This window comes from Magnolia sinica, chromosome 18, assembly GCF_029962835.1.
Source record: "Magnolia sinica isolate HGM2019 chromosome 18, MsV1, whole genome shotgun sequence".
NCBI classification, from domain to species: Eukaryota; Viridiplantae; Streptophyta; class Magnoliopsida; order Magnoliales; family Magnoliaceae; genus Magnolia; species Magnolia sinica.
In genome coordinates, this window is record NC_080590.1 from 72,023,965 (window position 1) to 72,168,143 (window position 144,179).

Genomic DNA, 144,179 nt, shown 5'->3' on the forward strand with positions numbered 1-144,179 from the left:
TATTTAGCAAGAGGGACACCTGGCCAAAATTTAGTTTTATAATACTTCTCAAAATCTGCAATTGCTTTGGCAGAAGAGAGAATACTTGAAACATTTCGACCAGATGTTGCAAGCAGATTAGGGTGAGACATTATAAGAGGTCCAAGCTCTGAGATCTTTGAAATGCATGTACGAATTGAGAGCGCTAAGATTGTAGTAGTAGTTAGAACCATTGTGGTTGGATCTACAGTTGTGTTCTTCTAACGCTTTAGATCAGGTTGAACTAGCTTGACCATTTTTTTAAAAATAAAAAATGGAGCGATCGTCTTTATTGGTGTTGGAGATATGACAGCCGATGTGATCGAGATTGCTTTCCTTGATCTTATTTTTTTTATGAATAGGAGAAGGCATGGCTGACTGAGGAGTGGTCGACTTGTTGGTGCTTTCTTTATTCTTCTTTTTCTCGGCTAAAAGTTTATCTACCTTTGATGAAGAAGAAAGTCGGCCGATTAGATTATTAATTCATGAGAGCTGCTGAGCAGAGTCCCATAATAACGCTTCTATGCTTTTAGCTTTTCAATCTAAGCTCTTAGATTCACCTTGCAAAACAAACATGCATAAAATATACCATTAAGCAGTATCATGTTCATAAAACCAAGATATAAATAGGGGAGAATATGCAATATTTGACACTCAACAAGATCATCCCTTAAAACCATAAAAAGTTCTATTTTATATCCTTTTAAATTTGGTTTCAAAAAGTTTGGAAATTGTTCAAACAGATAGTGCAAAACAGCAACTTTCGGTCCGACCGAAGATACTTTCAGTCTGACCGAAATTGCTCAAAACAATCCAACAAGTTTCCAAGCTTATTCGGTTCGACCGAGCTGTAATTCGGTCTGACCAACTGCACCCGAAGGTAGTCTTGGTCCGGCCGAAAATGAGCAAAACTAAACAACAAGGTTTGGAGTTAATTCGGTCCGACCGAACTTAAATTCTGTCTAATCGACTGCAGCCGAATATATCTTCGGTCCAACCGAAAGTGAACAAAAAAATCTAGGAACCTAAGGACTTAATTCAGTCCAACGAAACATAAATTCGGTCCGACCGAAGATAGTTCGGTCTGACTGAAGGACTCCTCAATAGGATCAAAATTACCTATCTTCCTCACTTTTGGACTCAATTGCAAAAGTACTCCACAAGATACTAAGTACCAATGCATATCCATGTGAAGTTTCTAGAGATATGCTCTCCCCATTTGTTCTGAACATCCTATATGATATTTTTCAAGGAACTGAGATATGTCTTCCCACTCTCATTTTGAGACAATTGATCCTAGTTGTCAAAGGCATTCACTGCACCAGCCTGCCCTTCCCAAGTGTCATTTGCAAACTCTCTAAGTTTTTAAGCTGGCCACCCACTCATGATATAGTGTATCCTACAGTGTGCCTTACCAAGGAAACCCTACTCCAATTAAAAGTGTTTCCAACTACACTTGAGGATAACCATGAATGCTGGAGTGAAGAAGATGTTCAAAACACTCCCATGGCCACTGCTCGGGATTCGTGTCACACCCCAGTGCCTGCTCCAAGTCCAATCTCAGTTAGCATTGGGAGTTTCCTTCGGCAAAATGATCTTAGTCATCACCTTCTCGACGGACAATCCAATGTGGAAGCTCACCTCCGACAATCTAAGAATCGTCTCTCGAGAATTGAACTGCATCTTGACGCCCTTCAACACACTGGGGAGCACATCACGGAGCTACTTCTTACTCGCCGCACTCATATCCCTTCCTATAAGGGAGGGCCTTCCAGATGATGGATCAAAGAGATCTATATTGTTGTTGCACTATGATACTTTTAATTTTGGATTTTTATGCCCCTAAGGGCTAGATATTTTTGGATGATGATGATTCTACCCAAACTTGGGGTAGATATTTTTGCTTAATAGTTATGGTTTAATGATAATATTATTCATGCTGCTCATGGCATTTGTTTTCTTAACTACCATATCTCCTTCCTAACATGATATATTCACATACTATTCACACACTTCTGTGATTCACCTAAATTCTCTCTCTAAACTATGTTTAAGTACCATACTTCAATTATTATAGGATTTTTCTTGATTACCCTTTGCCAATGACCGACAAAAACGGGGAGAACCATTTATATTTATATATCTTATGATTACAGGATGATCATGGAAGACATTCGGGGGGAGGATTGCTACATTACATGTTTTCAGTATCTTAGAGTTGTAAATTTTTATATGAACATGTAATTTTTCTATGTATTGGTTGTCATTGGTATGGACCATGACATTGTCATAGGATAGGTTGTTTTTGTCACACAATTGACAAAGGGGGAGATTGAAAGTGCACCCATTACTGCACTCCTATTTGTCAATCATGTGAACTGTTGTGTCAAGTAAATCTGTGAGCCCTTGGAAAATGAAGATCGAAGACACAACTGAAGCTGAAGAATCAAGCAGCATATTAAGGGTAAAAAGATGATCCTATCCTCAGCAAACCTATATACCCTTTAAATGATCCTAAACTAAATAGGAAAGTCAATTAAATCATCCCTAAAAACTACAAAAAGCTTTGTTTAATATCCTCTTAAATTTGGTTTCAAAAAGTTTGGAAATTGCTGAAGCAAATAATGCAAAACAACAACTTTCAGTCCAACCGAAATTGCTCAAAACAGTCTAGCAAGTTTCCAAGCTTATACGGTCCGATCAAGCTGTAATTCGGTCCGATTGACTGCAACCGAAGGTAGTCTCGGTCCGGCTGAAAATGAGTAAAACTAAACAGTAAGTTTTGGAGTTAATTCGGTTCGACCAAACTTAAATTCGGTCCAACCGACTGTAACCAAATATATCTTCGGTCCGACCGAAAGTGAACAAAAAAGTCCAGGAACCTAAGGTCTTAATTTAGTCCAACCGAACATAAATTCGGTCTGACCGAAGATAGTTCGGTCCAACCAAAGGACTCCTCCGTAGGACCAAAATATAGCCATTAGAGATCCGTTGGAACCTTTTTCCTATAAATATAGCACCTAGATCTTTGCAGAATTTATGGATTAAGGCTTTTTAGAGTCCCTGGTGCATCCCAAGGTAAACCTAACCTTCCTAGACTATCCATATGAGATTCATGTTCTTTTCATTGTGATTCCTCACCTTCAAGAGCATTCAAAGCTACTATTCATGAAGAACATGATCTCAAGCTTTCTCTAGAGTATTGAGACCAAACCTATTGGTATATTCTCAGTCTCTATAATACTCTAGAGCATCAATCATTTGAATCCCCTAGGAAATCCACTTGCCATCAAGTTAAAGGATATTCAACCCACTCCAAATACCTTGTTTGCCCTAAAAGGAACATCATATGCAAGGAAATCGATCGTGAAGCTGAAACATCAGAACATCCACAGCATCGTGATCGGGGGAGCATCCGGTAGCTGATTGAAGCTTAGCCAAGCAGAGCTCAAGCAACCTACAAGCTACAACCAGAAGGGCTCATCCGCTTACAAGTACTAAAGTCCAAAGAGTCTGAAATCTCTTCCTAGTGTAGGATTTGGTTTTAGAGTTTGTTTTTACAAACTCGCTAAGACCTTTCATAGGCCTCCGACGGGAGAGTACGTACAATGTCCTTGTGTAAGACTCTATACCTTGTGTAGGCCATGTGGTTACCGTATCTTGCCACATGCTTTCATTAATTGATTTCAAGAAAATCCTTATTTTGGCTTTCCAATAAGCATAATTTGAGCCATCAAAAGGTGGTGGCCTAGTAATAGACAAGCTATCGACATTTGACATAATGAAAGCTCTAGATCGTTAAGCTCAAGGAATTTAATCCAAGCAAATGAGCAACTTAGCTCTGATACCACTTGAAAAGGGTGAGCTCTCAGTTCTAGAAGGGGGGGAGGGAATAGGACTGCCAAATTAAAAAATAATGAACAGAAATATAAAATAAAACTAAATCAATCAGAGATCTCAATTGTAATAGTATTAAGAAATTTATTCAAACCTTGTTCAAAGGACAACCTTACACCAAAAACAAATGTTTATGGTAGGAAAACTTGATTTCTTGAACGCAATTAGGATCAAGATCGTAAACTAAAACAAGAGATAAAAAAAGGAAGCTATTTATTACAAGCATTCACCACATGTACATGAAAAGATTACAAACATTCAGCACACATCCATCACATACATCATCATCCACAAAACACCAAGAGTTATAGTGGTTCGGTGTGTACACCAACTGTTCTCAAACAGCCACACCTACTCTACTCCCAATAATCACAACCCATGTGTTATAGCCTTGTGTAGGCTTCAATGGTTGTCCTTATGTAGGACCCTTAACCATGTATAGGACATAAATTGTTATGTTCTTCTGTAGAACCTTGGCCTGTGTGGCCTATTTTGTTGGGTTTAAAACTAGGACCTTTGTTCTTGTGTAAAACATAAAATCTAAGTTCTTCTGTAGGACTTTCACTCTTGTGTAGGGTTGTAAAGGTTTAAAGTTAACCTGATTTATAACCTTTCATAGTGAAATCTGGCACACTCTAGGAGAGAGTGCGTCCGTCGGGAGTGGAGTAGGCACATAGCCGAATCACTATAAATGCTTGTGTTTGGAATTGATATATGTGCATCTATTTAACTTGTGCTTAAATGATGAATGCTTAGCATAAATAAGTAGGATATTCCATTCACACATGTTCATTATGCTATAGACTAGGTGATTGATTGATATATTCTTGAACTCTATGAGATTGGATCCTCTATTGGCTTGGTAGCCTTTAGAGTTAGATTGTTTTGCTTAGTATAATCCGTGATTAGCTTAAGCTTTGCAAGAAGGATTTTTTAAATAGGCATAATTATTGAAAAGTCCTATTCACCCCCCCTCTAGGACCTTAGTCAGACATTCATACTTCGATATCAGCGGTCTGAACCGCAATTTCAATTGGTATCAGAGCGGGTTATTATGGAAAGGTTTAATAACCTAGAGGTAGATCTTGACTGAAGTGAGAATTATGGGCAAAAAGAGAGGGACCATCTATCTCATGACCACATATCTTTAATGGTTCAAATTATGCATATTGGAAGGACAGAATGATATATTTCCTTCAGGCATTAGATAATGATGTGTGGGAGATTGTTGAAAATGGATATGTTGCACCAACAGAACAAATAGTTCTCAAAAATGGCACAACAATCTCAAAAAACAAAACCCAAGGACAAATGGACTCAATTTGATAAAGAGATGAGAATGTGCGAAGCCAAAGCCATAAATGCTATTTACTATAGAGTTTCGCTAGAAGTATTCCATTAGATAAGTATGTGCGCAAACTCAAAGGCATCATAAGAATTATTAGAAACCACCCATGAGGGAACTAACACAATAAAAAAGTCATTGTTACAACTCCTAACATCCCAATTTGAACAAATAAAGATATATGAAGATGAGACGTTCATGGAGTTTTTCACAAGGTTAAATGACATATGCAACTCCACGGGGGAACTTGGAGAGAGAATTCTGGTATCCAAAATTTATAGGAAAATTTTTGAGATCCTTTCTAAAACGCTTTAACTCTAAAGTCACCACTATCGAAGAATGTAGGAACATTGAAGAAATGAAAGTAGAAGAACTAGTAGGCTCCCTATAAACTTTTGAATTACACTTCAAACCATCCACAAAAATCAAGAATAATGCTCTTAAGACCTCTAAGGACATGACTGTAATAGAGGAAGAAGAAAATAAAAATGAAGATGTTGATGAGGAGGTGGCTCTTTTAGCTCAACGATTCAAAAAATTCTTCAACAAGAACCGAGGAAAACCATACAACGATAAGGGGAAATAATTGAAAAACAGACGCCAAATTGGCAAACCTTTTAAAAAATCCAAAGAACCCCAATGTTATAATTGCCAAAAGTATGGTCATGTATCAACTGAATGTCCTACAAAGAAATCAAAAGAAGAGGCTATGACAGCCACATGGGATGACACTGAAGAATCAAACTCGGAAACTAGTGAGTCTAAAAGTGATGGAGACGAAAAGTCTCTCAAAATACTTATGGTTGTCCTCTAGAGATAAGAAATTGGTTTGTCCTCATATCATCATATAGGTCTTCACTCAAGCACAAATAGGAAAATTTCGAAAGTGATAAGTGATGATTTGGACAAAGAGGAATTAGGTAATACACTTAAGAAATTTCTCAAAAATCTCTAAACAGGAAGAATTTTGAATATAAGGACAAAATAGTGGTCAAGCACAAAGGAAAATCCACTAAACCAGAAGGCTTATTTAATAAAAATTTGTAAATCAGAAGATTTTTCACTCACACTGGAACACATAGTTAAAAATCAAAGGATTGAGCCTTAAGTTTACTTTGAATGGTAAACATGACTTCTAGTCATTTTGATGATTTCATTCAAAGATCTTCACTCTCACTCATATCATGGAATCATATATTAAAACACAAAATTTTAAGACACATAAATAGGAAAATCTATGTCAATGATCTCTTTGTGTTTAAAAGACATTTCAGTCCGACTGAAATCGAACCGCGACTGGGTATTTAAATACCCTCACTTCAGTGCTCTTTTTGAAATATCATTTCTTCACTCCTTTCCTGAGTTCGGCTGGAGGCTTCCAACCAAACCCAACTATCCAAGGTAATTTTTCTTGCTATTTTCACTCCCTCACTCACATTCCTTGATAGTTTATTTCTTCAGTTGTCTCACCCTTGCAAGTCTTGCTCCTATCATGAACAATCTGGAATCCATTTCTCCAAGTGAGGGTAGATCCAAGAAAAAACACGACAGTTGAGAAACATCTAGGTATAGACAGAAAATATGTGCCTCAAAGCGAGGGAGAACCACATACCAAACCTCTAGATCTACAACCTCCTCAAACCCTAGTTCATCCAAGCGAATGGTACCAAGACCCATTGCATTTAGATTTTTGAAAAGAAAGATTGTGTGTGAAAGAAATGTAGATTGGACTGTCTTGAAAGATTCAATGTCCAAGACATTCTCTCTTGTCGAGGATGGCTAACCATTTTGTCATTTGGGGGACTCGTAAATGAAAATCTGGTTTGATCTTTTCTATCGCATTGCACACAATCCTTGGACAAGGACTCCATGTGCTTTGAAGTTGATTGCAGAGGATGAATAGTCAAGATCACTCCTTGTTGTATATCAACTATCACAAGGGTACCACTATGTTTGGAAAAACCTGCTGAATTACAACTGCCCACAGAGTCCAAAAAGGGTTGTTTGGACCAAATTTCTGTGCAATGGACAGAATGTACCTTGGAATCATGGTAATGCACTGCGGGCCACCAACATGTCGCATGATTACCGTATTCTTCATCTCATTTGCATTTCAAATGTTTATCCCCGGTATGGTAATCATACTAAACTCACACCATTCATGGTGGAAACTCTTTATAACATTGGAAAAGGTGAGCCATTATGTTAATCCACATTGATATACACCAAATAGTCTCAGCCTTCGAATCAAACTCCATGGCAATACCATTTGGGCATTTGTTGTGCAAACTAGCTCGTCAATGTGGGTTCAACAAACCGGATGGTACATCCCTATCAGCTCCAAAATTTACTGTGCAAAGCATTAGAAAGATGAATCTTCTCTCCACACATGAATCTGGTGGTTCGATGTTAGAAGAAGATGAAATTCAGAACCAGGCAAATGATATTGTTGATGAGGATATCAACACACAGCCTCCACCAAATGCTCCTAAGGATGATCCTCTTGCATACATTAAGGACCAACAAGTACAAATTCTGAAGCAACAGTCCGACTAGAGTAGATGATGCAGTCCATGGGAGAGGTGCTCCACAGACTTCAAAGAACGATACAGCAGATTGTGGCGTGTCTGTCTTGTCAACATGATGCTGTTACCAAATGTGGCCCATCTAGATCCATTTAGTGATAGGATATTTGCGTATGTTTACTGTGAATTTTTCTTTGGATATTAAAAGGTTGTGATTGAAAATATATTTTGGACTTAAAATAGCATGTTTTGAGTGGAAATTTACTGAAACAAACTCATTTTGTTGAAAATTTTGAGGTTCAAGTCTCTATTTGTATTAAGGTATCATAAGTTGTTGCATTTCAAATCACATGTTTTAACTTAGACTATCCTTGACATTCATACTTCATTCATGCTTTCATTGCACACAAACAGACTTGGAGAGAAGTCTAACCCTTGTGCTAGAAACCCTGTTGCATTTATTGGACTCTCATTACTTTGTTATATTTATTATCTTATGTTTGCTTATTGTCTCTAATGATGATTTTAGCACAACATGGTTAAGGACAAAGGGAAGGCACATGCAAGAGGACAAACCTCCACTAGAAGAGTCAACAATCATTCTCCTTATTCAAATCCTATAGCCATGGCCATGGCAAATGACCATGGCTAATGAAACTGTTTATGATTGACTGATCAGATCAATTCTTATAGAGTCATATGGGTTAGACATCTATCTAGGATCAAATGGGTGGGATAACATATGTTATCTAGGAGGAGAGGTACAATACGACCTCATTCATCAATTTTTGGATGCTTGTCACGACACTCAGGATGATCCTCCATCAATCAGCATCCATTACATGAACACAACCAAGGAGATCACTCCTTTGATGCTGAGCCAACTTCTGAGCCTTAAAGTCACACACACCCCTCCAACTGATCGCTCTTTAAATCATCTAGGTGTTTGGGGTGAAGTAACTAGAACTGTAATAGCTCAACAATCCCCAGGAACAAAAGAAACTACCTATCTTCCTCACATTTGGACTCAACTACGAAAGTACTCCACAATATACTGAGTACCAATGCTTATCCATGCGAAGTTTCTAGAGATATACTCTCCCCATTTGTTCTGAACATCCTATATGATATTTTTCAGGGAACTGAGATATGTCTTCCCAATTTCATTTTGAGACAATTGATCCTAGTTGTCAAAGGCATTCACTACACCATCTTGCCCTTCCCAATGTCATTTGCAAACTCTCTAAGTTTCTAGGCTTACCACCCACTCATGATACAGTGTATCCTACGGTGTGCCTTACCAAGGAAACCCTACTCCAATTAAATGTGTTTCCAACTACACTTGAGGATAACCATGAATGCTAGAGTGAAGAAGATGTTCAAAACACTCCCATGGCCACTGTTTGGGATTCATGTCGCACCCCAATGCCTGCTCCAAGTCCAATCTTAGTTAGCACTGGGAGCTTCCTTCGGAAAAATGATCTTGGTCGTCACCTCCTCGATGGACAAACAAATGAGCAAGCTCGCCTCTGGCAATGTGAGAATCGACTCTCGAGGATTGAACTGCATCTTGACACCCTTCAACACACTGGGGAGCACATCACGAAGCTACTCTGTACTCGCCACACTCATATCCCTTCCTATAAGGGAGGACCTTCCAGATGATGGATCAAAGAGATCTATGTTGCTGGTACACCATGATACTTCTAAGTTTGGATTTTATGGCCCCACGGGCTTGATATTTTTCAATGATGATGATTCTACCCAAACTTGGGGTAGATATTTTTGCTTAACAGTTATGGTTTAATGATAATATTATTCATGCTGCTCATGGCGTTTATTTTGTTAACTACCGTATCTCCTTCCTAACATGATATATTCACATATTATTCACGCACTTCTGTGATTCACCTAAATTCTCTCTCTAAACTGTGTTTAAGTACCATACTTCAGTTATTATAGGATTTTTCTTGATTTCCCTTTGCCAATGATTGACAAAAAGGGGGAGAACCATATATATTTGTATATCTTATGATTGCAGGATAATCATGGAAGACATTCAGGGGGAGCATTGCTACATTACATGTTTTCAGTATCTTAGATTTGTAAATTTTTATATGAACATGTAATTTTTCTATGTATTGGTTGTCATTGGTATGGACCATGACATTGTCATAGGATAGGTTGTTTTCGTCACGTAATTGACAAAGGGGGAGATTGAAAGTGCACCCATTCCTGCACTCCTATTTGTTAATCACGTGAACTGTTGTGCCAAGCAAGTCTGTGAGCCCTTGAAAATTGAAGATCGAAAACACAACTGAAGCTAAAGAATCAAGCAACATATAAAGGGTAAAAAGATGATCCTATCCTCAACAAACCTATATACCCTTTAGATGATCCTAAACCAAATAGGAAACTCAGTTAGATCATCCCTTGAAACTACAAAAAGCTCTGTTTTATATCCTCTTAAATTTAGTTTCAAAGAGTTTGGAAATTGTTGAAACAGATAGTGCAAAACAGCAACTTTCAATCCAACTGAAGATACCTGCAGTCCTACTGAATTTGCTCAAAATAGTCCAGCAAGTTTCCAAGCTTATTCGGTCTGACCGAGCTATAATTTGGTCTGACCGACTGCAACCGAATATATCTTCGACGACCGAAAGTGAACAAAAAAGTTCAGGAACCCAAGGACTTAATTCGGTCCAACCGAACATAAATTCGGTTCGACCGAAGGACTCCTCAGCAAGACCAAAATATAGCCGTTATATATCCGTTGGAACCTTTTTCCTATAAATATAGCACCCGATCTTTGCAGAATTTATGGATTAAGGCTTTTTGGAGTCCCTGATGCGTCCCAAAGTAAACCTAACCTTCCTAGACTCTATCCATATGAGATTCATGTTTTTTTCATTGTGATTCTTCACCTTCAAGAGCATTTAAAGATCCTATTAATGAAGAATATTATATCAAGCCTTCTCTAGAGTGTTGAGACCAAACCTATTAGTATATTCTCAGTCTCTATAATACTCTAGAGCATCAATCATTTGAATCCCCTAGGAAATCCACTTGCCATCAAGTTATAAGAGATTTAACCCACTCCCATTGCCTTGTTTGCCCTAAAAGGAACATCATATGCAAGGAAATTGATCGTGAAGCTGAAACATCAGAACATCCACATCATCATGATCAGGGGTGCATCCGGTAGCTGATTGAATCTTAGCAAATCAGAGATCAAGCAACCTACAAGCTACAACAAGAAGGGCTCATCCGCTTACAAGTAAGTACTAGAGTCTAAAGAGTTTGAAATCTCTTCAAGTGTAGGATTTGGTTTTAGAGTTTGTTTTTACAAACTCGATAATACCTTTCATAGGCCTTCGACAGGAGAGTATGTACAGTGTCCTTGTGTATGACTCTATACCTTGTGTAGGTATGTATTATAGCCTTGCGTAGGCTTTAATGGTTGTCCTTGTGTAGGACATAAATTTTTAGGTTCTTATGTAGAACCCTGGCCTCTGTGGCCTATTTTGTTGGGTTCAGAATTAGGACCTTTGTTTTTGTGTAGAACATAAAATCTAAGTTCTTGTGTAGGACTTTCGCTCTTGTGTAGGACTGTAAAGGTTTAAGGTTAACCTAATTTATAACCTTTCATAGTGAAATCCGGCACACTCTAGGAGAAAGTGCATTCGCCAGGAGTGGAGTAGGCACATAGCCGAACCACTATAAATGTTTGTGTTTGGAATTGATATATGTGCATCTATTTAACTTGTGCTTAAATGATGAATGCTTAGCATAAATAAGTAAGATATTCCATTCACACATGTTCATCATGCTATAGACTAGGTGATTGATTGATATATTCTTGAAGTCTATGAGATTGGATCCTTTAATGGCTTGGTAGCCTTTAGAGTTAGATTGTTTTGCTTAGTATAATCCGTGATTAGCTTAAGCTTTGCAAGAAGGATTTTTTAAGTATGCATAGTTATTGAAAAGTCCTATTCACCCTCCTCTAGGACCTTAGTCATACATTTATACTTCAATATCAGCGGTCTGAACCGTAATTTCAAGATCCACATTAGCAGAAATGTCATATGTTCTTGTTCATGTACTTAATTCTAAGACGTGCGTTGAAGAGCCAAGAATTTAGAATATGACATACTTGTCTTGTCTAGGAGAACAAAGGGATGTGGATTTTTCAGAGCGAAGCACAGGTAGATAGGCTCATCAAAGGGAAGAAGGTGAGTGAATGCACATACATCCATGACCGATGGACCCATGGGGCCTCATCTGAAATGGAATGTATTGGTCAATTAACTCCAAAAGGTCAATGCTACTATAAAAAGGAAGGGATTGACTGGAAGTTTGTGCAGAGAACGTTTAATGCATTCATAAATTACTTCTTGCTTCCATGTATCACCATGTTATACCAATACAAGCAAACCATTCAGCCCAGTCATTCATCGATTTCAGCCATGCTCATGGAGACTTGAATGCATTGGAGGGATCCGAAAGATCGTCCAATTGGACAAGTAGAACTTCATCAGGGCACTTTGGAAAATTGTGTTTGATTTCACGAAGGTGTTTACAGGTGACTTTTGGATAGAAAGTAGGATCAAATGTCAACATTGTAATGTCTGGGTTAGTTGGAGTATTGAAGAGGAGATCACTAATCACTCTGGATGACAAGACATCAAGGTCTTTAATGAAGGATTCCAAGTGGAAAGATGGAGTAGAAGAACAAGATGCAGCCATTATGATTATTTGAAGAGAGTAAATCAGGAAGTGTTTATGCGGAAGAGAGAAGAAAGAATAAGAGGGGTGAAGAATTAATATGGAAACAACATGTAAATTAACAGCTAATTGCATTTATGGTATCGGACAACGGAACAATGTCATTGTCACCTTTTACCAAAGGCGAAGCGATATGAGGGGCAATGTTGTGCCCTCTTTTTGACAATTCTAAGAAGGCCAACAGGGGAGTAATATGTTGCATTGTATGAGCAATAGAAAGTGGATAAAAAGATCTTCAAATATTTGGAGTGCTTTTTGCTTATTTACAACTAGCATAAATCTACTTCTACACATCAATGGATGGTTGACAAAATGTTATGATCAATATAAAAGAAGCGTGGTCAAGCTGTTTAAGATATAAAAGGCGACCAAGGGCAATCAAAACAAAACCTTGGCCGACAAAAGTGAAACAAGCGGCCGAGAGGTGTTCGAAAGAGGAATAGTCGTAAAAGAGAAACATAACAAGAGTATGATTTAGAAAGAGGCTTTTCGACTTCTATAAATAGCAGAGGAATTCAACATAGCAAGAAATCACCTACCTAATCCAACCCAACAGAAATATATAAATAGCAGAGGATTTCAACATAGCAAGAAATCACCTACCTAATCTAACACAACAAACAAATCAAACTTATCTTATCAATTTATCTTTTATCTCAACTTATCCTAAGAGTAACGATAATCAAATAGTAGTAATTCTTAGTTATAATCTTTAGTTGTAATCCAAGTCTACGCACATATGTTGGATTTGATCTTTATTCAATATCAAGCAGTTCTTTCAAGAGATGCATTCTTGCAATTGCATTTGATCTTTATTCAATATCAAGCAGTTCTTTCAAGAGACGCATTCTTGTTGTTGCTCCTAGTGACCGATTGTGAGTTTTTCCTTTCGTTGTATTTTAAAAGTCATTTCTTATGAAAAGCACAAAGTAACCCTTATTTGGAAGAAGAGCCCAACCCTCCAATCATCACCTGCTCATTATCAAATTTTGCAAGTGCCTGAGTGACTGATTTTCTCAAAATCTGGTCATAAACGTTCACATATACATTCACATTGGATGTATTTGCTTATTTTGTTCCTTGGGTTCAACGTTGATCAGTTCAGATCGAGCTACTGCATTGATTTTGGCATGCCTGCATAATTAGAAACAAACCGAGCAGCCAACAGGAGGCTGGTCACTTTTTAAGGGTAACTTTAAAATGAAGATTTGGAGGAAAAATGATATTATTATTATTATTTTAGTTTTTTGAAAGGTAAATTTTAATATCACTTTTTGCAATTTAAAATAATTTTTGGCTTACGTAAATAAAAAATATATATATTATTAAATGAAATAGATCTTCCATTTGATTGCCTATGGAAATTGTCACTCGCACATATTGAAATCTATCCATTTATTTATAGTTTCATATTTTAATCTTATTTATATACCTGAACCTTTTATTCAATTTTTTCATGTTTTCAAATTTAACCCAATTTGATCACACCTTTTTTTCACCAGAACCTTTTTTGCCATACTATCGTCACATCTAAAGCACACGCGTGCAAAGTAGCTGTCCCATTTCTAATTCAAAGTTATATCAACCTTGTCGAAATACCTTTGACACAGATACATCGTAGTGTTTATCCATTCCCCTATTAAAAAAGATTTACCAAGGAAAAATCCCCCACTCACGCTTTTTCATAGCTTAGCATTTGGAATTTGGGCTAACAAGAAAAACAAAGCAACTACACCAAACACCCATGGATTCCCCAATGAAGTTGTTCAGCGCATTACACATTCTTGGGAAGGGGATACATGAAACTTCATATATGGAGCGTTGCCACATCACCCACATTTCATCTGATCCATCGCACCTTCAGGATTTAGCTTCTGACGGCTGAGCAATCTGTTTTCCACTGTAATCCTTGATGAAAGTCCTAAGGCATCCGTTGATTATTCGTGGGGCGGCGCCATCACAGAACCGTTTTGCGAGATCGACAGCCTTCATGAATTGCCATGTATTCAGTCAAGGAGTGAATGGTGAGAAGGTAAAATGATAGGCACAACGAGGAAACATACAATGTTTGATCACACCTTCGCACAGCAAACTAAACGGCACAGGTGTAGCCCACCTCTCGGTAACTTCTTTATTTTTAAATGTTCATACAGGTGGGCCAGGTGGATAGGAATGCACCAAAAATCTCCTCTATTGAATGATCCTAACCATCTAGGTGGGCCACCATTTTCATGTGTTGGACCAATTCTTTTAATTGTCTATTTTCTTTGGATGGATGGGATCATCTGATGGGAGACATACTAGTGCATGGCCAATCCCACAATGTAGCCCACCAGATCCAATAGGTGGGCCCCACCTGTATAATTTATGTGTCAAACAAAAGTATGCCCTCTTACCGTCAAGGATCATTTGAGACCTGGAATGTTAAAGGTGGAAAACAACGGACCTCATTTATGACAATTTGGTGTCGCGTTCCTATGGTTGCTATTTCAGCCATTGCTAAGTGAAGCAGGCAGAACTCCAGGATTCTACCAGCAGGTTCGTTCTACAGTAACAGATGTAAGCATGAAACCATCATGAAAATATAAGATGGCATGAAGCTTTTTCCAACAGAATTGAAAGGCTGCCTATTTGTTATCCTGTACAAGAGTTTCACCAAGGCAATTGACCATCGATGTTAGATTGCGTGCAAGGGCCTGTTTGGTAACCACGGTATTCAATAACAGTAATGATGGCCATAATGGCTAGCCTCATGGCTGTTACAGTATGGGATCAAATTTCTTTTTCAGGGAAGAAAATGTACCAGCCCCGTATCAGATGGTCACAACTGTCATAGGCCCGTTATGGGCCTTTGCTTTTTCAAAACGAGCATTATAGCCCTGTATCATGTAACAGGTCCCACCGATAACATTATATAATAAGCCGTTATGTAACCGTTTTTCAATATTGGTAACACAAACAAAAACTGCATGGCATTTCCAATTTTCTAGGGAAAAGCGTGAAATGGAAACAATTTCTCCCATTTGTTTTTAAAGATGAATATCCACAGATATGTAAAGCATAGATTACTTTCGACCTTTTGACAAAAAAATCTACGAGAGAAATAAAATGACATGAGGAAAGGAAAAAAGTGGGAGGGGGAGTGGCGGAAGGAATGGAAAAAGGTTCCCTCAACAATGGGTACCAGCCAACAGCTGGAACCCATCTTCTCCAGCCTTATCCAATTGTCGCCATTCATCGGTTGCCTTCAACCTCTAGATAAAAAACACACCAAGAAAAAAGAAAAATGTTCCATGCACTGCAGCTGCCAGACAGCCAATGATTCAAACCCATCTTCCCTAGGCTTAATAATATAGTCATTCATGGCTTCTCTTCAAACTCTTGGACAAAAAGCCCACAATAAAAACAAAATAATAAATAATAAATAAATAAAAATAGAACATTGGAAGGGAAAAAAAATGGTTCATTGCACAGTGGCTGCCTGCAACCAAAAAGCTGCAACGGCCATGGCTATGACGGTCCAGATGGGAGAAGAACTTAGTCCAACCGATTTCCCTTTTCCTATACATATATTATACATTTCACATAAGGCCAGAAAATCCATTATGCAAGGCTTATTCAACTCTTATACACCAAAAAAGCGATCAAAGGGACTGGGTTTTTGGCGGCCATGTCTGCAGTTGGTTGCGCCATCCATGGTTGACACATCCCACTGTTGCAGCAACTACAATTTGGATCAATGCGCAGTCTAATCTAGATTGGTCCACAGTCCAGTTTGAATCAATTTGCATTGCAAAACCCAGTTCCCATAGAGATGAGGAAGAGGGAGAAAAAAGAGGGGAGAGGTGTAGGTCTAGCACTCATAGCTTTCCTAGTTGAAAAAAGTAAGTGATTTTATTGGGTAAGCCTCGAAAAACTTGCCTTTGAAAACTCATAGTTTTCTATGGAAACAGAAAACTAATATCTGCAGGTTTCTAGAACACAAACAGTGTAAAGATGGTTTCAGTGGTAAACAGTTTTCCCTGCTTTCACGGGTTCCCAAACTGAGCCCCTAAAAGGAAATTTGGTGAGTCAAACTAAGAAACTGCCAACTATGGCCTCAGGTAAAAAGAATGAGAAAACAATATGAAAAATGTAGTCTTTGCATCTGAGAGCTTTACTAGGAACAAATGCTGCTCCTCATGTCAGCCCAAAACAATAAAAGAAAATTAATTGACCACAAAGCGAGTTTAAATTCAGTCAACCCAAGTTGCAATTCATTATCATCTAAGCCTTATCCCAACTAATTAGGATAGGCTACATGAAATCCTTTTCCACCATTCCACCCTATTAAGTACCAAAACTTTCGGTTAGACCAAAGTCATCAAGATTTTCATTTGAGAGATTTACTAGGCCCAAATGATATCCCTCATGTCGCCCCAAAACAATATAGAAGGAAAAACAATAGGAGAAAAATACTTGACCACAAAATGAGTTTAAATTCAGTCAACCCAAGTTATGATTCATTATCATTTAAGCCTTATCCCAACTAATTAAGATAGGCTACATGAATCCTTTTCAACCATTCCACCCAGGGTATCCCAAATCGGTTACATATCGGCCGTAACGGCCGATACGTAACGGTAACGGTGGGACCCGTTACGCGATACGGGGTCGAAACGGCCGTTACGAAATTCTGTGCTCGTAACGGCCGTTACAGGGCCGTTACGGCCGTTACGGGCCATAAAAACAAAAAACAAAAAAAAAAAAAAAACAAAAAAACCGACCTTTTTTTCGTTTCTTTTCTTCTTCTTCTTCTCTTTCTTCTTCTTCTTCTTCTTCTTCTTCTCCTCGAGCAGCTGCTGCGCCCGGCTGCGGCTGCGGCTGCGGCTATGGCTGCAGCTGCGACCTGCGCCGCTTCTTCCTCTTCTTCTTCTTCTTCTTCCTCTCTCTCTCTCTCTCTCTCACTCTCTCTCTCTCTCTCTCTCAATCTCTTCTTTCCCCCTTTCCCTCTTTTTTTTCTTCTCTAGGTACGTGTCACGCAAAGACGATCACTGACACTCCTCGAGCTCCGAGTTGTACGAACGGTTCAAAGGAGATCAAAGTTATATGGCCCCACAGTGATGTATTTATTACATCTACACCGTTCATCTATTTTCAAAGATCATTTTAGATCACCACCTAAAAAATGAATTATATCCAGAGATCATCTGGACCACACCAAAAATAGCAACAGAGATAATGATTTTCAGGTTAAATATTCGTAGTGCGCACGGTAACATTTATTTTCCATCCAATCGGACTCGAGTGGGCCCCACTATGATGTATATATTTTATCCATATCGTCCATCCATTTTGCCACGTCATTTTAGGTCAGGATTCAAAAAATTAGTAATATCCAAATCTCAGGTGGACCACACCATAGGAAATAGTGGTTATAGAATGCTCACCATTAAAAATTTCTTAAAGTCCACCGTAATGTTTATTTTCAATCTAACTTGTTACTTGGGTCACATTGATATGGATGAAGGGAAAACACACATGTCAGCTTGATCTAAAACTTTTCTAGCCCCCAATAAATTTTTAACGGTGATCGTTTAATTATTGTTGTTTTTTATGGTGCAATCCATCTGAGCTTTGGATGTGCCTCATTTTTGGGCTCATGCCCTGAAATTATTTGGCAAAATGGATGGACGATATGGATATAACACATTCATCACGAGTGAGGCCCAAAAAATTTTGACACGTGTGCTGCACTTTACATCCGAGTCTCTCTTAATTCAAGCCTTAAAAAATTGTACACGAGACATATATTAACTTAAAATTAGACAATTAAATTATGGACTGCAATTGCTAACTCACAATGCCAAAATCAAATTATTTAAATAGTTTTAATTGTTAATTTGTGAACTTTTATTTTTTAAAATAGGCCCTTTTGATTTATTTTTTATTTTTTATGATTCACTATCCAATAAATGTCCACCAATTTATAAGTGGGATAATGACAATAAATGACATGAATTTGAGGCTGATTTGGAGAATAGATTGGTCCTCCAAGTCAGCCCCAAATTGGCAACGCCATCTACCTGAATTTAATTTCATTTTTTTAAAGAACTATTGGGTGAAATGATATCAAGTTGTTAAGTATATAAATTACATATTAAAAAAATTAAATATATGAATTTTGTAGTTAAATTCAAGTTACCTGGTTAAAAAATTAATTAGACAATCCGATACAACTTCTCACCAAAGAGTGGACCGTTACACCACCATAAACATGTTCCAATTTATAAATGAATGCATATTTGGAATGCTTAAAATATTCCGGATTTAATCCATATTTTTTCATATTTTTTTGGCAAAAAAAAAAAAAACGCCCCCGTATCGCCGTTACGCCCCCGTATCCGTATCGGTTTCGGAGGGCACCGTTACGCCAACCGATACCGATACGGGACACCTTGATTCCACCCTATCAAGTGCCATAGTTTCATTTAGACCATAGGTCATCAAGACTTTACTTACTACCTCCACCCACATCATTTTGGGACTTCCCCTTGCCCTTTTTGGCGCAGCCGGCTGATGGGAAGGATCCGCCCAAGCGTAAGCACCTTCAATCTAAGCATGAGAACTAAAAACAAATAGAGAACAATTGCAGAAATTTGATTCAATTCAGAATGTGCCTTCCTACTACTTGTCCCAGGCCCTTACGTAAGGTTTTGAAACGTATGTACAAGGAAAATATATAATATCATTGACAACCAATGACTTATTACAAATATGGAAATGAGATTAAAAAAAAATAAAAATGCAACAAAATTGTTGACTAATGGATTATTCATAGCTAGTTGATTGATTTTGCTAACTAATTACCTAAATAAGCTAGCTACCTAAATAGGAGGCTTAGACCTCCTTATTGATGGGCCGACTATTGGGCTTAATGGGCCTAGGATCGTGGGCCCATATCAGCCTGCATTAGTCCTCCCCCGCTTGAAAGAACTAGACTCCAGCGAGTTAATTGCCTGATATTGCTCATAGATGTCAAGATTCAGTCGTTGGAAATATGTGGTTGCAATCCATGTAGCATCGGAGAGAGGTCGTCCTTGCCAACAGATGAGAAACTTCTGGTAACTACCTTGGCGCATGGAAACGATCTGACCATCGAGAACATCAATGATCGTGTCTATAAGTGGCAAAACAGTAGAATGTGTGATGGCTTGTTCTTCGATACCATCGTCAGTATGGCGCCCATGATAGATTGAAAGATCTTCCCCATTGAAAGTAGGATTGATAGGTAAATCTAATGTACGCATTGACACTAATCTTCCTGATGATTTTGAACGGCCCCGCATTGCGAGTATGGAGCTTCTTCGAGGTATCATAGGGTAATATTTCAGGACGAATGTGGGCCATAACCATGTCACCTTCCCCAAATTCAACAAATCGACGTCTTGTATCTACATGTTTCTTATAACTTTCATTACTTGTGGCAATATTGCGTCGAACTTTGTCATGCACCTGCTGCATATGGTGAACGAAGTCATCAGCTTTTGTGCTCGGTCTCGACTCTACGGGTAGAGGAACCAAAACGATTGGAAGATGTAGTCATATACCAATTACTGCTTCAAAAGGTGACATCCTCGTAGATCTGTTGACTAAGTTATTATAGGCAAATTCAGCCATGAGTATTACTAGGTCCCAAGTAGCTATATGATCATGGATAAAACACCTTAATAACTTGCCCAAGCTATGGTTGACCACTTCTGTTTGACCATCAATCTGAAAGTGGTGTGCACTAGAGAACTGAAGCTTTAGTTTTCATTGTTGCCCAAAGTTTTCTAAAAATAACTCATAACTTGTATCATGAACAGACACAATTTTCTTCAAAAGCCCATGAAGACGAACAACCTCTTGAAAGAACAATCGAGCAATCTTGACAGCATCTACTGTATTCGAGCATGGTAAGAAATGAGTCATCTTTGAAAATCGATCAACCACCACACATACTAAATCAACTTTCCAAGCAGTCTTTGGCAAATCCAGGACGAAGTCCATGTTGAGATCTTCCCACGGAGCATGTGGGATGGGCAGTGGTTGATACAATCCAGTGTTTTCTTTTGACCCTTGGCAAGCTGGCAAACCTCGCATAACTAGTAAATCTTTGCGACATCTAAATTTAGACGACGCCAAAATTATCTATCTCTAACGAAGGCTAGGGTCTTATCGCAGCCCACGTGACCACTACAACCACTGGCATGTAACACTCTCACAACATACTCACGGATGGATGTATTGGGTAAACAAACTTGCGTTCCTTGAAACAAGTAGCCATCATGAATGCTGAATTGTGGGTATCTCGCAAGCTTCCCATTAAAAACGCTTGTATAAATACGTCTGAAATCCTTGTCATTAGCAGATGCCGTATTTCATCGAATCTTGGAACAATGACCATCATCGATGACAATAGATGTGCGTGATGGGTTTATGTATCAACAACCTGATTGTCCTTTCCAACCTTATGACGAATGACAAAAGAAAACTCCTGAAGGTAAGCGCTTCACTTAACACAATGAGCATTCATCTTCTGTTGAGAGTTTAGGTATATGAGTACTTCATCATCAAAATATAGGATAAACTCCTTGCCAACTAAATAGTGACACCAAAGTCGTAAAGTATGAACAACAACATAAAACTGAAAGCCAAAAGAGTATTGTTGCTTCGCATCAAAGAATTTTTCGCTAAAGAAAGTTATTGGATAGCCCACTTGACTGAAAACCCCACCAATGCCGATGTTGGAAGCATCACAACTCACCTCAAATACCTTCTCAAAGTCCAGAAGGCGCAAGACTGGAGTTTCAATCATCTTATGTTTGATCCTATCAAACGCTCGTATTGTTGCACTTGTCCATCTAAACTCCCTTTGTTTAATACAATCAGTGATCGGAGCCATGATGTTTCTGGAGTTCTGCACCAAAAGTCTATAAAAAGTAGCGAGGCCATGAAAACTGCGAACTTTAGAGATAGGTGTAGGTGTCGGCCAATCAACAATGACTTTCACCTTGGCGGGGTCCACCTACCTTATGACGAGACAATATACCCTAAGAAGACCACTGCTGTACTCATAAAAGTACACTTTTTAAAGTTGATGTACAAGCGCTCGCGATGAAGGATTTTGAAGATAAGACTTGAGGCCTGTTTGGATGCCTATAAGTTGGGTAAGTGGGAAGTCACTTACAGGGAAGTCACTTACAGGTGGTGTTTGGGACATAAAATTCACCTGTAAGTAACTTGTAGCCTGTAAGTCACTTACAAGCAAATCTACCAAAAAACTACAGGGGGATGGGGGTGAGAAGTCACTTCCCTGTAAGTCACTTACAGGCACAAGGATCGGATTTTTAAAACGAGGGGAAGGGGGAGAAATGCACCAACCCACCAACCACCATTAAGCTTTGCAATCTGTCTCTCTTTCTCCCTCTCTGCAATCTCTCTCTGCCTCTCTGCAATCTCTCTTCTGCAACTACCGCTCTCCCTCTCTCCTCCTCCCCAAAACGATAAGGTTTTCATCACAACCTCCCCCCTTCTTTTTTTGTTGATTTAAAAATAGGAGTGGTTTAGGTGTTACTAATGTGGAGGCATGCTCGCTGCGCACGTGTGCAACTTTACACGCGTCATGGGACTCTAATCCGAACAGTCCATGTGATGCAGCATACCATGAAACCCCCCAGGACCGATTTTCAACCTAATCTAAAACTCCGGAGGGCCATAGAAAAGAGATATGCAAATCAAGGGAGGAAACTGTAAATTTTTCCATGGCCCACCAAAGTTTTGGATCAAATTAAAAGTTGGGCCCTGGGGGTTTCATGGGGTTTTACATCACGTGGACGCATTGGATAAGCCGCACACATTTATAGTGGGCCTAAATGAGTTTACTCGGAACAATAAAAGTATACCGTGGGGCCCACCTTGATGATGTGTTATATATCCACTCCATACATCCGTTTCTCCAACTCATTTTAGGACGTGGTCCCAAAAATTAAGCAAATCCAAATCTCATGTGGACCCCACCACAACAAATAGTTGTGAGTAATTAATGGAGCCATTGGCTCAAGTTTTGGGATTTCATCCTAAAATGAGGTGGAAAAAAAGACGGTCAGCCTCAATATAAAAAATATTTATATGGTTAGCCTGGATGTAATGGTCAACCTGGATATAAAAACAGATGGTTAGCCTGGATATAAAAACAAATGGTCGGCCTGTTTCTAATGGTGTGGTCCACATGAGATTTAGCTCTGCTCAAGTTTTCGGATTTCATCCTAAAATGCTCAAGTTATTCCCAATGTTTATATTGAGTTATTGCTTCATATTATATATATTTTGAATTCATGGGCCCACTTTTATGGCCCACTTGATGATTAGTTTGGCCTAATAATTAGCTCAAATCTTCATCTTGATGGGCTTAATAAGATGATATATTTGATCCTATTCATTCTTATATGATCATAACATTTTGGAGCAATTCCCTAATCCAAGCTCTGCTCGGTGCGAATATACAGCTTTTCACCTGTAAGTAACTTACAGGTTACCCAAACAGAAAAACTTACCTGTACGTGACAACTTATATCCAAACAGGTTACCTGTAAGTGACTTACAGGCATCCAAACAGGCCCTTAGGTAACTGAGGTGCTCCTTTCTTGACTTATTGTAGATAAGAATGTTGTCAAAATATACAACGACAAACTTACCAATAAAAGGGTGCAACAATTGGGTCATGATGCGCATGAAAGTGCTAGGCACATTTGTGAGACCCAATCGTAGAGGCCATCTTTCATCTTAAATGTTGTCTTCCGTTCATCACCGGCCGGATGCGAATTTGGTAATATCCACTGCGAAGATCAATCTTGGAAAAGAAACTAGAACTTAGCATCAAGTCCAGCATATCATCAAGCAGAGAAATGGGGAAACGATACTTCAGTGTGATTTTATTAATAGCTCGATTATCTGCACACATGCGCCAACTTCCATCCTTCTTAAGAGTATGGAGGTCGAACACCACACATGGGCCTAGAGGCTCTCTCGGATGTAGCCCTTTTTAAGCAACTCATCAACCCAACACTTCAACTCAGCGTGTTCGGCGAGGCTCATTCGGTATGCCGGTAAGTTGGGTAAGGATGCTCTGGGAACCAAATCTATAGCATGATGAATATCCCGCAATGGAGGCAACTCCTTGGGCAAATCATTGGGGACCAAATCTTGGAAGTCATGCAACGTAGATTTGACTTCATTAGGAATAGGTTCATCCTAGTTAATAATAAGCCCTTGCACTGGTTTTCTAACCAGAGCGAACATTACGCCTTTCTCCTTACTTTCTTTTTCAAACTTCCGCATGTTGAGAACATGGGAGTTTGAAAGAGTAGTTGATTTTGATGATGAAGGCTTAGATGAAGGAGGTGACGTAGTTTGTAACGGGCGAAAAAGGATACGATGACCTCGCCATAGGAAAGTATGCATGTTAGATTCACCGTCGCTTTGTAACTTTCGATCAAAGAGCCAAGGTCGATCGAGAAAGAAGTGGGTGACATTCATCGGAATTATGTCACACCAAATATCTTCCTCGTATATGTAAATTTTAAATGATAGCAAACACCTTCGAGTCACAGGGATGGCAGTGTCTTCAACCCATGCAACCTTATATGGTTTTCGATGCCTTTTAGTTAGCAACTTAAGCTTATCAATTCCTCTTGAGATACGATGTTCATTGCACTGTCGCCATCAATGGTCATGTTACATAATCTACCAGAGCATTTTACCCGCCTACAGAAAACAGTGGTCCATCGCCATTATTCATCTTCCTCCTCAGTGGTAGTAAGGACGAGGCGTATGATAAAAGGCCTTCATCCCCAGCTTCAACCGTAGTTTCAACAGTCCTCTGACTGTGATGCACGTTCTATATAAGGTTGTTCTATTTCGATGTGCTCATCGTAATACTCATGGTTGTCTGGGTAGAAGGGGTCCTCCTCATTACTGCAGTAATGGAGGTTCCTAGCTTGTGGACATCATTAAAAAAATGTCTTATATGTTCGCAATGGTAACAGTCAACACCCACTTGTTCTCTTTTGACAGAAGGATTTAGATTAATACCTCGTCCCCTAGTGTCATGACTCATGTCCATGCACCATTGCTTGCTTTTGGTACAAATTATGTGGTCGATGACGCAGGTTGAGGTTGCCTTATAAGAGGAGTCTACATCTTTGAGCGCAGCTGAAAAGGGTGGGAAGGTGGTTGGATGTGGATACGAACCTTTTCTCACGAAAGGTTCACCAACTCGAGAACCAAAGCATTAAATAGATTGTTGTTGTTGTAGATGTTGTTCAACTTGTCGAGCCTTCTGATGAACATAATCAACTGTCTCAAAATCATACATGACCATCTCGCTCCGAATCTCTTGGCGTAACCCTGCCCGATAGCGGTTAGTTGTTACGTGGTCCGTCTTTGTAAGCTTACAATGGACAGGAAGCTCAATGAACTTTTCGGTGCAGTCATCTATCGATAAAGTTCCATGTTTGAACGCAACGAGCTCCTAAAGAAGAATATCCATGTAATATGAAGGTAAATACTTACTTTCCAGCTTCTCCCTCATGTCAACCCACCTAGTGATAGCAGGACGACCCAAGATGAGATTGTTGTAGTCAATGCTTCGCCACCAAATTCTTCTTGGGCCCTTCAACTTGACCTTGACAAAGGCCACCCTTGACAAAGGCCACTTGCAGGAAATCATCCATGTCATACCATGCAAATTAATTTTCCAATGTTGTAATCCAATCGACAAAAGCCTTAGCATCAAGACGACCTGTGAAATCACTAACTTCAACCCATACTTTCTTGGTAATATCATCATTCTGGGGCGTCTCTATCACAGTGTCATGGGCTCTTCTGCAAAGAGCCGTTGTATGAAGTCATAAATACACTCCCAAGGACCCATACCATTTTGATTCACCAAAGGTTTTAGTTGGAAACCTTTGTTATGGATTTGGACCACCATAGGAAAGTATGCGTGTTAGCTTCACCATCGCTTTGTAATTTTCAATCAAAGAGCCAAGGTCAATCGAGAAGGATGCGAGTGACATTCATCGGAATTATGTCACACCAAATATCATCCTCGTATATGCCAATTTTAAATGATAGCAAACACCTTCGAGTCACGGTGATGGTAGTGTCGTCGACCAATGCAACCTTGTATGGTTTTGGATGCCTTTCAATTGGCAACTTAAGCTTATCAGTTACCTCTCGAGATACGATGTTCATTGCATTGTCGCTATCGATGATCATGGTACATAATCTGCCTTGGTATTTTACCCGCGTATAGAAAACAGTGGTCCACCGCCAGTATTCTTCTTCCTCCTTGGTGGTAGTAAGGAGGCGGCGTATGATAAGAGTAGAGCCTTCATCCCCAACTTCAACCGCAGTTTCAGTAGGAGGATCATCTGGCTGTGATGCAGGTTCTACATAAGGTTGTTCTATCTCGATGTGCTCATCGTAATACTCATGGCCGTCTGAGTAGGTGTCCTCATTACCGCAATAATGGAGGTTCCTGGCTTGCAGACAGTGATTAAAAAAGTGACATATCTGTCCGCAACGGTAATAGTCAACACTCTCTTGTTCTCTTCTGAAAGAAGGATTAAGATTAATACCTCGTGCCCTGGTGTCATGTCCCTGCACCGTTGGTTGCTTTTGGTACGAATTTTGTAGTGGATGGCGTTGTAAAGGTTGAGGCTACCAAATAAGAGGAGTCTGCATCTGTGGGCGCAGTTGAAAAGGGTGGGGAGGCGGTTGGTACCCCTTTGGTGGAGTTTGATTGAGATGTGGATCTAAACCTTTTCTCACAGAAGGTTCCCCGACTAGAGAACCAAAGTGTCGGATAGTTTGTTGATGCACTTGTTGCTCAACTCGTCGAGTCTTCCGATGAACATAATCAACTGTCTCGAAATCATACATGACCATGTCGCGCTGAATCTCTTAGCGTAACCCTACACAATAGCGGTTAGTTGTTACGTGGTCTATCTCTGTAAGCTTACGATGGACAGAAAGCTCAATGAACTTTTCGATGTAGTCATCTACCAATAAAATACCCTGTTTGAACGCAAGAAGCTCCTAGAGAGGAATATCCATGTAATCTAAAGGTAAATACTTATTTTCCAGCTTCTCCCACATGTCAACCCACCTGATGATAGCAGGACAACCCATGATGAGATTGTTATAGTCAATGCTTCGCCACTAGATTCTTGCTGGGCCCTTTAACTTGACCTTGACAAAGGCCGCTTATAGGACATCATCCATGGCATACCATGCAAATTAATCTTCCAACGTTGCAATCCAATCGACAAAAGCCTTTGCATCGAGACGACCTATGAAATCAAGAACTTCCGTACTTTCTTGGTAATATTGTTGGAGCATGAAATTTGATTAAGAAAAGAAGTGAAGAAGGATAGAAACCAAAGAAGAAATTGAAGAAAATTCGAATTGCGCGGGTGAAGAGTTGTGCAGGGCAACAAGTTGTGGTTAGAATCAAGTTGCGCGGATCCGTGCAACTCATCACAGTTGCGCGAATCCGCGCAACTTATCGACATGATATTCGCATATTCGTTTGGAGTGAATGCGAGGTGGGTCCCAAGGCACAAGATTCGATGCCTCACACATGTGAAAGCTTATAAATACCCCCTTCCCCTTTCATTTGAGGGATCGGATTTCTCAGAAGATCAATACCTCTGACAGGTATCGAAGAGGAGAGAAAGAAAGACAATGAGGCAAAACCGTGCGACTCCTCGGCCCGCGCAACTCAATAAGGAGTTATGCGGATGATCTAAAAAGGGGGGCATGTATATGTTATTTTGAGGGCTTTTCTTCAGGGTATTGTGATATCTCTTCATATTATTCATGAAGGCATATGAATGAAGGAAGATCCGTCCAACTCCTCTCCCACGGAGACTCGAATGATATGAGCCGAAATGCTGCCAAAATTAACATTGAACTCAATCAATATTTGTATTCTTTTGTCATAAGTACTTTATCTTGGAATCAAAGGATAAAAGGATGTAAATGAATCCATAATGAATAAAATGCGACGATTATTCTCTGCATTTCTTCTTTGTTATTATTAAGTGAGATAATTCCCAAAACAAACACTATTTGTTTCTTGTCGAAACAAAATGGCGCCTCTGTTGGGGATGTCTTACTTAATATTAACTTAGAAACAATACACAGAATATTATAATAGTTTGGTGTCTTATAGACCGCCAAAAGGGCGACTCTCAACGGGAACATCCTCCCTTTCATCTCCAAAATAAAGTACATCCTTAATTAAATACTAATTGATATTGTTTTGATTTCTCTGATAGAATTACAATATGATGCATACGTTCAAGCTACAATCAATGGCAACCATCGCAAGCAAGACAATCTTTCGTTTTACGCGAATGGGATTTGTGATAGAATATGCCCATGGTCAATCTCTGGCTAATAAGAAGCAGCTTGTGTTGACTAGAAATGACAAGTCTAAAGCAACGGCCGGAGTCGAAAATGTTTCACCACTAGCACAATTGTCGTGTCATGCCAAAGACCAAGAATCTGAAACATCATGACTACTAGGATGTGTCCGTCGCCACAGAAAATCAAAGGATCGATAACACAAATGCAGCCAGAAAGAACCCCGAACTTGCTCCTCCAGAATTGTATCCGGGAAAATCCTTTCCTTCGATGATATCACAAGATTTTCCGGCTCTTCCTACCGCAAATACTCAATAGACAAGAAAAGACAAAGGCAAATCACCGATGAAAAGTCCATCAACCTCCATATTGCCTCAAAATACACTTTTACAAGTCATATCACAATCGACTAAAGTCTGTGGAAGTATAGAAGAATCAAATAAAACTACTTTCCCAATAAGCCCTATCATACCAATGAACTCATACCCCATTCCAATGATTGCTTCGTCAGGAAATGCAAAAGCCGCCATATGCATGGTAGGGACAAGTCAAGGAAGCCCACTACCGACTACCGAAGACCGCATAGCCGAAATGGCCCAAGCATAGAGAACATTAATGGAAGAATGCAGAAGTCTTCGAGAGGCCTTGGCCACCCTCGCACATAACATAGCTCAAATTGTAGCCCCTCCGATGATGGTGTTGAGGGTCAAATATTGCATATTAGACCCCAGTTATTACTTGGTTTTACGTACATGATAATGCTTAATGTCCTAGTTTAATCATGTTTTTGTTGCAAGGTGAAACTAGGGAGCTTGGACTGAAAAAGGTACTAAAAGCATGGATTCAACGCTCAGAAATCACTAAGGTAAGGGAAGGATCTTAAGGGATCAAGATCCAAGAATTTACAAGTCAAAGATCCGAGAAAACTCAGCGATTGAAGTTTAAAGGGCCTGAAAATTGTCCAGAATGCAAGATCATAGGGTTCCCACCATCCGTTTGGCTCGAAACTTTATATCTGGCCTGAGGACCCTAAATTAACTGTACACTTTGAATTTCAGCCATTAGATCCTTGTGAAAGTGGCCCAACGAACAGATCAACCCATAAAACACTGATCTGGGGCCTACTTGATATCTGTATATACTTCAATTTTAGTCTCAACCCCTTAAATGGGAGGGCAAAACGGATGGACGAAGCAGATTTCTCATAAACACCACAGTGGACCGCACTTAAGGGGGTGCGGGTGCACGATGTGCACGCACCAGCCGTGCACCGGAAATCATAAGATCGGTCAGCGCACGCTAACTGATTGTTTTTTTTTTAATCGGAAACCCGCTAGCGGGCAGATGCTGTCTGACCGGGCGTGCTCAGTGGGCCACCATGATCGTTCTGTTGGACGATCTAAACCGTCCATTCGCCCCGAAGGGTGGCCACGACCCTAGACATGGTGACCATTTGGTCTCATGCACGCGTACACACGCAGATCGCTGTAAAACGCAGGATGAATAGCAGCTTGAGTTAATACAGTGGGCCGCACCAAAACTCTACCAAAACCACTCCTTTCCAACCGAAATTTCGCTAGGAATCCAATGAACGGGGTGGATTTCTCCGAAAACATCATTGTGGGGCCCGTCGAGCATCTCAGCGCAGGAAAATTGCACCTTACACACGTCTGGTTTTCTTAGATGTTGCGAGGTGTCGTACGGCCCAGATGATGATCAACAGCTTAGGAAGGGGGTCTTTACCCCAACCATGGAGCCAAAATTAATTCTTGGAACGTCTACCGGCTGAAAAGTCCTTCCAAACTCGAGTTGCATTGCTGCGTAACAGGCTGCGTAAGACCTTTTTTTTGCGAAAGATCTCCTCCCACCGACTCTCAGCCTTCATATCTATAAAAGGGAGAGAGAAAGAGAGAGAACGGATATCTTGGGACATGGAAGCCAAGAAAAAGAGAGAGAGAGGGCTAGACGGCTTCAAGTTTTCTTCCTTTTTCTTTGTTTTCTTTCTTTCCTTTGATTTTGTTTAGAGATTTTTAGTTAATCATGATTTTGGTTAGCTAAACCTCTTAGCTAGGGCTAAGAGGTGAAGCTTGTAGTGTGATGGGAGATTTTTCTTTATGCCTTTTGATTCATGTTTAAACTGAACTAATTTTGATTCTAGTTTGATTATAAGAAATGCCTTTAGTTTTTAATGGTTTGTTGTGACTTAAATTACAATGGATCTGCGATAGCTTTGGGTATGTTCTTTGCATTAGTGAGATTGTGAAGATGGGAAGCCCTACTATTCACCATCGTCTCACGGGCATGGTTGGATGATGGAATCCTTCCCTACGTTCATAACTCTCTCAGATTGGATGTGGATTGGTTAAAATTCTGTTGTTTACTTTGTCTCATGAGCATGGTTTTGTGATGGAATCAATTCTTATTATCATACCTCTCATCTCTTGAAAACTGGATCAAAGTAAGTTCAGATTTGGTTTTTAATGATGCATCTTCCAACTAGATGAAGATGGGACTCTAAATCCAGTTGTGTTTATGAATCAAGCATAGATCTCCCTGATCTCTACAAGTGGATCCTTGGCACCCTAGTTTCCCACCTTTGAATTTCACAAGTTTTAGTTTAATATTTCACCATTATTCTCTTATATTTTCCTGGTTTAGATTACATCTTCTTCTAGTTCTAGTTCTGGTTACTTTCAGATTAAGTAAAAGGTTCAGTCCCTGTGGATTCGACCTCGGTCTTACCGAGATTATTACTACATCACAACCCTATACTTGCGGTGGTGAATAAGCTTTTGGAGCCGTTGCTGGGGACTGACGATTGCATTTTTCTGAGATTAACTAGTTTTAGAATTAATTTAAGATTAGGGTTTTTATTTTTTTATTTTTTTAGGATTAGGATTTTTTCTATTTATTTTAGAAACCAACCTAACTTTCCTATTTTGTAGGATCCTAACATAGAAACTTCTGATTTGGTAATCTCTTCCTAATTTTTCTTCCTTTCTATTTCTAGATTAGGATTTGTTTTATATTTTTAGAAACTTTCTAATTATAGGATTCCTTTTACCTTTAAAATCTGACTTAGTTTTCTATTTTAGGTTTACAACTTTCCTAATTAGTTTAGAAACTTTCTATTTTCGGGTTTTAGAAATTTTTCCTTTTTAGAAACTAGTTTACTTTCTATTTTTAGACCTTCTATTTTTAGAACCGACTTTTTTTTTTTTTTTTTTGTTCTGTAGGATCTAACATTAGAACTTCTAATTTGGTAACTTCTTTCTAACTTCTCCTCCACTTACTTTCTATATTGTTGTAGGATTTTTCATTTAGGCTTAAGATTCAGAGTTAGGGTTTCACCATGTATATGCAAGAGTGGGCACATAAGTATGTTGAGATAGCTGAGGGATCTTGGGAAGGGATGTATGATGATTATGTTAGAAAATAGCCTATGTCTCAAATTTTTTCTGAAACCATCATCGAGAACCGACTGGAATACAATGCTCCACCAGTTAAGAAGTCCTTACGTGATCATATGCGGGAGAATAATTACACTCCACGGATTAAGGAAACAATATGTGAATGTTGGGGTTGTCAGACTTATGGGAGTGAGAATTATAATCAACCATCAAACAAGAAGAAAACAATGAGAGATTATATTCAACAACCATCATACTCTCCCACCTATGATCCGTATAACTATAACCAGTGGAAACATCAAAATTGGGAAGATGAACCAACATATTATAATGATTATTCTCTCGGATCCCCTACCTTTGAGATCCAACCAGAAATGATCCAAGACGATTCATTTCAGCGTAACATGGTCTGTCTTACGGAAATTAGAAAAACATTAGAAGCGCTTGATTCGCGCATCGATAAGATAGTGGAAGCTCGTTCATCCCAACCACAACCCAATCCAGAAACACAATGCGAGGAAAGTGATTCAAACTCACTTGTGGAGAATTCTGGAATTTGGAATGAAGAGTTGGATTGTGTTAATGAGCGTATGGTTCAATTTTCCGAAGAGTCGATTTCGATGACGATCCAGAGGAATGATCAAGAGACATGGGTATCTTTCAAATATAATGATTCTAACATATCTCACGCACATGACACAATTGATGATGAGGGAGAGGTTAGTTTATTCGAACTTCAACCCAATTTAGGAGTCAAATGTGAGGAAAGCGATCCCATTCCAAGTGTGTACTGCACTGAATTGGACGATGATGAGTATTAGGATTCAATCTCAAGTTTGGCCCACATCAATGATCAAGAGATTCAGGAGGTTGTCAACCGAAGTGATCTACTCCACCTATCTAACATGGCCAATTCAAATGTGGAGGATGAGCTCCTTACGACTGACCCTTCTAACTCTTGTGAGACATGTTTGGACCACTCCCCTGAATTAAATGATAATATGACTCGGGAGGGACGAGTTGCTCGATATGACTCTGGAATTTGAAACCAACCAATTGAGGCTACCATCTGAGGTGGACACTTTTGACGATGCAATGCCTCTACTGAGTAGCTTCAACAAACAGAGTCCTCACATCAATACTTCATCTACTGACCCTCAATCTGTCTGTGCAGGGCTAGAGCAAGAGAGAATACCTCCATTTACTTTTAAAGACGATGGAATCCTTGGGCAGATCATCACAAGTTTCAATATGGAAAATGAGTCACTCTCGGCTAAATTTCCCAACTCTTTAGATGATTGCTTCGCACACTTTGCAGATTCAAACGAACCTATGATAAAAGAAAAAGTGGATGCCTCGGTAGTTGTCACGGACCAAGAGAACCTTATTCTGAAGCCCCTCCTTCCCCAGATCCTGAACATTTATCATTAAAGGAGGAACTAAAAATTGAACCGAAGTCTGAAACTTCGGAATGTGTCGAGACTACATCACTTTCTGAGAATTTTTCTGAATTTTATCTACTTGTTGTCTCTAATTCACTATAGGATACTAACTTTGAAACTTTTTCTGTCACAAGTGAATCATATATACTTTGGATACCTCAAGCGATTGAATGACAAATTTTTGTTAAGGCCCATAAATTTCTCTAGAAATTCATGCTCCAAGGCATCAAAGCCTATTACAAAAAGGGCTTTTGGATGATCTTGTTGAGAAACCTACTAAGAAATTTATCAAGATATTGGTCGAAGGAGGAACCTTGTGGCATAACTGAGTAGCTTTTCCCATGCTTTCATAGGACTAGGGTAGTTTTCTTTATGTTGTTCTAGGATAATCGGCTTTATGCTGCTATAATAGTTTGTTTTTTGTTGGTTTCACTCTCGTGCCGACCCACTTTCAGGGTGAGATCTCTTTGGAAAAAGCCTCTTAACTCCATTAGGTACTATCCTTCTATCATTTCTCCTTCAATTTCGTTGCCTCATGTGCATTACATACTTATATCTTTTACATTGAGAACAATGTAGATTTTAGGTTGGGGATGGGAGATTAGGTTACCTAATCAGTGTTTTCTCAGTCTTGAGCAAAAATTGTGAATTTTTTAAAAAAAAATTTCTAAAAATTTTGTGAATTCGAGTGATTTTGAAGGGTATCCTTGATTTAAAAGTACAAAATACTTAATGTTAGTGATTTACGACTCTTAGATTCAGTTATCTGTTAGATTTCACTGTTAAGTTCGAATTATTAATCCATGATTAGAAGTTTTAAACATTGATTGAGTCATGATTTCACATGTCACATCTAGCTTACACATTAAGGTCTTAGTTCGATATTGAATTGTTAAGCTTGGAAGGAACCAGCCTGGGGAATTTGTCCATCATGTTCATTGAAAAATAAAAATAAAAAATTGAATACTCAGCTAAAAAAACAGTTGTCTTCGAAAACGGCTACCTGTTAAAGATCTTTAAAAAGTTTGACATAGTGAAGCCATCGATGGAAAAATCAAAAGCTGGAAGAATAAAACGGCTGAACTGTAAGGCAAGTTTCGGTTTTAGTTGGGTTATCCAGGAATGCTCTGTTTGATTATCAATGTTATCATGAAAATTGACGATTGGACTCTTAATGATGATAAGCCAAGGTTACACTATACACCCATGGAACTCAATGTTTAGAATTGTTCTAATCGATTAATTAATACTTTGAACTTGACCACGAAGTTTACCGTGCGCTCGAGTTTGGGAGAAGGAAATGCCCAACATTGATAAATCTTAGAATTCTATTGACTGGATTGTTTTTCAAAAATCACTTAAGTTTATAGAAATTGACCTATAATTCTTAAAATATTTTTCATATACTTTGCTCGGGACTAGCAAAATGTTTGTTGAGGATCAAATATTGCATATTAGACCCCAGTTATTACTTGGTTTTACGTACATGATAATGCTTAACGTCCTAGTTTAATCATGTTTTTGTTGCAAGGTGAAATTAAGGAGCTTGGACTGAAAAGGGTACTAAAAGCATGGATTTAACGCTCAGAAATCACCAAGGCAAGGGATGGATCTTAGGGGACCGAGATCGAAGAATATGCACGTCAAAGATCCGAGAAAACTCAACGATTGAAGTTAAAAGGGCCTAAAAATCGTCCAGAATGCAAGATCACAGGGTTCCCACCATCCGCCGGCTCGAAACTTTATATTTGGCCTGAGGACCCTAAATTAACTGTACACGTCGAATTTCAGCCATTGAATCCTTGTGGAAGTGGCCCAATGGATAGATCAGCCGATAAAACACTGATCCAGGGCCTACCTGATATCCGGATATACTTCAATTTTGGTCTTAACCCCTTAAATAGGAGGGCAAAATGGATGGACGAAGCGGATTTCTCATAAACACTACAGTGGACCCCACTTAAGGGGGTGCATGTGCACAATGTGCATGCACCGGCTGTGCACTGGAAATTATAAGATCAGTCAGCGCACGCTGAGCTGACCGATTGTTTTTTTTTTAATCGGAAACCCGCCAGCGGGCGGACGCTGTCTGACCGGGCGTGCTCAGTGGGCCACCATGATCGTTTTGTTGGATGATCTGAACCGTCCATTCGCCCTAACCATGGTGACCTTTTGGTCCCATGCACGCGTACACACGCAAATCGTCGTAAAACGCAGGATGAACGGTAGCTTGAGTTGACACAGTGGGCCGAACCGAAATTTCACCAAGAATCCAATGAACAAGGTGGATTTCTCCAAAAACATCACTATGGGGCCCACCGAGCATCTCAGTGCAGGAAAATCGCACCTTACGCACGTCCAGTTTTTCCGGACGTTGCGGGCGTTGTACGGCCCAGATGATGATAACAGCTCGGGAAGGGGGTCTTGACACCAACCATGGAGCCAAAATCAATTCTTGGGACGTCTACCGGCCGAAAAGTCCTTCCAAACGCAAGTTGAGTTGCATTGCTGCGTAACAGGCTGTGTAAGACCTTTTTCTGCGAAAGATCTCCTCCCACCGACTCCCAGCCTTAATATCTATAAAAGGGACAGAGAAAGAGAGAGAACGGATATCTTGGGACATGGGAAGCCAAGAAAAAGAGAGAGAGGGCTAGACAACTTCAAGTTTTCTTTCTTTCCTTTGATTTTGTTTAAAGATTTTTAGTTAATCATGGTTTTGGTTAGCTAAACCTCTTAGCTAGGGCTAAGAGGTGAAGCTTGTAGTGTGATGGGAGATTTTTCTTTATGCCTTTTGATTCATGTTTAAGCTGAACTAATTTTGATTCTAGTTTGATTATAAGGAATGCCTTTAGTTTTTAATGGTTTGTTGTGACTTAAATTACAATGGATCCGCGATAGCTTTGGGTATATTCTTTACATTAGTGAGATTGTGAAGATGGGAAGCCCTACTGTTCACCATCGTCTCACGGGCATGGTTGGATGATGGAATCCTTCCCTACGTTCATAACTCTCTCAGATTGGATGTGGATTGGTTAAATTTCTGTTGTTTACTTTGTCTCATGGGCATGGTTTTGTGATGGAATCAATTCTAATTCACATACCTCTCATCTCTTGAAAACTGGATCAAAGTAAGTTTAAATTTGATTTTTAATGATGTATCTTCCAACTGGATAAAGATGGGTCTCTAAATCCAGTTGTGTTTATGAATCAAGCATAGATCTCCCTGATCTCTACAAGTGGATCCTTGGCACCCTAGTTTCCCACCTTTGAATTTCACAAGTTCTAGTTTAATATTTCACCATTATTCTCTGATAGTTTCCTAGTTTAGATTACATCTTCTTCTAGTTCTAGTTCTGGTTACTTTCAGATTACAAAAAAGGTTCAGTCCCTGTGGATTCGACCTCGGTCTTACCGAGATTATTACTACATCGCAACCCTATACTTGGGGTGGTGAACAGATGGCTGCCATGAACGCATAAGAACAGCAACCTGAAGGCCCTCAACCACCAAGAGCAAGATCACATGGATCTACTCCCACGGCAAGGGTGATAACTCAAGAAGAAATGCGACAAGTGGTTGCAGAAGCCATTTGAACAGAAAGAGAACGTGGGAATATCGGAAGATTCCGTTATAAAATGCCACACCTAAGGGAAGTGGAAGAAGTGTCGTTCCTAGCAAACTTCAAACATCTAGATTTTCAAAATTTTAATGGAGATGGGTCCCCGGATGAACACCTCATGCACTTCATTACGACCATGGGTAACTTTTCTACTGTTCCACAGTATTGTTTGCGATTATTTGGTTCTTCCTTGATAGGAAAGGCATTTCGATGGTATTTTAGCCTAGCGCCAGAATAAATACGAATTTGGGATCAGATGCAAGACACTTTTATGTCGAACTTCTTCTCGTCATATCATGATGTTAGTATTACAGAACTAGCTTCTATACGTCAAAGAGAAAATGAGCCCGTGGAGAAATTCATCGATAGGTGGAAAACTTTAGGAGCTTCGTGCAAGCAATTACCTGAAGAAAAAGAGTAGGTAAAGATGTGCCTAAATTCCATGTAAACGGGAATTGCGTTCGGACTCACAAGTGCCAACATAAGAACCTTTCGAGACCTTGCTAATAAGGCACAAGCATTGGAACTAATAGCCAAGAAAATGCCGGTGTTTCAAAACAGAACAGAGAGAAGAGGATCAAACAGATTAAGGGTAAATACTATTGATCGGGAAAAGAAAAGAGACACATTTCGTAACAAACAGGAAATGAAAAGAAGAAAAAATTCAGGGCGTTACAAAAGGCCGTACGAATGATAAATGATCCCAATTACATGATCTTCACAAAGAATATATCTTCAAAAAGGAAGATGTTTTGCCGATGATGGAGCAATTATTAACTGTCGGAACTATCAAATTACCTCAGCCCAAATATCCAGAGGAAGTCGAGATGTCGAAAGAAAAGAATTATTGTTGTTATCATCGTTTTCTGGGGCATCCTACAGAAGACTGCTTCACATTGAAAGATATATTGCAGAAAATGATAAAGCAAGGCGAGATAGTAATAAAATAAATAAAATAAATAAAAAAATGGTGAAAAGCAAGACAGGAAAGTAACTATAAATGTGGCATCTGCAAGAGATCCGTCAAAGATATGGAAAGATAAAGTGAAAGTTGTTATGATAAGAAAATCATCATTTGTCATATCTCCTACAGCACATTCCACTAGAAATGTTCAAATATTATTATTCACAACTTCTTCAGTCATCCGCTGAAGAAATCAGTCCAGGCATGTTAGCCTCTATCTGCCAAGGGCAAGACGAACCAGTCAGAGAATTCATTAATCGATGGAGAATACTGGGGGCATCATGCCCATAATCGGCAAAAGAAGAAGAACAAGTCAAGCTATGTATAGATTGCACAAGGCCAAACATTGCATTGGGTCTTATTGGACCAGATATACGGACCTTTCAAGATTTGATTGTAAAAGCTTGTGGTCTAAAGAAGCTCGGTGTGATGGTGTTCAATTTTCATATGAATCGGTTGTTTCAAGATTCTAAAAAGACTTCAACTAGCAATGTCAAGGAAGAAGAAGACATGAAGAACTATCAAGATGGGCAAAGAAACATTGATAAAGGAAATACGAGAGGTTTTGCAGTGGAGAAAGTAAAGAAAAGATTCAGTCAATTCAAAGATTACAAAAAGTATACATTTGAAGAAGATATACTCCCCATGATGAATCAATTATTAGCTGTGGGGAAAATCAAATTGTCATGGCCAAAGCGTCCAAAGGAAATGAAGAAAATGAAAGAAAATAATTACTGTCGTTATCATCGTTTTCTTGGAGATCGAACTAAGAATTGCTTCGTCGTGAAGAAAATTTTACAAGAAATGATGGATAGTGGTGAAATAGTCATAAGGAAAGCGTATGATATAAGAGAAAAAGTAATGGCACGCAATCCCGATTGAAGATAATCATGATTATTTGAAAGAAAAGTCGCATGTTAATATGGACACGATCCTTCATATCTTTGTTATTATATGTACAACAAGACTCGTTTCATCAAGATATATCATCCCTGAAGATCGATGAAATTTTGATTTCGAAGATTACGAGCAAAATACTTCCTAATCAAAAGGGGGCATGACAAGCAGCACGATGAAAAAGTCTCAAAAGGCAAACGCTATGTAATCTTCTCTCCATATGAATGAAGAAAAGGTAGATTGATATTATTGCCAAGTTGATATACTATTTTAAATATAAATATCATCAAGGATACTATTATCAAGCAATGGCAATATATCATTTACGACAGCAGAATGCTATGCATAAGTTCTATGATAGCAATGGCGATTTATCATCTACAGCAGCAGAATAAACCTAGAAGGCTAACCAACCACAATCGACGATACATCAAATATCATGCGGGCAGCAATGAGAAGCCAATGGCCCTAAAAAGCCCACGAAGGCCATCACATGCTTAGACCCATGCGGGCAGCGAAGAGAGAGTCAACGACCAAAAGTCCTAAGTGACCAAAAGTCCACAAAGGCCAATCACGCGTGAGACCAATGTCATCTATACAGCTTCCGACAGCATCACGAAGGAAGGTGAGAGAAAATGCCCTCGTGAATGGGTTCGACCTGGCAGACGAAGAAAAAGCGGGCTGCAATGTGCGCTCTTTGGCTCGTCCATGGATAGTCCAACCATGCGTACCCCCTAGATTCCTGGTTTGATTCCAATAGAAACTCATGGGGATGGATCCTCTAAACGAGCTACCCCTCATCGATGGACTGGCGGCCTTGGATTTGGTACCCCTAAGGTAGCCTTGCGAGCCCCGTGAACTCTGGAGAGTTGTTGCGGCCAACCCTGCGCGTAAAACCTACCGAGTTCACGGCCCCAGTAGCTACACTGGGCCCCTCTGATGGATTGTCGTTTGTGAACTCCCCGGCCGCGATAAGTCCAACAAACTCGGAAGAGTTACAGAAACCATTCGTGTAAGACCCAACTCCAACTACTTAGAGTCTAAAAAATTGTGTCACTCCACTACTCAAGAGCTTAAACTGTGTGAAAGTGTCCAGTCAAGTCAAGTCAAGTCCAGTCAAAGTATGTTCAATTAAAAGTATACTAGCTCCACTACTCAAGAGCTTAAACTATGTGTAGGATCAAAATGCTATAAATGCATATGTTCGCCTATTTTACTTAAAGATATGCTCAAATATGCAATTGCCTGATACGATAAAATAAGTCATGAAAATCTCAAACACTGATTAAACAACATAACAGAAATGCATTTCTTTTTAATCAGGTTCAAATTATAGCAATAGCAAGTTTGTTCAAAACATTTGCGACTTTCTATTCAAAAGTTAGTTCTTTAAGATCAACCATATGAATTGTGGATCTTCGATTATAATATGCTTATCCTTTTAAAGAGAACGACGATGTTTGTCTCTTGCTTTGCTGATGATGAAGGTTATCTTGTAAAATTCGTAAGGGTGAAGGAGGATGAAAATATGAAGAATCAACATTTTCTTCTAGAAGATTCGAGAATTCAGATGCATTCTTTAAAGAGACACCAAATGATATCCATCCTTCAAGAGTATCAGCAGATTTCACTTCGCAAATATTATCTTTTGAAGAAATCTTTATGCAAAGTTGGCCTGGAGAGGGGGCACGATCTGTTTCTTCAAAGTAGCCGATGCATTGGTCTTTTTGGTAATCTCTCATACGAGGAGGAAGAATCTATATGACATGGTCTACTGGGTAACAATTATGCACTAAGTGATATTAATGAACCCACCAGCGCATCCAACAATAAGAAGCATGAACTGGATAATTATAGCCAGGAATTATGCGTGACCCAGTATGAACGTTCAAAAGTTGCTTCTATATCAAGGCCCAATTATATGGTCCGATGTCATAACTTCTCATTGTTCTAGTAACGGTATCACAAGTCTCCGATATAGTTTGATCAAATCCAAATTGACGATCAAATCTGCTTGGATAATATGGTTCGCGCCAGAATGTGCTCCCTTCTCTCAATGGAAGAGTACTAGATCTGATAGAAACAAGGAACAAATGTTCGCCAAAAGAGATGGAATCATCGTCGACAACTTCTCTGTCTTCCGGAAAGCTAGTAAATGGAAATTGAAAGAAGTCGATAGGATCACTATTCTCTATCTTTCTGGTGACCCAACCATTCAACTTCTCAATCATCTTTCTTAGTTGATAATGCTGAAGAGGAAGCTGATGAGGATTTGAATAGGCTCTTTCAAAGTCAGCAAAAGTCCAAGGAAAATACACTCCTAGCCAGCCTATGAAGAAATGTCAAGGAGCACAAACTGGAAAAGACTCAAGAGTAGAATATTCAGGACTGGAAATGACATCTCCGAAGGGGCGATATAATGAGCAAAGAACTGGAGGAGCTAATGAATATTTCTGACCCTCCGCCATTGCACCCGGGACCACAAAGAAGGTCTGCCTGATGATTTCCACTTGTTTTGAATTGGAAAATATCACCAAGCTTAGCCAGTAAGCTAGGAAAGCAGCTAATTCGCAAGAAGAGCTATATTCGGCGGTGCTCTTAATATTTTCACGAATAATCTTGAGATCTCGATGATTCTGGCCTGCAAAGCTGTCAAGATAAATATTCGATTATTAAAGAAAGACGATCTGAATGTATATAAAATGAAATTTCCAAAAGAGAAGGTAGAAAGAAAGAGATATATCGTAGTTTGCGGGAAAAATGAGCCAACCAGCCAAGGGAATTAATTTCATCAGGCTGTAGGAAATTAGCCATTTCTCTGAAGAGCTCGAGAGTGGTCTTTGAAATCTCAGATTTATTATCTCCTGCAGAAGTGAGAGTAAATTCTTCATTTGAATGTATATATGCATCGAAGATATTGCCCATGATAGGGAGCCCTGATATGCAAAGAAGATCCCACATGGTGATACTGATTTCACCTCAAGGAAGGTGGAATGAATTGGCAATTGGAGACCAATGATTGAGGAAGCCTCTGAAGATAGCCCCATCCCCGTAAAAATGTTCCGATGTGGCTATGATCGCGTCGAAAAGGCTGATATGTTCCAGAACGGCAGTATGTTTCCGAGCAATGGCTCGAGCCTAAGCACTGTAAAAATTGCGATGAGACAAAAGACTCATTGCCAAGAATCTTTCTATATTCCAAGATGATCTTTCGGAAAAGAAGTGTTGTTGAGCAGTCTCAAAATAATGAGTAGGAAAGGGTTGCTGAGGATCATAGCATGGGCGTTAAAATCTCATCTTATGAATTCCACCAACCCTCTGGCGGGCTCCATTCTCTTCCAGATATCCTTCTAAAATCCTTGGTTCCGTCATAATCCAATTATTCATAGAAACAAGACTGTTTCAAATCATTTGATTATATAGTTCACTATGTAGAATCGACCAATGACAACGCAAATTGATGGGAATAATAACTCTCTTGTCCTCAGAAGAAAGAACTCCAAAACTTCTTCATGAATCTCTATACAATCCCAAGTGTTCTTGAAAGTTTGTCTAGATTCCGAAGAAGATGAATAATTCTTCCTTCTTGAAGACGAAGCCTTCGAGTGTTTCATATATATGGATTTAAGATTATCAAGATTAAAGACTTTGAGAAGAAAAAAAGAAAGAATTCGAGGCTCAAAAGAAAATTTGGCAGAGCTTCAGAACTTGGAGAAACTATACTAAGTACAAAGGAGTTGTGCGGGCAACGAGTTGCGCTAGCAAAAAGTTGCGCGGATAGTGGAGTAGCGCGGACAGTGAAGTAGCGCGGATAGTGAGTTGCGCGAATAGTGAGTTGCGCGAAATGTCAAGATTGTGCGATCGAGCTCTGGTTTGGAAGAATTTTCGAATGGAAGAAAAGGTTAAAGGTGCAGTATTTATAAGAAGAGCGGACCTGAGAAGAATCGTGCGAGGCCCGATTCAGAGGAATTGCACAAATCCGCGAAACTCGAATCCTGGACAAAAGATTTTGATCCTTCATTTGACCTGATGATCAGGCAAACATAGGATCAAGGGAGCATCTGTTGGAGCATGAAATTTGATTAAGAAAAGAAGTGAAGAAGGAAGAAACCAAAGAAGAAATTGAAGAAAATTCGAATTGAGCGGGTGAAGAGTTGCATAGGGCAACGACATGATATTCACATATTCGTTTGGAGTGAATACAAGGTGGGTCCCAGGGCACAAGATTCAATGCCTTGCACGTGTGAAAGCCTATAAACACCCCCTTCCCCCTTCATTTGAGGGATCGGATTTCTCAGAAAACTGATACCTCCGACAGGTATCGAAGAGGAGAGAGAGACAAGGAGGCAAAACTGCGCAACTCTTATTGAGTTGCGCAGGTCCGCGCAACTCCTCAGCCTGCGCAACTCAATAAGAAGTTACACGGATGATCTAAAAAAGGGGGCATGTATATGTTATTTTGAGGGCTTTTCTTCAGGATATTGTGATATCTCTTCATATTATTCATGAAGGCATATGAACGAAGGAAGATCCGCCCAACTCCTCTCCCATGGAGACTGGAATGATATGAGCCGAAATGCTGTCAAAATTAACATTGAACTCATTCAATATTTGTATTCTTTTGTCATAAGTATTTTATCTTGGAATCAAAGGATAAAAGGATGTAAACGAATCCATAATGAATAAAATATGACGATTATTCTCTACATTTCTTCTTTCTTATTATTAACTGAGATAATTCCCAAAACAAACACTATTCGTTTCTTGTCGAAACAAATATCATCTTTCTTGGGCATCTCTATCACGGTGTCATGGGTTCCTTTACAAAGAACTGTTGTATGAAGTCATAAATACTCCCAAGGACCCATACCACTTTGATTCACCGAAGGTTTTAGTTGGAACCCTTGTTTGTGGATTTGGACCACCATAGGAAAGTATGCGTGTTAGCTTCACCATCGCTTTATAACTTTCGATCAAAGAGTCAAGGTTGATCGAGAGGGATGCGGGTGACATTCATCAAAATTATGTCACCCCAAATATCATCCTTGTATATGCCAATTTTAAATTATAACAAACACCTTCGAGTCACAATGGTGGCAGTGTTGCAATGCAACCTTATATGGTTTTCGATGCCTTCAGTTGGCAACTTAAGCTTATCAATTACCTCTTGAGATATGATGTTCATTATACTATCGCCATCGATGATCATGTTACATAATCTACGAAGGTATTTTACCAGCGTATAGAAAACAGTGGTCCACCGCCATTCTTCCACTTCCTCCTCGATGGTAGTAAGGAGGCGGTGTATGATAAGAGTAGAGCCTTCATCCCCAGCTTCAACCGCAGTTTCAACAGGAGGATCCTATGGCTGTGATGCAAGTTCTACATAAGGTTGTTTCATGTCGATGTGCTCATCGTAATACTCATGACCATCTGGGTAGAAGGGGTCCTCATTACCGCAATAATTGAGGTTCCTGGCTTGTGGACACTCATTAAAAAAGTGTCCTATCTATCTGCAACAATAACAGTCAACACCCTCTCATTCTCTTTTGACGGAAGGATTAAGATTACTATCGTGTCCCCCGTTGTCACGTCCCAACACCGTTGGTTGGTTTTGGTACGAATTCTGTAGCGGTTGGAGTTGCAAAGGTTGAGGCTGCCTTACAAGAGGAGTCTACATCTGTGGGCAAGACTGAAAAGGGTGTGGAGGTGGTTAGTAGACCTGTGGTGGAGTCTGGTTGAGATGTGGAACTGAATCACGGAAGGTTCCCTAACTGGAGAACCAAAGCGTCAGATAGTTTGTTGTTGCAGTTGTTGTTCAACTCGTTGAGCCTTCTGATGAACATAATCTACTGTCTCGAAATCATACATGACCATCTCGCATAGAATCTCTTGGCGTAACCCTGCCCGATAGCGATTAGCTATTACGCTGTACATCTCTGCAAGCTTACAATGGACAGAAAGCTCAATGAAATTTTCGGTGTGGTCATCCACAGATAAAGCTCCCTTTTTGAATGCAAGGAGCTCCTAGAGAAGAATATGCATGTAATCTAAAGGTAAATACTTACTTTCCAGCTCCCTTATGTTAAATTACCTACTGATAGCAAGATGACCCATGATGAGATTTTTGCAGTCAATGCTTTGCCAGTAGATTCTTGTTGGGCCCTTCAACTTGACCTTGACAAAGGCCACTTGCTAGACATCATCCATGTCGTACCATGCAAATTAATCTTCAAACGTTGTAATCCAATTGACAAAAGCATTTGCATCGAGACGACCTATGAAATCCGGAATTTCCACCCGTGCTTTCTTGGTAATATCATCTTTCTTGTGCATCTCTATCTTGGTGTCATGGGCAATCTGCAAAGAGTTGTTGTATTAAGTCATAAATAAACTCCTGAGGACCCGTACCATTTTTTATTCACCAAAGGTTTTTAGTTGGAACCCTTATTATGGATTTGGACCACCATCAGGATCTCCAATAGGATCAGGTTGCTTACCATGGTGTTCTCCACATAGTTAGTCAATAGCAGTTTCTAGACTATCTACCCTTGCGAATAACTCGGTGATACAATTGTCTCATTGTTGATCAGTAAGCCTCCCTCGATAAACGTTACCACTACGGGTAGACAGTGTGACATCGGAAAGTAATGGATAGAATATGACCTATTTTTATTTTTATTTTTTTGCTTTTAATGGGTTGGAATAGGAGCCCTTTTTTTGTTTTGGGGGTTTTAATGAGATGGAATGGGCTGATTTTGGGGTTTTAATTGGGCTAATTTTTTAGTTTTAATGGGCTAGAATAATGATGATTTTGGGCGATTTAATGGGTTGGAATAAGGCTGATTTTAGGGGGTTTAGTGGGTTGGAATATGGCTGATTTTAGGTGTTTTAATGGGCTAGAATATGGCCAATTTTGAGGGTTTTAATGGATTGGAATATGGCTGATTTTAGGGGATTTAGTGGGCTGGAATAAGGCTGATTTTGGAATTTTAATGGGTTGGAATGTTGCTGATTTTTGGGGTTTCAATGAGCTGAAATATTGATGATTTTGAGGGTTTTAATGGGTTGGAATATGGCTGATTTTGAGTTTTAATGGGCTGGATAATGGAGGTAGATGGCCGAAAAAAATTCAGTAGAGCCTTCCCTTGTAAATTGGACTTTTGGGCTTTGTAAAAGAAAAATTAAAATTAAAATAAAAAATAAAAAGTGAATGGGTTTGGGATGAATGGATGAAATGAAATAAAGGAAAATAGGCAAAATTTTATGATTAAAGAACCTAAACACAATAATATTAAGATTGTTGTTGATCCAGGACTTCAACCCAGCTGTTGGAACCTTGCTTTGATACCAAACTAGCATAGCCGTCTGATGGGAAGGATCCGCCCAAGCATAAACACCTTCAATCTAAGCACGAGAACTCAAAACAAATAGAGAACAATTGCATAAATTTGATTCCATTCAAAAGGTGCCTTCCGACTACTCATCCCAGGCCTTTTTATAAGGTTTTGAAACGTACATATAAGGAAAATAAATAAGGTCATTAAAAATCAATGACTTATTACAAATATGGAAACGAGATAATAAAAAAATATATAAGAATGCATTAAAAATGTTGACTAATGGATTATTCATAACTAGCTTATTGATTTTGCTAGCTAATTACCTAAATAAGCTATCTACCTAAATGGGAGGCTTGGGCTTCCTTATTGATGGGCCGGCTATTGGGCTTAATGGGCTTGGGCCTGGCCCATGGATCGTGGGCCCATATCAGTACATTGCCTTTAGATCCTTCAACTTGTACCAACTCATTCCTAACTAGACCACTTCTTGGTTCCCATTGCACATGACCAAACCATCTAAGACTGCTTTCCCTCATCTTATTACCTTTGGTGCTACTCGTAAGTTCCCTCAAATGTATTCATTTCTAATCCTATCCTTCTTTGTCTTGCCACTCATCCATCTCAAAATCCTCATTTCAGCTACACTCATCCTAAGCACATGTTCCTTATTTGCCCAACATTATGTCCCATAAAGCATGGCTGGTCTTTTAGAGCTATCTTGTAAAATTTCCCATTTACTTTGAGTGGTACTTGACAATCACATAAAACTCCACAGGCACATCTCCATTTCTTCCACCCCACTTGAATTCTATAAACAACATCCTTCTCAATCTCTTCACTCCAAAGTGGCCATTTTGGGAAACTTCCTGATCAGCAATCTTAACTAATTCCTCATTCTCACTCCTAATGACACTAAAATTCCACTCCATATACTTTAAATTCTAAAGCATCCCTCCATAAATCTCTCTCATCCTATCAATCAAAACTATCTCATCTGCGAACAGCATACACCATGAGAATTCTTCCTGCAAATGCCTTGTTAACTCATCCATAACTAATGCGAAAAAGTACATGCTCAATGTCAATGCCTGGTGCAGGCGTACAGTAATTCATAACTCACTTATCTCTCTACTAGTGCTCCTCGCATTTGTGATTCCTTCCTCATACATATCTTTAATCATATTGATATATCCATTTGAAACTCCTTTCTTTCCCAACAACCACCAGATTAACTCTCGAGGGACACTATCTTAAGCTTTCTCTAAGTCAAAGGAGACCATGTGGAGATCCTCCTATTCCTATATTTCTCCATCAATTGTCCAAGTAGCAAAATAGCTTAGCGGTAGACCCATCTAGCATGAAACCAAACTGATTTTCTGATACATTCATCCCATGCCTTAGTCTTTGCTCCAATCCAAGTTGCAATTCTTCTACCTTTCTTTTTTTCAATTGGCATCGGTAAAAAGTTATGAAAATACATATGACATGCACATAGGTCTTTTAATTCATCTACTTAAATGGTTTTAGACAATACACGCACATCAACTGTAATTGAAGTTCCCAAAGAAGACTGATGAAGATGTGAAACAAGAGAAAACATATCCACATGCTATAACAAATCTACCAATGGGAACTATGTGGTGGGTGGTTCCAATAAAACAGTAAAATGCAACCAAAAACATGACATGTAAAGAGCTATGCATGAATACACAAAACAAAATAAAATTTCTTACTTAAAAATATAACAATTCAACCAGAAGAGCCTGAACATATAAAAGATATTTCTGAAGAGATGAGAGAGATATAAAAGTGGACGGTGGCCGGTAATAGGGTTGGAAGAGAAAATGAAGAAATTAATATGGTAAAGAAATCATGTACCATACCTTCCAATTTGGAGGGGTCATTTTGTCAATGACAAGGATATGATGATCCCATCTGTCCACAACTGCTTCCAGAATATTCCTAGATAAACTGCAGATGATGGACATAGGAGCATGTCAAGCATACTCTTGAATGGATAAGGGTAAGTTTGATGTCTTGAAAAGCATGCAACAAGGAATTGAATAACATACAGAACCAAAAGTCAGTTTACTTCAGGTCTTGCCTGAAATTACTCATGATCTGTTTTGAGCACAAAAGGCAAACAAGAAGAAGCCCATCTAACAAGGTTGTGCTCTCCAACCCACCCTAGACTGTCGAATCAATGGGGGTGGTCACCCCATATTCATCCAAATTGTGTTTTGGTACACAACTGAACTCACCCTATGTTAAGAACCAGCATGCCAAAAGCCCTGGGACTGATAGAAAGCATCAAGCTAGGCTTTTAAACCATTGGGCTCATAGAATACCACCACACTCTGCAGCTGACTCGGCCCACTATTTGGTGGTCTGGCCTCTTTTTCTAAGTAAACCCTTTTCACTTGGAGAGGGCATAGCAGCTACACTCTGATTATCCAGGTAATACTTTCCACCTTAAGATGGGATGGCGGTTGCACTCTGGTTGTCCATGTAACCCTTTCTACATCGTGGTGGCTTTCACTTTGGTCTAGGTTACCCTTTCCATAGGTAGCCCCTTCCATGACTCGAATACTACTCATACAAATTGTTAAAAACCTAACCAATACGCCCAAACCCCACGACTGATCGAACTTGTCAAGTTAGGGCATTTAAACCATTGTGAGCATAACACCCTAAGTGCAACATGGCTAGTTAAGAATCAACAAGATCAGCCATCCAAAAGCATCACCTCTATGGCTAGCTAGTGAGAAGAAATGGTTGACAAGTTCCAAAAACTTTTAGGAGGGTGAGTCAATCCATTTTAGCGTGCAACAGAATTTCAAAACGCTTAAATAAATAGAATAAGGAAATTACCGCAAAACAGATCTATTATATACCAACTTTGGAGGAGCTGAGAGGACATCTTCTTCTGAAACAAAAGAACGCAAGGAATATATTATTATGTCTACAAAAAGGGTGCCATTAAAGTGAAGGAAAAAAAAAATTAAATTAAATTAAAATAGTAAAACAGATGGTAAGGGAATAGATAGTGCCGTCTTCATGCTTTCTTGTCTGGGAAACTCAATATATTATGTGGTTAACGGTCATGTATTTGACTGGTTGTTGTGAAGTGCTTCAAAATTCTAAGCAGAACTAACAGATTCCAAGGAAAAGCCACTACAAATTCTTGCATTTTCTCTCAGATGTAGAGCTGTCAATGGACCGGGCTCAGGTTGAGCAAAGTCAAATTATTGAATAGTCCTGGCCAGAACAGTCCAAAATCTGGGCCACAGACAATGGCCAGGCTCGTTGATAGACCTCCTCAGGTGCTGGCAGACCATTGTCAGACAATAAAAGAAACATCATAGGAAGAGTTTGTCTGCTCAGCCATGTTCAGGATCTACACAGCAATTTGGTTCAATCTGATTTTCCCATTTTCACATTGCAAGTTGTAATTTGAGAGGATTGTTGGAGAAGTACCCCAACCTGAATAAGGACATCCGAGATACTTTTAGAGTTTATTAGAGACGGAGGAGAGCTACCCCGGTTTCGTTACGGCTAGATGATCATTACATGGGGCCCTGTGGGCCCAATTTAAGTTCCTAGCCCCGTTGAAGACACCAAATGCATGATCGTGCATCTTTAAAGACCCTACACTAGAAAGATGCATGTGGGTTGCTTAGTTGGGAGTGTTGGACCACTGAATCTCGCACTTGGACCGTTGAATTGTGACCATGGATCATCTTAATCGTGGACCCATTGGATACAATGGAGCCATTGGGATGGCATAGTTTAGTTTTTTTTTATATATATAGATATTTTGGTTTATTTTATAATTTAGTTAAAATAAGAGTGTTTTAGACATTTTATATGCAGTAAGAGTATTTTTGTAAAAACACCTCAAAAAGACTATTAAAGGGTTGGGTGTGTGAAGCCCTAGGGAGAGATGGAAAAAAAAAATTTCTCCTTTGTTGTTTTGAGCAAAGAAATGCCTCCTGTGATTGGAATTTGCAGTGAATTCATGGAGTGATTCCAACTATCTTCTCTCTGTTTTTCTTTTCTACAAAGTTTTTTTTTTCTTTCACTTTTCTCTTCTTCCGTCTCTCTAATTTCTTTCTTTTTATTTTGTTTCCTCTCAAACCCTATCACCACCATCCCCAAAACCCTCTAGACCTAAACCCTACCCAACCATACAACCATAGGGACCCTATTGAAGACCCCACATGCATGATTGTGCATCTTTAAAAACCATACACTAGGAAGATGCATGTGGGTTGCATAGTTGGGAATGTTAGACCGTTCAATTTCGCACTTGGACCGCTGAATCCTAACCGTGGATCATCTTGATTGTGGAGCCATTGGGATGGAGTAGTTTGGTTTTTTTTTTTTTTTTTTATAGATATTTTGGTTTATTTTATAATTTAGTTAAAATAAGGGTGTTTTAGACATTTCATATGCAATGAGAGTATTTTTGTAAAAACACCTCAAAAAGAATATTGAAGGGTTGGGAGTGTGAAGCCCTAGGAAGACGAGGAAAATAAAATTTTATTCTTTGTTGCCTTGAGCTAAGAAAAGCATCTTGTGATTGGAGTTTTCTGTGAAGCCATGGAGTGATTCCAACTATCTTCTCTCTCTGTTTTTCTCATCTTCATGGTATTTTTTTCACTTTTCTCTTCTTCCCTATCTCTATTTTCTTTCCTTTTTCTTTTGTTTCATCCTAAATCCCATTTCCACCATCCCCAAAACCTTCTAGACCTAAACCCTACCCAACCGTACAACTACAGGGACCTAGTTGCAGACCCCACAAGCATGATCGTGCATTTTTAGAAGACCCTACACTAGAAAGATGCATGTGGGTTGCTTAGTTGGGAGTGTTGGACCGTTCAATTTCACACGTGGATCGTTCAATCCTGACCATGGGTCATCTTGATCGTGGACCCATTGGATACGATGGAGCCATTGGGATGGTGTAGTTTAGTTTTCTTCTCCTTCTTTTTAGGAATTTTGTTTTATTTTATAATTTAGTTAAAATAAGGGTGTTTTAGACATTTTACATGCAATAAGAGTATTTTTGTAAAAATACCTCAAAAAGACTATTAAAGGGTTGGGCATGTGAAGCCCTAGGGAGAGATGGAAAATAAAATTTTCTTCCTTGTTCCTTTGAGCAAAGAAAAGCCTACTGTGATTAGAGTGTGGTGTAAAGCCATGGAGTGATTCCAACTATCTTTTCTCTCTGTATTTCTTCTCTTTAAGGTATTTTTTTCACTTTTCTCTTCTTCCCTCTCTCTATTTTCTTTATTTTTATTTTGTTTTCTCCTAAATCCCATCCCCACCATCCCCAAAACCCTCTAGACCTAAACCCTACCCAACCGTATAGCCGTACAAACCCCGTCGAAGACCCCACATGCATAATTGTGCATCTTTAAAAACCTTACACTAGGAAGATGCATGTAGGTTACTTAGTTTGAGTGTTGGATCGTTGAATTTTGCACGTGGACTGTTGAATCATGACCGTGGAACATCTTAATCATGGACCCATTGGATACGATAAAGCCATTAGGATGGCATAGTTTAGTTTAGTTTTTATATATATATATATAGGTATTTTGGTTTATTTTATGATTTAGTTGAAATAAGGGTTTTTTAGACATTTTATATGCAATAAGAGTATTTTTGTAAAAACACCTCAAAAAGACTAATAAAGGGTTGGACGTATGAAGCCCTAGGGAGAGATGGAAAATGAAATTTTCTTCTTTGTTGCTTTGAGCAAAGAAAAGCCTCCTGTGATTGGAGTTTGGTGTGAAGCCATGGAGTGATTCCAACTATCTTCTCTATATGTTTTTCTTCTCTTCAAGGTATTTTTTTTTTTTTTCACTTTTCTCTTCTTCCCTCTCTATATTTTCTTTCTTTTTCTTTTGTTTCCTCCCATCCCCACCATCCCCATAACACTCTAAACCTAAACCGCACCCAACCGTACAACCGTATGGACCCTCAAAACCTAAGTTAGCATAGGGTTTAATGAGTCCATTGCATTTGAGTCTAGGGTTTTCATATTGCCACGTCTAAAGTAAGAAGCTTTTTCCATCTTCATCACATTGCATTTAGAGAATTTAGTTGTTAGTCTTTCCCACTTAGTGCGCCCAGTTTATGCCCACCTGTAGTGGGCGCGGTTTTGTTCTACACCCCACAATGAATTTAGAACAACTTGTCGAGGCTATCAATGTCATCAATAACCACCTCATGGCCATCGAGGCCCAAACTAGAACCACCAATAACCAACTGACAGCCCTCCGGAATGAGACAAATACTTACATGACCGAGTTGGAGACTTGCCTTCTTGCAGACCATGAAAATTTGAAAGATGACCAATCCCAGGCAGGAGGTCACAGTGGAGGATGTGAGAGGGTGTGGCCGAGGTGTTGGCCGTGGTGGGAGGCGTACCCAACCACCCCTTGTAGAGTACCAAACCCACCCTGATCCCGATGAGCAAGTGATGAAGAGCATTAAGATTGAAGCATTGAGTTATGATGGCCGCTTGGACCCAAAGGCATTCCTTAACTGGCTTGTAGACATGGATCATTATTTCGAGTGGTAAGATATGTTCGATCGTCGTCAAGTGAGGTTCGCTGAGATAAAGTTGATGGGCGAAGCCAAATTTCTTTGGACGAATGTCAAGCGGAAGGTGGAGAGGTCTGGAGATAACCTAGTCTCACTATGGGTTGAGATGAAAGAGATCTGGAAAGAAAAGTACCTTCCACTCTCATACCGCTAGCTTTTGGAATAGTGGCAATCCCTTCTACAGGGATCAATGCTCGTAGCTAATTACATCGGCAAGTTTGATGAATATATGATGCATTGTAACATCGAGAAGGACCCGTTAGCGACCCTTTCATGTTTCAGAATGGACCTCCGATTCGAGCTTCAGTGTGAGCTCATTCCTCTCAACATTAACAACCTAGAGCATGCCTATCAAGTAGTGCAAGAACTTCAGTGGTACCTGAAACCGCAATTCGTGAGGCGATTCAACTTTTGTGAAACTATCACCCCAAAATTGTGCTAGTGATGAAGAATATGGAGTTGAGATCGTGCCACTTTCGGTTGATAGATGCACCTTAGCCCATGCCAAAGAGAGTGATGATTGGTGCAGGAATTCAATTTTCCACACTTACGTCAAGTGTGGTGATAAAAACTGAAAGGTGATAATTGATAGTGATAATTGCACCAAGGTGGTCTCCCCTAACACTATATCCTGTTTGGATTTGAAACCCATTCCTCACCCTCAGCCCTATCGTGTTGCATGGGTTAATGCATCCCCAAAATTGGTTTTTCAACAGTGTCTTATTCCCATTCAATTTGCTTTCTACAAAGACACTGTGGTGTGATGTTTTTGCCTATGGATGTAAGCCACATCATCTTGGGCAAACATTGCTTGTATGATCGTGATGTGACACTCTTCAGTCGTTTGAATACATGTTCATTTATATATTAAGGTAAAAGAACAAAGATAAATCCTCTTCCACCTAAAAGCACCCCGAAGGAGGACGTCAAGAAGGGTGATCCAAAAGATGAGGAAGTCTGAGCCCAAGTCCCTTCACATCATAAACACCAAAGAGTTTGAAAGGAAGACTAAGGCTTATTCGATGGTGTATGCCCTCATGGCAAGAGAGGTCACACCCGAGGTTAGGGAATGTGTTACCACTTGAAGTGATTCCAGTGTTGGAGGAGTTTAGCAATATTTTCCCTAAGGTCCTACCGAATGAGCTTCAACCCATGCAGGACATTCAGCATGCCATTGATCTTGTCCCCGGGTTGACTCTATCAAACCTTCCCCACTATCAAATTAACCCCGCCGAGAATGCGGAGTTCAAGAAACAAGTTGATGAGCTTATTAGAAAATGATTCATTCAGGAGAGTTTGAGTCCATGTGTCATACCAACCCTCCTCACACCTAAGAAAGATGGCACTTAGCGCATATGCGTGGACAGTCGAGCCATCAACAAGATCACGATCAAGTATTGATTTCCTATACAGCATCGTGACGACATGTTGGATATGATAGCCAGTGCCACAATCTTTTCTAAGATTGACCTCAAAAGTGGGTATCATCAGATACGTATTCACCCAGAAGATGAATGGAAGACAGCCTTCAAGACGAAGGATAGGCTATATGAGTGGCCAGTCATGCATTTTGGCTCGACCAACGCTCCAAGTAAGTTCATGAGAGTAATGACCCAGGTGTTGAGGCCATTAATGGGTTAATTCTTGGTGGTATATTTTGACGACATCCTCATTTATAGTACATCCAAGGAACAACACCTCTACCATTTGAGGCAAGTTTGCAGGATCCTTAAAACGGATAAGTTATATGCCAACCTGAAGAAGCGTTCTTTCATGTCTGAAAAAATTTTCTTAGGCTTCATTTTTTCATCCAAGGTCATGTCTGTGGATCCCGAGAAAGTAAAGGTTATAGTAAGTTGGCCTAAACCGCAAAACATTTATGAGGTGTGTCGCTTTCATAGTTTAGCCACTTTTTATAGGCAGTTCATTAGAGGTTTTAGTTCCATTATGGCTCCCATCACGGATTGCATTAAGAAGGGAGAGTTCAAATGGACTAATGCGGCCTCCAAAGCGTTCAAAGATATGAAGGGCAATATGATTGAGGCTCTTGTCATGAGCCCTCCTGACTTTTCTAAAGTCTTCGAAGTTGCATGTGATGCATCTAGAGTAAGTATGGGTGGAGTACTTAGCCAGGAAGGGCACCCTGTTGCCTATTTTAGTGAGAAGTTGAATGAGGCGAAGTAACAATACCTATGACAAGGAATTCTACGCGGTAGTACAATCCTTGCGACATTAGCGACTACCGCAAGGGTTCATTTTGTTTTCCAACCATAAGGCTTTACGATACTTCAACTCCTAGAAGAAATTAAACCCAAGGCATGTCAAGTGGGTTGAGTTTCTCTAGGAGTACACCTTTGTTCTGAAACACAAGGTTGGGGTCGAGAACAAACATGTCGATGCCCTTAGTTCGAGTGGTGTTACTCCAATCCATAAGCGTAGAAGTCACTAGGTTCGAACAATTGAAGGGAGAATATTCAACGTGCCCAAATTTTGGAAAAATGTACACGTCACGTTTGGATGATCAGTTGAGGAGTGATAATGGATTTGTCCTAATCAATGAGTTTTTATTTAAAGGTGACAAACTCTGCATTCCCCGCACCTCCCTTCGAGATTTTCTAGTTTGAGAGCTTCATGCTAGAGTAACCGGTCATTTTAATAAAGACAAGGCTATTGCCATTGTCGATGATAGATTTTATTGGCACAGTTTCAAGCGAGATGTTGCCAAAATTATTGGGCGATGTAGGACTTGTCGGTTGGCAAAGCAAAAAAGGCAAAATACCGGATTATATACACCTTTGCTAGTGCTACACACTCCGTGGCAAGATATTAGTATGGATTTTGTGCTTGGGTTACCCAAGACAATTAGAAAGCACGATTCCATCTTTGTGGTGGTGGACCATTTTTCTAAAAAGACCCATTTTCTTCAATGTTCCAAAACGTATAATGCCTCCAACATTGCCAAGCTTTTCTTTGGAGAGGTGGTTTGCTAGCATGGTTTGCCAAAGACTATTGTGTTTAATAGAGATGTGAGATTCATGAGTTATTTTTGGAAGACACTTTGGCATGTGATGGGTACAAGACTCTAGTTCTCGTCAGCATACCATCACCAAACTGACAGTCAAACGGAAGTGGTTAATTGAAGCTTAGGAAACCCGTTACGATGTCTTGTGGATGACCATGTTAGGACGTGGGATTCAATTTTAACAGTCGCAAGGTTTGCTTATAATAGTTCAATCAATATGTCAATGGGCATGAGTCCTTTTGAAGTGCCTTATGGTTATAAACCTAAGAAGCCTATAGATCTCATTCCTATGTCAGTCTCCTATAGGCCATCAAAGTTTGCATATGCATTTACATGGTGCATTCATGATTTGCATGCTGAAATTAAGAAACAGTTTAATGTGAGCAATGAAAAGTAGAAAATATTTGTTGACTCTCATTGCAAGTCTAAACAGTTTCAGGTAAGAGATTATGTAATGATGATTCGAATAAGGCTAAAACAGTTTCCCTGAAGATATTACAAGCCCATAATGTAGGACCTTATAAGATATTGAAAAGATTTGGCTCCAATGCGTATGTTGTGGATCTTCCACCTGATATCAACATTAGTTCTACATTCAATATAAAAGATCTCATGTCTTACAAGGTTCCAGCAATTTCACCCACTAGCCTTTATTTCGACCCTCATATTAACCCAGATGGTGGTGCTCCCAACCTGCCCAATCTACCCCACAAGCCATGGCCCTTACCAGACTATTCTTAACAACCTTTGCCTTCTTTACCATCCATACTTGTCAGAAGAGGAGATCAAAGGTATCTTGGATGAACAAGTGGTTTCTACCAAACATGGAGGATTCCAAAAGCATCTCTTCAAGTGGAAGAATAAGTGAGAGTCAAACAGTACGTAGGTTATAGAGACCGAGCTTCAAAGACTACACTCAGATCTCCAAGCGCATTATCGCAGTTTTATTTTGCCGAAGGCAAACTCTTGTCAGCCGAGGGGAGTTTATGAGAACATTCCAGCTCCTTTTAGAGCTTATCAGAGACAAAAGAGAGCTACCCCAGTTTCGTTATGGCTAGATGATCGTTACATTGGGCCTAATGGGCCCAATTTAAGTTCCTAGCCCCGTTGAAGACCCCACATGCATGATCGTGCATCTTTAAAGACCCTACACTAGGAAGATACATGTCAGTTGCTTAGTTGGGAGTGTTGGACAATTGAATTTCGCACGTGGACCGTTCAATCCTAACCGTGAATCATCTTGATCGTAGACCCATTGGACACATTGGAGCCATTGGGATGACGTAGTTTAGTTATATTTTTTTTATTTTAGTTATTTAGGTTTATTTTATAATTTATTGAAATAAGCGTATTTTAGACATTTTATATCCAATAAAGGTATTTTTGTTAAAAACACCCCAAAAGACTAAAGGGTTGGGCGTGTGAAGCCCTAGAGAGAGATGGAAAATAAAATTTTCTTATTTGTTCCTTTGAGCAAAGAAAAGGCTCCTGCGATTTGAGTTTGGTGTGAAGTCATGGGGTGATTCCAACTATCTTCTCTCTCTGTTTTTCTTATCTTTAAGGTATTTTTTTTTTCACTTTTTTCTTCTTCCCTCTCTCTATTTTCTTTCTTTTTCTTTCGGTTCCTCCCAAATCCCATCCCCACCATCCCCTAAACCCTACCCAATTGTACAACCGTACGGACTACATCCCATGTCTGTACGACCAACGCCATTTCCCTCATTTTGGTCCTTGATCATTCCCCTTTAAAACCCCATAAAACCTAAAACCCTAACCCTAGAACCTAGAATTCCCTAATCTCCAAAATTCCGTAAACCTAGAATTCCAAACCCTAATCTCCCAAATTTCATAAACCCTATTTTTTTTCAAACCCCAACAAAGCGCAAGTGAATCCTCAGATTTAGATCAAATCCTATGGTAGTTGGAAATTCAACCTCAATTGGGCCGTTTCTAATCAATAATCTTAAGATCCATCTGTGGGATTCTAATGTGGCCTTGAATTTGAGCATAGTTGATGTCTTGATTTCTTTACATTTGTGATAGATTGGTAATATTTTATATTTTGATTTACTCTACTAATCCGTTTATTAATTCATTTGCATCATTATAGTTTAGGTTATCCGTCCCGCATCACAACCTCATTAGTAGCACTTCCGTTTTCCAATGGGATTGGGCCTTCAAAATAAAGTCTCCAAATAATAATTTTCTGGAGTTTTCGGTTGCAGCAAATGGCCCAAGCCCACGAATAAAGGCGTATACAAGTACATAGAGAAAAGGCTTGCATGTGGCACATGTTTGGGTGTCTATAAAACTCTCTCTCTCTCTCTCCCCCCTTTTGAAGGGTTGATGTAGGATGAGTGAAACTAACCTGGGATGCAAGATGTGAGATCAATTACGCATTAATTTCAACATTCAACATGTAAAACCAAACACACCCACACAATAGATTCAGAAAATTCATATTTGCAACGCGAAGGGCCTAGGCTATCACATATGCAGTGCCCAAAAATATAAAGTATTACGATAGTAGTCCACTTGGAAGTAGCAACTTCCAATCTAGCGTGGGTAGTGCAACAACCACGTGAGAAAACAATGACATTGTTTCGACAAAGAAACAAGTATCACAATTGGGATATTCACATTCAATAAAAACAAAGGAAGGTTAGAAGAATGATCATCATCGTTGATTTTATTAATTGTGAGTTCTAATTACATCCTCACATTTCCCTTGATTCCAAACAAAATGTATTTAACGAATACAGTGAAAGAAAGGAAAGCAATTCAAATGGCGATTTCGTCAGCATTCCGGCTTGCAAAACATTCGTCGCAATGACAGAGGAGTTGTGCGGGTTCAAAGACCCCTTGTTCTTCACTGATATGCTTAAGACGCGATCGCGGATGACCAACTCGCGAGAGATTACAGATCTCACGGAAGAATATCACCAAGTTATCAAAATGCACATGAAATGTGCCTGTTGCGCGGCTGCGCAATGGGTGCCTCCTGCCTGTTGCGCGATCGCGCAAGAGGCTTCTGCCTAGATTTCGAAGTCTCCTTTTTTTGTTCTTCTCCCATATCGTGCCACGGAATACTTGAAGAAGCTTTCAAAAAAATTTTAGAATCTCTCTGACTTCTCTAGAGCTCTTCACTTGTGAATGAATGAAATGAGAGGGACAGAGGGTATTTATAGGCACTCACATGTGTGAAGCACTGAGCCCGCGCAACCCAATATTGTTACGTAGGCGCGCGATGAATTCTTATCTACTCAGCCACGCAACAGGCATCTTGCATTCATTGCACCATCGCACAACACTACTCTGTTGCGCGGACGCGCAACATAATCTTCTCCTTATTTCACTGTGTTTCCACGCAAAAGATCAATTCGGTGTATTTTTGTGCTCCAACAGATGCCCCCTCGATCCTCCTTTGATTTGTCATAGAATCAATCGAGGATCGACTCTCAGTTTTCTTTGAAAGGTTCATTTTTGTTTGTTGCGTGACCGCGCAATCCCTATTGCGTGATCGGGTCCGCGCAACACTCAGTCAGGTCTTGTCTTCCTTATAAAAGCCAAACTCCCTCCTATTTCATTCATTCTGCATTCGTCCCCATCTCTTGCCTCTTCATTGCGTTATCGCACAACAAATTTTATTGCGCGTACGCGCACCTAATACTCTTTGTGCGCTGCGCAACGGTCTGCTTTGGCAACAAATTTTCTCAAGTACTTGGACTCTATTGAATTTTTTACATAACTTCAAATGGCCACAACTATGAGAAACTTCACCACTTCCCAGGAACAAGCGACTCCTCATCAATCCACACCTGCAGATACCCATTCTTCTCCGACCAAGAATCTTCCCAAGAAAAGGGTGAAAATCACAACAAAACGCCCTACCTTCTTCAAGGAACCCATTCTTCCAATTGTCGATTTTTCTGATCGCATAACTCTTATAGCCAGTCTAATTCGCAATGCGATCATAATGGGAGATAACCAAAGACCCCTCAAAGAAGGTCGCAAAGCTTATTGGGAAACTTGGCTAAAGGTGACCGCGAACATTCAAACCAACAGTTGTCGACTGCCAACCAAGGAATCCACCCCTCCTACTTTTACAAAAAAGAAGCAATCAAAGAGCAAAGGCCAACAGCTCCAAGAAAAGATCAAGGAGTTTAATAAGAAACGATTACAAAACACCTAGGACTATGTAAAAGTACACCAAGATATGATGAAATTCACCAGTCCTTTTAAGGACGAAATGGTCATCATCTCGATGAACCTCCATCATCATCTATCGATCCTTCACGGCGAACCAACTGATCAGATGACATAAAACAAGATTCTGTATACTGCTAATTGGGCGATGAAGGAGCCGCAGATCCTAGAAGGCTCTTTACTGGGAAGATGATCGAAGCAGAAGACAGGCCGGATCTCCCCAATGCAATTCCTGATACCCTGATATAATCCACATACCCTTTACCCCACTTATTTCTTTGAAACGTTGCAACAGCATTTCTAGACCCAGGAATCCCTGTGGGGAAATGAAGAGTTCCATATGCGCGGCTTTTTATCTTCCCGCACTCACTACAATGCATGGCAAAGGCGATAATGAAGAAGCACACCGACGTGCTAATCAAAATTGATCTATACAATGCCATCAAAGTTGCGTCAGAATATTTCTGCAAGGATACTATGGTCTTCAAAGGTTTTCTCAAGTATTGGTGTCCGACAACCAATTCATTCCATCTTCAAAGATTAAATCCTTGAATCATCATCCCACCGGTGCATAGATGTGAACAACGATACCCCAACTTATTGAGCATGTTTAATGGTAATAAGTTTACTGCGGAGCCGTTGTCCAACATTATTCACTTAACTTGCTTCTCGCGAATATAGTCGACGATCATCAATGGTCAATTGTGTTCCTTTTCACCTTAGTATTAAATCATCATCGAAGAAAGTGATAATGAACATGCAACTTTTCCCCATTCCTTTGGGCGTATCATTTTGTATCATACAGACTTCCTTTTTTCCGCCTGTATTTTCCATTTCAACGAGCAATGCTTCTCTTACATTGTCGTCTAATAAAGCCTTAATCAACGTTTGGCGAAAATCTTTCAATAGATGCAACGCGTCATATATACTCAACCAAGTAGGAATACCGTTCAGATGGCTTACGACATCGTAAGTTACTTTATCAATTAACGAAGTTTCGTCGATTGGCGTTCTGTTCCCTTAGTTCTCTTCGTTATGCAAGGGGCCTCTTCCTTGTGATATTCCCAGAGCCTTACTATGTGTTGTTGTAAGTTCCTGCCTTCAGGGAGGACTGGTTATCTTCTTCCCAAAGCGCAGCGTAACTACTGTTGCTTTACGCGCACTTACTGATGGTGACCCAGCTAATTCTTTAGACGATTTGAGGACGATCACATTACAACTCTCACTTTTCTGACCACCGTGTGCGTAAGGTTCGCGTAACTCTCGTTCAGTCCTTCAATATCCGACCTTTTCATGAACGGTACTCCACACGGATACCGTGTTTGTGGTTGCTTTTTTGTTCTGCACCTTGTCCTTTTCCATCACGATCTCGCCTCTATTCATCATTTTCTACAGTATATTCTTTATTGTGAAACAATTCTCAGTTGTCCCAGCATGCGATAATAGTGACTGTAATTCTTTTCTTTCATCTTCTTTACTTCCTTTGGACACGTCGGCTGGGGCAACTCGATCATTTCAGCGGCCAGTAATTGATTCATCATGAGGAGCACGTCTTCTTTTTCGAACGTGTATCCTTCATGATAGTCATATTACCTGGGTCGCTTATCAGTCGTTCGACCTCTATAATGATCCATATCTTCTCTCATGTCTGTCATTTGCCGGCAGCGAGGGTCTTCCCTCCTTTTTTCCTAGTCGGCAACATTTGTTGCTACTCGACTCGGGCCCGGTCGTATTGTTTTGGTCTGGAAAGCAGGCACCTTTCTGGTCATGGCCTCAAGTGCATGAGCTTTTGTAGCCAGATCATGGAAAGTCCGTATATCAGCGCTTGTTAGTCCGAACGTGACTCCCGTTTCCATGGAGTTCAAGCATATTTTCACCTGTTCTTTTTCCCTTGAATATTCTCAACACGATGCCCTAAGAGTCTTCTATTGATCGATGAATTTCTCTACTGGTTCACCTTCCCGTTGCCGTATGAAGGCCAACTCGGTGATGCTGACATCCCTATCATATGGGAAGAAGTTTGCCATAAAGGTATCCTGTATTTGATCCCAAGTGCGTATAGATTCTGGTGCCATGCTAGAATACCATCTGAAGGCTTTTCCTGTCAGCGATGACCTGAACAGTCGCAAACAATACTACGGGACTATAGAAAAGTTGCCCATGGTCGTGATGAAATGCATCAGATGTTCTTCTGGTGATCCATCTTCGTTGAATTTCTGAAAATCTAGATACTTGAAATTTGTCGAGAATGGCACATGTTCGACTTCACACAGGTATGGCATCAGAAAACGAAACCTTCCGGGGTGTTCTCGCTCCCTCTCTGTTCTGAGGGAATTGACTACTACTTGCAGTATTTCGTCGTGTTATTGTACGAGCCGCGGGCATCAATCCATGCGATCCTGCCCTGGGAGGCTTTGAGCCTTCTATCTGGTGTTCGTTCCGTTTACCGCCGCTATCATGGGAGGAACAGTGACCTGGGCTACATTATGAGCCAATATAGCCAATGCTTCCCTGAGACTTGTTCGCTTGTACCCCAAGTGCAGGGTTGCGATGTAGTAATAATCTCGGTGAGACCGAGGTCGTACCCACAGGGACTAAAGATGTGCAGCTTTTCTGAACTAATGTAATAGTTGTCAAGCCATAAGGAGACTGGCGCAGCCCTCCTCTGGTATGGTGCTCGGATGTCCTCATCAGTTCTCCTAAATAAATTGGACCCACTTGATATGCCTCGGGTTCAACTTCTTTTGCGAGTTGAAATAACGCAAAGCCTCATGGTCAAACAATAAGACGAGCTCCTGCTGTAATAGTTAATATCGACAATGGTGCAAAGACTGCACTACCGCATTGAATTCTTTGTCATAGGTAGAATACTTTTGTTTAGTCTCATTCAACTTTTCGCTAAAGAAAGCGACAGGATGCCCTTCCTGACTAAGCACTCCACCTATATCTACACCAGACGCATCACAAGCTACCTCAAAAGCCTGGGAAAAATCTGGAAGTCGCATGATAGGAGCTTCAGTCATTTTAACTTTGATCTCCTTGAATGCCTTAGAGGTTGCTTTAGTCTATTGGAACTCCCCCATTTTATGCAATCGGTAATGGGAGCCATGATGGAACTAAACCCTCTAATGAATCGCCTATAAAAGGTGGCTAAGGCATGAAAGCTATACACCCCATGAATAATACGCGGCTCAAGCCAGCTAACTAAGGCCTTAACCTTCTCGAGATCCGCAAGCATGCCCTTAGATGACACAATAAAACCTAATAAGATACACTACTAGACAAAAACAAATACTCCTTGAGGTTGGCATACAACTTCTCTGCCCTAAGGATCCCACACACTTGCCTCAGATGGTGGAGATGTTGTTCCTTAGTCATGCTATAAATAAGGATGTCGTCAAAGTACATGACTAGGAACTTCCCCATTAAAGGTCTCAACACCTGGGTCATCACCTGCATAAATGTACTTGGGGCATTGATCAACCCAAAAGGCATGACTAGCAACTGGTAAAGCCCATCCTTCGTCTTGAAGGCAATTTTCCATTCATCACCTGAGCGAATGCAGATCTGGTGATACCCACTCTTGAGGTCTATTTTTGGAGAAAATTATGGCATTAGCCATCACGTCCAACATAATGTCAAGATGCGGTATAAGAAATCAGTACTTAACGATGATCTTGTTGATGGCTTTCCTATCCACATATGCCATGTGCTATCCTTCTTGGGCATCAGAAATACGAACACTGCACATGGACTCATGCTCTCCTGAATGAACACTTTTTTAAGAAGCTCATCAACTTGCTTCTTGAGTTCCGCATGCTCTGTAGGGTTCATTCTATAGTGAGGAATGTTTGGGAGAGTCGACCCGAGGACAAGATTAACGGCATGCTGGATGTCCCTCTTAAATGGAAGTTCATCCGGGAGGTCGTCAGGAAAGACATCACTAAACTCCTCCATCATCGAAATCACCTCACTAGGCAACTCTACACCAACCTAAGGGGTAGCCTCTCTAATCACGAGGGCATGCACTTCTAAATCCTCCCTAGTCTCTTTCAAATTCTTTTGCATTAATGATGTGAAGAGACTTGGGCATGGACTTCATCGAAGTTCTAGGATCACCCTTCTTAGTGGTCTCCTTCTTTTCCGGTATGCTCTTGGGTGGAAGAAGACTCAATCTAATTTTCTTACCCTCAAACATGAATGTACAAATATTGAAGCAACCGAATATTAGAACGTCTAAGTCAAATAACCAGGGCCTACCCACGATGATGTGGCAGGCATTCATGGGAACCACATCGCACAATAGCGAATCCATATACGACCCAAACTGGAGGGGATAAATGTCGCTATGAGATCGGAATAGAGGACTCATCAGCCCACAACACTCTATAGGGCTAAAAGTGAGACTCGATTTTCAAGCCCCAGTCGACTCACGGTGTTAGTAGAGACCACATTGGCACAGCTGCCACTGTTCATGATCACTTTACAATTCTTTTCTCCACACTTAATAAAAGTGTAAAAGATCGTGTTCCTACACCAATCATCATTTTCTTTAGTTTGGGCAAAGGCGTATCTGACTACTACAAGAGTGTGGGTCTCCTGCTCATCAAACTCCTCATCACTAGCTAATGCAGGACAATTAACCACTTGCTCTAAAAACTCAAACTAATAGAGCATGGCAAATTAATCCCTTTATCCCACAGCCCAAGCCCCACATCCCATGGGTTAGGACCGCGGCCGAACCCCCCTCGTGGGCCCCACTTCACATGGGTTCCGTTTCACACGAACCACACACCTCACACAGATGGGGCCTGCATCACACGAGCCACCCCCCTGACTCCCAAGGTTAGGTTTGGCTCTCTGATGAGTAACCCTGCCACTGGAATCACGAGACCTAAACCATTTCATGCTTGTTTGCGGTAAGTCGTTCAAGCTCCTCTACCCCAAGGTAGGCCTCCTCTAGTGTACCAACATCATGAGGGATTAGCTCACGCCTAATTTCAGGGTGCAGGCTCGTCCTAAAATGAGACAGGGTCATAGCAGGAGACTCGTCAACATCACATCGCATCATGTACTCCTTGAATCTCTCGATGTAATCCGATACAGGCATCAACCCTTACATGAAGGACTACCAGTGATCCAAAAGGCAGTCACGATAGGAAAGTGGGACCTAGTTTTCTCTAAGAAGCTCTTTCATCTTAGCCAATGATGTAATGGGTTCATCTCCATGCCGCTCCGCCTTCTGTTCTGAATTGATCCAGAATAGCTTGGCTTGACCCGTCAACTTCATCTTAGTGAACCTCTCTCGACGGCGATATGACATGTCATGCCACTTGAAGAAGTGGTCTGTGTCAGCTGACCAGTCAAGGAAATATCTCGAGTTCAAGCGACAATCAAAATTGAGAGCATCGACTTTGACGCTCTTCATAACTCATTCCTCAAGGTCGCAATGATCCTACGACTCTCTACAAGGCGCGTGGGCGTGCAGTTTTACATGACCTACTCCCTAACCAAAGTTCCTATTATGACCCATAATGGGTTCGACTAGGACTGGACCATGTTCAAATGGGTCCTCATCCGTTGGCTCTCCTACTTGAGACTAGTGGTCTTTCCCGGTGACAGGGGTACCATAAGAGGTTGCCTCTAGCCGCGTGATACGCTAGTTGTTGGTAGTTAATTGTGCGTCAGTGGTCCTATTGTGCGTCTCAATGTCGTTAAATGGTGGTTAATCTTTTCGAGAGCATCGGCAATCTAATCTACGTTCATGGTGGGGAATAGACCAAAACCACGACCTGTTCGCGTTTGCATACACTAAATGACCCTAATAAAAGGCAACCTAGTTGTATGTGTACTATATGATGAATGCGATGCAAAATTCAAATTTGATGATGCTCAATGTGATATTATATGATGCATCTGTACTTTATGTATGATGACCCTAAGTACCTTAAACCCTATGGACAATCCTAGAATGATTCTAATAAGGCCAAAACTGAAAATTCAGCAACCATGTGTCTTAAAATCAAAGTCTAAAATTTCCAGTAATATAAGACTTTTAAAATACCCAAGCAGAAAATTCAGCAACCCATATGCGATCTATATGCTCTACTATTGGTTTAGGAATTTCGTCAACAAGTACCCTACGTTAGATCTAGGCTCTGCTACCAAATTTGATGTAGGACGAGTGAAGCTAACCTAAGATGCAAGATGTGAGATCAATTGCGCATTAATTTCAGCATTCAACATGTAAAACCAAACACACCCACATAATAGATTCAGAAAATTAAGATTTGGAACGCAAAGGACCTAGGCTATCACAAACGCGATGCACGAAAATATAAAGTATTACGAGAGTGGCCCACTTGGAAGTAGGGACTTCCAATCTATCGTGGGTAGTGCAACAATCACGTGAGAAAACAACGATGCCAATAAAATCATGTTTATGGAAGGGACTTGTAATATTAATAATTAAAAAATCAGATTTCCGTTCGGGTTTTGGGGTTTAGGGATTGAGATTTGGGATTTTTTAGGGAATTAGGGATCTAGGGATTAGGTAGGGTTTGGAGGGGAATAAAGGACGGAAGGTACCAAAAGGCGGCCCACACGTGGCAACCCATATGAACACACGTGCGTGCGTGTGTCCACGTATGGATGGGTAGGGGAAAAGTGAAATGAGGTGGATTGGGATGAGTTTTGATGGGTTTAGAAGAGATGTAAAGGAAGGAAAAGAAGAAAAAGAGAAGTGGAGTACCTTGTTAAAGAAGAGAGGAAGAAAACACCTTGAAGGAATCCTCCACCAAGTAAGCTTCTACCATTCCACAATTCAATTGGAATGGAGGGTTTCTCACAAACCCTAAAAACAAAGAGGAAAAACACCCTTTCAACCACTATTTGAAATATCGGTATCGCGTTACTTATCGCACCCTTGGGATACGGATGCATATCAATTATCGCATGGGATATATCAGTTAAATCGCATAATGTATTGTTGTTGTCGGAAACATTGGGAATTGGTCAAATTTTTCAATGAAATTTCAGTGATTGTTAAAAAAGATATCAATACACAAATCAAAACATTACAAACAACAAGTGCACATAATAGGTTTTCTTTGTATGGGGTCCTAATCTATACGTTGTCTAACTGAATTAATGCAAGTATATTCAAAGTTTATTCATATAATTTATAAATGTAAGAAGACCTATGGAAAAACAAGCCACACATTCAAAAGCTAAAGAAGAATCACTAAATTAGGTTACATACATGCTTGATTTTATGTTTGGGCACAAAGATTGCAACTGATTTGCGAGAAATTGGGAAAATTTTAATTTTTTTCAATTTTCCATTCTCTTCCAAATCTCAAAATCGAAGCTCCCAATTCATGATTTTTCATGCAAAACATGAAAAACATGGATTTGTAACAATTCGACACTAATTTAATGTGATTTCCAAGAAAAAAAAAAAGGATCAAAAATATTATTAAAAAAAAAAAAATGCTCACCAGATCGAACATGTGAGATATATTCCACTATAAGAAATATCATCAGATATATCGGTCGATATCGTCGATATTTAAAACACTGCTTTCAACACAAGAATGACCTTTTTTTTTTTCTTTTTCTCAAGCTCCAATAGGGTTGGACAACCCCTGTCGCTTTTATATTAAAACTTTAAAAATTACAAATACGCCACTCACTTAAGTGACATGGCCCATCATCCAAAATAAGAAAACTAAAACACTTACCACAATCTTAACCGTCAAATAATTCTTAAAAATAACAAAAAACATAAATAAAACAAGATCATGGTCCAAGGGGCCCAAATCTGGGAGATCCGGTGGCCCGATGGCCTAATCAACAAGATCCAACGGTCGAATCAAAAAAATAAATATATAAATAAAAATCCTATAACTAAAACTATCTCCTAAGTAGCCCACATGCATCATCCCTAAGTGAGGTCTTCCTGATGCACATCCAGTACATATGGGGTCTTCAAAGTGACCAGGCGAGCCCCATCTGGAACCTGTCTCCCATCCACAGAGAGTTGTACTGATGTGGGTGGTCGCCTCCATCTCTAGTACACCCAAATAGGTCCTCTGATGCCCCCATCAAGGGTACATTCTTCTTCCAAGATGAAAAATATATTTGGTTGTCATCTCAACAAAAATCTGAGTGTGTTTGTAACATAGTGTGCAACAACTGGAAAACAAAAATGGCTTGGGTGTGGCAAATGTTTTCCACATGCATATATGTGGCCAAAAATCCTCTTCAAGCAAATCTCCTACACATTTTTTTTTCCAGAACAACTACACATGCACCTTATCAATCAAGGTAGAGGGGTGCAGCCAGAGAATAACACTAATAGCAAGATAAAATCATCAAATTATTAAAATGTTTGGAAACTCTAAAAACTTGTGATGGATGCTGATGATGTGATGATTCTGTAAGGGAAAAAAGGGCTTCAAACTTTTCATTTTTTCTCCAAGATATTAGCAGATGAAATTAGGGTTTTCTGTTGGGTGGTTCTTACCAGTTACCATGGCATGCAAAGTGAAGAGAGGGGTTGAATGTTAGGTGGAGAGAAAAGGTGAATGAAGTATCTCATCGGTTGTCTCTTTTGAGATGTTGTGGGAAGAGGGGGTTCTTTCTCTTGGTCACATGTTGCAGAGGACAAGAGTGAAAATACAAAACAAACTAGAGGTTTCTCTTTTAACTTTTGATATGCTAGTTTTCCCGTGGACGTAGTTACATGTTGTGATAAACCATGACTCTTCTTCTCTATTTATTTCCTTGTATGCTCTATTTGCCTCTCTTTATCTTTGCAAAATCAGTTTACACGCATGTTGAGCGCTTGGATCCCCAACATTGATCAATGGCTTTCCTTCTAAGGCTTGTGAACCCATAGGTGGAACACCTCTTACCATCGGTGTGTTCAAAACCATTTTTACATAATGCATTTGAGAATGAAGGTTTCTCAAAGACTGTTGCACTTATTGAATGAAATTTAGGCACACAACTCATTGAGTGTCTATGCACATGTTCTCTCTCAACTTATGAATGTTGGCGGGACTCTGGCAGCATTAGAAAACTTGAATTTTTACAATTTGAAATGCGTGTGCCAATCACCATTTCAGATGGTGGGAGATATGTGTGTGCTAACTCTTGGTGCACATTGTGCCAACAAAAACTTTTCCCTATGAAAATTTCTGGAAACTACAGGACAATTTTAAAATTTTGAATTTGAAAATGAGAAAACAAGTTATCGGAAAAGACATCGTGAAACTCAAAATGAGAAACTAAGCAAAACATAACTTTTAGAAAACTGAGTGAGCTATCCCATTGTGTTCTCACTTCTCATGTATTCTATTGTCTAATAAAGATAAACTCTATTTATGAAGGTGATAAACTTTCAAGTAAATCATAGAGATATAGCAAGGAAATCATTTATTTACATTTAATTATCACATAGAATTGGAAGATGCGACATTGCAAGTTTTCTTTTGGAGTGGAGAATACGAAATCATTTCAAAGGGAAACTTTCAGACTATAGGTGGAACAAGAGATGTTAGAGCCAGATGAAGCATTAAATGCATCTTGGGGTTGTTATTGCAGTATGCCATGAAATTGTGCAAGAACGTTCTCCACCAAATGCACAAAAATATCCAACTGTCAGCTTGAACTGCCACAAAGGTAAACAGTTAAGGTGCATCTGGATGTTCCATTGAACTGAATTTTCACTCACTCAATTCACTATGAAGTGGTCAAGTGTCAACCAAACCACTAAATGCAATCATTCCAGGCATTTTGGGTTGGAACTGAATGATTGTAATAATGATTTTGGGGTTAGTCACTCATCATGAATTTAGTGGTGCTAGCCTCATTTTGGTAATTTACTCCTTTTGCTGTATCAGATTGTTTCAAACTTTCAACTTGATTGAACATCCAAATGCAGCCTTAGTCTCTTCCAACAAATTACAGACCATCTGAAAATACTAGGTAGCTAGGTAGGTAGTTCAAAATTTTAAATGAGGAAATGGAAACATGAATGGAAAAGACCTTGGACCAATGAAACCCATCATTTCCTAATAAATATCAACAAAAAACAAAAAGTCAACTAATCATGATAATCAACCCAGAAAATTCATTAGCTTACGATCAACCCAGAAAAGCAATTAGGTTATTACCAATTGCAGACTCGTTATCATACTTGACCTGCAACTCCTCTGCTTCTTCTTCTGTCTCCGTTGGAACAGGTGGTCCACCAAAACTCATATGATCATACTCCAATAATGATGCCTTGTCAAAGATGAATCCAGGGACTGAAGTCAAACACATAAAATCATTCTTCAGACAATCATTCAAGATTCAACAACCACCATTGCCAATGCCAAAAACGTGTGCAGAAAAATGTATATTCATGAAAGTTCTGTGTTCTAACTTCTAAAGGTAATGTTTTCCCAGAAACTGCAGGACAACAGCCAATACAACATAAATTAAAAGGAAAAATACTTGCTCCACCAAGACGTGTCATTTTCTTAAATGCTCAAAATAAAAATAAATGCAGGGAAAAAAAATGTGGACTCTAGAAAGTACTGTGTTCAAGAGGCATTTTTTCTCCTCTCGTAAAATCTCCTAACAATATAGAAGTAAATCTGATTGCAAATAAGCTATTTGTTCAAAAGAATTATTTAAAAAGCGCACAGGTCTAACCAAAATGGTAGTCTGCGGGCCCTCCAGCATACACGGGGCCTCAATTGGTACTTGAACTGTGCAAAAACACATTGATCAGAAGATCAAGTTCCCAACTGCCTAGTTAATGGGCTTTACATATACAAGCAAATCCTTGGCCCTTTTAGTTTTATCCGCCACTTGCAAGCCATGCTGGGGCCCACCACATCATCCAGTCAAGGGAGCTCTGTGTCATGGACCATCCATAGTGTGGATCCATTGGATGAATGATTTTGTTCATGGTGGGGCCCCACATAGAACTTAGGGCCCTGCTGGAATACAATTTGTGGCAATCCTGAGGATTACTTTTAGAGGCTACAACCCACCACCGTGAAGATCACCTAAGACAATAAAAGGCTGTTTTGCACATTAGGTGGGCCACACCATTCGAATCAATTGACAACCAAGAGTCTGACTCAATGTACAGATGTGGACCACCTAGGGAGAAAACCAGCCAGATTTTCAAGAAGGGTGATGTTCATGCAGGGGCCTACCATTTACATGGTATTGATGTCCTAACAAGTGGCATGTTGGCAAGAACAACTGAATGGTATCAAAAGCTGTGATACCGTTGCCTGTATTTGATCAGTTCTCTAAGAAAAAAAAAAAAGCCAAAGAATGTGGATGCATGGAAGTACTCATGTGCTCTGGATTCTTTTTCTTCTTCTATCATTCCTGCAAGATCCTATGTTTCAGCTGGTTATAACTAACAGCCTTGCATAATGTAATTAGCAAAAAAAAAAAAAAAAAAGGAAAGAAGATTAAATAGAAAATGAGATAATAAGTTAGACTGTGTGTGTGTGCATGCATGGACCTCCATTGGTGTTAATCTCACCGTCCACTAAGGAAGAAATAGAGCTATGGATTATGTCCCTTAACAAAGTTAGAATGCCAAAAAGGCAGAAAAGGTCATTTAAATTAAAATACTAATAATAATAAAGCCCGGCATAGAGTGTTCCACCTCCATGTGATATCAACGAATGAAAACTTAAGATCAGAGATACCAAGCATAATCCAAAGTTCTATAGATCCATTTTCCCCTCTTTTTTTTCTTTTCTCAAATGCTGGAGCATCAGATTAGTCCTACGTGTCTCTCTTGGTTTTTGTGGTTTTAATAACGTTAGTTAAGATACTAGAGAGGTGCACCAATGTGGTATAATGTTGCAGTCCATGGTTTTGCTAAAAGCCTAAGATATATATTCAATAGAGAGAGAGAGAGAGAGAGAGAGAGAGAGAGGTTTGCATGCCCCATGTGCACTCCCCCATCTACCAACTTATATGCAGGACATCTTTCTGTGTATTAGGTGGACCAACCTTGTGCAATCTAGCTGATCTTTTTTTTTTTTTTTAAGGATGATAAATATTTTATTAAAGAAACTGCTCAGCAACAGCCAAAACAGCAAGAAAATACAGAAACCCAGCCAGGGATTACACTGTAGTCCCAGCCAAGACAGCAATCTAGCTGATAATTGAAGAGCCTGGGTTTCTAATTTGATCATCTATATGGTGGGATCCACCTGATACAAGGTTTGAACATTCTACAGTTCTTCCGTCAAGCCCTGATCAATGAACCCACAAAATCCATCAAATTGTATCTAACTAATTCCAGGTATTGTAAGCATACCCTCATTTTCATACTAGAGCATCTTAAAGTACTAAACATCCCTCTAGTAATAGTACAAGCTCCCATAGCAATGATGTATTTTGGTTCAAGCATTTGCTCATATAATCTGACAAATTAACACAACCCGAAGGAATCATTGTTGCACTGCATGCCGGGTCGGCACATATGGAGGGGCTGAGGGGCTAGTAAAACACTTCACTAGAGACAGGTTGTAAGCATATAGCAGGGGTTGTTGTTGAACTTAATATTTGTGGTAGATATAAGTTTTCCACCCATTAAGAGATCCATACAACTAGCAGTGCAAATGGATTTGATCGATCCAACCCATCACTGGAGAGCAGGTCTAGATTTAAAATTGGGTTGGATATGTTTTGGCCAGAAATATCCTGGTAATCAAATGGCTCTGGTCTCGAACCTCTCCGAACTGTTCATCTGCTGAACCCTGCCACAGGTTCTGAAAGTTGAATTGGATGACTTTTGAGGATAACAATTGGGATGTTAGAAAATATTCCAGTAATCATGGGGCCCACCTTTTGCATGCTTAGCCAAAGAACAATGGACAGTCTAATTAAGCTGCAGTCATTAGGTAAATCTACCGTTAGGGACCCAGATGCAATGTACTTAAATTAATAAGGTCCCTTAAATGTTATTTTTATTTTTAAAAAAGACTTAATTTAAGTACTGAAATGCAATATCTAAATAAGAAAGGTACTGATTCATAAAAATAACAGTTTAGAAACCTTACATCTTTTAAATAAATAACAGTTTAGAAACCTTACATCTTTTGGCATGCACTCGCTTGTCGAACAGCCGAACAGGATCAGACCCATCTAAGCATGCAGCGTAAGCAATCAAGCTGTCATCAGCATTCCTCAAAATTTCAACCAATAATTCCAAAATTCAATAAACAGGAATTACAAGAAAGCATCCAAAAGAATTCCAAATCTACAAACACTTACAGAGCGAGCTCTCTAGCAGCTCTGGGGCTGCAAAACCGCCCGCTCTTATCTACCTTCGATGGCGTCTCTCTCGGAGGTGACAAATGAGAGGAAGGAGGAGGAGAAATGGGAGTTTGTTCTAAGGCTTCTGCAACAGCACAAGGCGGTGAAAGAATAATAGAATTTCGAGAAGACCGTAGAAAGACGCAGTTTTTCGACCGAAAATCAACAGTTTTTGTCTGTTTGGGATGGAGAGTGAGGATTTGGGTGGGTTTCAAACGAGATGATGAGTTGCAGAGATTGAATGGGAAACGGGTTTTGGAAGAAGAGACGCTCAGTGCACAGCTTCCCTCCATATCCTCTCTCCGTCTTTCTGTCTTCACCGGGCTCTCAAATGGATGATGAGAGAAAATAAAATATCCGAGCGTTATGGACGGAAGTGGATTATCCGCTACCCACGTGACACCTTAGTGGGTGCTGCCCTAACCGTGTGGGGCCCGCTTGATGTATTTTTTATATCTACGCCGTCATTCTGTTTTTCCATCTCATGTTAGGACACGATCCCAAACTTTAAAAAGATGCAAATATCAGGTGGACCATACCATTAGAAATAGCAATGAATGACCATCGAAACTTTTTGTGGGCCACAAAAGTTCTGAAGTAAGCTGACCTTTATATTTTCCCTGTCCATGTCTTGTCGGCATTATCAGCAGGTTGGATGGAAAATAAACATTGCAGGAACTTTATGATTGGCCCTTCCGAATTTTTAACGGTGAGACACTCAATCGCAGTTGTTTCCTATTGTTTACTCAATCACCATTGTTTCCTATCGTTTCCTATGGTGTGGTCCACCCAATATTTTCACCTTCTTAAGTTTTGGTATTGTTGATGTAGAAATCCGGTTAATCTTCATTGGCCTTGCGCGCGCATAAGAAATGGGCAAGGAAGACCATGACTAGAGCAGGGGATGCTCCTATGCTTAAGTCCGGAAAGAAATCTAGGTCTAATTAAGTATTGAAGGTTTAGGGCTAAAGATTGTGCGTGCTCCTTCTCATTGCGGGTGCCCCTATTTATAGATGGGGAGAGGCGGTGGCATAGAGGGCCTTTCCCTGTTTGGCAAGGACAAGTCATAGCGGGATTCGGACTCCTTGTTTGGCGGAAGCATCTTTCTGAATCCTTAGTTAGAATCCTGAGCATATTCATATTGGAATCAGTTTCCAGGATCTTCAGCTGATATTGTGGATAGACGACAGTGAGGTTAGGTCAAATCCAGTATATGGTGGGTCTTACTAACTTGGGGCGTGCCAACCTGAGGTTTGCCGATCGGTGACTATTTCAACCTAGTATCGAGAGACCGAGCTCGACCTCTCTCTATAGTTGGTCGAGGAGATGATGGTTTAGACCGTTGGGTCGCGCCTGTTGCTGTTTGAAGCACTGATCTGGCTTGCATTAGTTGGTCAATCCATTTTTTCCATAACAATAAGTCCCCTTACTTTCTAGTTCGTGCAGTGGACTTGATAAGTAGGTCGAATTTAGCCAGGTCAAACTAGTTGGGAATGAACTCAAGATCAGACCGAGTTTCACTATTGAGTAGGTTGGGAGGTCAAGGGAGTCGGATCGCTCATTAGTCATTACAAATTATGGGACGCGGCCAACGCGGGGCTCAAAGAAAAATTAGTGACGATAGCGTTTCTGGCTCGATTAAAGAGGTGGCGTCGTTTGATTGCTAAGCATACGGCTGGGTGCCAGTTGATAGCAGAGCGGCGCTCGAGATCACTCTCGGTTTGAGAGTTTGTTACGTGGTCCTTAGGGAGGGTTGTCGCATGCGACGTTGCGGCTCCTCGTGTTGAGGCATTGATTGCAAGTCATAAATACACTGGTTTGGTCGTGGCGATAAAGGGAGGGGGAACGCCTAGAGCCCCTCACTTCTCTCATTTCCCTTTGCTCTTCATCGGACTAGGCGATTTCCGGTAAGTCGGAAATCCTCTCCATTTCCCTTAGCTCTTCACCAGACTAGGCAATTTCCGGTAAGTCGGAAATCCTCTCCATTTCCCTTTTTTCGGTGGTTTTCCCTTCTCTGGCCTGTATTTTCCTTTTTTAAGTCTGTTTTTTTTTCTTTTTTGCTTGGCCAGGATGTCAGATTGGTCTATAAAGTGTCACCCCCCGAACTCGGAAATCGGGCTCACAAAATTCTCAATTGCCAAATCCGGCGCCGATAGCCTCTGTAGAACCCCATTCTCGGCTCCCGGCACCCATTTACCAGATTCCAATCCTGGGATCCTATAAGGAAGATTTCTAATATTAATTTAATTCGTAATGAGCGTAACCATAAGCATAACTCACAAACAATAACCACAATAACACCATCACAAAATCCACTATGATCAAAAACTTTTAAGTACAATGCATCTGAAGGGAATACAAGATAATGCAAAAGATAGAAACTCTAAAAGCTCGTCTGCATGCTCCTGCTGCTACTATGCTACGGTTACGTCCTGGCATCACCTGCACGCATCAATCGTGTATAAGCTTATAGAAAGCTTAGAGGGTGGTGTAAGTGTGTGCACAATATAAGCGTGCTTAGAATGCAAGGTCAGAGTAATGCGGAATCATGGTGATGAGTACATGAATGCAATCAGCCATACCAAGGCTATGCGGTGCAAGATATGAATGCTATCGGCCATAACATAGCCATGCGATGCGAGATGCAACTCAAGCATGCCAATCCTCATCATGTATCAGTACAGTTCTCATTCTGGAAAATCACCGGGGTTTAGTACACTCCAAGTGGCACTGCCGCTCTCCTAGCCGCACAGTCCAAGTGAGCGTAAGAAACCTCACTATTCATCTGGCCAATAGTCTGCCAATACCTATCCAGCATGTCGATAGTGGACTCATTCACGAGCTGGTCAAACTTAGCCTAGTATTGCCCCCTACCCTCGGGCGAGTAAGGCCACACCCCTTTCCAACCAACCACGACACGGTGGGAGACGCAGCCTCCTGGTATTCGGTCCTCGTGCGCTCATATATCCACTCGGTCTCGACGTTGGAGTCATCCTTTAGTACCATCGGGTTTAGAAATTTTCACCCAAGGATATTTATGGCGCCCCGATGCTTAGTAACAATATTTTCGGTATCCAATCCAGCCACCCATGATGTGTCTGTGGAGGTTAGGCCCTGATGTCGCTAGGGCATATAATAATCACAATCACACAAATGCAAGTGCATGAATCATACTTTCAAACATGCAACAATCCTACACGTACCGAGCGCTCACGTAGGGCAACTCCGCCTATCAGGGAGTCCATAAACAATCTACCCGAAGGCATGTGCAATGATCAGTCAATCCTCATATTAGGCATACATATGATGCGTATGATCATGAATCATGGATCTATACTAAGCATGTTATGTGGTGATGGGCTTTGATCAAAACGAAGATGGGCGTAGACGGCTTACACATTACAGGTATGAGCTTATCAAAGGGCCCTAGGGAGAGTGACAATACGGACATTTAACCAACATCATCCTTGCAATGTGGATATCAAACCATCATTGCTCCCAAAGCATAGTCCGCTATAAGGGTCGACACATATACCATGGTGGAATCACACTACAATGGGCCTTATGTACGCCCCATTGGGCCTTGACCCATGGGCCTCTAATACATCAAATGGCCTCACAACATGGGCCTTATATATATCTCAGTGGATGGGCCATAACTACATTAAGATGGGCCTCATATACGGCCATATGTACATTGCAATGGGCCATAACCCATGGGTCTTGCACACATCACAATGGGCCTTATACAAATCAAAGTGGGCCTCAATGAACGGCCCACAAATACGCCAAGATGGGCCTCATCGCATGGTCTTAAAATAATTTCCAAATGATTGGACGGGTTGGATGAAACACATGTATCATGGTGGGGCCCACTCTAATGGAGGGTGTGGTTTACAATACATACATAAGTGGGTCCCATGTGAGGCCTACCATAATGTTTATTTTCCATCCAACCCATTGATAAGGTCACTCAGACCTGGGGCCCATAGTAATGTTTATTTGCCACACAACCTGGGCCCACTGTAATGTTTATTTTCATCCAAACTGTTCACAAGGTCACATGGACCAGGGCCCACCATAATGTTTAATTGCATCCAACCTATGCATAAGGTCACGTGGGCCAGGGGGCCCACTGTAATATTTATTTGCCACCCAAACTGTTTATAAGGTCACACGGTTAGGGGGGGCCCACCGTAATATTTAGTTGTCATTCAACCTGTTTATAAGGTCACGTGGACCTGGGGGTGGGCCTGGGGCCCACTGTAATGTGGTTCACAAATCCAGTCCACCCATTATGTGTGTCCCGCTTGGCTGAGGGTTCAGAGCAAGTTTTAGCTGCATCCAAATTTCAGGTAGGCCCCACCAAGTAATTTTATATGTTTTAGGCATGCCTTCACATGATTTTAGATGGTGTGGCCCACCTGAGTTCCGTATACGGCTGATTTTTGGGGTGGCCTCCTGGTTCGAGGAACCCATCAAATGCATGGAGTTGATGTTCAAAACGCATCACGGTGGGGCCCACAGCTGGGGTCGTGAGGCCCAGCCCGTCCGCTAGCACTGCAGGTAGCACCTGCGCGTCTCTAACATGTCAGCGGCAGCAACGCTGCCTGCTTGTTTTGTTTTGTTTTTTTTTTAAAATATGAAATTCTATGGTTTTTCCCCTGCAGGGCCCATATCAAATGAATCCACTCCAACCATTGGATTACACGATCCAAGACCGACCAAATGAGTCCAATATGCAGCCTGTTTTTGGCGAATAGAAGGATCAAGGTGCGTTTCAATGGTAATACCGCTATTTCCTATGGTATGGCCCGCCAGAAAATGGGATCAGCTTCATTTTTTGGCTTAACGCCTAAAATGAGCTGAAGAATGGAATGGACAGCGTGGATCGGCCCCATACATCAAGGTGGAGCCTACATGGGTAGCCTATCCCAAAAGCAAATTTTTTCTTTCCTTTTTGCTTTGTTAGTACACACCCATGTCAGTACATACACTCCATGTTAGCTAACCCTCTGCCTCACGTCCAGCGTCCAGAGACGCTAGACGGCATGGATATACACAGCATCATGGTGGGCCCCACATGCACGTGGCCCACATTTTAGTCAAGGTGGGTCCCACATAAACGTGGCCCACCTGATTTGGATCAATCTGATACTTGTGTTTTTCTTTCATCTTGGCCGTCCAATGGATCCGTTACAAGGTAGGCCTCACGATTGGACGGTCAAGATCGTCTTACACCGTGGTGGCCACAAAACATCATACAAAAGAGAGAGAGAGAGAGAGAGATACGATGAGACAGAGGGACCCCGCCACTATGGGCCCCTCTTGATTAAATCACATACATCAAAATGGGTCCCAATGGGCCCTAAGATAAGAAATAACGGTGGATCACCCACCTCTAGGCCTTCTCCTTGGTCCCTTAGCCTCCTTAGCTCCTATGCTTAACCTTTGATGGTGGATGATGGAATTTTGATGGTGGGGATGAGAGATGAGAGGGTGGGCCACACTTGATGTTTTTTAGAAAACTTGAGAATGCTTGGACGTGTGAAGCTTTGAGTTGCTTGGGAGATTTGAGAAATGAGAGAGAGAGAGAGAGGTGATGGGAAGGATAAGAGGTGATGGAGTGATGTGTGATGGGTTGTAAGAAAGGGATGGGTGGAGAGAGAGGGAGAGTTAACTTTGGGTAGCTTGTGTAAGAGAGAGGTAAGGATAGGATATGGGTGGCTTATACTTGACTTGATGTGTGATGTGTACTTGATTGATGGGATTGATTGATTGATTGATGGGATAGGTTGTAGAGATTCTCTCGAAATTTCATACGCATGGCGTTTTCTTCGAATTGAACGTGGGCCTACATCTTTTACCCTGGGTATCGGTTCGGTGCGCGAGTTGCGGCGTTGGAACTGCGGCAATGGCGCGGTCGCCAAGGTACAAGTTTCGGTTCGATCCGACTTCGGTATGTGGGACTCGGCTTAGGATCGCGCGCAAACGTCAGATACAGTGCGAAGGTTACCGGAATTCGACCGGAAGGACCGCGGAAGCCAACGGAATAGTACGGACTAGGATACGGGTCTTACATAAAGTTAGGTCAGTGTCGTGGGCTTTCCACAACAACTCTTACCATTCTCTCAATGACACTCAAGCGAATATACCCATTTTTTCCTCCTCGGATATGGGGGACGAAGAGGTGGAGTTCTCAAGATTGAGCAATGAGGGAGTTCGGCCAGGACCGGGGGGTCCTGGCGCCGAAGTTAGGGAGGTCGGCACCTTCAGGTCTACCATGACTGAGGTCGACCTGTGAGATGGGGTTACCAGATCCCTAAGTCGATGGTACTCCGAGCTCCTGAGTTGGGAGAGGTATCGGGCTAGCCTTGCGCGGGCGAGTTGGTTGTCTACATCGTAGCTCTGCAGTGCGGCCTTCGTTTACCCCTGCATCATTCAGAGAGTCCTCACCACTGTGAGGTTGGCTCCAAGTTAATTGATCCTGAATACCTCGAGGGCATTGATTGGGACTTGCACTTTGGCAGCAGCACGGCTTTCCTGAGCTGTCTGTAGCTGAGTTTTTATCTTTGTATAAAGTGAAGGTTAACCACATGAACTTAGGGTTGTACTACTTTTCTGCCTAGGCCAATCAAGGTTAGGCTCTCATCACCAGCAACCCTTCATCTAACAAAGGGTTGAAAGACAAGTGGTTCTTCATGTCCGGGGAGTGGGCGGATCTGACAATCGGTGTCCCCGCTGAGTTTATGATTCCAAGTCAATAATTGTCGAGTGTAGTTCGGATTCGTGCTAATCTTTCTCCTTTTTATTTGTGCAGTTGGCTCTTCCCGTGTAAAACTCGAGCTCTCCTCTTCCCAGCTTCAATGCATCACTCGCGCATAGCTGATGAAGCCCGCCTATGGAGTTGGAAGGTGTTGATCACCCCTTAGTCCTTGTTCCACACCGGGAACTCCCAGGTCGCTCTCGGGCCATTAAGTATGATATTGGTCATGCTTTTCTTATTGTTTGCCGAGTTATGGTTTTTCCCCTTGCTAACACTTTCATTTTTGTAGATATGTCTAGTAACCCTCGTCCTTCGAAGAAGATGAAGCTCCCTTCCCCAGCCGAGGTGGATTAGCTCAGGAAGTGGATGAAGGTGGGAGCCCCACGTGGGGCTAAGGGGCAGGCTCAGCTTGCAACCCAGCCTCCGCTTGGGATCCCACCGCTCGCTGATCAGCCTAGGGAGGAGGTCGCCTTGACCACTTCTACCACTCCTGAACTGAAGCATATTCCCATGGGGGAAGCTCTTGCTTAGGAGCCTAAGGGAGCGATCCATGTTGCTCCCGAGGCCGAGGAAGGAGCTTGCTCTGCTCCTAATGCTGGGGTTTCCACCCATGAGGTGGAGGGCAGCGGGTTGACTTTCGAGTTAAGCCCTTTGGAGAAGCTTGCCAGGTGGGCCTCTTGCCACATGGATGAGCAAGAGATTGTTGCTTTGTACACCTTACACCTGATGGATATGCTATGTGAGGTGGCCATTTCTCTCCTGAAGGTATGTCTCTGGATGGTCCTGAACTTTATTCGCATAGTACCTCTTATATATATTTTGTTGTTTGACTTTGTTTTCGTTTTCAGCTAGTTCCCACTCTCTTGTCAACCCAACTGATTTTTAAGGAAGTCAGCTTCGGTTACGAGAAGCTAGAGGCTGACGTCCAAGCGATGACCTCTAACTCAAGGTTGTGGAGAGTGCTTGGGACACTGCCATGGCCCAGTTGGAGGCTTTACAAGGAGCCTTACAGGTGTTAGGGGAGGACCGGAGGATTTTGAGGACTCAGCTGGATGAGGCCTTCCTAGAGTGCCTCAAGACAGTTCGCTTTGGAGGACTAGAAAGATGAGAAGTCGAGGTAAGAGGCTATCCTGAATGCTGAGAAGTTGAGGTTGGAGGCTGCTCTTGCGGATGCGGTCTCCAAGTCGACGGAGACTTCGGCTCGATTGGCCGAGGTAGAAGCCTCTATCCCCGGCATAAGGTCACATGTGGTGGAAGCTTTCAAGGCTTCCAAGGAACGAACCAAAGAACTCGAGGATTACTTTTGTTTGGGTTTTACTCGGTGTGAGGAGTTGGTTAAGCCTACCCACAGTATAACACAACAACTTCAAAGTATAGTATATATTAGCCCATCTGGATAGATGCCCTATTATCAAGAATCTGGTCAACAATGGGGTTGCAGTTAAAATATTACCATGGAGAATCACTACGCCAAAATCATGAATTTAGGATTGACTAGATCCAGCAAAACCAAATTAACCGTTGTATGGTTTGTCACTATTTATCGGGTCGCAAAAATTAAATGACGGATGGGATGCGATGGATTTAGTTCGTCGCAAATTTGTCACAGATCCTATCCATCGCAAAAATTAAAAATTCATCGCTTAATTATGGAAAAACACACTCAAATTATTCATCATTTTAAAATTTGGCGACAGATACGGTCCGTCGCTGTTCTTAGGAGACCTCGAATCTGTCGTCAATTTTTGACTTGATCGAAAATTTGTGGCAGATTTGTTCCGTCGCTAAAATTTCTACAAAAAAAAAGTGTTTAGTTTTTTAATCTATTATACCTGATAGTCATCCAAAAAAATTTCACATAATTGTTTAATAAGAATCACATTCACAAAATTCAAAAGAATATACCCTACTAGTGATCATACAACATGCTTCTTTTCCATTTGAGGAAGGTGGTGGAAGTGGGTCCAACGATGATATAGTACCACAGGTTAACACAATCACAGTGGAGGCAGGGGATGTGTTCGAGAGAGTGGTCATCGATAAGCCTACCCACAGTATGACACAACAACCTTAAAGCATAGTATATATCGGCCCATCCGGATAAATGCCCTATTAGTAGGAATCTAGTTAACAATGGGGCAGCAGTTAACCTATTACCATAGAGAATCACTACACCAAAATCACGAATTTACAATGGACCAGATTCGTTGTAAAAACAAATTAACGGTTGCATGGTCCGTCATTGTTTGCTAGGTCGGAAAAATTAAATGATGGATGGGATGCGACAGATCTGTGATGGATCCTCTCCGTCGCAAATTTGCCATGGATCCTATCCGTCGCAAAATTTAAAAATTCGTCGCTTAATTATGGAAAAACCCACCTGAATTATCCATCATTTTAAAATTTGGCAATGGATATGGTCCATCACTGATCTTGGGAGAAGCGACAGACCTCAAATCTGTCATCGATTTTTTACTTGATCAGAAATTAGCAACATATTTGGTCTGTTGCAAGAATTTCTAAAAAAATGCGTTTTGTTTTTTTTTTTTTTAAATAATTTGTTAGACCTGATAGTCATCCAAAAAAATTTCACATTATTGTTTAATAAGAATCACATTCACAAAATTCAAAAGAATATACCCTACCAGTGATCAAACAACACGCTTCTTTTCCATTTGAGGAAGGTGTTGGAAGTGGGTCTAAGATGATATAGTACTACAGGTCAATACAATCACGGTGGAGGTAGGGGACGTGTCTGAGAGAGTGTTCATCGATAAGCGTACCCACAGTATGACACAACAACCTTAAAACATATTATATATCGGCCCATCTAGATAGATGCGCTATTAATAGAAATATGGTCAACAATGGGGCTGCAGTTAACCTATAACCATGGAGAATCACTACGTCAAAATTATGAATTTACGATGGGATGGGATGCAACAGATCTGCAATGGATTGTCTGTCGCAAATTTGCCATGAATCCTATTCGTCGCAAAATTTAAAAATTCGTCGCTTAATTATGGAAAAACCCACCTGAATTATTCGTCGTTTTAAAATTTGGTGACGGATATGGTCCGTTTATAATCTTAAGAGAAGCGACAAACCTCAAATATATCGTCGATTTTTTACTTGATTAGAAATTGGCGACAGATTTAGTCCGTCACTAAAATTTCTACATTAAAAAAAACAACATTTTGATTTATTTATTTATTTATTACACCTGACAGTCATAAAAAAAAAATTTCACATGATTGTTTAATAAGATTTAAATTCACAAAATTCAAAAGAATATACCCTACCAATGCCCATACAACACGTTTTTTTATTCCATTTGAGGAAGGTGATTGAAGCGGGTCCAGGGATGATACAGTACCACAGGTCAACACAATCATGGTGGAGGTAGGGGATGTGTCCGAGAAAGTGGTCATCAATAAGCATACCCACAGTGTGACACAATAACCCAAAAGCATAGTATATATCGACCCATCTAGATAAATGTCATATTACTAGGAATCTGGTTAACAATGGGGCTACAGTTAACCTATTACCATGGAGAATCACTACTCCAAAATCATGAATTTATGATTGACCAAATCCATTGCAAAACCAAATTAATTGTTGTATGGTCCGTCACTATTTTTTGGGTCGCAAAAATTAAACAATGGATGGGATGCGATGGATTTAGTCCGTTGTAAATTTGCCACGGATCCTATCCGTGGCAAAAATTAAAAATCCGTCGCTTAATTATGGAAAAATCCCCCCGAATTATGTCATTTTAAATTTTGCGACAGATACGGTCCGTCGTTGATCTTAAGAGAAGCGACGAACCTCAAATATGTTATTGATTTTTGACTTATCAAAAATTAGTGACAGATTTGGTCCATCGCCAAAATTTCTAAAAAGAAAAAAAAACAGTGTTAAGTTTATTTTTTATTTTTTGTTTTTTGTTTTTAATCTGTTATACCTGAGTCATCTAAAAAAAAATCACTTGATTGTTTAATAAGAATCACATTCACAAATTTTAAAAGAATATACCTTACCAGTGATCATACAGCACACTTCTTTTCCATTTGAGGAAGGTGCTGAAAGTGGGTCCAAGGATGATATAGTACTATAGGTCAACACAATCACGGTAGAGGCAGGGGACGTGTTCGAGAGAGTGATCGTCGATAAGCCTACCCATAATATGACACAACAACCTCAAAGCATAGTATATATCAGCCCAACCGAATAGACGCCCTATTATTAGGAATCTGGTCAACAATGGGGCTGCAGGTAACCTATTACCATGGAGAATCACTACGCCAAAATAACGAATTTAAGATGGACCAGATCCATTGTAAAACTAAATTAACCGTTGTATGGTCCATCACTATTTGTCGGGTCGCAAAAATTAAACAATTGATGGGATGCGACGGATTTAGTCCGTCACAAATTTGCCACGGATCCTCTCCGTCGCAAATTTGCTTAAAAATTCATTGCTTAATTATGGAAAAACTCACCCGAATTATTTGTCATTTTCAAATTTGGCAATGATTTTTCACTGATCTTAGGAGAAGTGACGGACCTCAAATTTGTCGTCATTTTTTACTTGAATAGAAATTAGCGAAAGATTTGATCCATCACTAAAATTTCTACAAAAAAAAAGTGTAAAGTTTTTTTTAAAAATCTGTTAACCTGATGGTCACCCAAAAAAAATTCACATTATTGATTAATAAGAATCACATTCACAAAATTCAGAAAGAATATACCTACCAATGATCATACAACACGCTTCTTTTCCATTTGAGGAAGGTGTTGAAAGTGGGTCCAAGGATGATATAATACTATAGGTCAACACAATCACCATAGAGGCAGGGGACATGTCCGAGAGAGTGGTTATCAATAAGCCTACCCGCAGTATGACACAACAACCTCAAAGCATAATACATATCAGCCCATTCGAATAGATGCCCTATTACTAGGAATCTAGTCAACAATGGGGCTGCAGGTAACTTATTACCATGGAGAATCACTATGCCTAAATCACAAATTTAGTATGGACCAGATCCGTTGCAAAACTAAATTAACTGTTGTATGGTCCACTGTTTGTCGGGTCGCAAAAATTAAACAATTGATGGGATGCGACAGATTTAGTTCGTCACAAATTTGCCACGGATCCTCTCCATCGTAAATTTGCCAGGGATAGGATCGGTGGCAAAAATTAAAAATTCGTCGCTTAATTATGAAAAAACCCACCCGAATTATTCGTCATTTTCAAATTTGGCAACGGATACAATCTGTTGTTGATCTTAGGAGAAGCGATGGACCTCAAATTTGTTGTCGTTTTTTACTTGATCAGAAATTAGCGACAAATTTGATCCATCACTAAAATTTCTGCAAAAAAATAAAAAATAAAATAGCATTAAGTTTTTTTTTTTTTTTTAAAAAAATCTGTTAACCTAATAGTCACCTAAAAAAAATCACATGTTTGATTAATAAGAATCACATTCACAAAATTCAAAAGAATATAACTACCAATGATCATACAACACGCTTCTTTTCCATTTGAGGAACGTGTTGGAAGTAGGTCCAAGGATGATACAGTACCACAGGTCAACACAATCATGGTGGAGGCAGGGGACGTGTCCGAGAGAGTGGTCATCAATAAGCCTACCCATAGTATGACACTAAAAGTGCCCTTGTTTGTCAATATACATGAGTGTTGAGTCTGTTAGTCAAGTGATCCCTTAGATAAAGACATCAAGCTCAAGACTTATCAAAGATGAAGGCATACAATCATGCTCCAAATAGGTAAACTAAGCCTTATCTACCCAAAACAAAGCCTGATAGGTATATGCCCCATAAAAACCCAACTTACACTAAAAACTTCTTAAAAATCTTCTAATAAGTTTGAGTTGTTTACACATTGAGCAGTGAAAGAGTATGAAACAAAACAGGTTAAATATATGCCCCATCAATTGCATCGAACTGCAATCAAGGACATCTTCGATGCCATCGAACTTAGTTCGATTGCATAGAATACATGTCCAGATAGTCCAGCAACAAAATGAAAATATGCTGAGAATTAATGATTGCATCGAATGTTGCTCGATGACATCGAAACTTATGTCTCGATGACATTGAATGCATTTCGATTGCATCAACCTTGGGCTTACTTTTTCCAAAATCTGAAAATACTTTAAGTGCTCCTCGATGTAATCGAACCCTTTTTGATGGCATCGAGAGTAAATTATCAATGGCATTGAAGACTGTTCGATGGCATCAAAACTAACTCCAGTTTGTCCAACAAGCTTTCCAGGAAAACCTATTTTCTTCGAGTTCATCGAAGACCATTTGATGTCATCAAAATTCAAAATTCAATGACTCAAAGGTCTGATCAATGACATCGAATAAGGGACAAAACTGTCCCGCAACTTTTATGTATTTTTCAAAAAGAAATCTCGATGGCATCGAGACATCCCTCGATGGCATCGAAGTGCACATCGATGACCTCGAAGGATGCTCAATGAGATCGGACAAAATCTGTCATACACCTAATTGAACATCAAATGTAGGAAGTTGATGCAATCGAAGAAGGTTTGATGACATTGAAATTCAAATTTCGATGACATCGAATACCCTTCGATGACATTAACAATGTCAGATTTCTATTCATTTTTTGACCATTCAGATTTCAACTTTATAAATACACTAGGCTTATGTAAGGCATGTATCCTAAACTGTACTGTTCCTTAGGCTTCCGCGGTCCTCCCGATCGAATTTCTGTGACCCGCGATCTGTTATTGGCATTTGTGCCCGACCCTGAGTTGCATGCTGTTAATCTGAGTCAACTCAAACCAAGACTTGTACTCTTACGACCGCACCGTCACTGGGGTTCCGATGCCGCGTCTCGTGCATCGAGGCGATACCTAGGCTAGGAGATGTGGGCCCACGTTCAGTTTGAGAAAAATGCTGCACAATTGCAAAACCCAAGAGAACATCACATTAATCCCATCAATCACATCAATCAAGTATACATCACTCCCATCACTCACACCCCTCCCCAAGTACAACCACCCTTCCCAAAGTCAACTTTCTTTTACAACAAAGTACACCCATCACTCACTCACCCATCACACCTCATCCCTCTCTCTCTCTCATCCTCTAAGCAACCCATGTCCCAACCTCCATGAGAGAGCTTGGTGTGGCCCACCTTCTTACCTCCTATCTCCACCATGCAAGCTTCATCTCGACCATTGAATCTCATCCATTAGAGCTCTAGAATGCGTTGATGAAAGGAGAAGTCCAAGAAAAATCAAAGGTGGGTGTTTTCTAGTGTTGATTTGTGTGGCTTTCTTGATTTGAGGGCCCACATATGGTGAGACCCATCTTGATGTACGATTTGTATCAACGAGGGACCATAGTGGCGAGGTCTCTCCGCTATTCTGATTTCTCTCCCTCTCTCCCTCTCTATCTTTTTTGTGATGACCATGTGCCCCACTTGATTTTTGTGTTTCATCCAGCCGTCCAGCTGGGACGGTGGAGCCCACTTGATTTATGTGTTCCATCCACACCATCCAGACTGTCTGGACGGTGCTGGAGTTGGCCACCCCGATGATGGATGAGTTGTTCTATGCCGTCCATCTGACGGCTATGTGGGGTGCATCATGATGTATGTCTTCCATCCACACCGTCCAATGCTTTGGACGGTGTTGAACGCTGTCTAGAAGGTGCTGTTGTGGACCCCACCTTAAGTGCCGTATACCCCTACCGTCCATCTGTTGGGATGTCAGCAACAGGGTTTGATCATGAGGTATTGTTATATCTAACTATCCATCACACGTGTGGTCCATCCATGTGAGACCCACCTCTTTGTATCTGTCCGTGGATTCCATCCACGTGGCCCATCATTGATGTATGTATTTGATATCTAGGCCGTCCAGGGCCTGGACGCTGGACACTACAGTAACAACCCTTTTCAAAATAAAATAATAATAATAAATAATAAATAATAAATAATATTATTTTATAAAGTGGTGGGCCCCATGTGGGACCCACCTACGCTGTTTGAAGCAGCATTTGCTCCGTCATACAGTAGCTATATAGCTGTTGTATTGATGTCAACAACATGTGGGACCCACACTGTCTAGACTGTTTGGATGGTGCTGGACAATGTTTGGACGGTGCTGATCCATGTGGACAATGGTTGGACGGTGCTGATTTACATGGACAATGGCTGGACGGTGCTGATTTACATAGACAATATTTGGATGGTGCTGGTTTACATGGGAAATGTTTAGATGGTGCTAATTTACCTAGACATTGTTTGGACGGTGTTGATCATCATTAGTGGGCCATGTGCCCCATGGAATGATAGTGTACAGTGATACACATGTTACACTTACAACTATTAAAATGATTTTTGGTGTGGTCCAAGCCCACTTGAGGCCCATTGGTGCGGCCCATCCATGAGGCCCATCATGATGTATATTGAGGCCCATGTGATAGGGCCCACCTGCCTTGTATTTAAGGCCCATATAATGGGGCCCACCTACTTGAAGGCCCATGGGCAAGACCCATTGTGATGTATTCGAGGCCCATGGGCAAGGCCCATTGTGATGTATATGTGGCCCATATGATGCGTCCTACTTGATGTATTTTAGCCCATGTGATGGGGCTCACCTTGGTGTACGTACTCTATATTCACACCGTCCAAGGGCCTCCCATTGATGCATGTATTGTATATCTCTGCCGTCCGTCTCTTGGACGGGTGGGGCCCCTATGATATATGCGTTTTATCCATTCCATTTGTCCATGGGCTGGACATCCATTGGCCCGCCGTGATGTATATATTGTATATCTACACCGCCCATTGATGCGGCCCACTTGATGTATATGAGGTCCATTAGTGCAGCCCATTGATGTAGCCCACCTGATGCGTATAAGGCCCATGTGTAGGGCTCACCTATTGTGTATTTGAGGCCCATGGGCGAGGCCCATTGTGATGTATTCGAGGCCCATGGGCGAGGCCTGATGTGATGTATTTATGGCCGATGTGCTGAGGCCCATTATGATGTATTTTCGACCCATAGATGCGACCCACGGTGATGTATTTTCGGCCCATGTATGCGGCCGATTGCGATGTGTATGGTGATGTATATAAGGGGCCCATTGTGATGTATATGTGGCCCTTGAATGAGGCCCATTACAATGTATATTATCCTTTCGTATGAGGCCTATTATGATGTGCATTAGGCCTATGGGTTGAGGCCCGTGTGATGTATCTGAGGCCCATGTGCAGGGCGCACCTGTTGTGTATATGAAGCCCATGAGTGAGGCCCATAGTGATGTGTATGTAGCCCTTGTATGAGGCCCATTGCGATGTATATTAGGCCATTGTTTGAGGCCATGGGTCCACGATACGTTTGGCTCTATGTGGGTCACTCCTTGGGAGCAATGATGGTTAAATGTCCACATTGATGGGCGATGATGGTTAAATGTCCACATTGTGACCTTCCCTTAGGCCATTCATTAGGCCGATTACCGATTCCGATTATCGATGCCAATTATCAGTGTCGATTGTCGATACCAATTATGAGTATAGCATTATGATACATGCCCATACGCATTATCTGTATGTTTATTATGAGATGTGGTTGACCATTGCATATGTCATTGAGCAGGTTGTTATGAGACTCCCTGATAGGCGGAGGTTATCTCACATGGGCGCACGGTATGCGTAGGATTGATGCATGACTGGATTGTATGACTCATGCATCTTGCATTGTGTGTTGAGATTACTGTACACCTTAGTGACATCAGGGCCGTAGCCTCCACAGTCATGTCATGGATAGCCAGATGGGACATTGAAAATTTGTTAGTAACATCGGGCCACCATAAATGACCCTGGGTGAAAATTTCTAAACCCTCTTGGTACTAGAGGACGCCCCAGCATCGAGACCGAGTGGATATATATGAGCGCATGAGGGCTGTATACCAGTAAGCCATGTCTCCCACTGTGTCATGGTCGGTTGGGAGGGGGTGTGGCCTTACCCGCCCGAGGGTACTGGGCATAGTTAGGCTGAGTTTGACCAGCTCGTGATTCGGTCCACTATCGACGTGCCGGGTAGATATTGGTTGACTACTAGCCAAGCGGATAGTGAGGTCTCTTCCACTTGCATGGTTGCGCGTCCAGTGGGCGGCGATTGCATGTAAAGTGTACTAGACCTCGGTGATGATCTCAGAGATGTACAATATTAATATGTGAACTTATTGAGTAGGAGTTGCATACTCATTCATTCATTCATTCACTATCCACTTGGGATAGTGGTGCGCAACTATTTGTTACGTGTGCCTTCGCAATGATTTCAGTTGGGGCGCACGACTAACTTGAGATCAGGAGTTACCACATTGAGTCTGACTATCCAAATTAGGTATGGGACTGGTTTGGATAGAAGTCCCTTGTGATAGACCCCATAGCCTGCAATACTATGTACTATCACCCCGACTTCACACTCCTGCATGGTCATTTCATTCGCACCACATATTACATTGCATCTGCAGCATTTAACATTTTGGGTTGCCACGTTTCTACATTGATATGGCCATTAGCATTCATGTCTTGCATCACATAGCCTTGGCACGGCTGATGGCATTTATGAATTGGTCAGTATTTTCGCTTATTTTAATATCATATGATTCATGATCTCGCCAGTATTTTCGACATTGTATGATTATAGTATTGTATTTGTGTGCTTGGCACTTATCTTGCGTACACACTTTCACCATCCTCTAAGCTTTTTATAAGCTTATGCATGATAGATGCGTGCAGATGGCGTTAGGCTTCAACAGTGTGGAGCTTGGAGCATGCAGCGGTCTTTTGGAGCTTTGATTTTCAATATATGTATTTCCCTTTCAGCACTTTATTCAAATGTTTATATTAGTGGATATGTGATGGTGATATTGTCTTTGTGATTTGGGTAAACTTGTGGTTATGCTTATTACGAGATAAAAGTACATTGAAAAATCCTCCTTGTAGGATCCCGAGATTGGAATCTGGCATATGGATGCTGGGAGCCAAGAATGGAGTACTACGGAGGCTGTCAGCACTGGATTCAGCGATCGAAAATTTTGTGAGCCCGGTTTTCGAGTCTGAGGCGTGATAACTTACTTCTTGTAAAATGAACTAGAATTTAAGAGAGTATGAGAGAGTTGCTTTAAGAATTAACACCCTCTTCCTCATTCCCTCTTTCCCATTAGAATTCATCATTCAATCCTTAACATAAGATTTACTCATATCTTCATTGTTTGGATTAAATTATGAACTCTAGTATTTAATGAGTTTCTAAATACACTTATAGGCAAATCATTATATTAGAACTCTTGAATGCATAGCTCATGAGAATTTCTCTATGTGTTTAAATCATATCATTTAAATAAAGAAGAACAACAAAACCCTAAATCTCACAACCTCGGAGCATTGATTGAAGCATCAAAAGCGGTTGTGGTTCAATGGAGCTGAGGACTCTTCATCAACACTAAAGATCTTTAGATTATGTGAGAAAGGGGCTCACTCACTTATTTGTAAGTATAAAGAGTTCATTGAGTCTGAAGCCCTTTCCTTGTGTAGGATTGAGATTTAGAGTTTGAGTGACAAACTCGCCAAGACCTAGTTGTAGGCCTTTGACGGGAGAATACGTTGTCCTTGTGTAGGACGTGTTGTATATGTGAAGGATGTGTTGCCTTGTGAAGGCATAGGTTGCCTTGTCTAGGCTCCTAGTTTGTGTCCTTGTGTAGGACTCGTCGCCTTGTGTAGGCACCTAAGGCAACCTTGTGTAGGTCCCTTAGTTAACCTTGTGTAGGTTATGAAGGTTCATGGTTAACCTGATTTAAAACCATTGGATAGTAAAATCCAGTACACTCTAGGAGAGAATGCGTCCGCTGGGAGTAGAGTAGGTAAGTAGCTGAATCACTATATATGATTGTGTTTAGGATTGCTTTGTGTGCATTGATCTAATTATGCTTATGTTTATCAAATGATTATTATGATGTATATTTAGTAAATGTATAGGTATTGATAGGAATCACATCCCACACACTATCACATACACTATCCCTCTAGGCTTGTTCTTTATATATAAACTTTGTGTAAGCCTATGTGTTTTTGTAACACCCCGAACTTTTCAATACTCGGGCATCGAAAGTCCTCGAGTGTTACCATAAGATTCAACATGACATATACATGTGTATGATACCAATGCAACTATTCTAGCCTTACATCCTTGCCTTGACATTAAAATAACCATTCAGAATGATCTTCATTCATAAATCAAGCCATCTGACTGTTGAATTTCAAGACAAGCCCATCCATCACGTGATTTGACATAAGTACTTTTCCTTAGATGACGTGATGAATAACTCCCTATCCGTAATGATTTAGATATACGTTCATTTGTAAGAATTGCTTAGAAACATGTCTATAACCATGTGGAGCCATTATATTTCCTAAAACTCATAGATCGGCAGTAATTACGAAATTACCACTAACCTAGACCCCTGAACACTAGATCACATGGTTCCCATGGTCCGTTTCATGTGAAATTTTATATCATGCCTAATTATCACAAATTAACCGTACACCTCGAATTTCAGCCCTTAAATCATAGTAAACTAGCTACTTGACCTCTACATCCGTCCGTACACTTATTAGATCAAGATTCTGATCCGTTCATCTTGTTCACCCCATATGAATATGCTTAAACCACCATTACAACTGAAATTAGAGGAATTTACACATGTGAACAAGTTACTCAAATCTAATGGTATGCATGTCCTACCCCTAATCAATCCAGAAACTCATCTTGTGTTCATCTATTTACAAAACTAACCATACATCCACCCATATACATGGTTAGTGTGCTAACCATAAAGCTTCCTTATTTTTAATAAGTCACCTGACCATCCATTAGGTTTGGATCCGCCAAATGGGCCAACCGAATATCAGGATGAATCGGTCATTATGAAGATCTTCGGGTTTAAGTTTAAACCACCGGGTAGCTTATCAATGAAATAGGTACAAATGTTATTTTGAATTTCAGAGTAAGTTAGCCTTCGAAAAAGCATCTTGGTCATTCTCGAGAGATCGGGGCCCAAACTAGGTTGATTGAAAGAGCATGAAAAATAACGAATGGTTGAAAAATTACAACGCATTTGGACGATGTATTGAGATGTTATGCGTGGTGGAAGTAATACAAACATAAAGGGGTAGATTTGTAAATAAGGGGATGGCATGTGCATGGCAATTCAAACTTGGAAGTTTGAATTGCATAGAATTCACTCACACGTTCTTCTCGCAACGTGTGAGCCACCCATAGCTCGAATCTACTTCAAACTTGGGCCCGTGAGTCCACATAGCGAGCTGAAGTCGATGAATGGAACGGATTTTTTGAAAGATTATTACAAGTGGACCCCACCTATTTTGAACAACAATGTAGAAAATAAACTCGTACGCATGTTGTAACATGGGACGTGAAATAGAAGTGACGGTGAATATCATCCCCAAATTGACTAGTGATGTGGCCCACCTAAGCATCAGATTTACCCCATCTCTGGGTTTATGGCACTATTCTAAACAATATAGACGGAGTGAATCTCTTTAAACATTACTATGGGCCCCACAACCATTGTGGGTGCACACCAAGTTGGGTACACTTACAGTGTAACAGACCCCAACTTGGGTCAAAACGGGTGTTGACCTGTAAATACTCGGAAAAGAGAGGTTTTCTCTCTCTTTCTCACACGTTTTCCACCCAGCGTTGCTCGATCGGATAATCGTCCACTATTTTAATCAGCGGGCTAACATCTGATCATGTTTGGATGATCCGAACCGTCCATCGTGTAGACAGGCCCATTTTAACCAAAGCCTGACCATTTCCACGTGTTGAAACATGCGCCCATGCACGCGATCTCTGGCGCGAACTGGTTGCATGTGACACATTTTTTATAATGGAAAGCTCCGTTACTCCTTTCCGTTTGATTCGCTGGCAATCCGAGACTCTTGTAACTTCAGCCTGTGGATGAAAATCATCCCAGCCATCCATTTTAGGGCGAGCATCGCTATTCCACTCTGCCTAAGGAAGATTCGAAAGGAATCTCTTTTGTTTCCACCCTGGATGAATCTCAGCTGTTAAGTGGCCTTTAGAGAAAGACCCAAATGAATCTAGACTGTCCATTCCAACTTCCTTATATGATGGAAACCCTCTAAAAAAATGATACGAAAAACGTTGCCCTTTCCATTCTTGTGGCCACATTTGAAAATCGGCCGAGCTGTTTTTTACTTGAACCCACCAATCAAACGCACCCAGAGCTTCATTTATTCCATTCCCTAAGCTCCTTAGAGCTCCTCCACACCAGCCACAAGACTCAGATCGAAGAAAGAAACGTCGGCCGAAGTTCTGCCATGAAAGCTCCATCATCTTCCTCGTCGGATAACAATCGCCATAAGAAGTCGTTTGGCCACCAACTTCAAATCCATGACATCCATCTGATAGCCATATGATGAATGTTTAATCCATGATTGGTTTCACCAAAGATCAGGTTCCACAATGGAGTCAGATTCTCGATCAGTCGATGCGATCCATTGCCACATCAAGTCAAGTTGAGGCCGGTTGAGTCGTTACGGGTAGAGCGCTGCTGAGTCCATCTGTTGGATGCAAGTTGCAGAAAGAGAGAGAAGAAGAAGGGAGAAGAAAGAAAGGAGAAATGGGGGAAGGAAATCAGGGAGATTGAGAGGAGAAATGGCAAATGAGTCAGTGACTCGCTAGCTCGAGTCGAGCTATGTTGGGGGTAGTCGGGCCATGTATGTCCGAGTTCGGGTCGAGTCTAATTTGTTCAGGCCTACTTGCTAACTCCCCAAACAAGTAGAAGGCTGTAAGGAAGGGAGGAAGAGAAGAAATAGAGAAAGAGAAGAAAAATAGGGAAGAAAGAAGAAAGAGGGAAAAGTGGGGAGCACTACCGAGTTGACTCGGCTGAAACTGTCGAGTCAAATCAGGTTGGGAACCCATTGCTGGACATTACATCTGGAAAAAAAAGAGGAGAGAAATGAAGAAAAGAAAAGGGGGAGAGAGAGAGAGAGAGAGAGAGAGAGAGAGAGAGAGAGAGAAGAAGAAGAAGAAGAAGAAGAAGAAGAAGAAGAAGAAGAAGAAGAGAGAGAGAGAGTCAAGCTGAGTTGACTCGGCATATCGACCCACTATGTCAAGAATGAGTTGGGTCGAGCATGGATCAAATTTCACAACGAGGTGAGTTAAGCTTCAAATCCCTTCCATTAATTTCGTTAGCATTACATTATTAATAATTATTATAGTCTTGTTATTATTAAAGTATTAGCTAAGGATTAGTGTAATAATGTTTTTAAAATAATATCCTTATCATTGTTATTTTCATTATGGGTTATCATTATCATTGTTAATATGATTTTTAACATTAGTTCTTATTTAGACGGTTAGTTATGCTATAATAATATTAGGTATTATTAGTATATTAATATCAACTTGTGAAATATTGTTATTAATATTACCGGTCAATACTTTTAAGATGAATATTATTCATTGCACAAAAATTAGGATTCGAGTCCTAAAATCTAAGCTTAAAATTAACTTACATGATCTAAACCCTAAGCCTTGATCCTAATCATGCAAGTTTAATAACATTGAAATCTAACCCCTCAAAATATTCTAATTTTGTTAGATCTTCACAACTAAGGCATTTACGATCAACTCTAACATCATCGGGAGACGCACCAACTCTTGAAAGGTGAGGATCACCCTTCAAGCTTGTCTACATCTTGATAGTTAGCAAAGTTATTTATTTCATCTATTGCCTAACATGATACACAATGAAATTGATGATAAATGCTAGTTTTATTTGAGTAATTCTTCATAATGATTGACCGTTGGATTTACATTCAAACGTGAATATGTGATGGTCTCAAATATCTCACTTTATATGTGTATATGCTTTTAATATTGTGCATGGCTTTCTTTACCACTTGTAGTTATTCACTGGTGTTTTTGGAAGCCCTTAAACTAGTGGTCATTCTGTATAATAGGTTAAATGGAATTTATTTGTGGTGGACTTATCATCTAACATATCGTTGCACCTTTGTGGCTTTTGAGGTAAACCCCTTTTACTGTATCCTAAAATGAATCATTTATGCCTATGTGGCTTGTGGGGAATAATCCCTTCTTATCACACCATTAAATGGAATATTTGATTGTCTCATGTGACTTTAAATTGATTGTCTCTTTATAACTTTGTGATGGTAAGTTCCACTTGTAGAACTATAATTAGCCACTAGTTGAGTAGGTTACCTTTAAACATTCTATTTGCTAGACTCATGAGCCAGGGATGGTGGAATGAGACACTATGCCTGAGCTATCGGCCTATGCTAGGTGACAAACCTCCCATAGTGACCTTTGAGCTTCCTTAAAATGATGGTTTGAAATTGGAATAATAATGATTGGGCTAGTCATGAATTTTCATGGTATATATTATTATGGTCTTTTCCGGGTAACTAGTCCTCCTTGAGTGTACCTTGAGTACTTTTTCCAGTGGCTAGATCTCATTGGGTGATCTATATATTATTATGGTCTTTTTCGGATGGTTAGTTCTCCTCGGGCGTACCTTTGTGTACTTTTCCTGGTGACTAGTCCTCCTTGGGTGATCTATATATCAGTCTTTTCCGGGTGACTAGTTCTCCTTGGGCGACTTCTTACCAGCTGGATGTGCATCACAGGTCTGTGAGCATGTGCATGCATCCATGCATATAAACAAGATTATCTTTGTGAAATTTATTTAATGAATGTGTATCTGATGAACCTTATTTGATTCCCATGATAATCATTGTGTAATATTTGTTAAATACCGTCTCTGATAACTATGCTTAATTATCTTGATGATGCGATAAATCTTAGGGGTTATACCTCACTGGATAGCTATTGACGTTATCAAACTGTAATCAGTGTGCAGGGGACGCAGAGGATGCGCATGTTGGTGTGCATGTGGAATAGGAGGAGCCAGACTATCTTGCGAATCTCTATCCTCGATTACATTTGTGTTTAATTTGTACTATCATGTTTTCTAAAGGTTAAGACATTGATTTGTATAAGTTTTTAGGTAACCACTTGAAAGCTTGGTTATGTATATATGGACTCCCTCTTATACTTGATTGCTCATATTCCGCTAGATTACTAACTCTGATAATAAAGAACAAAAAATGTACGCGAAATTTAGAATATTTCAAAGGTTAACACTCGGGTTTTTGGAAAACGAGTAGTGTACTCGAGTTCCGGGAACGAGGGTGTTATAGTTTTAGACTCTCTATTGGCCTGAATGCCATAGAGTTACTTTGCCTTATTCATCTTGATTAAAGTTTGGCATTGATTGTTCTCATAGGAAAATAATTTTTGAAAAGTCCTATTATCCCCCCTCTAGGACATTTGGGCATACTTCCATACTTCAGTAATAGCAGTTCTACTATAATTTCAATTGGTATCAAAGTGGGTTCCTCTTGAAGGGTTTAACAACCTAAAGGGAGATCTTAAATTGAAGTAGGAATTATGGTCAACAGAGAGGGAAAGGTCATGACAACCACTTGGAATAACGTTATAGGCACAGACTCAAAATCTAATAAATTCAAAAGGGATGGAGAGAAAGAGTCACTAAAAATACTCATGGCCTCCATTACTATCGTTATTCCAAAGCTGACCGACACTGAGGAAATAAATGAGCAAGAAACACTCATCTCGGATGTAGAAGAAGAAGAAAATATACATGATGCCTATGATCAACTCTATACCCATAGCATCAATGTCCTTAAAAAGCTTGGCATTGCTGAAAACAAAAACAAACAGTTGTAAAAAGATCTTAATAAAGCATTGGACATAAATACTCACTTGATCAATGATCTTTAACAATATCATGCCAACAATGACAAGCTTGAGAGGACAACAACATGTCAGGTTTCAGAAATTAAAAAATTAAATAAATAAACAAATCAATTAGAATTTGAAAATAACAAACTGAAATCAGAAAACTCACATCTAAACTCTGAAAATCACAAACTGAAAATAGATGTAGAGAAATCCAAACATTTAGTTGAACTTAAGCACAAGTTTTCCCATTGCAATGAAAAACTAGAAAGATTTCTATCGTCAGGAAGAAACATTAAGGATAAGTGAGGCTTAGGATATGAATCATACAAATCAAGCCCTTCTCTTGCATCACCTGCGACTGAATTTGTTGCCTCAGGAAGCAATAGAAGAAACACTCCTACTTGCAGTACATGTGGAGATTTGGGACATTATAGATTTGAATGCTTAACCTTTGGTAAGTCCCACTTCACTTCTGGGTTGAAACATATAGGAAAATTCAAAACAACTGGAAAAGTAACACGAAAGTCAAAGAACTCTTCAAAGACACATCTAAAGAAGAAAGACAATATTCCATTCCACCCAAAATGACTGAAAGGATGGAGGAGTTATTAAAATAGGTAGCTCAACTGAAACAGAAAACCAAAGAAGTGATGAAACAAGGAAATCTAGCTCATTACCCAAATGATCCAAAGAACCCCTCGTTTATCAACTTCTAGGAGAAAATTGAAAGAAAACATCATCTCCAAAGAAGATGACAACCAAGTGGGTAATAAAAAATAAGAATAATTGCCTTGTAATTCATACCATACTTAAAGTAAGCAATAGTTCAAAATGGTATCTTGATAGCAGTTTCTCCAGACATATGACTGGTGACCGGACCCAGTTTTGTGATTATTCAGAATTTGACGGTAGGTTGGTCACATTTGGTGATGGGAGCTCCGCTAAGATAATTGGATGGGGATCAATAGTCGGGCCTGGGTTGCCCAAAATTGAGGATGTTCTTTGCGTAGAAGAATTAAAACACAATCTTCTAAGCATTTCCCAAATCTGTGACAAAGAACACTCAGTTTCATTCTCCAAAGATGTGTAAGATTTCAAACCTCATAGCTAAACTAATTATGAAAGGTCTTTGCACTAGTGATAACTACTATGTGATAGATAACAAAGGAGACAGTGTCCCATTCATGAGATGCCACATGGCTTTAGATACCGAGTCTAAGCTATGTCATCAAAAACTCGGACATGTACACTACAGGAACTTGGCCAAACTATACTAAAAAAATTTGGTGAGAAGACTTCCTAAGACTCGAAAGAAAGAAAAGATTGTGTGTGGTGATTGTCTTAAAGGCAAACAAATAGAAGTTGGACACAAAAAGACAACCACCATAGTAACTTCTAAAGCACTTGACTTGTTACATATGGATCTAGTGGGTCCCACCAAAGTTGAGATTCATGGCGAAAAGAGATACTTCCTGGTAGTGGTAGATGATTACTCCAGATTTACTTGGGTCACCTTTCTTCGGGAAAAATCTGATGCATTTGATGAATTCCTGGAAATGGCAAAACGACTCCAAAATGAGAAGGGATATTGTATAAAGCGCATAAGGAGTGATCATGGTGGGGAATTTGAGAATGATCAATTTCAAAAATATTGTGATCATAATGGAATCCAACATGAATTCTCAGCCCCAAAAACACCACAACAAAATGGAGTAGTTGAAAGAAATAACCGGGTGTTACAAGAAATGAGCTCGGTAATGCTTAATGGCAAAAATATGGCTAAAAGCTTTTGGGCCGAAGCTGTCAACACCGCCTACTATATAGTCAATAGAGTATATCTTAGGATAGGACTAAACAAAACTCCATATGAATTATGGTACGGGAGATCGCTTAGTGTTAACTATTTTTATGTCTTTGGTAGCAAATGTTATATTTTTAAAGATAGAGAGCAACTATGCAAATTTGACTCTAAAAGTGACGATGGTATCTTTCTTGGATATTCTCTAAATAGTCATGCTTATAGAGTATACAATTTGAGGACACTTACAATTCAAGAAATTGTCAATGTGGTTGTTGATGACCAACCTCATGATGAAAGTGGTCCCTCAATTGAAATAGAGGATGATGTGGAACCCTGCATAATAGGTAAATCTAATGACAAATCCACTTCTCCTCTTGAACCTCAATCGTCAAGTAGTATGCCATTTATTAAGGATCATCCTCCAAATCAAATCATTGGAGATCCTAATGAAGGTGTAAAAACTCGACGACAACTTGAGGGTATTTATAGTCATCTTTACTTCACCTCAAAGATTGAACCAAAGAATGTTGTAGAAGCACTACAAGATGAATAATGGATTGCAGACATGTAAGATGAACTACAACAATTTGAGAGAAATGAGGTGTGACAACTAGTTTCCAGACCATTTAACACAAACATCATTGGAACTAAATGGATCTTCAAAGCTAAATCAGATGAATCTGGGAATGTAGTGAGAAATAAGCCAAGACTCATAGCACAAGTGTTCACAACCCCAAGTGTAGGGTCGCGATGTAGTAATAACTCGGTAAGACCGAGGTCAAATCCATAAGGACTAAACTTGTATGTATTTTGAAATAACCAGAACTAGAACAAGAAGAAGATCAAAATCTAAAATTTGGAATAAAGGAGAGTAATTGTGAATAAAGTTGATTAAAACTTGTGAATTTAAAGGTGGGAACTAGGGTTTTAGGGATCCACTTGTAGCTATCAAGATGCTACCTTGCTTGATTCAAAGAACACAATTGGAAGTGGAGTCCTATCATATTAACTGGAAGATAAAGTAATCAAATCAAATTTGAACTTTCATTGACCTAATTCTTAATGGAAGAGAATTGTGATGAGTGGAAGGGATTCCATCACCCTACCATGTCCAGGAGATAATGGTGAACAATGGGATTTATCAATCTCAGAATTGAAAAGAAGATACTCAAAGCTATCACAACGTCTATTGTAATTTGAGCCACAACAAACCATAGAAAACTGAAAATATTTCTTAAATTCAAACTAGAAATCAATGAAGTTCAATAAGAATAAGAATCAAAGTAAAATAAACATCCTAACATGCTACAAGCTTCACTGCTTAGCCCTAGCTAAGAGGTTTAGCCAACCATAGACATGTTTGAAACCAATCTCTTAAACAAAGCATGAAAAATAAACTAGGGAAGAAGAAAAACTCTTTGGCAGTTGCTCCACCCTTGTGTATGCTCCTTGAGACCTTTCCAAACTCTAGAAGATGCTTTGAAGCATCCTAGGGAGTCCTATTTATAGTTGTGGAACTCCAACTTTCGTACAAAGTTGGAAAAATCTAGAAACTGCATCAAATTTACACAGTCTGTGCAGTTTACCAAAATAAACTTTACTCTATGCTGTTTTCCAAAACAGACTTCACTCTGCACAGTTAAAATAGACTCGGAGGTTTAGAATATGCTTTTTTAGGATAATTTCAGGAATATGTTTATTTTCAGGATAATTTCAGGATTCCTTTTCTTCACTTCAAATATTTGATTCTCTTCATTTCTCACTTGGTTTTCTTGGATCTTTGGCATATGAATTCTTCATTAATGACTTCCAAATCTTCAAATTTTTATTTAGTAATCTTTTGAGCATAAATCTTTATTTTGACATTAATTTCACCTTAAGTTCTTAAAATCACCTCGCACATGAAAACATGTATAATTAAATAGAATAAGCACTATCATGTTTATAAAACCAAGGCATAAATAGGGGGAATGTAACGCCCCGAGTTTTCAAGACCCGAGTATATGACTCGTTTCCCAAAAACCTGACTGTTAACTTATAGAGTGCCAAATTCCTTATATTTTTTTCTCTTTCTGTCAGAGTTAGTAATTTAGAGGAAGGTGGACAAATCAAATGTAAAGGGAATCTTGCATTTACATTTAAAGAATATATGAGCCACTGTCTATAATGACTTATACAAACCAATGTCTCAATACTTACAACTACAAAATGTGATAACATCACATATGAAACAAAATATATTATAACAATCTTGAGCTGCAAAATCACGTACAACTCTTAGCAACACGACCATGCATCCTTGACAATTGCACCTTGCTCTATCTGAACCTGAGTATCACTTAAGTCACCCGTGCGACCTATACGGTTATATATTTGATGGATGAGTGACCAACTTAGTGTGAATTCCCCTCAAGATTACACATCACCGCCTTAGCTAAGCATAGTTAAAAACAACAAGGCAATCAAAACAGTACATGATGCATCTTTTTAAATGCATGGATGTGTGAATGCACATCGACCTGGGGCTCATCACCCATGTAATCATCGACTTGGGAATGCTCATCCAATCGGACTTGGGCTCATCACCCATGTATAAGACTGGTCACCAGCGTAGCATATCTCGTACAACATGGTGTCAAGTCATCACAATTGGCCGATAGTCGATGGTCTACGAGCTAGCGAAACGACACCCCACTCAGCCTAAGGGCACATGCTACAACATCCAGAATTAGCCACCTGTCATTGGCAATATACTATGAATGCATGATTAGCAAAACCATTATTATTCCAATTACAACCAACCAATTTAAGTAACTCAATGGTCACTACGGGGGGCTTGTCACCCAGCATAGGCCGACAGCTCGGGCATAGTGTCCTATGACCACCATCCTCGACTCATGAGGTTTCCCCATCTTAGGATGTTTAATGGATGCCCATCAACCAGTGGCCAATTAAATTTCCATCACATGGTTATAGGCCATCGAAGGCACGCAAGACAATCACCATAACATGGAACAGACGTTAAATTGTAGTGGTAAAAGGGTGCTCGGTACATTAAATCAAAATGGCAAAGGGGTCAAATAAGATTAAACCAAAGTGGTTAAAGAGGTCATTTCTAGGCTACTCAAGCCATATGACCCATGGATGGTAAATCCCACATTAATATTCCATGTCCCACATAACCTCCAATCGAGGATCCATTCCATTCCACACTCCATCTTGTTACATCCTAAGTATGGGTTCACATACATAAGAGGGCTTACCAACTAGTAAGTGTAGTGAATATAGATCCATAGTGACTTACAACAATTCATGTGGAAACATACAGCTATAGCATGGTAGACATATGTTAAGCATAATAATCACAATAGGTTATGATGTGAACTATAAATTAAAATAAGAGCAATCATGTAAGTAACTATTGCATGTACTCATTATTCACAATTAACTATAAGTCAGATATAAATCATGTCTTAAGAATTCATAAGAGGTCGCATGCTATGAGATAACAACTGTGATTCTTAATAAAGACTATTACTTAAACTAATTTAGAAATGAAAAGCTTAAGGGGAAGAAATCATCACCTGATGAACCGAATTACTTTCTAGCATCGCTAAGTGCTTGCGCCCTTAGAATCGGATCCTACCCTGAATGGTGAAGTTGTATAGGAGATCAATGTTGTACAAAGTATCTATGGTCAAAATTAACATAACCTAGGGATTAGATTACTTATTCTTAGGATTTTGGTGTAGAATTAGGTTTTCCCCCTAGAGTTTAGTCCTAGACTTAGATTTTAAGATTTGAACTTTAATTATTATTATTATTACTACTATGACTATTATTATTATTATTATTATTACTATTGTACCATGAAATAATAGTCATAATAGAAGCATTAAACAATTAATATTAATAATGATGATTCACAAGTTCATATTTAAATATACCGACATTATCTAATATTCTTATAATGACTAAAAATCTCTTAAATAATACAAGTAATAATAATAAAATCTTTACTAACGATAATATAATAAGGGCTAATACTAATAATCATATTAATAAGAATTATACTAATCCCATAAGGAAAATGATAATATTTCCTAATGATAATAATCATAACTGTCAATAATGAATCCAGTCATGATAATTGATACTATGATCTATCATTAAATAAAATACTACTATTTGATAATTACAATTTTATTTACAATAACTAGTTTATATAGTGGACTTTGACCCATATTTAACTTAAGGTTAGGATTTTGAGAAATACGAGTTTTCCAATTATGACATTTAATTAAGTAATCAAATCTAAATTGCAATACAAGAGGGTAGAGATTTTGTACCTCGGCGGGAGATAAGTGCAGCCCAACTCAACATCCAGTAAGTCAACTCGGCCCCTACCCGAGTCTTCTTTCGAAATTAGCCATCACTTGGCTTATTGCAATAATTGGATCTAAACAGCCCCAACGCAGCCATCTAGTCGCAAGACTTAGTGAGCTTTACTGAGTTAACTCGGAAGTCGACAACATAAATTGAGCTAACCTATTTTTTTGATCTAGGGCTCACCTGACTACCTGAAATGCATTAATCTAGTGCAAATGAACCAACACGATCTCCACTTGATGCAACAAAACCCGATTTATCCTACCTAACTCGGCCGACTCGTCCCAAATTGAGCTGACCCGGTTTGGCTAGGGCAGCTGCACATCCCCCCTCTCTCTTTCTCTTTCTCTTCCTTCTTCTCTCTCTTTCTCTCTCTCTCTCTCGTTCTCTTATTTCCTTCCTCTCTTCTTTTCCTCTCACTTCTTCAGTTCTTGCATAACATGAGCAAGGTGTGAGTTCACCTAAACTATGGCCAGTGACCCGAGCGAGTCGGCGTCGTGTGGCACAACAGCTTGGCCTCTCTCATTCTCTCTTCTTGCTTTTGTCTTTCTTTTTCTTTAGCAAGGAATCTAGGCTCACCAGGATGGAAATCCACTCAGTGTTTGGCTTGATCTGAGTCGCTTGGTGTGGTAGAACAACGAAGAAGAAGGCATCGATGTTAATGGAAGATTTCCTCTCGCTGCTCCTTTCTTCATTCCGATAGCATGGGAGGGTTCCTAGGGGTGTAGTGGAGCTAGGTGATGCATTGGACTAAAGGTTTGAAGGGTTTTGGGTAGGGGGTTCGACGGGAGAAGCTTGCGGCCGATTTTCTCCCGTAGTCGCAAGAAACAACAATGCAACATTTTTTAACATGCCTTTGAGGGTTTTCTGCACCCAAGGGTGTTGGAGTGGATGGTTTGGATCCATTTGGAGGAGTCCTTAGAAGCTAATGGACATTTGGGATCGAGCCAACGCACTAAGAGATATACTTGCAGTTGCTCTTTCTCTGCCTCTTTCTTTGTATGAAACCCTAGATTTGTAGGGCTAGGATTGGGTCGCGTGGATGGATAAGATTGAGGGAGGAGGGCTCACACGGATCGCCAGCGTGGCAGCAGTAGGTTTTTGTTTTCAGAAATTACTGCACGCACCTCTATTTGCGCCTCGTTTGTGTGCATGCATGTGTGCATGAACCCGCATGAGTGGCATAGTTTTGGTCATGCTTGAGGGCTCTACAAGGTGGACGGTTTAGATTGGTCCTAGGCCGCCCACCTTGGTCACATCGGGTTGATTTTAGGGTGGCTAGAAACACAACCTTATTCGTACATCATCCCAGTTCAGCTGGAACTGTGCGCATCCTTGTGGGCTTCAGTGTAGACAAAGTGTTGGGTTTTGGTAAGGCCCAAGCCTTGAACACGATGGACGGTCCAGATCTGGTTAAAGGTCCCTGATGATGGGCCCCATCTTAAGTAAATGACTGTCACTCGTTCGAACTGCACTTGGCAAAAATAGAAAGAAAGAGAGGAGCATTCCTCTTCGGTTTTGGTCGGGTCCAACCCGACTTGACCAACCCATGGGTCTGGTGCATTGCAAGAGCACACACGCTCTGTGCACACACACTGCAACTTCGGAGCTCTCGGCCATGTTTTGATGAAATGCACTCTATCCATTCTCCTTAGAGGCTTTTGTTAGGTCCTCTAACCAAAAGCCAGGTAGATTCAAAGCTCAGTGCGCCTCACGACTTGGTTCAGGTCTTATTTTTGGACTCACGTCGATCTGACGATCAGGTCATCCCGAAATTGATCGTCAACGGTTAAAAGGGCCCTAGGAATTCATTTAGATGATTGGGACCACCTGTTCTATGAATTTAGAATATTAAATATTATTATTAGAATAATTTTCAACATTTATTATTATTATTATTATTTTAAAATTAAAATTGTAGGGCCTTCCTCTAGTCAGAAGTATTTCCTCCAAGTGAGTAGACCACCTTGAGTTATGTACCTCATCCTTCGACTAATCTTAACAGTTAAGTAAGCCACACCAAGTGGACGTCGCTTATCAACTCTCAACATCCTAATGATCCAAATAATTCAACAGTTGAATTGACTCATCTTTAGTTATTGATAGTCCTAAGAATCCTAAGAAGCATTTAGGTGTAATCTGGTAGTCAAATATGGGGATAGTTGATCTGGTTTGTGTTTCCCAAGGATGGATAATCCAATGAGATGTTATAACCTGAGGAATGGTGGATCTTGTGATTTTGATCCCTAATTTACTTTATGTGATTTAATTGTACTAAATAGGTGTATTTTGAAATATTCTTATGATCTAGATTCTAAAGTAGGATCTTTATTTATTTATTTATTTAAGTACGAGGTGAATTTAATCATGTTGAGGTGGTTAAATGGATGGATCGATCTCAAATCTTACGATTGTGTAGTGAGTAGTCATAGTCCAAAATCAGATGGTTGAAAGGTCATTAGGGATTCAAGGCAGATTGAACTAAACTCTTAAAGGTTTGGTTGTCATAGTCAAAACCAAATGGTTAAGATGGATAGATTGAGGGCGACTATTTAAGTAAGCTAGGTTAGCGCTCATACTAAGGTTATACGGTGACACCCGAGTACTAAAAAGTATGGGCTGTTATAGGGAAATATGTAATATTTCACACTCAACACACCCCCAAACTAGCATTTTGCTAGTCCCGAGCAAAACATGCGTGAAGTAATCTTCAATTCTTAATGTTCAAAGTTCTTCAAGAAAATAATCATTTGTTTAAACAAGTATGAATGAGTATAATTCAAAGAAGTGAGAGTGAAAATTTGAAAACCTAGAGCCAAATTAAACGAGCAATCAATGAAATAGGTTCTTCATCAATCAATTAAGAGCATAAGTTCATATATCAAGTTTTCCCAATGTACTTAATGAATTTTAACTTACGTTCCATAAAAGTTCTATTATTTCATAATGCTAGCCATGCTCATCACCTCAGGATTAGTTGAATAATCAAATGCTGATTCCAAACTTATCTTCTTTTCCTTCTTTTTCCAGTTTTTGATTTTATATCGACGGTCTCTTTTTATTCATTCTTTTCAGACTTTACATTCTTTTCATTCTTTTTCATTCTTTTCCAATCTTTTTACCATACACAACATTTTTGTTGATCTCACTGTTTTTTAACTAGTTCTTTTCATCTTTTAAAGTGGATAAAATTCTCCAGACTTAATTCTCATTATCTTTCGATGATATACATACTAACAATAAGAAATTATAGTACTATTCACAAAAAGCAAATTGAACGTGTCTTGTGACTTAGATTAACATGATATTCAAACTTCCTCTCAATCAATTAAATGCAAGAATTTAGACGATAGTCTACTCGATTGATCAAACTCCAACAATTTTAAATTCAACATCTTATCTTATTATCATACTCAAAGCATTCTTGATTCTTCAAATTATCATTTCCCAAACATGTTTTTAGCTTGAAAAATTTGAAAAATTTCACAATTTTTGCTCAAAACTAAGAAAACACGGACTAGTTTACCTAATCCACACCCCCAACCTAAAACCTACATTATCCTCAATATAAAAGATATGGGCATGCAATACAATTGGGACAACAAAAAGAAAGGAGTAGTGATGGAAAGATAGTACCTGAAGAAGGTGAATTGCACTCTTCCAAAGTTCTCAATGTGAAGATTGGTTAGCACAATGACTAAACAAACCGAAAGCAAACTATCCTACTCCTAAATCCTATGAAAGCAATAAATCTAACTACACCTCCATCAGACTAGGAGGTCAATCCTAGTACACAGGATCAATAAGAGGTATGGATGTTTCGACAAGAAACAAAGGTATTTGGTTTGGAGGATTATCTTATATAATCATAATAAAGAGAAAATAGAAAGAGAACGTTCATCATATTATTCATTCCGAGTTCATTCACAACATTTAATTTTCCTTGATTCTAAGATAAATTATCCATGATACAAAATTGAAAGAATTTGAATATCAAATCTGTATATGAAATCCAGAAGCATTTTGGCTTGTGATTTAGTCATCTCATTGAGAGGAATAATGTGCAGATATGATCATCTTATATCTCTTTCTCAAGCTCATATTCTTGTATGGAAGAAAGGTCTGATTCCCTCTGATCATTTTAACAGCATTTCGGCTCTTTGTATATTTATTACTGCACACCAATATGGTGTAAGACCCGTATCATAGTCCGTACCGTTCTGTAGGCTTCCATGATCCTCTTGGTCGAATTCCGGCAACCCTCGACCTATATCCAACGTTTGTGCGGGATCCTAAGCGAAATCCTGCATACCAACATCGGCTCGATTCGAAACTTGTACCTTAGCGACCGTGCCGTCGTCACGGTTCTAATGCCGTGACTTGCACACCGAACTGATACCCAGGTTAGAAGATGTGGGCCTACATTCATTTTGAAAAAAAAATACGCATTACGAACTTTGAGAGAATCTTTACGACCTATCCTTTTAACCAATCAATCAATCAATCAAGTATAAGCCATACCCCGAGTACAACAACCCATCCCTTCTCATTCCCAAAGTTAACTCTCTCTCTCTCTCTCCACCCATCACTTCCTTACAACCCCATCACTCCACCCATCACCCGTCACACCTCACCCCATCCCTTTTCACCCATCACTTCCCTCTCTCTCATTCACTCTCTTCACTCCCAAGCAACAATATCCCACGTCCAAACCTCCTCTCTCCCAAAGCCAAGTGTGACCCACCTTCCTACACTCTCATCTCTCATCCCCACCATCAGGTGGGTGATCGACCATTGAATTCCATTTTTAGGTCCCACTTATTGTGGGACCCACTTGATGTATGCATCGTATTTGGGAGGGTCCAATAGTGGCGGGGTCCCTCCCCTTCACATGTATTTCTCTCTCTCTCTCTCTCTTTATATGATGATGATGATTCAGGGTGGAGGATGCTCGAGGATATAACAGAGTACGACTTCGATTTTGGTCTGCAGTCTTCTATCATTCAGCTATCGAGCCTGTTGATTCAACCCTCTCTTGTTGCAAGGGTGATCGAGGCTCAGCAGGCAGACGAGTCGTTACAGGATTACCGAGCAGAGGTAGCATCTAAGAGTCAGACAGATTGGCAGATTGGTTTTGATAGTAGACTTCACTTTAAAGGCCGATTATGTGTCCCAGATATTCTTGAGTTGCGTAGAGATCTTATGACCGAGGCACATTGATCATGGTTTTCTATCCACCCGGCTCGATGAAGATGTATTGTGATATGAGGAGACGGTATTTTTGGGCGGGGATAAAGCGCCAGATCGCCAGTTTTGTGGCCGAGTGTGACACCTGCCAGCGTGTCAAGGTCGATCATCAGAGACCTTCTGGTCTATTGCAGCCGTTGAGTGTCCCGACGTGAAAGTGGGAGCACGTATCTACCAATTTTATCATGGGTTTGCCGAGGACTCAGCGCGGTTATGACGCCATCTGGGTTGTCGTGGACCGCCTAACGAAGTTGGCACATTTCCTTATGATTCGTGCGACTTGGCCTTTGGACCGGCTTGCGAGGTTATTCATTATTGTGAGACTGCACGGCGTTCTAGTCTCGATCGTTTCTGACAGAGACCTGAGGTTCACGTCTCAGTTTTGGAGGAGCTTTCAGAGAGTGATGGGCAATGATTTAGAGCTCAGCATCGCGTATCACCCGCAGACCGATGACCAGATTGAGAGGGTTAATCAGATCCTTGAGGACATGCTTTGGGCCTGCGTGATTGACTTCGGGGGTAGCTAGGATGAGCATCTGTGATTAGCTGAGTTTGCATAACAACAGCTATCAGGTGACCATTGGCATGACTCCTTTTGAGGCATTATATGAAAGACCGTGCAGATCTCTGAGTTGTTGGACCGAGGTTGGAGAGTGGCGTCTCTTAGGTCCCGAGCTTGTGCAGTAGACGTCAGAGGTTATCAATATCATTAGGCAGAGGATGCACACAGCTCAGAACCGATAAAAGAGTTTTGTTGATCACCGGCATCGTCCCTTAGAGTTTGATGTAGGGGACTATGTGTATCTCAAGGTTTCGCCCATGAAGGGCGTAGTTCGATTTAGTACGAAGGGCAAGCTTACCCCGAGATTCATAGGACCTTTCGAGATTACTGATCGCATTGGCTATGTGGCCTATCGGCTTGCCTTACCATCTCAGTTGTCTAGCGTTCACGACATTTTTCACGTCTTTATGTTGAGAAAGTGTGGGTCAGACGTAGTTCGTATTATTGATTGGCAGTCATTGGAGGTTCGCGAGGACGCTTCTTACATTGAGCAGTCAGTCCGCATCCTTGATCGGAAGGAGCAGGTCCTCCGGACCAAGGTCATTTCCTTGGTGAAGGTTCAGTGGGGTCACTATTCTGTTGACGAGGTGTCTTGGGAGCGTAAGGCCAAGATTCGAGAGCGCTATCCCCATCTCTTTGATGATTGATTGTACGTTGTATCTTGTATGCTGTCTCCGATTTTATATGATGATGTTATGTTTCCTCATCCTTATGAGTTATGTTTACTTACAATGATTGTGTAAATTTTGAGGATGAAATTTTTATTTGGACGGGAGAGTTGTAAGACCCGTATCATAGTCCGTACCATTTCATAGGCTTCCGCGTTCCTCCCGGTCGAATTCCGACAACCCTCGACCCATATCCGATGTTTGCACGCGATCCTAAGTCGAGTCCTGCATACCAATGTCGGCTCGATTCGAAACTTGTACCTTATCGATCGCATCATCGTCACTGTTCTAACGCTGCGACTTGCCCACCGAACCGATACCCAGGTCAGAAGATGTGGGCCTATGTTCATTTTGAGAAAAATGCCGCACGTTGCGAACTTCGAGGGAATCTCTACGACCTATCCCATCAATCAATCAATCAATCAATCAAGTTAAAGCCATACCCGAGTACAACAACCCATCCCTGCCCATTCCCAAAGTCAACTCTCTCTCTCTCTCTCTTCACCCATCACTTCCTTACAACCCCATCACTCCACCCATCACCCATCACACCTACCCCATCCCTTTTCACCCATCACTTCCCTCTCTCTCTCATTCACTCTCTTCACTCCCAAGCAATAACATCCCACGTCCAAACCTCCTCTCTCCCAAAGCCAAGTGTGGTCCACCTTCCTACACTCTCATCTCTCATCCCCACCATCAAAACCCCATCAACCTCCATCAAAAGTGAAGACAAGGAGCTAAGGAGGCTAAGGTATCAAGGAGGAGTGCAAGAGGTGGGTGATCGACCGTTGAATTTCATTTTTAGGTCCCACTTATTGTGGGACCCACTTGATGTATGCATCGTATTTGGGAGGGCCCAATAGTGGCGGGGTCCCTCCCCTTCACGTGTATTTCTCTCTCTCTCTCTCTTTATATGATGATAATGATTCAAGGGTGTGTGGCCCATCATCTAGTGTGTGTGTCCCACCATGGAGTATATATTCTTAATCCATTTACCTTCATGTGGGACCTGTCATTTGGATGTGTTGGATCTACACCATCCAGCCCATTAGTGGGCCCGGACGGGAGGAAAAACACAAGTATCAGGTGATCCAAATAGGTGGGCCACGTACATGTGGGACCCACCATGATTCTTATGTTACATCCATGCCATCCAGCGTCCCTGGACACTGGACGTGAAGGCTAGCTAACATGGAGTGCGTGTACTGACATTGGTGTGTTCTAACAAGCTAACAAAAAAAAACTTAGATTTTTAAGCTTTTTGGGTAGGCCATTCAAGTAGGTCCCACCTTAATGTATAAATCAAATCCAAGCCGCCCATCCTTTTCCTTAGATCATTTTAAGCGTTGAGCCGAAATTTGAGACCTATCCGATTCTTGGGCGGGCCATACCATAGGAAATAGTGGTATTACCATTAAAACCCACATTGATTCTTCTATTCGTCAAAAATACGTCACATATTGGTCTCATTTGGTCGATCAAGGGCTGTAGAATCCAATGGCCGAGTTGGATTTTTCAGATGTGGGCCCTATACATGAAAAACAGGGAATTTAAAAAAAAAAAACAAAATGCAGCAACTGACGCTGCTATTGCCAGAAGGCACGCAAGCAGTGCTTACGCGCTGATGGACGAACGGACTGGGTTGGGACCACGGGTCCTAGCCGTGGACCCCACCATGATGTGTTAGAACATCAACACCGTGCAATCTGATGGCCCCCTTCTGACCATGGGCCACCCCAAAAATCAGCCATGTACACAACTCAGGTAGCCCACATCACAGGGAACAGTGTTGGGTTGAACGTCTACCATTGAAACCCTTTTGGGTCACGGAAGTTTTGTATCAATATGAAATTTGTTTTTCCACTTCACCTGGGTCCGTGTGACCTTCGAACAGATTGGGTGGAAAATAAACATTATGGTGGGCCCCACGTGGGACCCACTGATGTATGAGGTGTATCCATACCTTTCATCAATGTGGAACCCCCCATGAGGCACGTGATTTATCTATACCGTCCATTTCTATGGGACCCACCATGATGTATGTGTTTCATCCAAACCGTCCAATCATTTAGGAGAATATTTTAAGGTCTGTGATGGAATAAAAATTATATATATATAAGACAGATCTAGGATCAGGTAGACCACATTATAGAAAACAGTGGGTTTGAACATCCACCATTAAACCCTTGGGAATTCTAATGGTGAAAATCCTTATCACCACTTATATTTGAGTGTGACCCATTTGATATACTTGTGGCCCATGTGGAGTGACCCACTTACCATATTTATGGCCCATTGTTGAGGCCCACCTTGATTTGTATGAGGCCCGTTGTTAAGGCCGCCTTAATAGATATGAGACCCATATTATAAGGCCCATTGTGACGTATGCAAGGCCCATGTGATTAGGCCCGACTTGATGTATTTGTGGCCTGCCCACTGAGGCCCGCTTTGATATATGAGACCCATGGTATGAGGCTCATTTGACGTATTGCAGGCCCATGGGTCGAGGCCTAATAGGATGAACATAAGGCCCATTGTAGTGTGATTCCACCATGATATATGTGTTGACAATTATAGCGGGCTATGCCTTGGGAGCAATGATGGTTTGATGTCCACATTGTAAAGATAATGTTGGTTAAATGTCCGCATTATAACTCTCTTTAGGGCTCATTGATAGGCCCATACTTGTAATGTGTAGTTCGTTTAGGCCCATCTTCGTTATGAACAGAGTCCATCACCACATAACTTGTTTAGTATAGATCCATGATTCATGCTCATACGCATCAAATGTATGCTTGATATGAAGAGTGACTGGTCATAGCATATGCCTTCGGGCAGATTGTTTATGGGCTCCCTGATAGGCGGAGTTGCCCTTCATGAGCACGTGGTACGCGCAGGACTGTTGCATGACTGGTAGTGTGATTCATGCACTTCATATTTGTATGACATGATTACTATACGCTCTAGCGACATCAGGGTTATGACCTCCACAGACACATCGTGGATGGCATGATTGGATACTGAAAATATTGTTACTAAGCATCGGGGCGCCATAGATGTCCCTGGGTGAAAATCTCTAAACCCAATGGTACCAGAGGATGACTCCAACGTCTAGACCGAGTAGATATATGAGCGCATGAGGGCCGAATACCAGGAGGCTGTCTCCCATTGTGTCATAGTCGGTTGGAAAGGGGTGTGGCCTTACTCACCCGAGAGTAGGGGGCAATACTAGGCTGAGTTTGACCAGCTCGTGAATGGGTCCACTATCGATGAGCCGGATAGGTATTGGCAGACTATTGGCCAGGCGGATAATGAGGTTTCTTATGCTCACTTGGACTGTGGGGCTAGGAGTGTGGCAGTGCTGTTTGGAGTGTACTAAACCTCGGTGGTTATCCAGAATGAGAACTGTACTGATATATGATGAGGATTGGCATGCTTGAACTGCATCTCACATCGCATGGTCTTGACATGGCCGATAGCATTCATATCTTGCACCGCATAGCCTTGGTACGGCTGATTGCATTCATGTACTCATCAGCATGTTTTCGCATTACTCTGATCTTACAATCTGAGCACGCTCATATTGCGCACATACTTACACCGCCTTCTAAGCTTTCTATAAGCTTATGCACAATTGATGCGTGCAGGTGATGCCAGGATGCAGCCGTAGCCTTGTCACAGTTGGAGTGTACAACCGACCTTTTGGAGTTTCTGTTATTATCATTTTCTTGTATTTCCTTTCATACGCACTGTATTCAAAGTTTTGATCATAGTGGATTTTGTGATGGTGTTCTTGTGGTTATTGTTCGTGGGTTATGCTTATGGTTATGCTTATACTGAATCAAAATCATGCTTGAAATCCTCCTTGTAGGATCCCAGGATTGGAACCTGGTGTATAGATGCCGGAACCGAGAATGGGGTACTACGAAGGCTGTCGGCGCCAGATTTGGCGATCGAGAATTTTGTGAGCTCGGTTTCTGAGTTTGGGGCGTGACAGTTGTGCAGGTTGGCAAAAAGGTTGTGCTGTTGTGCGGGCTGCACAAAGGCTGTGTCGTTGCACGGGCTGGCATAAAGGCTATGCTGTTGTGTAGTCCGGCACAAAGGCTGTGCTGTTGCGCAGTCCAGCTCAAAGGTTGTGCTGTTGTGTGGGCCTGCGCAACACCATGCTGTTGTGCGGCCCATCATAATGCCTTCTCTTTCTTCTTCCTTCTTTCTCCTCTTGATACCTTTAGATCTCTCTTCTTCTCTGGAGCTTTGATCTTCTTCCGAAACTTGAACGTCCTTAAATGAGAGGGGGAGTGGGGTATTTATAGGCCTCCACACGTGCGAACCCTTGATATCCGTGTCGTGTGGCACACGTCCAAACGGGTGCTGCGCATGTGCCTGTAACCAATAAGGGTGTTTGCGCGGACCCGCGTAATCAATGTGCTTTGCGCGGGTTGGCACAGCGACATAGAATGAGCGGGTTTACACAGGTCGGCTCAACGACATGGAATGAGGGGGTTTGCGCAGACCCGCGCAATCAATGTGGTTTGCGCAGGTCAGCACAAAGCCATGGATCTCTTCTTTCTTTTGCTTTCGTATATTCTTTTCTTCCATAGTTTCCTTTCTCTTCTATTGTTCTTTCTTCCTTGTCTATAATATATTCTCATCTCTTAAAATCCCTTCTTTATCATTTGTAGTTTTCAACAACACATGATGAAAACTTCGTATATTTTTATGCACCAACAGATGCACCCTTAATCCTTCTTTGATTGATTTATGAAATCAAAAGGAGGATCGATCTTCTTCTGCACAAAAATCCTTTCCCGGCAAAAGACTCTTCATGAATGTAGAGCTGCTTACTTATCAGAGAATGATTGCCTAAACAAAGAACTTCAACAGTCGAGTTCGAACAAGAGTGATTGAGGGATGACTGGATGGTCAAGCCCGGATGAAAGATTGAATGACGCGAATGGAAGACTGAATGATCGTGGTCAAAAGTGCTGAGTGAATGCCCCGATAGAGAGATAATGGCGGCAACAAAAGCACTTTATTTCCATAGAGGTCAATCATATTGAACGTCTTTCTATGAATAAGGCCACAATTACATCCGCCACAGTTTTGACTCCCTTTGTTTGTGTAATTCTTTTCTTTTCATCAAAGCTTGCCGTTGTAACGGCTAAGGCAACTTCATCTTTGAGTAACTTGATCAGAGAACTATCATTCAATGCTGCTCCTGCTGTAACGATCTCTTTGATCAACTTCGGTGACTCTTTCTTTGAACTCTGTGGCTAATGAATTGTTCTTTAATGTTGCTCTTACTACAACAATCTCTTCGATCAACTTCTTTATTCATAGCTTGCATAATCTAGGTTTTCGAATGGTAATCTTTTTTGCTAAATTAATCGGAATTAGTATATCAAGATATCATAATTTTCCAATTTAGTTTCATAAAGTATTGATAATTTTGAAATATATTAAAAGATTTTAGAATGATTGTAATATTTACAATATGATAATGATTTAGTTATTTCATATTTGTGCTTATCAGCATGCTTTGCATTGCATTTGTTGCATTCTTGCTCATTATATCGTGCTTTCAGAGATGTCATTTTCAGCTCCAAAAGTTCAACCGCTGAGTTTTTTTTTTTAGTTTGTGCTCCTTGGATGTTTGCTGATTCTGAAAGAGCCTATTCAAATCCTCATCGGCTTCCACTCCAACATTATCAACATATAACTCGGCATTGATATGGAAGCAACTTTTGGACCTTCATACTGGATCATTCTTCATAATTCCCTGCTATAATTCTCTAGTTCATACTTCTTATAGTTGGATGTGTTGATGGGCTTATCAATATTACTTAGTGTGCAATTACTATCCAGTAGATCATGCCATATGGATTCCTCCACTGCGCATAAGAAATTATCAGAAAGACCAAGGCATAAGTTACTTTGAAGAAATAGATCATGCCCTCACTCTAGGCCAACTTTGCATAAAGATTTCTTCAAAAGATAATATTCATGAAATGAAGCTTGTTGATACCTTTGAAGAATAGATAGCATTTGATGCTCCTTTGAAGAATCTAGAGAATACATTTGAATTTTTAGATTGTCCAAAAGAGAATGATAATTCTTCATATTTTCATCCTCCTCCACCTCTACAGATTTCACGAGAGAACTTTCATTATTAGGAAAGAAAAAGACAAGAAGGCATCATTATTCTCTTCGGAAGGATAAACATATTATAATTAAAGACTTGTAGTTGATCTTGAAGAATTTAACTTTGAATAGAAAGTAGCAAGTATTTTGAACAAACTTGTTATTGCTGTAGTTTGAACCTAATTCAAGAGAAACACATTTCTTTATGTTGTTTAATCAATGTTTGAGATTTTTCATCAACCAATTGCATATTTGAGCATATCTTAAAAATAAATGATCATGTATATATCTGCAGCATTTTTATGCTACACATAATTTAAGCTCTTGAGTAGTGGATCTAGTATACTTTTATTGAACATACCTTGACTGGACATGACTTGACCTGACTGAACTTGACTCGACTAGACTTAACTTGACTCGACTTGACTTGACTTGACTGGATTGGGCACTTTTACATAGTTTAAGCTCTTGAGTAGTAGAGTGATCACAGTTTTTTAGACTCATAAGTAGTTGGAGTCGGGTCTTACACGAATGGTCTCTATAACTCTTATGAGTTTGCTGGACTTATCGCGGCCGAGGATTTCAAAAACTGCTATCCATCAGAGGAGCCCAGTGAATTTATCGGGGCCATAAATTTGGTGGGATTTACGCACAGGGTTGGCCGCGGTAACTCTTTAGAGTTCACGGGGCGCGTAAGGCTACCTTGGGGTACCAAATCCAAGGTCGCCAGTCTATCAATGAGGGAGTATTTTTGTTTTAGAGACCCTGTCCTCATGAGTTTCTACTAAAATCAAGCCAGGAATCTGGAGGGTCTTATGCATAGTTGGCTATCTATGGACAATGGCAAAAGAGCGTACATTGCGGCCCACTTTTTCTTCGCCTGCAAGGTCGAACCCATTCACGAGAGGGCATTTTCTCCTTCCTCGTGACGCTGTTAAAAGCTATATAGATGGCATTAGTCTCACAAGTGACTAGCCGTTGTGGAATTTTTGGCCACTGTAACGCCCTGAAATTCGGGGGTCGAGCATAACTCAGCTCCTGAGTTCCAAAACATCACTTATGCAACAGATATAATGATGGATGTATGTTGTCTGTATGAGTGCATAAAACATGGAATAGATTAAGCCAAACTGCAAACATAATCCAGGGATAAGTGAAAGACGCAAGCGAAAGACTTAAAGAAATATATGTGTACATGTGCAAGTCCCTGTGATATGTATGCTCTGCCAGGTCATAATTACAAGTGTTAATCTTCAAAATACAAGTATCAAATGAAATTATCTATTCCAAAAGAAAACCCAGAATCTCCGTCGATCAGGACACGACTCACATGAACCCGCCTGAGAACTGCATAACAGAAAACGCATCCTCATCATCCTCATACTCTTGCTCTGCCTCAGGGGTCGCGTCATCATTTGCATCTAAGACAGAGTCTGGTTGGTGTTGAAACACCGTCCCAGAATGTGGGAGTGAGTGATCAACTCAGTGGAACTATACAGTAAAAGTTAACATGATATCAAATCAATTAAGCAGTAATGATAAGGCAATACAATTAAACATGTCTAAAGTGCTCTTGTTAATGCAAGGATGTATGTATAAATGATGCATGCCCTCGCCTGCACTCCCTCAGCGTTTTCATCTTACGGTACGCATGACAACCTCCCACAGTGCCAACGACTCCTATGCACATGCAATGCGGTGCATGAACATGATTACCAAGTGGTTATTAGTCCTTTTCATACAGCAGGATTGGGAGGCTAAGGTACCTTTCTCATATCAATTCCCAAATAGTGATCTGTTTTAGGGTCGTTAGTCTTAGACAATCTCATATGATCATATTGTTCTAGGTCATTGTAAAGGGCTCATCATCAATCAATATGCCTATCATACCTTAGTTACTATTCTAAGGCTCGTCGCCTTATTGCAGTATCAAGGTATGCTCGAGGTCACTACAAAGGGCTCTTCACCAATCAATGTAGGCCGACAGCGCGAATATAGTGTCCCATACCACCATAATCGGCTCACGAGTCTGGTGTGCTCACTGGTCACTACGGGGAGACTCGTCACCCCAGCGTAGGCCGACAGCTCGACCAGAGTGTCCCATACCATCATGCCCGACTCATGAGTCTTAGTGGATCAAGGTACAACGGTTAACGGGATTTCATCAGTAAGTTTGGTACCCCAGATTCAAACAATAGTGTCCATACATGGTGAACATACATCGGGACAATCGGGTTACTTGACGAACTCGACTAGCACGAGCGCACGTTGAGTTGAACGACATAGAGTGTGCAAACACTCCGTGTGGCCAAACCACTGCCGACAACCCTAATACGACTCGGGTTCGTCAAACACGTCTTATGTGGCGAAAACAACCTCGGCCACGAACTCCAGGTTTGTTACCGATTCCCTGGACTATTACATAGTCCCAAACACATTCACTTATAACAGCTATTCATATTAACAATTTAAAACAGTAACGGAACAACAATTCAAATCATATAGTATGTGAGCATTTGAAGAATATCAACCTAACATGAATTTTAACATAAGTAGTGCTTGAACTTAAATAACAAGGAATGTAAATTGAATGTAGGAAATCATACACACCAATAGGAGAGTTGAGAATCTCTTCTCAACGCCCGTAAATAGGATAATATATTACACATTAGACCATTCAGATATTTCTACAAATACTTAGACTACATATTCCAACATACATGACGTATGTTGGTGATAACACACCTTTGGACAATTCCTTTTGCCAAGGAGTTGACACACATACAACTAGCACAAGTACATGACAATTAATCATGGCAAACACATGTTCGTATTTTATACGTATATGATACTTTCTACATATACATAGAATACACAAATCTCAACATAACTCATATATATCGGGAACTCAATATAAACATTGCATTTGGCATGTGAAATTACATTCATAACAATAATAAATCATTAACCAACATTGAAAGCCTTGAAAACCATAACCTATACGAATATAATCCGCACCTTAAACTAGAAAAAGCACACCGATCTGATTCAGACGATAAGTCTTCGTCAACGGCGACTAGTTAACCTAAGGCATGAATAGAAATGAGCTACATCAACACTTAGACTGTTCTAAGCTCTAAAACAGATTAGGGTTTGATTGACTTACCCAAGAATAAACTTAGAATCGCCGGAATAACGATTCAGAAGTGATGGTTTAAGGATGCAAGGTAACAAGAAAGAATCTCAAGATGATTCACCAACTTCTCTCTCACTTTCTCTCTCTTTTCTTCTCTCTCTTTTAGCTAGGGTTTAGGAAATTCGTATGGAATAGAGAGTGAGGGTTATAAGGTCTTTATATAGGCCTAACATTGATGAAAATAGCCCCAGGGCCAAGGTATACTTAGGTTATAACCAAATCAGGCCTCTCTCGATCCAACGGAGCACTTCCGATGGTCATTTTTCCACGTGCGGTCGGACTTAAGCTCACTAACCATGGATCTAGGTTAGTCTGAGTTTTTGTACCGATCGAATTTATAGATCAGCCGTGGCGAACCAATCTCAATTCAACGGTCACCGAAACTCGATCAGGTCCATCGGCACTAGGACATGCTTGGGCCATCTTCCCTGATCCGAGGGTGAAATTGGGTCAGAATCCAACGGTCAGATTGCTTAAAATTGTCGCGCAAGTGACACGACTCAGATTTCGTAAAATCATATTTAATTTCTCACCGTTCTCACACTCTTTACTCCGGACTCAAATAAATTGACCTAGGACATCATCTAGACTTGATTTCTGAGGTGATGGTCAAGCCCAACAAGGTGACCATAACTGTTTAAGATCATCGCTATCGGACTTTCGACGCACGGTCTAGGTCCGATCCAAAGATTCCAAATATTCTCGAGAGCAACTGGATTTAGCGTTGAATCCCAGATTTTAGAGTAACATAGCGCTAACGATTCTACAGGTTTTGAGTCCTGCAGATCAAATTTAAAGTGATTGATGCTAATTTCACAAGCAATCGAGTTTAGTGCTAATTAACCCACAATAAAACTTCTAAGAAATCGGAGGTAGTACTCGGGTCTATGCACGAAATTTTTTGGGTCATTACAGCCACTTATGGCTTTTAGTCTTTGGCTCCATCCGTTGCCCGCATGGGTATGCATGTGATGGCCTATACGGGCTTTTTAGGGCCACTAGCTTCTCACTGCTACCCGAATAATATATATTGCCGATGATGGTAGGTCTTATGAGTAGTTAGCTGTATAGGCTTGGTTATGCTATCGTAAATAATAAATCACCATCGCTGTTGTAGTATTTATATATGGTTGGCCGCATAGGCTTTGTTGAAGATAATAAATTGATAATTGATATATCATGATTGCTAATATTGATTTTGATAAATTTTGATAATAGAATAGTCTTTGCATCAGCGATACAGCGATGACAATGGCGATGGCATTTGGCGATAATATGCATGAACTTGATAATGCTTGAAAATCTGCCTTTGCTTGAGAATTCACCTCTTATTCATTCATACGAAGAAGAATACATGGCTTTATGTTTTGAAGCTATCTCATCACTCTACTTGTCTTGGCCCCTTTTGATTAGGAAGTATTGTACCGATAATCTTCGTAATCAAAATCACAGTGATCTTCAGAAACAATATATCTTGATGCAACAAATCTTGACAAATATATTGATACCTTATCATTGCATACAGATTACCTGAGATTAAAATTGCCCCCAATTTCGAATTAATCAGGCTTGTGTACTCTTATCTCCTCTCTTATGTCGTACGTTGTCCTTATGACTATTTCGCCACTATTAATCTTTTTTTTTTTGTTATATATTCTTTAGTGTAAAGCAGTCTTCTGTGGAATGTCCTAGGAAACGATGATAACGATAATAATTCTTTTCTTTTGTCATCTTAACTTCCTCTTCTTTTAATAATAGAGTTTTGAAACGCTGACATTTTTCTAGCCATCAACTCCAATGCATGTGCTTTTGTATTGAGATCTCAGAAGGTCTTTATGTTGGATGATCTGCGAATCCGAACGCAATTCCTGTTTCGATAGAGTTTAGGTACATCTTCACCTAATAGTCTTGCTTGTAATGGTTGCTATTGGTTGCAGCTTGAACGCATGTATTGTATCATAATTCTTTTGATCGTTGCTTATCTTTACTCTTCGATCTTTGCTTAGCTTTTACATTAGAGCTTTGCATTGAAGCTTTGGGGATGAAGCATGGAGCTTTTGTATTGGAGCTGTATTGTTAAGTTGCCCCCTTTTGATTGGGCGAGATTTTCTTTGAGAATCTTCACAATCAAAGCTATTTAACCTTTCGGACGTAGTAATAATTCGATCGCCGTAACATTCCTGGGCTTGAGCATTATCATATAATAGTTCAGTCGTAATAATGATACTAGCTCCAATGTTGAGCAAAGAATGAAGGTTCATGAACACATATGGCTGAAATAATGCTTGTCTTATTATGTCGTTTGCTTTCTTGAAAAATCATTAATACTCTAGACTCGTTGTTCTCCTCTTTTTTGTCACGATCTCTTTCATATGTCATCATAATCTCATATTTCTATCTTCTTCATCACTGTTTCTTTTGTCATCCTGAACATAACTTGACCTGATCCATTTCTCCTGGAAGATATTGACATGATATCCCGAGTCTTTCTATCGACTGATGAATTTGTCAAGTGATTCATCTTCTTGTTGGTGAGTAGAGACTAATTTAGTCAAACTGTCTTTTCTACATTTGAAAGCCCTAGTAATTGGAGTAGATCCGTGCGACCCTGCTCTACATTTTTAGCTATATTCTGCGTTATTGGTCCCTTGACTTCCTGTGGAGATGAATTCACCCTAACAATTGTTGCATTTCGGGCCCTTGTTCTTCGGGATGATACTACAACTCATTCGTTATTATTCTCTTGTGCCAGTGGCGAAGAGGTTATGACTCTGGCCATAACTCGGGATTTGATGCTTTTGCTTGCAGTATATTGAACTTCATGATCTGCAAGTTGATTCACCGCATATTCTACCACAAACCCAGTCACTGTGAAGTAGAAATTTGCCTTCTTTGTCGCGTTTGCCATTGATTGTAATTTGAAGTTTTATCTTATAACCTCCAAACAGAATATGAAATCGTAATTAGTATTTGAATGATAAAATATTCTATCTTAGAGATGAAGGGGAGGATGTTCCCGATGAGAGTCACCATTTTGGCATCGGTAAGACGCCAAACTACAATAAAAGTTCTCGAAACTTTTTCCATGTTAATCTTAAATAAGACAATTTTCCTAGCAGAGTTGCCATTTTATCTCGACAAGAAATAAAGGTATTTGGTTTGAAGGATTATCTTATATAATCATAACAAAAAGAAAATAGAAAGAGAACATTCATCATATTATTCATTCTGAGTTCATTTACATCCTTTGATTTCCCTTGATTCTAAGATAGATTATCTAGGATACAAGAATTGAAAGAGTTTGAATATCAAATCTGGCAGCATTTCGGCTTGCAATTTAGTCATCTCATTGAGAGGAATTGTGTGCAGATATGATCATCTTATATCTCCTTCTCGAACTCATATTCCTATATGGAAGAAAAATCTGATTCCCTCTGATCATTTCAACAACATTCTGGCTCTTTGTATATTTATTACTGCACACCAACATGGTGTTGTGTGGGCTAGCACAAAGGATGTGCTGTTGTGCAGGCTTGCACAAAGGCTATGTTGTTGCACGGGCTGGCATAAAGGCTGTGCTGTTGCACGGTCGGACACAAAGACTATGCTATTGCGCGAGCCTGCGCAACACCATGCTGTTGTGCGGCTTAGCACAATGCCTCCTCTTTCTTCTTCCTTCTTTCTCCTCTTGATACCTTCATATCTCTCTTCTTCTTTAGAGCTCTGATCTTCTTCCGAATCTTCAATGTCCCCAAACAAGAGGGGGAGTGGGGTATTTATAGGCCTCCACGCGTGCGAACCCTTGATATCCGTGCCGTGGGGCCCGCTTTCCATCAGATCCCAACCATCCATCGTGATCAGTCCAAACGGGTGCTATGCATGTGCATGTAACCTATGTGCTTTACACGGGTTGGCACAACGACATGGAATGAGGGGGTTTGTGCGGGTCGGCTCAACGACATGGAATGAGGGGTTTACGCAGACTCGCACAACGACATGGATTGAGGGGGTTTGCGCAGACCCGTGTAATCAATATGGTTTGCGCGGACCCGCGGCACAAAGCCATGGATCTCTTCTTTCTTTCTCTTTCGTATATTATTTTCTTCCATAGTTTCCTTTCTCTTTTATTCTTCTTTCTTCTTTCTTCCTTCTATCTGATATCTTCTTATCTCTTAAAATCCCTTCTTTATCATTTGTAGTTTTCAACAACACATGATGGAAACTTCGTATATTTTTTGTGCACCAACAACGGACATGTTCGCTGAATCAAACTTCTCAAAAAATGGCTTTAAATGATGTCATTTACTTTAAAAGCATTTCCATTGTTTGGATTCTTTATCTTAACGGCCCCATGCGGATAAACATTAGTAACAGTGAAGGGGCCGATCAAACGAGATCGGAGTTTATCGAAAAAAAGATGTAACCGAGAATTGTATAAAAGGACTTTTTGACCAGTCAAGAATGATTTTCAAAGGATGTTCTTGTCATGGAACACCTTCATCCTATCCTTGTAAATTCTCAAATTCTCGTATGTGTCATTCCGAATTTCCTTGAGTTCATTTAACTAAAGTTTGTGCAATGAGCCATCATTGTCTAGGTTAAAATTTAGGTTTCTAATAGTCTAGTAGGCTTTATGTTCGAATTCCACGGGTAAGTGGCAAGCTTTTCCATAAATGAGTTTAAAGGGAGACATTCCAATTGGGGTCTTGAAGGCAGTATGGTAGGTCCATAAAGCATCGGTCAAGCGGATTGACCATTCATTGCGATCAGGGTTAACTGTTATCTCCAAAATGTGTTTAATTTCCCCATTGAAAATATCAGCTTGCCCACTTGTCTGCGGGTGGTATGGAGTGTTCACCTTATGAGAGATGTCATATTTCTTCATTAAGCTTTCAAATGGCCTATTACAGAAGTGTGAACCTCCATCACTAATGATGGCCCGAGGAGTTCCGAATTAGGAAAGAGTGCTTTCTTTTAAGAATCTAATGGCCGTTCGATGGTTATTGTTCCGGCACGCGATCGCTTCGACCCATTTAGTGACATAGTCTACTGCTAGTAAAATGTATGAATTTCCAAAGGATTGGGGGAATGACCCCATGAAATCGATGCGCCAGTAGTCAAATGCTTCAATGATCAGTATGGGATTCAAAGACATTATATTTCGATGGGACAATGCTCCGAATTTCTTACAATGCTCATAAGCTTTACAGAACTCATGAGTGTCCTTGAACATATTGGGCCAATAGAAGCCACACTACAGGATTTTGGTTGTGGTCTTATTACCAAAAAAGTGACCACCACAGGCCCGAGAGTGACAAAAGGAGATGACACTGGTGTTCATTGTCTACACGCATCTACTTAGAATTTGGTCTGGGCAATATTTAAATAAATATGGGTCATCCTAGAAGAACTTATGAACCTCGACGAAGAATTTTTTTTCTTATCTTGCACATTCCAATGTGTTGGCGTGAAACCTGTGGCAAGATAATTAGCAATATCAGCGAACCAAGGTAAGTGGGAGAGTTTGAACAATTGTTCATTAGGGAAAATGTCATTAATGGGTGTCATCTCAAGGGTATTGGGACATCAAGCCTTGAAAGATGGTCAACCACTACGCTTTTTACTCCCCTTTTGACTTTATTTCTAAATCAAATTCCTAGAGTAGAAGGATCCATCTTATCAAGTGAGGCTTAAAATCATTCTTAGAAAGAAGATACTTGAGCGTCGCATGATTTGTGTAGATAATGATCTTAGATCTAATCAAGTAGGACCTAAATTTGTCCAAAGCGAACAATACGACCAAGAGTTCTTTTTCCGTAGTAAAGTAGTTCATTTGGGCAGATTTAGAGTGAAAAGGGTGAGCTCTCAGCCAGAGAGGGGGTGAATAGGACTATGCCAAATAAAAAATAATGAACTGATATATTAAAATAAAACAGAATCAATCAGAGATCTCAATTGAAATAATATTGAGAAATTGATTCAAACCTTGTTCAAAGGACAACCTTACACAAAAAACAGATGTTTTAAGTAGGACAACCTGATTTCTTGAATGCAGTTTGGATCAAGATCACAAACTAAAACAAGAGGCAAAGGAAGGAAGCTATCTATTACAAGTATTCACCACATGTACATGAAAAGATTATAATCATTCGACACACATACATCACATACATCATCCACCACAAAACACGAGGAGTTATAGTGGTTCGGTGTGTACACCAACTGTTCTCAAATAGTCACAGCTACTCCACTCCCAATAATCACAACCCACATGATATTGGCGTTCACTAATAATCAAGGTTTTTTCAGGTTCACCTTAAAACCTATACAGTTGTGTTTTCAAATGGGCTATCATAATTAGAACCATGCGCTAAGATTTTCTCGCTTATCTTAGTCAAAACCAAAACAGAGATTTTCTGAATATCTCAAAAACCAAAAATAAATAAACAAAGAGTAATTATCTTCTTCTGAAGATGCTGGTTGATGTAGCCTCTAGAACCGCTTCGCTTGATGTATAGATGTTCAATGTCGAATAAACATAATCAAGTGTTCTAAGTTCTAAACAGATTTTAAATTAACTCAAAACTTGGGCTACTTGTTTGAATTCCTTAGATCTCACAAAGTAGAGTAAAAATTCTCTTTTAAAAAATCAGATTCACAAACTAGAGATTAAGGAATTACAAAAACAAATAAGTTATAAAGGATCTAAAATTATCGGACTATAGTTTGATAATGACAGGGACTTTTCTCTTAAAGTGAAAGCTTTTTATGACTTTTCTAAATGATTTAGAATGAGAAAAGACCTCTATTTATAGGATGAAAAATGGTTCCTTTGACTAGTCTAAGGTCTCCTTCGACTGGTTTAAGAATCAACTTAATTTTAAAATTTTCGGCGCGATCGGATAAAATCGACCTTCGACTGGTCGAGGGAGCATGAAATAGGTTGTTGGAGTTCGAGCCGAGCTCCCCATGACTGGTCGAGCGAGTGTCCACGACTGGTCAAGCAGAGTGCTCGACTGGTCAAGGAACTACGAAAAAAACTCTGAATTTGAGTTTGAATCTTAGAATGGTCGAAGCATTTCTTGGACTAGTTGAACCAGAGCTTGGACTAGTCGAACTTACACTTGGACTAGTTGAATTTAAGCCTAACCAAAGTATAAAAACCCGTTTATGATTAGCATATGAATGGACCTACGTCTAGGGTCTTTCTAGGGTCAGTTAAACATGAAATTATTGGACATTGAAGTATATACCTTGAAATTACTACTCGAATCTTCAGTAGTGTTCAGTAGATCTTCTACTTAAAGTGGACTTGAAATAGTAGCTTGATCTTAAACTTGAAGTAGATCTCAACCTTGTAGTACTATCTTCATGTCTTACACTATCAAACTTCATATGATGATCTTGAAGGTGATCTTCCCATCTTACTTCACTTGAATGTGAACTTTCCATCACATGAATAAGTTACACTCTCAACTATTTTGTCTCATCAAAATTTGACAACTAAGGCTGCTTTATACATCACAGCACCTACATAGAATTCTACTTGCATAATAAATAAGATAGGGCTTCTTGTCTTTTCTCTGGCCTAACACTGCCCCAATAACATAGTCAGATGTGTCATACATAATCTCAAAAGGGATGTTCCAATCGGGTGGCTACATGATGGGTGCGGTAGTTAACATGGCCTTGAGCTTAGTAAAAGCTTCCAGACATTGCTCAGTTCACTCGTATGGTACATCCTTTTGAAACATATTGCATAAAGGATGGGAGATGTGATTAAAGTCCTTTATGAATCATCTGTAGAATCCTACAAGTCCTAAGAAGGATCGCACGTCGCGTATGCTTTTGGGAGGTGGTAGGTTAGAGACAAGATCGATTTTGGTCTTATCCACCTCAATTCCCTTGGACGAAATTATATGTCCAAGAATAATTCCCTTGGGGACCATGAAATGACATTTCTCTCAGTTCAGAACTAAAATTTTCTCTTCACATTGCTTCAACACACATTTAAGATTTTTCAAGCATTTGTTGAAGGATGGACCAAAGACAGAGAAGTTGTCCATGAAAACCTCTAAATATTCCCCTACCATGTCAGAAAAAATACTCAACATACATCACTGAAATGTGGAAGGGGCGTTACACAGTCTGAATGTCATCTTTTGAAAGCGAAGGTGCCATAGGGACATGTGAACGTTGTTTTCTCTTAATCTTCAAGGGCTTTCTCTATCTGATTGTAGCCCGAATATTCATAGTAGTAATAGGAATGACTAGCTAACCTTTCCAAGATTTGGTCAATGAAGTACAAAGGAAAGTAGCCCTTCCTCGTGATGGTATTCAACTTCCTGTAGTCAATGCACATTCTCTAACCAGCAGTAACTCTAGTTGGCACGAGTTCATTGTTGGCATTGTCTACAATGATGATTTCAGACTTCTTAGGAACCACCTGAGTTAGACTCACCCCATTGGCTATCGGATAAGTGGTATGTAATACCTACATCTAACAACTTAAGTACCTTGGCCTTAACCACTTCCTTCATGTTTGGATTTAATCTGCGTTGTGGTTGTCGGGAGGTTTTCGCATTATCTTTAAGATGAATGCAGTGAGTACAAATCAAAGGATCGATTCCCTTGAGATATGCAATTGATCATCCAAGGGATCCTTTATGTTCAATGAGAGTGGTGATAATCTCACTCTCCTGTTCTTACTTAAGGTGGGAGGAAATCACCACCGGGTATGTCTCATCTTGACCTAAATAGGCATTTAAGATCATTAGGCAATGGTTTTAGGTCAAGCTTCGGTGTTTTGAGGTTAGACGGTAGAGGTGCTGTGTCGGTTTGGGAAAATTTCTCAAATTGTGGCCTCCACCGGTTAAGCTCAAGTACCGGTGCAATATTAAGCATGGCATCAATCTCCCTAATCATATCATCATCTAAATTGAGAGAGTATGCTAAACACGTCTCTAAAGGGTCAGAGGATAAGGTCATCGAAGCTCTATCTTCCACGAAAGAGTTTATCATATTTATTTCATGGGCCTCGTCATCATCTTTTTCCTATTTTCTCATGTTGAAAATGATATTGAGCTCCAATGTCATATTTTCAAAAGACAAAGTCATGACTCTGTTCCTACAATTGATGATAGCATTTGATGTAGCGAGGAATGGGTGGCCCAGTATGACAGGGATTTGAGTGCTCATAGTTGCAATGGGCTAGGTATCTAGGATGATAAAATCTACTGTATAGTTGAAATTTTCAACCTAGACCAACACATCCTTGATCACCACCCTCGGTACACGAATTGAGCAATCAACAAATTGCAATGTGGTCCAGGTGGGTTTTAATTCACTTAAACCCAGTTGTTCGTAGACCGAGTAAGGGATCGAATTTACGCTCGCCCCCAAGTCAAGTAGTACGTTCTTAATTTGGTGATTCCTAATTATATAAGTAATAGTTGGGCTACCATGATCTTTATATTTTTGTGGCACACTTTGCTTGAGGATGGCACTCACTTTTTCTATTAGGAATTTTTTTTTGATACTTTGTCGCCTGTTGATTGTGCATTGGTCTTTTAGAAATTTAACATAGGAGGGAATTTGTTTCACCGCATCCAGTAGAGGGATGTTGACCTTCACTTGTTTCAACACCTCTAGAATATCCTGAGAATTGGCTAGAGATTTTGGTGGAATAAATCGCTGGGGGAATGGAGCAATTGGCTTGCTTTGAGGTTTCTGTTCTAACCCATGTGGAGCAATGCCAGGTCTATCATCAGTGTCTTCTTTTCGAGTCCTTAGACTTTTCAGTCCTTATTAGAATATATTTGTCAATTGTTTTTCCACTCCTAAGAGTGGTGATAGACTTGGCTTGCTCCATTGGATTTGAAGAGCTTGGATCACTAATTTCACATTGCGGCTTTGGATTGGGGAGAGGTTGGGTTGGAAGCATCCCTTTCTCCCCAATTGTTAAGTGTGCCTCAATCCTTTGAATGGATTTCTTAAGGTCTTGGAAAGCCTGTAACGTGTTTTGATTGAAAAGTTCCTAATTTTAAATGTGTTTTAAACTGGATCCTCCTAAGGCTTCTTTTGATTTAAAAGTTGAGATAGAGCCCTTTGAGGATTAGCTGTTTGCCCATTCCTCCAACTGAAATTAGGATGATTCCTCCAATTGGGATTGTATGTATTTAAGGTGAGTCCACTAAAAGGTCTTTGGTAATTGTTCACGTTATTTGATTGCTCATTCAGTACCTCTTGAAAAGCAGGTATGGTTATGCAATTTTCAGTTGTATGTACATTGCAAGCACAAATATCGTAAATAGTTTCCTTAGCCTTATCCTTCTTAAGTTCCATGGCCTCTATCTTCCTTGTGAGGTTAGCCACTCTAGTATTTATATCATCTTCCTCTTTCAGAATATATATTCCGCCCTTCTCCTTTGATTGAGTAGGCTTAGAAGTGGTGCTAGGTCTTGGGGAGATGTCTTAGGACTGTGCAGTTTCAACGAGCTTGTCAAAGTAATCTCACACATCATTGACATCTTTGTTCATGAATTCCCATTGCACATCATCTCGACGAATTGGCGCATGGAAGATGTTAGTCATTCATGGAAAAAACTTGTTAAGCTCCACATTTTAAAACTGTGTTGTAGGCATGAACTGACAAGATCCTTGAACCATTCCTAACATTGAAAGAATGTTTCATCTTCCTTTTGGGCGAAGTTCATGATCGACATTCTGATGGTGTTCGTTTTATGGTATGGGAAGAATTTCTTTATGAACTCTCCTTTCATGTCATTCCATCTGCTAATGGATCTCGGACGTAGTGAATGCAACCACGTCTTAGCCTTTTCTTTTAAGGAAAAAGGAAAGAGTTTTAGCCTGATTGTGTCCTCGGACACATTGGGAAAGTATAAAGTAGCTATTATCTCATCAAATTCTTTTATGTGTAGTTATGGATTTTTAGATTTAAGTCCATGGAAGTTTAGAAGGAGTTGGATCACACCTGGCTTAATGTCTATACTTCCTGTATTTTATGGAAAAATCATACAGGAAGGTGTACTCACCCCCGCCTGTTGTAAATAGTCTCCAAAAGTACAAGGTGGGAGTGCATGATGCACCTCATTCTCATCCTGGGTTTCCTCAACTCTCATTCTCATCCTACGTTTCCTCAACTGGAGGTTGAGGTTGATTTACAGCCATCACTTCTATCAACTCCAAGGATCTCATGTGGTGTCTAATCCGGTGATGGATAGGCAACCCTTCGACTAATCCTCCTTCACTTAAGAGATGTAGAGTGTTATCACGGACCCACTTGGGCATGAAAAACTTTAAAGCTTTCAAGTTCAGAATCTAACCTAAAATCTAAGAATTGAAAATGACAACAAATAAGGATTAAGAGAGAGAGAGAGAGAGAGAGAGAGAGAGAGAGAGAGAGAGTTAGAATGAAATTACCAGATAGGAGATGCTAGGTTAGGATCCTACAAAACATAGAACAAAGTTTCTATAAATAAGTTCAGAAAAATTCCTAACTTAGAAACAAAATAAAAAGTTAATCCTAATCTTAACATAATTCTAAAACTCATTAAATTTAGAAAAATGCAAAAATAGTCCCTAGCAATGGCGCCAAAAACTTGTTCACAACCCCAAGTGTAGGGTCGCGATGTAGTAATAACTCGGTAAGACTAAGGTTGAATCCATAGGGATTAAACTTGTACATATTTTGAAATAACCAGAACTAGAACTAGAAGAAGATCTAAATTTGAAATTTGGAATAAAGGAAATAATTGTGAATAAAGTTTATTAAAACTTGTGAATTTAAAGGTGGAAATTGGGTTGCCAGGGATCCACTTGTAGCTATTAAGATGGTACCTTACTTGATTCAAAGAACACAATTGGAATTGAAGTTATATCCTATCCAATTGGAAGATAAAGTAAATAAAATCAAATCTAAACTTTCATTGACTTAATTCTCAACGGAAGAGAATTATAATGAGTGGAAGGGATTCCATCACCCTACCATGCCCAGGAGATGATAGTGAACAACAGGATTTACCAATCTCACAATCTCATAATGAAAAAAAATATACTCAAAGCTATCACAACAAGCTATTACAACATCTATTATAATTTGAGTCACAACAAACTATAGAAAACTGAAAATATTTCTTAAATTCAATCATGAAGTCAATGAAGTTCAATAAGAACAAGAATCAAAGTAAAATAAACATCCAAACATGTTATAAGCTTCACCTCTTAGCCCTAGCTACGAGGTTTAGCCCACCATAGATATGATTGAAACCAAATCTCTTAAACAAAGCATGAAAAATAAACTAGGGAGGAAGAAAAACTCTTTGACGGCTGCTCCACCCTTATGTATGCTGCTTGATTCTTTTCCAAACCCTAGAAGATGCTTTGGAGCATCCTAAGGAGTCTTATTTATAGTTGTGGAACTCCAACTTTCGTACCAAGTTAGAAAAATCTAGAAACTGCCTCAAATTTACGTACTCTACATAGTTTACCAAAATAAACTTCACTCTACGCAGTTTTTCAAAACAAACTTTACTCTTTACAGTTAAAATAGACTCGAAGGTTCAGAATATGCTTTTTCAGGACAATTTTAGGAATCTGTTTGTTTTCAGGACAATTTCAAGATTCATTTTCTTCACTTCAAATCTTTGATTCTCTTCATTCCTCACTTGGTTTTTTTGGATCTTTCACATGTGAATTCTTCATTAATGACTTCCAAATCTCTAAATCTTCATTTAGTAATCTTTTGAGCATAAATCTTCCTTTTGGTATCAATTTCATCTTAAGCTCTCGAAATCAGCTCGCACATGAAAACATGCATAATTAAATAGATTAATCACTATCATGTTTATAAAACCAAGGCATAAATAGGAGAAAAGATGTAATATTTCATACTCAACAAGAAGGATACTCTCAAATCGAGGGCATGATTTTGATGAAATATTTGCCCCCATAGCTCATCAAGAGTTAATACGAATTCTCATGTCCATTACATGTGCTCTAAAATTTAAACGGTTTCAAATGGATGTGAAGAGTACCTTTCTTAATGGTATACTTGAGGAAGATGTATATCTAGAACAACTAAACGGATTTCTAGATCCTAAATTTCCTCAACATGTTTATTGATTAAGCAAAGTACTTTACAGTCTTAAACAAGCACCCCGAGCATGGTACGAGCACTTAACGTAATTTTTTCTCGATCCCCAGTTTTGTCGGAGTCTACACAGTTTGTGCGTGAAAGTGCCCTAGTTTGTCAGTTAGCGTGAGAATTGTGTCGGTAAGACAAGTGGGCCCCATATGAAGATTATCAAGTGTCTGCCTCAACTGGATGTGCGCTCCGAACACATCAAAGGTAAACTAAGCCTCACATCCCATATCCCAAAACACCGAGGTATATAAACCCTTAAAATGAGTAGAGCAACATAGTGTTTTAGTATGAAAACTTATTTTGCAAAATAAGAAAATTTCTAAGTTTTCAGCCTTTCTCGATATATCGATATCACATCGATGTGATCGAACACCTGTTATCGATGTCCTCGGAAATTACTTGATATCATCGAATTGAGGACCACTTGTGTCTAGCAACCAACTTGATCTTTAGACAAAATTCTCGATAAATCGATGGACAATTTGATATCATCAGAATTCAAATTTTGATAACATCGAGACAACTCGATATAATCGAATTTTGACTAATTTGTGTCTAGTGTGCTATTAAGGTAAAACTCATATTTATCGATGACTTGAAGCGAGCCTCGATGCCATCGGAACTCAAATTCCGATGATATCGAGGGAGCTTTGATGTTATTGAATTCAGACCAAACTAGTCCAGCGAGCTCAATAAGAAAATCCTCTGGAAATGTTCGAGGAATTGATGATGTCTCGATATGATTGTAATTTAAATATTGATGAAATTGATACATGTTCGATAGCATCGAAATGGATCAAAGATTTGTCCAACAAGCTCTTTTGAAAATCATGTGGATATGATCGATGTATCGAAGAGATTGTCGATGAAATCGGAATTCAAACTCCGATGACATCGACGCACGCTCGATGGCATCGATCCTCATGCAAAAAGTTTCAGGTATGTACTTTAGTAGAGTTCGTATCATCGAACCTTGCTTTAATGTCATCGAAAGTATACGTTCGATGACATCAAAAGCAAAATCGATGATTTCGAACTTAGTGAAATTCTGACATCTTTATTACCGTTGGAACTTTTTTTCTATTTAAGGAGAGCTTGTTCTTGGTTGCTGTATTAAGAAAAAGAGAGAGAGCTTTGAGAGAATGGCTACATATCATCTACCCTAAGCCCTTTTCCTCATGGGAGTTCATCCTTCAATCCACCTTCATCATTGATATTCAATAGAGTGGATTGGGGAATGAACTTCCACATTAAAGGATCATCCAACTACCACTTTAATGGCAAATCTTTGAGCTGGGATCCCTTGAATGCCTAAGACCTTGAAATCTCTCCATTGCTTTAATAGGTATATTTATTAGAGTAGATTCCAAGATAAACTTAACCTAACCTATCACCTTTATTGGTACATCATCAAGTGTTGCGGATCAAGGGAGTTGAAGAATCTTTGTCATCAAGGAGGAGATCTTCATCAACGTGCTTAATGGGGCTCACCTACTTATTTGTAAGTCATTAGAGTCCAGAGATCCTTTTGATCATTCCTTTTGTAGGTTTGGGTCAAAGGTGCTTCTGACCCCTTTCAAGTCCTCATAGGAGGCCTCTGACGGGAGAGTATGTGTGGGTGTTGTGTGTTGACTCTTGCTCTTATGTAGGGCATTAACTTAGGTCCTTAGTGTAGGTCCTTAGCCCATGTGGCCTAAAAGTTAGGTTCCTTGTGTGGATCATTTGCTCTTGTGTAGGGCATAAAACTTAGGTGTTGTGTGTTGACCTTTGCTCTTGTGTAGGGTATAAACTCTAGGGTTCTTGTGTAGATCCTTAGCCTGTGTGGCTTAAAACCCTAAGTTCCTTGTGTGGATCCTTTGCTCTTGTGTAGGGCATAAAACTCAGGTGTTGTATGTTGACCTTTGCTCTTGTATAGGGCATAAACCCTAGGGTTCTTGTGTGGATCCTTGGCCTCTGTGGCCTAAAACCCTAGGTTGCTTGTGTGGATCCTTTGCTCTTGTGTAGGGCATAAAATCTGGGTACTGTGTGTTGACCTTTGCTCTTGTGTGGGGCATAAAATCTGGGTGCTGTGTGTTGACCTTTACTCTTGTGTGGGGCATAAACTTGTGTCTCATGGAGACATGTTAGGTACCTTCTGTAGGTCCTAGAGTCAGCCTTGTGTAGGTTGTAATGGTTTGAGGTAAACGTGATTTGAAACCTTTGTTAGTAAAATTCGGTACACTCAAGGGTTGAGTGTGTCCGCTGGGAATGAAGTAGGCATATAACCGAACCATTATAAAATGACTGCGTTTGAGATTGTTATTTGTATATTCTCTTGTTGTGTTTACTTTGAATGATCAGATGATGCATGATTGTTTAGAACTGATAAGTATCACATCTCACACACAATCACTCAGTGCATCCATCATAGAGTAAATTTATATACTGCTTAGATATTGAATAGTCTTGTGATTGGATCCTCTATTTGGCTTGGAAGCCATTAGAGTTAAGTTGAAGATATCTTGATAAATTGTTATATTAGATCAAGATAATGGTAATAGGATTTTAGATAGTCATAAAATTTTATAAAGTCCTAGTCACCCCCCTCTATGACACTTTGACCTATTCCAACTTCTAGTAGAGCAGTCATTACCGCAATTTCAATTGGTATCAGAGAGGGTCTCTCTTAAGGGCTTCATCGCTTAGAGAGTGATTTGAAAGTGCCCTGGTTTTTCAATTAATGTGAGTGTTGAGTCATCAAGTTAAGTGAGCCCCACAAGAAGCCCACAGGAAGATCAGTCAAGCATCTGCCTCAATTGGATGTGTGCTTCGAACTCATCAAAGGTAAATTAAGCCTGACATCACATGTCCCAAACACCCAGGTTTATAAAACCTTAAAATGAGTAGAACAACATAGGTGTTTGAGTATGAAAACTTATTTTGCAAAACAGGAAAATTTCTAAGTTTTCAACCTTTCTCAATATATCGATATCACGTCGATGTGATCGAATACCTGTTGTCAATGTCCTCGGAAAGTACTCGATATCATCGAATTGAGGACATCTTGTGTCCAACAACCAACTTGATCCTTGGACAACATTCTTGATGCATCGATGGACTCTTCGATATCATCGACAAACAAATACTGATAACATTGAGACAGCTCGATATAATCGATCATGCTAGTTTGTGTCCAACGTACTATTTAGGCAAATCATATTTTATTGATATCTCGAAGCAAGCCTCGATGTCATCGGATCTCAAATTTCTGATGATATCAACGAAGCTTCGATGATATTGAATTTGAACCAACTAGTCCAGCGAGCTTTTAGGAAAATCTTCTGGATATGTTCGAGGAATCGAGACACTCTTGATAAAATCGATATTCAAATGGCGATAATATCAAAAATAGGTCGATAACATCGAAATCGGACAAAGGATTGTCCAACGAGTTTATAGGAAAATCTTCTAAAAAAGATCGATGTATCGAACTGGGTATCGATATCATCGACATTTGAAATTTGATAATATCAAGGGAGGCTTGATATATCGTAGCCAGTCAGTTTCAAGTCCAGCCTACTCTCATGTATTCATTGTCGAGTTATCAAATCGTGTGTCAATGAAATCGAAGTTCAAATTCTGATGCCATCAAAGCATGTTTGATATCATCGAGCCTTGGTAAAAAAGATCTAGTTGTGTTTGACAGTTGAGTTCATATCATCGAACGGACCTTCGACATCATCGAAAATATACGATTGATGATATCGAAGCCTGTGCGATGACATCGAACTCTGTAAAAAATCTGACTATTTTATTACCGTTGGATCTTTTTGCCTATTTAAGGAGAGCTTGCTTTTGGTTGCTGTATTGAGAAAAAGAGAGAAAGCTTTGAGAAAGTAACTACATATCATCTACCCTAAGCCCCTTTTCTCATGGGAGTTCATTCCTCAATCCACCCTCATCATTAACATTCAATAGAGTGGATTGGTGAATGAACTTCCGCATTCAAGGATCTTCCAGCTACGACCTTAATGGCAAATCATTAAGCTGGCATCCCTTGAATGCCTAAGATCTTGGAATTACTCTATCTCTTCAATGATCATCAGTGTCACGGTTCAAAGGAGCTGAAGATTCTTCGTCACCAAAGGAGGAGATCTTCATTAACGTGCTTAATGGGGCTCATCTACTTATCTGCAAGTTATTATAGTCCAGAGGCCTTGCTAATCATTCATTTGTGTAGGATTGGGTCACAGGTATTCTCATCCCTTTCAAGTCCTCAGAGGAGGCCTCCGATGGGAGAGTACGTGTGGGTGCTATATGTTGACCCTTGCACTTATAAAGCATAAACTTAGGTCCTTGGCCTGTGTGGCCCAAAAGTTAGGTTCCTTGTGTGGATCCTTGGCCTGTGTGGCTTAAAAGGTTAGGTTCCTTATGTGGATCCTTTGCTCGTGTGTAAAGTATAAAACTCGGGTGTTGTCTGTTGACCCTTGCTCCTGGGTGGGGCATAAACTTGTGTCTCGTGGAGACATGTCTAGGTTTCTTGTGTAGGTCCTAGAGTCGACCTTGTGTAGGTTGTGAAGGTTAGAGGTGAACCTGATTTAAAACCTCCGTTAGTGAGATCCGATACACTCAAAGGCTAAGTGTGTTCGCTGGAAGTGGAGTAGACATGTAGCCGAACCATTATAAACGACTGTGTTTGGGATTGTTATTTGTGCATTACTCTTTTATGTTTTCTTTAAATGTTCTCATAAAGCATGCCAACATGATTACTTAAAACTGATAAGAACCACATCCCACACATGGTCACATAATTCATTCATCATAGACTAAGTTGCCGTATTGTTGAAATATTGAATAGTCTTGTGATTGGATCCTCTGTCTGGCTTGGAAGCCAGTAGAGTTGAATTGAAGATATCTTGATAGTTTCATATTAAATCAAGATTAGGATAATAGGATTTTAAATTATCATAAAATTTTATAAAGTCCTATTCACCCCCCTCTAGGACACTTTGACAATTCCAACTTCTATTAAAGCGGTTCTTACCGCAATTTCACATGGTATTAGAGCGGGTCTCTCTTATGGGCTTCACCACTTAGAGAGTGATCTTGACTAAAGTTGGAATCATGGCCAATGGTGTGGAACTAGAGGGTACGAAAGGTCAGAACAATTGCCTAGTAATTCATACAGCTTTGAAAGTCGGTAATAGTTTAAAATGGTACCTTGATAGTAGGTGCTCCAGATACATGACTGGTGACCAAACCCACTTTTGTGAGTATTCAAATTTTGATGGTGGGACAGTCACGTTTGGAGATGGGAGCTCCGCCAAAATAATTGGGTAAGGAACAATAGTTGGATCAGGACTCCCCAAGATTAAAAATGTTCTTTGTGTGGAAGGTCTCAAACATAATCTCCTTAGTATCTCACAAATCTGCGACAAAAAACACTTGGTCACCTTCTCAAAAGAGGTGTGTAGAATCTTATATCAAATAGGAAAATCTATCATGAAAGGTTTATGCACAAGTGACAACTGCTACATAATTAAAAGTTGTAATGAGAATGTATTGTCCACAAAATGTAATATGGCTATGAAAAGCGAGTCCAAACTATAACACCAAAGGCTGGGTCAGGTGCACTACCAAAACTTAGCCAAGTTAAGTTTAAAAAGCTTAGTAAGAGGTCTTCCCAAGATTAGAAAAGAAGAAAAGATTATATGTGCTGATTGTTTAAAGGGTAAACAGATAAAAGTTGGAGATAAAAAGACAACCACCATAGCAACAACAAAACCATCGGACTTGTTACACATGAACCTAGTGGGTCCCACTAAGTTGAAAGTCATGGCAGAAAAGATACTTCTTGGTAGTAGTGGATGATTACTCCAGATTTACTTGGGTCACTTTTCTTCAAGAAAAATCTGATGCTTTTGATGAATTTGTAGTTATGGCAAAGCGACTCTAAAAATTGAAAGGATACTGCATAAATCGTATCAGGAGTGATCATGATGGTGAATTTGAAAATGAGCGATTTCAAAAATGTTGTGATGAGAAAGGAATTCACGATGAATTCTCAGCCCCAAAAACTCCTTCGCAAAATGGAGTTGTTGAAAGAAAGAATCGAGTACTACAGGAAATGGGCTCAGTTATGCTAAATGGAAAGGATATGGCCAAAAGCTTCTGGGCTGAAGCAGTCAATACTGCTTGCTACATAAAAAATAAAGTATATATGAGAGCAGGCTTAAACAAACACCATATGAGATATGGTACCGAAAACAACCTAGTGTGAAACACTTCCGTGTCTTTGGCAGTAAATGTTATAATATCCCTGAAAGACAGAGAACACTTAGGTAAGTTTGAGTCTAAAAGTGATGAAGGCATCTTTCTAGGATACGCCCTGAATAGTCATGCCTATAAAGTATATAATCTAAGAACTCTCACCATTCAAGAATAAGTTAATGTGGTGGTTGATGACCAACCTCATGAAGAAGAAAGTTTCGTGAATGAATTAGAAGATGATGTGGATTCATGCATTCTAGGTAAATCAGATAACAAAACTTTCACATCTAATGAACCTCAACTGTCATCTACCATACCCATCATTAAGGATCACCCTCTAAATCAAATCATTGGAGATCCTAATGATGGTGTAAGAACTCGACATCAAATAGAAAGTATTTATAGTCATCTTTGCTTTACCTCAAAGATTGAGCCCAAGAATATTGTGGAAGCTCTTCAAGATGAATATTAGATAAATGCTATGCAAGAAGAACTTCAACAATTTTAGAGAAATGAGGTATGATACTTGGTTCCTAGACCACCTAATACAAATATCATTGGAACCAAATGGATCTTCAAGAATAAATCTGATGAATCCGGCAATGTGATTAGGAATAAAGCAAGATTGGTAGCTCAATGATATTCACAGATAGAAGGCATTGACTTTGATAAAACATTTGCTCCTGTAGCTCACCTTGAGTCAATGAGGATTCTCATGTCAATTGCATGTGCATTGAAATTTAAACTATTTCAAATGGATGTCAAAAGTGCATTTCTCAATGGAGTACTTGATGAAGAAGTTTATGTGGAACAACCTAAGGGATTTTCAGACCCCAAGTATATTTAACATGTTTATCGATTAAGTAAAACACTTTATGGTCTCAAAAAAGCACCACGTGCTTGGTATGAACGTTTAACGCAATTTCTTCTGGACCATAAATTCTGCAGGGGTAGTGTAGATAAAACACTATTCACTCAAAAGACAGGGAATTCATTGCTCATTGCCTAGATCTATGTGGATGACATAGTCTTTGGTTCTACATATGAAGATATTGTTCATAACTTCGCCGATCTCATGAAATCTGAATTTGAAATGAGTATGGTTGGTGAGTTGAACTTCTTTTTAGGACTACATGTGAAGCAATTGCACAATGGGATCTTTGTATGTCAGTATCTAACTGCAAGCCGTCTAGATATATCTTTTAGCATGGGAGCATGTGCGTGATATCAAGCAGATCCTAAGGAATCTCATCTAACAACAGTTAAAAGAATCATCAAGTATGTAGCTAGGACAACCTCTTTCAGTTTATAGTATCCATTTGAAACATCTACCATCATTGCTGGATATTCAAACGCTGATTGGGCTAGAAATTTAGATGATCGCAAGTCAACTAGTGGCGGCTGTTTTTATATTGAAAATTGTTTAGTATCTTGGCAGAGCAAGAAACAGAATTCGATATCCCTATCCACTGTTGAAGCCAAATACATTGCTGCAGGTAGTTGCTGTGCTCAACTCCTACGGATGAAACAGATGCTACTAGATTATGGAATTGATCAGTTAACAATGACTCTCTTCTGTGACAACACTAGTGCTATCAACATTTCAAAGAATCTGGTTCAACACTCTCGGACCAAGCATATCGACATTAGACATCATTTTATCCGAGAACTTGTTAAAGAAAAGATCATAGTGTTAGACTATGTGTCTACAGAAAATCAACTTGCTGATATACTAACTAAACCCCTAGATGCAAACAAGTTTAACAATCTTTAGAAATCAATTGGATTATGTGCAAATTGATGACAAGGCAAGTCAAACATGAGCCGAATTGACATATCTGAGGACTATGGTCCTCTTATTTTTGTATGGTTAAACATGTATTGTATAGGTATATTTTCATGTTTTAACCATGTTTTGTAGGTCAAGAGAGATAACTTCCAATTTTTTGACATACTCAATGAAATCGAACAAATATCGATCTCATTGATGGCTCTCAGGAATACAATTCTTAACCGTTGGTTCTTTCCAATGGTTATAAATTCCATCAGTCTTGATAGCTATTAGTCTTTAACTGTTGGTCCTTTCCAACGATCATCGATACAGTCTTCGATATCATTATGAGCCTGAGTTTAATGACATCGAAAGGATATTGATATCATTGGCAATCTCTGCTATAAATGAGAAACGATAGTATGAACCTTTTTCAATTTGCTCTCTCTTCTCTGATTATTCTTCTTTGATCTATATCCTTCTTCCAGCCCTCTTCTCAAAAGAAATAATGGTGAAAGGCAAAGGTAAGGATCTTACTCACTCCAAATCATCAAAATCAAAGAATAAGTAACCAGAAACAAGTAAGTCTCGTCCCAACCATTTGGTTTGGGAATAAGTTACAATAGCAGAGCACATTGTTCTTAACAGCGCAATCGAACCATTCGGGGTGGATCTCCTATTAGAAGTAATAGGGTGGCAAAATATACTCAGTCATGGTGGACCCTACCAATTTGAGTTGATTCATCAGTTTTTCAACAGCTGCCATATTGTTCATGATAATCCCCATGTATTCAATTGGAGCTCATGCATCACATGAAACTTATTACTCCAATCATACTTGGCCGTCTCCTAAACCTAGAAGTAACTCGAATCCTAGTCACAGAACACAATCTAAATGGGTTAGGAGTATGGGGTGAGATAACACGACTATTTTATCATGGCACCACAATTCTTAGGAATGATGAAAACACTCTTCATGTCAACCACCTTAGACCCTCCTTCAAAATTCTCCACAACATCTTTGGGACTAATGTGTATTCATGTGACGTAAAGGAAAGTCATCTTACTCCCTTTGTACTTAATGTCCATATGATGTCTATTGAGAGGTACAAGTGTGCCTTCCAACTCTTATTCTAGGTCAGCTAGCTCGTATAATCAGAGGGGACCATCATGATACACTACCATTCCCTTCGCTCATATGAAAGCTAGCTCAATATGTGGGCCTACCAGTAACATCTGATGCTATTCATCCGGAAGTATGGTTTGATTAAGATGCAGTCCAGTAGGCACAACAGTTACGCCTAACTACATCCTATCAATCGGATAGTCCTCCTGCATAGACTCTTGGCGTCAAGAATGATCAGCACTCATATCTGCCAACACCATGGGGATCTAATCGGACGCCGTTTCATAGTCCTGCGTTAATCACAAATCGCTGGGATCACCAACTTGAATGTCATCTGCTGAATGGTCTAGCTAGTATTGACGAGCATCTTTACAACTGCGAAAGGCGTCTGACAACAATTGAGGACAGAATTGAAGCTCTCCAGCATACCACACAGCAAGTAGTTGAGTTGCTGACCGATGGAGAAACTCGAGCACCTTAAGTGCTAAAAGAAGGGTTGGTAAGGATGTGGCTATATCTAGACACTGTGGTTGAATTCTTTTTGGGGACAACATGATTTTCTTGTGATTATCTAACCAGTGGTTGGATTAAAACATTTTAGGGTTGTTCATCCTCTAGAGGAGGAAAATACTTTATTTTGATATTCCCATGGTTGGGCTGGATATTTGGATGATGTGTTTTGTTTTGGATACTTCAATACTGCCAAGCTTGGGCAGTTTCGTTTGGATATTTTGATGGCTAAATGTTAATATATATATTTGATGCCTATTCTCTGCCAAGTCTATCTGCTCACATTATTCACTGATAATCTATTTGAATCTCCTTCTACTTATCTACGGAATGCATGGTATAAATGGGGATTGCTTCTCTGATAATTATTGTATATCCATAGAGGTTGTGAGCTGGTTGGTGATTTCTAACTTTTTCTAGATATGTTGCTATCTACTTTTGAAGAAATCTCAGCTCTCCTTTGCCATAATTTCTCCAGTTTCTTAATTGTCAACTTCAGTCATTTGATTTGTTATTAGTGTATGCTAACCTTTGTCAATGACTGACAAAAAGGGGGAGAACAAATCCCACCATGAGAACACATTTGTTCTATTTTTTTAAAGCATGGTGATACAGGTGATAGAGGGAGCAGCTGCAAAGAAGACAGGGGGAGCAACTATTTAAGTCAAAATTGTGTAGTATCTTTGTAAAATTGTGTAAAGGATCATGTACACACAATTTAGGATGTTGTTTTAGGTGTGATTAGGTGTTTTATCATGTAATTGATAAAGGGGGATATTGAAAGTGCCCTGGTTTGTCAATTAGTGTGAGTGTTGAGTCAACAAGTCAAGTGAGCCCCACAGGAAGCCCATAGGAAGATCAGTCAAGCATCTGCCTCAACTGGATGTAAATTAAGCATCACATCCCATGTCCCAAAACACTCAGGTATATAAAACCTTAAAATGAGTAGAACAACATAGGTGTTTAAGTATGAAAACAGGAAAATTTCTAAGTTTTCAACCTTTCTCAATATATCGATATCACATCGATGTGATCGAGCACCTGTTATCGATGTGCTCGAAAAGTACTCGATATCATCGAATTGAGGACATCTTGTGTCTAGCAACCAACTTGATCCTTGGGCAACATTCTCGATGCATTGATGGACTCTTCGATATCATCGACATACAAATACTGATAACATCGAGACAACTCGATATAATCGATCTGGCTAGTTTGTGTCCAACATGCTGTTTGGGAAAATCATATTTTATCGATATCTCGAAGCAAGCCTCGATGTCATCGGATCTCAAATTTCCGATGATATCGACGGAGCTTCGATGATATCGAATTTGGACCAACTAGTCCAGCGAGCTTTTAGGAAAATCTTCTGGATATGTTCGAGGAATCGACACACTCTTGATAAAATTGATATTCAAATGGCGATAATATTGAAAATAGGTCGATAAGATCGAAATCGGACAAAGGATTGTCTAGCGAGTTTACAGGAAAATCTTCTAAAAAAGATCGATGTATCGATCTGGGTATTGATATCATCGACATTTGAAATCCGATAATATCGAGGGAGGCTCGATAATATCGTAGCCAGTTAGTTTCAAGTCCAGCCTGCTCTCATGTATTCATTGTCGAGTTATCGAACCATGTGTCGATGAAATCAGAGTTCAAATTCCGATGCCATCAAAGCACGTTCGATATTACGAGCCTTGGTCAAAAAGATCTTGTTGCGTTTGACAGTTGAGTTCATATCATCGAACGGACCTTCAACATCATCGA

The 144,179-nt window shown here is 40.0% G+C and overlaps 1 protein-coding gene and 1 long non-coding RNA gene across 5 annotated transcripts; both read right to left on the reverse strand.

Annotated features, from left to right (window-relative positions):
* Positions 1-14,117: 14,117 nt before the first annotated feature.
* Positions 14,118-73,272, reverse strand: LOC131232687 (uncharacterized). 4 transcript variants are annotated; one of them, XR_009164906.1, is made up of 8 exons: positions 72,856-73,272; positions 72,676-72,752; positions 69,729-69,863; positions 48,576-48,630; positions 47,588-47,675; positions 15,743-15,827; positions 15,020-15,118; positions 14,542-14,559 (listed from the first exon to the last, which is right to left on the reverse strand). XR_009164906.1 is itself a non-coding variant. In XM_058229094.1 (7 exons), exons 1-7 carry the CDS (start codon positions 73,188-73,190, stop codon positions 14,434-14,436), a joined length of 915 nt encoding a protein of 304 aa, XP_058085077.1. In that variant the 5' UTR covers positions 73,191-73,269; the 3' UTR covers positions 14,118-14,433. The 4 variants fall into 4 exon arrangements, 3 of the variants coding, with proteins under 3 accessions (XP_058085077.1, XP_058085080.1, XP_058085079.1); XM_058229094.1 differs by lacking the exon at positions 15,743-15,827 and having other exon boundaries at positions 14,118-14,559; positions 72,856-73,269; XM_058229097.1 differs by lacking the exons at positions 14,542-14,559; positions 15,020-15,118; positions 15,743-15,827 and adding an exon at positions 15,847-15,953.
* On the reverse strand, positions 20,918-29,818 carry LOC131232688 (uncharacterized). Its single transcript, XR_009164907.1, has 2 exons — positions 25,058-29,818; positions 20,918-22,088 (listed from the first exon to the last, which is right to left on the reverse strand). It is a non-coding gene; the product is annotated as an uncharacterized LOC131232688 (long non-coding RNA).
* Positions 73,273-144,179: the final 70,907 nt, after the last annotated feature.

Bases quoted from the DNA above. Each gene is read 5' to 3' on its own strand.
- LOC131232687 (XM_058229094.1), bottom strand. From the start codon at position 73,190: ATGGAGGGAAGCTGTGCACTGAGCGTCTCTTCTTCCAAAACCCGTTTC. The intron at 47,676-48,575 runs GTAATTTCCTTA...CATCATCTGCAG, and splicing joins TATAATAGATCTGTTTTGCG to TTTATCTAGGAATATTCTGG. The intron at 15,119-47,587 runs GTATGGTACATG...CTGTTACTGTAG, and splicing joins TGACCCCTCCAAATTGGAAG to AACGAACCTGCTGGTAGAAT.